This window comes from Caloenas nicobarica, chromosome 15 (assembly GCF_036013445.1).
Source record: "Caloenas nicobarica isolate bCalNic1 chromosome 15, bCalNic1.hap1, whole genome shotgun sequence".
Lineage (NCBI taxonomy): Eukaryota > Metazoa > Chordata > Aves > Columbiformes > Columbidae > Caloenas > Caloenas nicobarica.
The window spans coordinates 7,804,327-7,921,044 of NC_088259.1; the positions used below are offsets into that span (position 1 = coordinate 7,804,327).

General features: G+C 49.8%; 5 protein-coding genes across 9 annotated transcripts; 2 read left to right on the plus strand and 3 right to left on the minus strand.

Annotated features, from left to right (window-relative positions):
• Positions 1 to 14,600: 14,600 nt before the first annotated feature.
• Positions 14,601 to 34,655, plus strand: ADA (adenosine deaminase). Its single transcript, XM_065645918.1, has 11 exons — positions 14,601 to 14,675; positions 20,638 to 20,699; positions 23,903 to 24,025; positions 24,164 to 24,307; positions 25,129 to 25,244; positions 27,248 to 27,372; positions 29,788 to 29,859; positions 30,133 to 30,234; positions 30,959 to 31,026; positions 31,514 to 31,643; positions 32,891 to 34,655. The coding sequence occupies exons 1-11, from the start codon at positions 14,640 to 14,642 to the stop codon at positions 32,990 to 32,992; spliced, it is 1,080 nt and encodes a 359-aa protein (XP_065501990.1). The 5' UTR covers positions 14,601 to 14,639; the 3' UTR covers positions 32,993 to 34,655.
• A 1,641-nt stretch (positions 34,656 to 36,296) lies between these two features.
• Positions 36,297 to 53,965, minus strand: PKIG (cAMP-dependent protein kinase inhibitor gamma). 2 transcript variants are annotated; one of them, XM_065645749.1, is made up of 4 exons: positions 53,705 to 53,965; positions 48,450 to 48,516; positions 38,339 to 38,514; positions 36,297 to 37,226 (listed from the first exon to the last, which is right to left on the minus strand). In XM_065645749.1, exons 3-4 carry the CDS (start codon positions 38,487 to 38,489, stop codon positions 37,144 to 37,146), a joined length of 234 nt encoding a protein of 77 aa, XP_065501821.1. In that variant the 5' UTR covers positions 38,490 to 38,514; positions 48,450 to 48,516; positions 53,705 to 53,965; the 3' UTR covers positions 36,297 to 37,143. The 2 variants fall into 2 exon arrangements, with proteins under 2 accessions (XP_065501821.1, XP_065501822.1); XM_065645750.1 differs by having other exon boundaries at positions 36,297 to 37,223; positions 53,705 to 53,962.
• Positions 53,966 to 68,472: 14,507 nt separating this feature from the next.
• Positions 68,473 to 76,630, plus strand: SERINC3 (serine incorporator 3). The gene is made up of 10 exons (XM_065645513.1): positions 68,473 to 68,556; positions 68,984 to 69,145; positions 69,616 to 69,809; positions 70,938 to 71,017; positions 71,715 to 71,852; positions 72,716 to 72,885; positions 73,665 to 73,755; positions 74,146 to 74,323; positions 74,738 to 74,965; positions 75,667 to 76,630. Exons 1-10 carry the CDS (start codon positions 68,518 to 68,520, stop codon positions 75,803 to 75,805), a joined length of 1,419 nt encoding a protein of 472 aa, XP_065501585.1. The 5' UTR covers positions 68,473 to 68,517; the 3' UTR covers positions 75,806 to 76,630.
• A 381-nt stretch (positions 76,631 to 77,011) lies between these two features.
• On the minus strand, positions 77,012 to 86,304 carry TTPAL (alpha tocopherol transfer protein like). Of its 3 annotated transcripts, XR_010607045.1 has the most exons (6): positions 85,270 to 85,356; positions 84,451 to 84,903; positions 83,532 to 83,725; positions 81,568 to 81,678; positions 79,721 to 80,832; positions 77,012 to 78,935 (listed from the first exon to the last, which is right to left on the minus strand). XR_010607045.1 is itself a non-coding variant. In XM_065645632.1 (5 exons), exons 2-5 carry the CDS (start codon positions 84,887 to 84,889, stop codon positions 80,557 to 80,559), a joined length of 1,020 nt encoding a protein of 339 aa, XP_065501704.1. In that variant the 5' UTR covers positions 84,890 to 84,903; positions 86,287 to 86,304; the 3' UTR covers positions 77,012 to 80,556. The 3 variants fall into 3 exon arrangements, 2 of the variants coding, with proteins under 2 accessions (XP_065501704.1, XP_065501703.1); XM_065645632.1 differs by lacking the exon at positions 85,270 to 85,356 and adding an exon at positions 86,287 to 86,304 and having other exon boundaries at positions 77,012 to 80,832; XM_065645631.1 differs by having other exon boundaries at positions 77,012 to 80,832.
• Positions 86,305 to 96,419: 10,115 nt separating this feature from the next.
• HNF4A (hepatocyte nuclear factor 4 alpha) lies at positions 96,420 to 113,059 on the minus strand. Of its 2 annotated transcripts, none has more exons than XM_065645681.1 (10): positions 112,939 to 113,059; positions 109,091 to 109,265; positions 107,150 to 107,244; positions 104,593 to 104,699; positions 102,454 to 102,609; positions 99,166 to 99,253; positions 98,495 to 98,650; positions 97,977 to 98,213; positions 97,213 to 97,335; positions 96,420 to 96,562 (listed from the first exon to the last, which is right to left on the minus strand). In XM_065645681.1, the coding sequence occupies exons 1-10, from the start codon at positions 113,057 to 113,059 to the stop codon at positions 96,420 to 96,422; spliced, it is 1,401 nt and encodes a 466-aa protein (XP_065501753.1). The 2 variants fall into 2 exon arrangements, with proteins under 2 accessions (XP_065501753.1, XP_065501752.1); XM_065645680.1 differs by having other exon boundaries at positions 109,091 to 109,268.
• Positions 113,060 to 116,718: the final 3,659 nt, after the last annotated feature.

Here is a 116,718-nt window from a genome sequence, read left to right on the forward strand (position 1 = left end):
GGACTTGCTGCTGCTCCCCAGGGCTCACACCAAAGGCTTTGAGGGGGAGTCCCACATCCTACCTCCACCCCAGGGAATAAAGCCAGGGCTAGACTTGCTCTCCATCTCCTGAGCAAGACTAGAAAGGCTGAGGCCAGTGATGCAGAGGGGTCCCAGGCCCCCAGACCTCCCCTACATGCCCTCCCAATGCCAGAGACATATGGAGACATCACATAAACCACCTCCTCTTGTCCACATCCCCAGCCAAGCCAATAAAGACACGACTGAAGCCTTTAGTGTGTGTGTGTGGGATCCAGTGGAGAAAAACAAACCTCTGGGTCTCACTACGGTTATGAAAGCAGCGATGTCGCCTGGAAAGTATGTACCAGCAAGCAAAGAGCTGCCTGTGTCGAGGGGCGTGTGGAGGAGGTGGGCACCAGCTCAAATATGACTCAAAATCAGGGGGAAATTATTTCTGATGAATGTAATTACTTCGGCTCCAGCTCTGATCAATATGAGGAGCTGAAACGCTCATAAACCGGCCGAGAATGCGAACTATGCACAATGATTTGTACAAGGTGTTTGGCTGGGGATGCTCTTGCTTGGCTGCCGGGCTGCCCGCGGGGCAGGGTGACCTGTGCCCTGGGAGGTGGGAGAGCGACGACCTGCTAATTGCGAACTGGTGGTCCCTAAATGAGAATCCCCCCATGAAGGAACAGGCAGGCAGCTGCTGGGTCTAATTAAAAGAAATTTCTGCCTGCCTGGGCTTCTTTTGTGCTCTGACCTCAAAGCAAGACTGGCCCTTCACAGCCAGGCTGGCTTATGCTGGCTCCTGCAGTGTGGGGACGTGTCGGTGGGCTGATTGATTAGTGATTACTATACTTAATTGGTAGTTACAGGAAAACTCCTCAATTCTTATTTAATGGGACTCTGTTGGGGAGGGAGACTGTTCTGGAAGATTTTTCTTTTCTGACTAAAGATTTTTGATGATTTTCTAAATTAAAAAAAAAAAAAACCCACCTCATTTGTGACTCACTGAGATGTGTCAGGTTCCAAATTAGCATCTGCTCATTCTGGACTGGTCCCTTTTGCCTTTTCCTTTTGCTTAACTGGGTCTGTTCTGTTTCTGGCAGAGATTGGCACCTCCCTGGCTCTGGCTGCAGCACCAGGAATGTCTTCTTCCATGCTTGGCACTGGGACGGCCTGGACTGTACTGGGATTTGCAGGGCATCCTTCATGTATTCTTGAAATCAAGACCTGTTGGGGTTGGGTTTCCACCTGCTTCAGGGCTTTGGGGAGGGAAATACAGAAAAGGAGCATTTGACCCATGGGACTGTCCGCACCTGGTAGCCCAGGGCTGGCGATGGCAGCCTGACCATGGCTTGGCTGGTCCCAGGAGCTGGTCCCAGCGAAGCTGCCCTGGGATTTGGAGCCAGCCAGAGCCCCAGAGGAGCATCTCCCAAGGCAGCTCCTCTCGTGGACCAACACAGACATCTGCCGTCCCTGCTCTGGCATCTGGATGACATCTCTTACAGGTACCACCAAGGCAGTAGCTTAGAGCGTGGGCACCAGCATGTGCATGGGGCAGCCCAGCTGCTCTTCAGCCCTCGCTAACGGCCTGGCCTGGAGGAAATGTTTTGAGGTGCTTCTGGCTGCTGTGCATGCTGCCCATGCCACATTTCCCACATTACCTCCATCTCCTTCTTGGGACAGGGAGCTCCCCAGGCCACATGGAGAAATCTGGTCTCCCCATGCTGTGATTTTGCTGGAAACCACATCCAGCACAGCGTGTTTGGGGTTAGGAGAGCTGTTTCCCCAGCGGTTGGCTGCGCTTTCCACCACCAGAAGCTGACCGCAGTCAAATCCCAGTTTTCTTTACATCCCTCGGTCCTGCTGAGCTGTGGCCTCCCGCCTGCGCAGGCGAAGCCACTCCGCTGGCCTGCCATCCAGAAAACTGCCCTGGATTGCCTGTATGAGAATTAAACACAAACACTTAGCAAACCGCAGTCCTTGAGTGTGAGGCAATGAGCCGAGAGCTGTCAAAGCAAAGGGGAAGATCCTCCAAGCTGCGAAGTGAAGCTGAGCCAGCCTGGTACATGCAAGCAGAGAAGCAACAAGTGCAGCAGCTGTGACTCCAAGGAACATCAGCGACCGTCTTTGTCCAAGCCTGGCTTTGTCCAGGAGCTTGGGCCAGGCATTATCTGCTCAGCCCAGGTTCAGCCTCTCTCCCTAAACCTGTGACGGTGCTGCTGTGGCTTCCCCTGCATTGCACTCACCCTTCTGCCACCTTTGATGCCACCAAAGATGCTACAGCTCACAGAGAGGCAGCTTGATGCCTCTGCAGTGGCACACAGCTTCTGCTTGGACCTGGCCATGTCCTCCACAGCCTGGTTGTCCTCCCTGTCCTCACACAGGGCCACAGGCACCTGCTTTCCTCTCCCAGGACTGTCCCCTCCCTGGGCTGGTCTGTGGGGTGAGAGCCCAGTTTCTCTCCTCTGGCCTCTGAGCCCCAGCCCCTGGCAACATCTGCAAGGAAATAGCTGAAGGTATTGAAAGGGAATGCAGGAAACGCTCCGAATTTTTTTTTCTAAATATAATGACACTAATGCTGTTTGCAGTGTTAAAAATAGAAGTGGAGGGAACCTGCCTTTTTCCTGTTTGGTTTCAGCTCTCGCTTCCCTGCCCATCTCTGAGTTCTGGGGATGTGTGCGAAAATAAACCCAACCAAACAGATCTCAGCAGTATGCAAAGCAAAGCCAGATGGGTTTGGCCTCATCTCCAGCTTCCCCAAGTGGGGCCATGTCCCGCTGTGCGGCGTGGGGCGCTTGAGGCTGTGAGCTCCCCTCCTCGGGCAGCCGTCCGCCAAGGCTCCGTGCTACGGTGGGACCATGTGCTGACCCAGCTCTGGCAACCTGGCCACTCGCTGGGTGTCTCTGGGAGTGTGGCTGCCCTCCCGCACCCCACGTCCTGGCTCTGGTCACTCTCCTGACTTTCCCAAGGGTCTCATCCCCCCACCATGCCCTGCATGTGCTGGTTCCCAGGGGTCTCCGCAGCCTCCATCTGTGCACTGGGAGGATTTTGCTGCCAGTCTCTCGCTAGCTCATTAGAAAGCAATGGCCACGCTCAACACCTGCATCACTGAATTCAAAGAGGCTGATGAATTCAAACCCACATTGGCAGCACTGAGTGCCCAGAGTGTGGGGGAATCAGGATGTGGGAACCAGCTCCCTGCCCCATCCTGCACAGGGAGAAGAAAAATGCCGGCGCCCAGAAAACCAGCCAGGGAGACAGTGTCTGAACAGCAACAAGCTTTTCATGCAGGAGGTGATACCGCACCCCAGGTCAGCGTGGCTCCGTGCCTGCTGCAGGTGTTCACATGAAAAGCTAAGCACTCATTTTTCAGCAGAGCAAACCGGGATGTGCGTGTCTTGGATGGAGGCTGCCGTCTGATTTATTACAGGCTCAGCTCTAGGTGCCTCGGGAAAGTAAGTCCTGGCAGAGGATGAGAGGTGAGTGTGTGTACGGACGGATTGCAGCGCACAAAATGCTGCATTGTAGTAAGACTGCCTGGAATGCGCCGAAGATGGGAGCGGGAAGGATGAATGAGTCCCCCGGCCTGGTTTGCATTCCTCTGCCCTCCCCATTCCTTTCTGCTGTCGGTGAACAGGGTGGGCGGGCAGCCCTGGGCTCTCAGGCTGCCTTGGAAAGGCACGAGGCAGACAAGCGCCGGCCGGGAGCATCTCTGGCACTGGCCTGGCAGACCATGGGGAGCGCGCTGGGACTGCCAGGGGGCCGGCTCTGCTGTCCCGCTGGTTCCACCCTCTGTGCAGCATCCCCCCCAAAAGGCTGATTTTCACAAGGAGTCATTTTCCATACAGTGACAACTTGCTAGGTTGACCTTAGGTTGTTCTTTCAAAAGTCTTCAGTTAGTTGGAAATTAGGTGTTTAAAATATCCCTGGACTGTCATGAGTCACTGTGTCAGCCACTTCCGTATGACAGAGCCAGTTCTCCTGTGTGTCACTGGAAAGTTCACACTTGAACATGACATGATTTTAAGAACACCTTCACAAGATGCTTTCCTGAGTTTTCTTCCCCCTTCTAACTGCTTTCCTGGCCCTGGCACAGCCCTGGCCCTGGTAACCAGCATGTCTCTTCTGCAGCTTTTTGGTGCCTCTTCCCTGCCAGATGTGTTCAGTCCCATTAGCGCCTGGTCTCTTTCTGTCAGTGAGTATGTGGGTCTTTCAGCAGAAGTGCATCAGCCATACCCAAAGAGGCCATTGATTTGCGGAGTGTGACCATGTCCTGGGCTGGTGGATTATGCCCAGCTGCTAACAGGACACCCCTCTGCTGATAGGGTTTCCTCGGGGGCTCTCTGTGTTTTTTGGGCCCATCTGGGCTCTGAACCTGTGCTGGGAATGGGATCCTGACTGCACCTGGTGCTGGTCAGCAGCCTGTCATGGTGTTAACTGGGGCTGAACTGGAACCATTGACAGAGGATGGATACACAGCTGTGGGGACTGACAGCCCACCCCAGGCTCTTCCCCTGCTTAATGCATTGTACCTGCACAGTCCCTCTGTAAGGCACAGTGGGGTGACTGCCCCTGATTACACATGGGAGCTGAACTGCAGGGACTTCCCAGGCTTTCCTTTCTGCCCAGTCCTGCTGCTAACCTGCGAGGTTTCCTATCTGCAACCAATGTCTTGGGTGGGAACAGGGAATGGGATGCAGCCTTGGCATCCGGGCAGACACTGAAAGAGAGAAAAGCCCTTTGAAAGCACTTTAGCCGTAACTTCTGTAAACAAATGCTCATCCTTTCCCCAGCCAGGCCTAGCAGATGAACTGAAGGTCCCCGGGGTGGCGGGCAGCGATCTCGCTCGGCGACCACGGCAAGCGGCTGGCCGTCCCGTGGTGCGTGCGCTCCCCTGCTGAACCGGGGCCCAGCGCCTGCACCGCCCCGGCTCGGGGGCTGGAGCCGCGGCATGGGGGGGTGAGGGGGCGGTGACTGGGCTGCAGCCCCCCGGCCCCGGAGCCCCCGGCCCCGAACCCCGCGGTCCCACAGCCCCCGGTCCCGCAGCCCCCGGCCCCGCAGCCCCCGGTCCCGCACCCCCCGGTCCCGCGGCAGCGCACGGGCTCTGCCTCCCTCTCGTGGCCGCTCCGGCGGGCGCAGGTTTGGGGCTGCACGCCTGGCCCCGCACCTCCCTCTAGCATCCCTGCCCAGGGCGCCCCAGTGCCCCCCGGCACCCACACCCTCCCCCGGCCCCCCCGTGCCCCTTCGCTGGCTGCCCACACCAGCTGACGGTAACATTGTGCCGGCGAGCGCTGGAGCTGTGAGCGAGGCAGAGCCTGTTCATTCTTTGCTCAGCACCATTCCTGGATATTTACCTTTTGCTTTTAAGCAGAGCGTTTCTGCTGCCACTAGGGAAAAACTTTTTATAGCCAGACTTGCATCAAGCCTGGGGAATGAGTGGAAGTGAAGCCAACTTCACTAGAGACAGCTGTCTAAAAGTTGAAACTCTTTTCTTCCCAATAATGTGTTTTCAATTTCTTCTGCAGCCCTTGAAGCCAAGAAGAGAACAAAACAAGAGCTCCAGGAGATTCTATAGAATATTAATTGGGTCAGAGCCCTGGATTAGATGAATTAAAGTGTCTCCAGAAATTTCCAGCTCGACACAGCAAGGATCAGTTTCTCTTCAAACATTTTTTTGCTCGAGCAGGAGGCCGTGCCCTGTCTGCCCCGGGGTTTGCAGCCACCTTTCACTGGGACAGCAGCCAGGCAGCCCCACATACGCCCCAGCAGCACCGTCCCTGCTGGGAGCCAGCACTGGGGAGATGGGTGGGAGCATGTGGCTGTTCCCCTTCTCCCTCTGCTTCTTCTCACCTTCACCTGCCTTTCTCTCCCTGCTAATTCTGCTTTTAATAGCATGTGATGCAATAGACCCTAGTGTTGATATTTCTTCTGGTGGTCTGTAAGCCCAGTTTGAGGAACGAACATCTCCTGAGACCAGGAACTCACATGTGAGTGCTGTGACACTTCAGTTTGGGATCTGCCAGACCCTAGCTGGCACTGCAAGGTGGGTGGTCTGGGCAACCTGGGATAGCAACCTGGAGCTGGAAACAGCACAATTTAAGTTACCGTTCTCTGGGCATGAAATTTGTTCCTGTGTCACTCAAAACCGTGGTCAGGCAAAGCAGAGCTGTAGCAACAATAGACCAGTCCCAGGACCAAACCCTGCTGTGTGCTATGTTTGATGGTTCCACAGGGTCTCACTGTGCCCTGGGTCAGGGTGGCAGAGGAGTGGAGCAAATACCTCAGCTTTGGTTTGCAGGATGTGACACTGCAAGTGTTAGAGCCCTGAGAACACTGATGGGCCTTAATGAGCCTTAATGGGCCTTAATGACCCTGACCATCCTCACCTGGTCCCACACCTGTGGGGCCGAGCGCTCTATTTAAGCTCAGCCCAGGGCCTCAGGCCAATTAGTATTTTCAGGGCTCTGACACAGTCCTACTCTGAATGACTCTGCAATGAAGGGCTGAGAGGTCGGTTAAAACTCCTTAATAAGCACAAAGCTGATCTTGTGGATCAGCGTGAAAGAAAAAAAAAAAAAGTCTCTAGAAGGTGGCACTTTGCAGAGAGGTGAGATATGGCGTCGGGTTCAGCCAGAGCTGGGGGCTCCCAAGTCCCCTCTGCCCTGTGCAGGGGCTGTGCTGTGGGCTGGGGAGGTTGGGGTGTTCCTGCTGTCACAGCATCCTGCTCATGAGCTGAGGCTGTGCTATCGGAAAGAGTCTGAGGGGGGCAATATTATGCTGCTTTTCTGCTCCTCAGTCCCAACCGAAGTATCTTTAAGAAGATAGGGTTTAGCAAAAGCATTTTTTCGTTTGTTTTGGGGTTTTGTTTTTCCTGTTTCAGTGAAGATGGGGTGTGGGTGCTGACCTGTAGCACCACAGCCCTGCTGAGAAATGCTGTCCCCAGTTCCTCTCTGTCCTTCAGTGGCCTGTGTGGCTGTGTCTGGCTGAGTGCTTGTAATCTAATTACCCAGCTTATGCTGGGGGCTGGAGGGCAGCTCAGCCCCCCAGGGCAACATGTGCAGCTAAACCCTGGGCATGCAGAGTCTCCTCTGGGGCTGGAGAAGCTTGTTCTTGCTGGTCACAGCTGCCAGGTGTGTGTACCACCTGGTGACCAGGACTTTTATTTGGGATCCTTGTTACTCTGCCCCAATGCAGTGACTCTGCAACTTTTAGACAGCATTTGGCCACAGGACAGGATGTGAAACCTGATCTAGCTCCTTGGTGGCTGGAGTGGTCTGTGAGGCTGGAAATATGCTCCCAATACAGCCCTGGATAATGAGAAAGAACTGGGGAAGCAACATGGGTTCAGATCTGCAGAGTTTTGCACACGTGTAAAACCGCACGAGTCTTGTCTCCCTGGGTACTGCCTTGCAGAGATAAAATCAGAGGTGTCAGCCCATGTGTCTCCTGGTCCTCGTTCAAAAAGTGGATTTGAATAGAGTCATGTGTTAACAGGCCACAGCTGGACTTGTGCTTAGCCTGGGGAGCTGTGTCTGCATTGCTCTGCTCAGTGACTCCTTCGTTAGAGCAGGGCAGCCCGCCCCGTGCCGAATTTCCTGGAGAGATGTGCTACGGGAAGGGGCGCATGGGGGGGGCGTTCCGGACAGGGCTTGGCATGCTTCCCACTGCTCCTCCCTGGCAGGTCCTGCTGTGATAAGCTGCACCGCTGGCTTGGTGCTCTGAGCCAGGCCCAGAAGGGCTAGTCCAGCTCTGCAGGAGAGGTCAGACAGGTGTGAGTGGGATATGGGGATTACGTTCCAGCCCCAACCTGGACACTGTGTCTCTGCTCCTGCAGAGGTTCTGATCTGTGGGTGAGCTGTGCCTTTTCAGATGGTGCTACAAACACTCAGAAGTACATCGTGCCAAGTTGGGCTGAATCTGGGTGCAAATCTTGGTCTTTGTTGGTGTCTCATGTCTACAAGGAGGGCAGCAACCTCAGCAGAGTGAGAAAAGCCAAATCCTTTCCATTCTTGTGGGATGGTTCTTCCTCCTGCAAAATGATGAGGGTGGCTCTGCCTTGCCTCAGCTCTTGTTCTTCTCAGTGCTCCTAGAAGGTTTTGCTCAGGGTGGCAGAGCTGCAGTGTCTCCCCCCATCTCTGTTACATCCAGTGCCTTGAATGGGGGAACGTGGGGGAATGTTTATTTAAGGAACAACATAACAGAGGAATGTGCCTTGGCAATGAACCCACCCCTTTATTGCTGGGAATTGGACTGAGCTGCATTGGGACCTGCCCCAGCATGCTGTGGGGACATGCTGGAGCATACCTGGCTCACATCCAGCTCTGCTCTGGGTTTCCCTTTGTGAAAATTGGAGCCAGGGCAAGGAGAGATTGTGTGCCTGGGCTGGGTGCCCCCGGGGCACAGGCACTGGGAGGGTCTCCTGTCCCATATGGTGGAAGTCTCTGGGCACTGACCCAGGCAGTGGGACAAGGGAGGGGACCTCTTGTCATCCCAACCAGCTGTTGGTGAGAAGGTGGCTCCAGTCCTGCAGGTAGCATGAGGTTTAGTAATTTCTTGGCAGCAAAGCTTTCCTCCATTGCCTGAGGCATCGCCTGTTGTGGTGAAGGTGGTGGGTTTTCTCTGGGGTGTTTGGCCAGGCAACCTTCATACTCGCCCATCCCCTTATCTCTCTGCCTTACCGGGATGATAACAATGTTTGCCTTAACCTGAGAAGAGGTCGCATCCCAGTGAGGCTTCTGTCTTAGCTGCTGAGGCTGGTACAGGATTTTCTCAGCTCCTTCTCTCGACAGCATTGGCACAAGCAGGAAAGGGCCACATCTTCCCGCAGGATGAAGTTGGCTCCTTTTCTTTACCCACAGAAGAAATCAAAGGACATCTTGAGCCCAGGGGCCCAGGACGGGACAAGCTGTCTGCACCTCGCCTCCTTGGCATGGTGAGGTGAACCTTGTTTCCATTTGTGGGGATATTACCCTTAGTCTTGAACTTGCACGCTTTAATGCTGTGGAACAGGCTGACGAAGCGGGTGGTGCAGAGAGAAGGGTTGTGAAGCTGCCCCATGCCGAGGGGACCGTGTGCTCTTGCCTGTGGGCACTGGGTCCATCTACACCCCATGGTCTCAGGAGCTGGCTGAGAGTGGAGCTGCCCGCAGTTCCAGGGTGGAATTTGGGGGCATTTCCAGGTCTGAAACACTGCCAGATCCAGGCTGCCGCTCTTCTCCACAGCCTAAAGCGCTAACACTGTTTCTCTGCCTCTTCCCTGCTCTAAAACTGTTCCGTACCAATGTCATGTGGTCCCTCGAGCAGCCTGATATCCCCATAGCTCAATTCGGGCGGCTTTTCTGGTCCAGGAGATGTTCAGAACAGACTGAAACACATTAGCTCAGTGTGAATTGGCCCTCTGTGTTACAGTCTTAATCCAGTTAGGGGATCAGTGTGGCAGGCGTGCAGAGGTCCACGTGGCTCTGCCAGCAGCTGCATCCTGGGATGTGCCCGTGTATCCCGGTGTCTGTGCTGGGCATGTTGTCATCAGCTGGGTGTGCATTTCTGTGCTGTTCAGAAATGCCCTGAAATGGGAAAATGCAACCTGTCTACAGGATAGCCTCATCTATAATCTAAGGTACATCTCAGGGGTGGTGGTGGTTCCACTGTGGAGGTTAATAGGTCTTTCTGTTTTCAGGTTACTATTGCATTTAGTGGTGCAAGGTTGTGGTTTCCCCAGGAGCAGCACCAGGCAGAATCTCCCGGTGAGGTCTGCCCAGTGACAGCTCTCACATGTACCCAGGCAGCTGTGAGCCCTCTGAGGAGCTGCTTGGTGGCACCCTGTGGTTGTTCTAACGCTCTTGGGGCTGCAGTTGCATGAATATCCTAAGCAGAAGCCTGTCACCCACTCCCTGCCAGCAGAGAGCTGGGGGAAAGCCTGCCTGGGACTGATGTGATGCAGGACCTGCTTCTGCTTTTGGAGGCTAGCGTTGGGTCTGCTTCCAGCTCCTTTGAGAGCAGAGGGGACATGAGGTCCCTGTGGGGAGCAGGTTAGCCCCTCAGCTGGGTTTCTGCCTTTCCCACTGACCGCAGAGCCCTGTGATGCTCAGCAGGAACCAAGCAGGACACAGCTGAGTTCCCACCAGTGACTCCAGTGTGGGGACTGGCGCTGGCTCACCCTAGGGCAAAGGTTTTCCCTGCCTGGCTGGGAAGCTGCAGAAGTTAAATAGGAAATGCTGAGATAAGTCAGGGCTTTGTCTCAAAAACAAAAATTCTGCAGAAGCAATGGATGTTTGGGCTGAGAGTGTCTATTCTTGCAAAAATAACCAGTATAGCAGTATGCTGTGTTTGTACAGGACATCAGCATTTATAATCCCTTACTGGTAGAATGAATCTAAACACTTTTTCTGCTTTTAGCCACTTACAATGGGCTCTTTGGTATCTGGTGGAAAAAACCCCAACCAAACAAAAAAACCAAACATGGAAGTGTTTTTTTCCCATAAAAAACTAAGCCCAGCATAAGTGCACTTTTTAGTATTTTTGGAAAGTTGTTTGTGGGTGTCAGCAACTCTGACACACAGCTGGTCTTGGGGAGGCAAGAGAAAGGGAGCAGGTTTTGATACAGCCCCTGGGAAATAAGCATTGGAATATCTTCCAAGATCGGTTTTACCCCTGCTTTGCTGCATGGGATTGTCCTACAAATACCAAAGATAAATAATCAACAGCAGAGAGCAGAGCCATGGGCAGGTTGGGCAGATGAGCAGTCACTTCCTGCAGGATGCTCCCAGAGCATCCTCCTGTGGTGCCTTGTGCTTGGCCAGACCACCCCAGGCATGCAATGTGTCCCTGTCCCTCTTTCCCTCCCTGATGGCCTTTGGTGGCTTTCATGTGTGTGATGCAGCCTGAGGTGCCCCTTGCACCTCCCAGCCCTGTGAGTGTGTGGCACCTGGGGAAGCAGCAGAGCTGGTGCTCCTGCAGCTGCCCAGATGTGCATCCTCCTGGCTGGGGCTGCTGCCTCCTTCTGTTTGCACAGGTCAGGAGAGGCTCTGAACTCAGGGCAGCTAGGTGAACAGAGTGAGCAAAATCACACAGAGGCCCTTCACAACAGTGTTTTCTCCCCAGGCTGTGGTTTGTGTTCTGTTCCTAACAGTGAGGCTCTGGGGACCATCTGTCATGCTGAAGGGACAGAGGGGTATGGTCTTCTCTTCAAAATTGCCATTCCTCGAAGCTGAACCCAGCACAGGGCTGGCTGTCTTTACAAGTGACTCAAGGGTTGGCCAGAACCGAAGGGAAAGCAAATGAGGTCTGAAGTGTTGGGCTAACAAAAACAACCAGGCAAAGGTTTGGGTGGAACAGAGGTCCCTGCCAGTGCCTCTCTGGCTTCCCAGGTGGGAAGTCACCATCAACCATTAAATAACAGATTGGTGTTCCTCTTGAGCCTGCTGGCTGCAGGAAGGTGTGGTTTTCACCATAAGAAAGCGTTAATTTGATATCAACAGTACAGCAGTTGTTGCAACCACCTGATTAAGCCACTGGTAAAGATGGATAAAGTGGATCGGGGTCAGGACAATTAAAATCAGCCCAAGCCTTATTTTGAAGGCTCTGCATGGATCATATGAATGCTTCTCTACAAAGCAGGAATATTTATTGCAACGGAGCAGCGAGTGGGTCTCATAGTCTCCCGTGTTTCTGTTTTAAAGGCTCAAACCTGAAAGCATGTGGCTGATTTGTCTCCAAAACGCATTTGTGGGTGTCATCAGGTTTGAGGGTAACACTGTGCCTCTTCTGCTTCACATACCTCTTGATCCAGTCCCACCTGGTGCTTCTGAATGAGTGTTGTGGGAGTTTATGGTGAAGGATTAACTTTCCTGCTGACAGCGTGCTTTAGTGAAACTGGTATTTGGGGAGCGCAGTTCATGCTTTTTGCAGTGGTTGACATTTGTCTTATCTCTTGTTGAATTCTTATCTCAACATTTTCTTGCCACATATATCTAAAAATTGATAAGTAGCTGCAATTACTCCAGTTTTCAGTTGTTGAAATCAACTGAGTGAGCTTTAAAGTATCAGCTTTTAATGTGCTGATAAAGAATCCTGGGCCAAGTCACTGCCAAGGGTTTTAGAATCATGCAACTTTAACGGCTGCCTGGATTATCTATCAACATCCGCTGGAAAACATCAAAATAAAAGGTGAGGTTAGTGTTATTTTTATGATGGTGTTGGGGCTGACTTTGTTCATTGTATATATTTTTTGTAAAAACCCACAACATGTAAAACCACATAATACAGTTGCATGCAATGAATGCACTGTGATCCTGGTGTTGACACTCCTGGAAAGAGCTGAGTCTACAGTACACATGTACTTGCTAAGCAGAAAAAAAAAAATAAACTGCAGTTACCACACCATTCCCAGTTGATGGGGCCAGTTTGGCTCCATTTGCCTCTTTCTGACCTTTGCTAACAACAATTCTCCTAGCAGAAAATTACCCACATGCTATTTTTACCTGGTAATTTCCTTTAATCTGAAAGGCTCTAAGTGACCTCTGTCTTCGCAGGGTAGATGGTGCATTGAGTCAGGCTGTGCCCACAGAAGACCATTAGAAAGCACCATGTGTTCACACTGGGAGCATTTATGCTATAGTTGCTTTGAACCAGGAGTCAGACCTCAAAAATGTGATGCTGGGGGACATTCTCCAGGCAAAACAGATGTTTAAGTGGCTGCTAAAAAAGCCTGTTATGTGTAGGTGAAATGGTCCATGTGAGCCAGATATGGGATTTTTTCACACCCAGTTGCTAATTTGTGCACTCAAACATTTTATTTTTGCCCAGACCCTCTATGCATACCTGGGCAGTTTACTCAAATTCAGCACTGGTGAAGCTTTGGCAGCCTGGAACAATGTCACCTTTGGCGACTCCAGAAATCACACGTTTTAGTGCAGAAAATACCTGCTGCTTTTTGCCCCTGTTTTCCCATGAGGCTGGCTCAGCACTGCTCCATCCCACAGGCTCTGGAAGCCCTGAGTGATGCTGGCACCCGGCTTGGCACTACCACTTACTTTCCCCTGCCAGTCACTGTTCCGTAAAGAATATTTTTGCCAGTAAACTGTGGTTAATGTGTTTTCATCTCTATAGTATAGATACAGTCAGGGCACCTCTGAAAGGTGGTACTTAATAAAAGAGAACAAGTTGATGAACTTTCCTCCCCAGTCAAGCTCTGTCCTTTTCCCATGGGCTGTGCTGCAGTGCACATGCCCAAATGACCTTGGGATTTGAGCTGAAGAACTGCTGTTTTCTCAATGCCTACTTGGCTTTGGGGCAGAAATTCCATCACTGGTCTCCTAGCAAAGGTGAGGAGGAGTGACAAGGGACCCTGGTGAAATTTCTCTTTGGAGCAACGAGTGTGTAGCATGTTCTGCATTTACTAAGCAGTGTTAGCAGCAAGTCGCAGCCCCCACTTTCAGGCTGCTCACTCCCCTGGGCTGTTCCATGTCACCATGCTGGGGTGGCAGCGTGGCGTGACTCCGGCATGGCTAATCCCCTGCTGCCACCTTCCACAGTGTCCCTCTGGTGTAAATGCAGCTGCAGAAGAAGAGGAAACTTTATTTTCCAACTGTTTGTGGTAGTGTTCATGCCTACAGCCCCAAGTGCTTTCTCCGCTTACATGCCAGAGCAAGTATTAATTTTATTTTGCATTGCTATAGTGATTTTCATCTTCATGGCTCCTTGCAGGCATGGCTTGTTGTCTGTGGATGGCCTCACCTGGGCAGGTGAGCTCCAGTCATGCAGAACGAAACTGTGGTCCTTGGCTCTGTGGTGATTTTGGAAACATCACCCACCTCCTCAGTGCCTTCTGGGCAGCTTGGATCTCCTCTCACCCAGGGCTGCATGGGATGCTCCTCAAGGCCCACCCTGGGGGGTGGTTCCACTTTGCAGATTTGCCTTTAGCTAAATGTTGTGTGCAAGTGACTTTGTGGGTGCTCTGACACCTGAGTGGCCGAAAGCTCTGCTTTCTCCAGTACCACGGAAACCACGCTTGGTGGGTACGAGCAGGACTTTCTGCCCCACTGTCCCTCAGTGAAGTGGGCAGCTGTGTGCATTGTCAATGGGAGAGGAAGGCAGGAGGCAGAGGAGAGCATAAAATGTGGCCAGGTCACTAAAAACAAGAAATGAAACTCTGAGCATGAGTTTGCAGGAGCTGAAAGCAGGTGTATGATGGACTAAACAAGTCTGAAAAGTCATTGGACAAAACAAGTGAGTCACTGAGCAGCAACTTTGTGAGCAGGAAAGGGGGTGAGGGATGATTGCTCCTAGACTGAACAATTAAGTCCCCTTTGGGTTAAAAAAATATTATTGCATTGGCTCAAGGCTGCAGTCAAAGCTGGAGACCGCATTCGAGTTCTACGGGCTGAGCTGTTGTTTTGTCGTGTTAGATTTTCCTTCGATGTTATCGCAGGAGGGACCCCGCCCGGCTCTCGGCTCCCGAAGGAAAGGCGGGCGGGGAGGGCACGTTACCGGGCGGGATTTCGAGGACTCGGGGCGGCAGGAGGCAGCCGGTGGCGCGGGGTCCGGACAGGGAGGGGCGGGGCCGGCAGGGGGCGGGCGAGCGCGGCCGGGGGAGCGGAGCGGGCAGAGCAGAACAGGAGCCGGAGCAGCAGCATGGAGCGGGGGGTGCGCGTCTTCGGGGACCCCAAGGTGAAGGGGAGGCGCTGGGCTGGAAACGGGGCATGCACCGGGGCCGAGGTGTTGTGCACCGGGGCTGGAAACGGGGCGTGCACCGGGGCCGAGGTGTTGTGCACCGGGGCTGGAAACGGGGCATGCACCGGAGCCGAGGTGTCGTGCACCGGGACTGGGAACGGGGCGTGCACCGGAGCCGAGGTGTCGTGCACCGGGACTGGGAACGGGGCATGCACCGGAGCCGAGGTGTCGTGCACCGGGACTGGGAACGGGGCATGCACCGGGGCCGAAGTGCTGTGCACCGGGGCTGAGAAGGGGGCATTCACCGGTGCGGAGGCTGCTGTGCACCGGGGCCCGGCCGCCGCACATGCACCTGGCGGGGAGCTGGGGCACGACCCGGTGCGGAGGCGGCGTGCAGCGGGGTGGGAGCTGGGGCATGCCCGGGGAACGGCGGCTGAGCCGTGGGAGTGTGGCCTCAGGTGTCACTCGGCGGTGCTGCTGCTGCCCGGTGCGCCCCGCAGGGACACGCAGGAGCTGCCCCGGGTGTCCGGGACACCCCGAGTGTCCCAGCGCTGGAGCGGTGCCGGTCCCGGCTCCCCGCTGCGGGGACATCCCAGAACCCGGCCTGGGTCACTCTGCGCCTCGGTTGGGAGATGAGCTGGCAGCATGGCTGGGGAAAACGTGAACGCTGCAACTGTTGCCTTGGTTGACTCAAACAAATGTTTTCTCTTGTGTTTTTGTTTTGGGGGTTGGTTTTGCTGTTCTGTGGGTGGGTTTGTTTAGGGTTTTTTGTGGTGCGTTGTTTGGTTTTTTTTTTTCTCTCTTAAACATTTAGTTCAGTTATTACTCAGATACCATCTTGGTAACTGCTCTCAGAGGGTACTCCAATCTTTCATTCTCAGCATGCACTGTATAAATACATCTCAAGTAGGATCATATGGTAATATGTTTATTTATCAGATTTTAAAAAATGTTGAGAAGGAAGATGATGAGACAGATGTGGTTAGCAATAACCCCGTACAGCTGGCAGAGCGCTGCTGTGCTGCAGGACAGCTCAGCGCGCAGGTTGGTGTCTGGGTAAGCTGGTGTGCGGGGAGCGGGTTCTCTCTGCCCAGCTCCTTCAGGCTCTGGTGCCGCCAGGTGGGGTTGGGCTTTTGGTGGGCGGTGAGGGAACAGGGCAGAGGAGATAAAGATAAGTAATGTAAGAGTCACGGTGGTCCTGCTCCGAGGGAACCTGAGTGGTGGCAACTGTGTGTGGCTCTCCCAGAATAGAAGATTGCTTCTGAAAATCCAAAAGTAATTTGTTTGTTTTGTTACTGTTTGCATCTCCTATCACTCCCAAGCCATCTATCTCTGTTTGAGCTTGCACCTGAAATGTCTAGTGTGCTTGGAAAAGCCTGTGTGCATGGATCGATTTGTGCTTTGTTCTGTTGCTGTGTGAGGTTTCTCTCATGGGGAGAGTGACCCGTGCAATAGCAGACAAACCTTGATACGAAAATCCGGGATGCATTGGCATCTGCTCATGGTTAAAGCCTTTTAAAGGCTACTTCAATTTTGGGAGATGTTGGTGTTTCATCAGCTCCACTAAGGACAAAAGCTGGTGGTTCACCCCAGTGGTTTTAAACTTTTGGCTGAAGGAAGCAAGTTAAGTTCTTCTTTCACTTGTGCTTCTTCCTACTTTTCCAGTGTGTGGGAGAGTGGGATGCTGAAGAGAGACACCTAGGAAAAACCATGCAGAGTTTGACCACTAAGATTAGGCTTCTGCTGTCTGGTTACTGGCAATTATGAGACTGGTTTGCCTGACTCAGGCAGTTCTTTTCAGTCCTGTGAACCTGCTAAGTCAGGCTTGGGGGAAAAAAAAAAATGGGTCTGAAGTCAGTTAATGGGTCCTATTCATTCCCCTGGACCCTCTGCCATTGGGAATGATCAGTTTTGTGTTATAGAGATGTTTCTGGTAACTGGAGCAGCTTCGAACCCTGGTGGAATGTGGGGCCAGGGCTGCCTTTATGTTTTTCAGGAACTCGCTGACTCCCAGCAGCTGTGGGGGATGAGCTGGGAGCTGCTGGGGCTGCCAGAGGGCGACTTTGAACCCTGCTTATTGCAGGCCATAAAAGAGCAGAAAAGACTACTGTTCTTTGGATGTTGACCATTGGCCTCCTCCCTCTCTGCTCCTCAACCCGGGCAGGGATGGTGTCCTGGCTCACTGCTGGCTCCTCTCCCCATGGGCAGCCCCAGCTTAGGGGCTTTGGGACATGTGGCTCTTTCTCCTGTGGCTCCCGTGTGCCTTGAGCCGTGTTGCAGGGAGCAGGATGGGAACAGGGGCTTCTGGGGTCAGACCCGGCTTCCCCAGCAGCTGGTGTTGCTCTGCTGTTGGATGCAAAATATAAATTAAAACAAAACACAAAAAACCCAAAACACCAACACAAAACCAAAACCCAACCAAAAAAAACCTAAAACCACCTAATACAGGAATTTTCTCAAGTGCCTTAGCTTGGATGGTACTTTTTATGCCCCATAATAGGTGAACTGAGCAATTAACTGTTTTGCTATGGTCTGCTGAGCAAACTGTAGAGCGATAGACAAATTCTGTTGGGTTGACTGTAGCTGAAAATACTTCTAATGTTTGGTTAACTTTTTCCTCTTAATCTCACTAAATTGAAAATAATCAGACTTGATCTTTGGATGAAACATACTTGTTTGAAGTACCTCATTTTGTGTTTGGATTTAGTTTTGAAGCTTATTAAGTTTCAAAGAAAACATTGCAATATTTCCAGAAGAGAAAAGTCAAGCCAGAGCCCTTAAAACTTCTCCTTTTTTATAATCTGAACCAACTTGCTGATATCTGCACTAACAAGTCACGTGCTGTGGTTGAGCGAAAACTTCTTTTGCATGAAAATGGAAAGCGCTTGTGTTGCTCTGACAGCCTTGCTGAGGGTTGTCTGTGCTGAGGACGCATAATTTATGGCCATTTATGTCTTTTGAACTAATTCCTCTGGCTTTTGACCGCTCTTTAGTAAAACTTGGAGATTTTTTTGAATTGCGCTATGGTTTTTTGATGGGGTTGGTGGACTCGCTCCCGGCTGCAGCACTGTGGAGGTGCAGGAGGGCTGATGGTGGCTACACAGAGGTGACCCCCAGTGTCCTGGCTGCAGCTGGGGGAAGAGCAGAGCTGCTGCCCCAGGAAAGCGTGTGAGAGCTCTGCTGCTTTCTCGTTTTTCATCAGAAGAAGCGTTCCCGACTCCAGGTTTGCTGTGAGAAATGAGAGCGTGGCTGGTCCCAGCAGGGCTGAAGGCTCCAGTGCTGGTGCAGCATGTGGTGCTATTGGCGTCCTGGACCAAGTGTCGAGATCCCCATTTAACCTGTGTGCACAGGCTGCTTCTCCAAATAAACGAGAGGGTTTGGGGTGGAAGACCACACGTGCATGGACCTCTGTGCCGAGGAGCAGAGCCCTGGAAGGGGCGCTGGGCTCCTGCCTTCGCTTTATTTCTGCTTGCTCAGGCATCATCTCCTGGAGCCGCAGTTCAGAGAAAAGCCTTTCGTCTTTATCTGGGTACTTTCCTTGACTTAAAGCAAGGTCATGTCACCCACTTGTATCTGGAAAAGTGTTGTGCTTTGTTTGCCCAGAACAAACAGGCAGGAGGAGACCTGCAGCCTCCCGCCAACCTGCAAACCCGCGGGGCTTGCAAACGAGGAGCCTACAGGAGCTGAGCTGCTGTTTCTGCCGCTGCTGATTGCATCCTTATCTGGGGCCGGCTTGTGCTGGAGGCCCTGTAGGCACACCTTTGCTTCTGCCCTTGGATGTCCCTGCGTCACCTAAGTTGCCTAGATTAGTTCCCAGCTGCACAAAGCGACTCCCCCAAGCGCTGATGTTGAGGAACCCCAAGAAGTTTTGGCTTGAGTAGCATTACAAAAGAGTTTCTTAGCACTTAGTTCAGGTCACTCCAGACCCAAAGAAATGCATGGCAGTGGAGGTCGAGCCTGTTGCTGGTGTTGGAGAGGAACCTTGCCGCTTTGCAAGCATCTCGCCTGCAGCAGCAGCAGGAGGTGGCTTGCATGGGTGAAGGACACCACTGAATTTGCTTTCACATCAACGGGGGTGTCACATTGGGATGTTCTTGCAGAAAATGCTTGAGAAACGTTTGGAGTGAGAAGACCCCAGAAGGTTTGGGTCGCTTGGTTTTTATACCCAGACTGAGCAAGTTTCAAGCCTGTAACTCCATCAGAAGGTCGCAAGGGCTGTCGAAAACCTCAAGGAATGGAGCTTGCATGGTTTTGAAATAGGAATTGGAGCTCAAGCATGGAAAACGTGCCAGGCATCCACATCTGGCGATGCAGATCATGTCCATAGTCTGTTATTTTATCTGGTGCTTCTTGGGACATTTAGTCCTCGTGAGCAGGATTGCATAACTCGAGGTGAGGGGAAAGATCAGCTTTTGCCCTTTAAAAATCTTTATCTGTGTAGATTCAGATCATGTCTTGAGGGTAGGAGAAGTGACGGGGATATCTTTTTACAACCTGCTAGCAGGAGTGTCAGTGGGGATATCCATAACCCCCGGGCCAGCTGATGGCAACAGTGCAGCCTCAGCAGCTCGAGCTGCCCCGAGCTGGACACATGCATTTTGCATCCCACCGGTGCAGCATTTCAGTGGTGGCTTCATGGCCACTCTATGGTGGCCTTTTGCAGCAGAAGCGGTCAATGAAAACCCTGGCCGTGGGTCAGAAGATGGATGTTTCTGGTGTTTAAGGCAGCCGGGCCAGCGATGGAGCTCACATCAGCTGCTGGGGGATGCTTCAGAGGAGAGCAAAAGGATCTAGAGATGGACAACTACACATTGCCCTGCTTTTAGGGACTGCTTACTTGTTTTTCTTCCAGCTCCTCGTAGTTATTGTTTGATACATAACCTGACGCTGGGCTTGTGGGTTTTAATTAGTAACCCTGGGTGGTTTAGTTATCCATGCAAATATCCAGTCCTCTTCTGCCTCCTACTCAGTTCTTGCCCTCAGCATCCTGCAGCAATCATCTACATGGGAAAATTTGCACAATGATATAACTACCAAGAACTTCATGAATTAAATTGCTGCTCTACAGTTTCATTAAAAAAAGATTAAATTATGTATTTTGTAAGCTATTCTATTGCTTAAAAGAAAACAGTTCTGGAAATATTAAAATCTAGCTGAAACATTTTACAGCTAATATTTTCCTTCCCAGTTCAACTTCCAAATTACATTTGTCATGTTCCTCCAAAAGCCCCAGTTCCCTAATGGAAAAAAGCTTGCTTTTGCTTTTCTGGGGCTATTTCTCCAAAATCCATTGTTTCAGCAGTAATCAGGAAACCAGGTTTCAGAGTGAAGAGATCTGAGTCACTGTGCCATTTTTAATGAGTCAAAATTTAGGTGTTTTATTTTGAAACCAGCTTGTTGGGTCTACAGGACAACTCTTTGTTTTTGTTTTTTACATCATCTTGTACCACGGGACAGACTCCACATGTAGGATTAGAAAGCCTGTGAGCTCTGATAATACCAAGTAATTAATATATCAGGAGCTGATTCTTGGAAGTGAAGTCAAAGTTTTTGTGTAATGCCTCTTAGCAAATTAATTGATGCTTGGGTGCCTGTGAATTCAAGAAGGAGCAAGCTGGAAACCAAGGGTATTTGGGGTTTGTTTTTTTTCACTCATCCCAAACTCCAAACCATGCAAGCTAAATACAGATAGGGCAGTTCCTGAAAGTTACTGGAAACACATTAAATTTCTAAAGATCCATTAAATGCGTGAGCTGCAGCAGCAATAAGAAAATACTTAGGCAATAGATATTGAAAAAGAAACTTTATAATGATGATATCTTATAAATGTTTTTGTACTTTCTTGTCATGACTTTGTCCTTATATTTCCTGCATTTATACCTGTGTTAGCACCTGCTGCTTCTCTCTAAACTTTTGCTGCAGCTCTGAGCACCTCACCGATTTCTCTTTCTTACTGCAGGTCGAACTTCATCTCCACCTGGACGGAGCCATTAGACCAGAAACCATCCTATACTTTGGCAGGTGAGTCATGGCGGGGGGAAAAAAAGCTCTGGGAGCTGCAGTCCAAAAGGATCGTCCCTTCTTCTTGTCCAGCTCTGCAACAGAAGAGCTTGTGCAGGCAGCAGACCTGGCTGGTGCTGGTCTCACCTCTGCATGGACCGGTTCTCCGGCTGCCCGGTGCGAGGATGCCGAATGCTTCCCAAAGCGCATCCCTGCAGCAGGAGCGAGGGGGAGGTGGCATTGGTCCTGGGAGCTGGGCAAGCTGAGAGGAGCCTCCGTGAGAAAAGTAGAGAAGGGGTCTCATAAGATGCCTGCCTTTGAGGTGTACCTAGGAATGGGCAGAGTCAGTGTATTCTCATCTTTTTCTACATTCCTAATTGCAAAAGCAAGTGAAATGAAAGCAGCATGGGAGCGTCGTCTTGGTGGTGGTGCCGTACCGCAGTCTTGGGAGGAAAAACCAGCTTGGGTGCTGCTCCCTGCCCTGCGCCTCTGAACCGCAGGTGTCTGCCTGCTGCCGGCACCCAAGGAGTCGTGCTCATGTGAGGGTGACCTGGGAAAGCACTTGGCAGTGACTTAAAGAGAGGTTGTGTCCTTGACAGAGCCCACATGCATCTCATTGCTTCAGCGTAGCTTGTGTAGGAAGCACCGGGGTTAATGATTAACTGGGGCGAGGACCTGGCTTCTCAGTTGTAAGGAAAATAACTTAAGGCTTCTTCCAGCTGTCGCTATTCAAAAAGCTGATGGAGACTAGCAAATACCCTTGGACAGAGAAAGCAGCGAGCTTAAAGATTTCAGGGAGACAGCTCTTAGGGGCAACTCTGGTACTTTGAGGAGGAAATCAGTTCTGAGGAGGATGGGAATCAGTTTGGGCATCCTGTGAGCCCAGCAGACTCCAAGGCAGGGCCATCTTAGCGGGAAATATTCTATCTAAAGTAGCTTTTTCTGCTGGGAGTGGCCGTATATTTTGCAGTGTAGTTGGAGTAAAAAGGGTGGATCGGAGATGTCCATCTCATTCGTTGCAGGTTGTTGGCTCTGCCCACGCTGCTGGTGGGCTTCAGGGCTGGAATACAAGTCCCGATGGACAGAAGAGTCAGTGCTCACTCCCTGGGGCTCTGCTGGGTCCCTGCTGCCAGCGAAGGAAAAATGCCGCTGTAGTCCCCTGGGATGGTTCAAGGAGCCCTGCAGCCCAGGAGACACCAGCCATCTGAATGCCCTGTGCCTCTCTCTTGCTTAGGGCAGAAACCTTCATTGCCTGAGCGTGTGCCAAGTCCCCTCTTATTTTTAACCAGCCCTGGCATCCCCCAGGGCTGCCAGCCCTGGGCACTGCCCTTGGCGGGGCTGGAGCAGGGCTGTGCTATTCATGTGCTCTAAAACGAGCGTGCGCGCAAATGTGAAAGCAACAGGGCAGTGCAGGACAGTGTAGGGGACCGCCTCAATAACCTCACCCTGGACACAGAAAGCTGCTTGTGGTCTATTTTTAAAGCTAAAGAGCTAGAAATAAATTTGCCAGGTGGTGGCTGACCATATAGAAATAGCCCAATGCTGCTGGAATGCACAAGCCCCCTTGGGCAGTGGCTGAACTCAGCTGTTTTTTTGAAGCTTTGACTCCAATTCTGTCAGGTCTGGGTCAGGCTTTGCAGCCCCCGTTGCCCAGCCAAAGGCTTCAGAGCCATGGCAAACCCTTCCTGGGACTGGGCATCCCCAGGAGAGGTGCCTTGTCTGCGGTGCGACGGTGCGTGTGGTGCTGCCTGTGGCTGGAGGTGGCTCTGGGCAGGATGCGGAGGTGCCGGGGAGGACGAGCACATTCCCCTGGGGCAGTTTTGCTGTGGGAAGGCTCCCAGCTGCCAGGCGGGTTGGATGGGGCAGCAGCAGCTCCCAAAGCCATGCTGTGGAGATCCCCCAGACCCCCTCAACCAGAGACCCAACTCCAGCGTGTCAGCACTGCGGATCATCCCAAAGCACTGCTGCTGCTGGCTGCGCGGAGCCAATCCATCGGAAAGCACAGAAAGAGGTCAGGGAAATGGTTTGCTGTAGGAAATTTTCCCTGGGCAGGTGGAGGAAGACACGGGCTGGTTGCTGGAGCAGAGACTCGCGTGTCGGTGCTGTGGGAAGGGCAAGGCAGGGAGGAAAACTGATGCTTTTGCAGAGATGAATGTCCCCAGCCGAGCGCTAGCAAGTTCATCTGTGCAGATGGTGTGTGCAGGCTGAGCACGGGACTGGTGTCCTCCCTGCCCGAGCTGGGAATGAGCAGTGTTTGTTGGGCCCAGGAGCAGGGTCATTTGGGCTGTTTCCCTGCAGATTGCTCATCAGGACCACTGCTGGCATCAGGACGCTAAAGCCGTCTATGGCGTTTTGTCTCTATTAGCAGAGAGATCCAGCCATTGGCTGTAATTAATCGTGGCAGAAAAGAGGATTGAAAACGAATGTCTGGTTATTATTCCTAATTTAGGTTGGCTTTCATGGGCAGAGTGACAGACCGTGGAGTGGGGGTGGTGAAGCCTATAGCATCCTCGGCTCACAGCCCGCTCCAGCCCGGCCACCACCCCGCTGGGGACACCTCCACCCACCCGGGACTCTAGATGCTCTGGGGACAAATGGCCTCTTCCCTCCTGGAAGAGTGTAGGTGGGCTTTACCATCTCCATCCCGTTGGTGAGAGCGGTTGTTGGGACTGCCATTTGCTCCTGTGCGGGAGGTGTCCCCAGCAGAGAAGATGCCACCGTGATGTTGGGCTGGGAAACCAGCTCAGTTACAGGAGCTGCGGCATTAAACTCACGAACCACAACACTCCTATATGTGTGATCCTGGGCCTGGGAGCATCTCCGTGGTTTTTCAAGCCTTTGAACTTGCATAAGTGGAAATTTAACTTTTCTAAAGAATTTTGGCAATTCTGCTGCTAGGACTAGGAGGCGCCAAGAAATAATCCAGACTCTTTAGATGAACTCCTTCTTAAGCTTAAAATGTGCTCTGGCTGTGTTCCTGCCCGGTCAGTCTGGGCTTGTATTTTGATTTGTTTGTGTTTTGCCTGTGTTTTGGATTGCCTTTCTCCCCGCTGAGATTCAGGACTGCGTCTGCAAGGAGGTTTTGGAAGGACAACGTGTGCCATATCTTTTTTGTGAGGAAATGGCGTTCAGTGCTGCCAGCTCAAGATGCGATTGCTGTATGAAATGGACTGATTAAAAATGCGATAGCCTTCCCCATCAGTAACGCGTGGCTTCATTTCCAGGAAAAGAGGGGTTCCGCTCCCCGGCAGCACTGTTGATGACCTCCTGAAGCATGTCAGCTACAAAACACCACTGACACTTACCAAATTTCTGGAGAAGTTTAATCACTACATGCCTGCCATTGCGTAAGTATCTCTGCTTTTTGCTTCTTCCCCCTCAACCGTTAGCAGGAGCCCTTGGCTAGCGTTGCTCAGCCTTGGTGGTCACCTCGCCCATGCCTGGGTGACAGGTCCTGGTGACAGGTCCCGCTGCTGTCCCTGCAGGGGTGACCGCGAGGCGGTGAGGAGGATCGCATATGAGCTTGTGGAAACAAAAGCAAAAGAAGGCGTCATCTACGTGGAGATCCGGTACAGCCCTCACCTCCTGGCCAACTGCCGTGTGGATCCCATCCCCTGGGGCCAAACCGAGTGAGTGGTCCCGTCGTGCCGGGGAGCTGGGGGGTGGCCAGTTGGGCATGGTGAAGGTATGGCCCGTGCTGGTCGGCCAGCACGTGTTCGAAGTCTGTTATAACCAACAAACCTTCTCTCTCCTCCAATGCAGTGAGCACCTCTCTTCCCCATTGACAGGATTTTTCCTCTTAAGATATTTCTGCGTGCTGCTGTGTTTTAATGTGCCTTGCTTTGGGCATCGAATTCTGCATGTGCAGAGCAGCTGTGCTTAAACTTGTGGCTGGAGCCAACGTCTACGCGAGGGAAAGCGGCGTTTGGATGTGAATTGCCTGCACGCAAAGTGTGATTTGAGCTGGCAGAGACAATGGGCAGTGTGGGAGGGGGCTGACAATCCAATCCCTTCTTTACCTGTCATCCCTCTGACTAAATCAGTGCTGGGCTCTGTGGCTCCTTGCAAAATGTGCTGTGATGTGTGCTGAGCCCCCGTGCTTGCCCCTGCCTGGCTGCAGACAGTTATGTGCCCTAATGAGATGCTCTGGCAAAGAGCGGGTTCTTCTGCTCGGGCAGGATTGGCGTCCAGTTCACTGAGGCTTTTCTAAATCTTACTATCACCTTTGCATGCTTTTGTGTCTGATATCTGGTAAATCTGGGCACAGCATGGGTGTAAAAGGTGCTCTGCAGCTCTGGGTGGTTTCATCAGGCTCCTCTGGATGTTAAGGCAAGTGGGACACCACGTTTTGCGTGGAGTGTCCCATGGGGATGCTGGGCTGGACCCGCAGCTCCCGCCTGCTTCCCTGGCAGGTGTCCAGCCTCTCGCTGATGGCTTTTCTTCCCTGCAGGGGAGACCTCACTCCAGATGAAGTCGTTAACCTCGTAAATCAGGGACTACAGGATGGAGAAAGGGATTTCCGCATCAAAGCCAGGTCTATTCTATGCTGCATGCGCCATATGCCAAGTAATGTATTGCAGCTCCCCTGCTGCCCTGCTCCCCTTCCCTGGCGCGTGGCGGGGGGTGATGGTCTCTGGGTTAAGGTCCCTGCAAAAATGTGGGGAAAGCTGCAGTCCATAGCCCTGGGTCTGACATGGGACCAGACAGGGCTGAGAATGAGTAGTTTTTTCCTCTGTTCCCTTAACTATGGGGAAAGCACCCACTGGATGCGAGATCTGTGGGTACAAGTGTCTGAAGGGTCTTGCTAGACAAAGTGGGCTTTTCTGGCTCTCCTTGGGCCAGCTGGTCACAGGAGGAGAACCAGGCATGAGATCTCACGCTGCCCCTGCTCGTGATCACGCTGCTACAGCAGCATCCTCCTTCATTAGCCTGGACCCTGGGACACTGGCTGCAGTCTCTGCTGGTTTAAGCTGAAAGCACAAGTAAAATATACTTAAGTCACATATAAAATGTTTTTTTTTATAAAATCAGCAGCTCTGAACTTTGTCAGTAGCAGGTGCTGTGACCCAGAATAGGGAGAAAACCCAGTTTCCAGTGTTTCATTGGGCTGCTGAGTTCTGTGAGCATCTTCCTTTAGGGAAACATGCAGCTAGAGCAAAGTTGTATGACAGGAGCTGTTCCATGTGAAGACTTTGTTATTAATATCTTCATATCTCACAACAGTTTTATATAGGCTTAGTAAGGTAGATGGTGGAAAGATTTTTGCTAATAAGTACACGGTTAATTTCTGTCTAGAAATGTGAAAAAATTATATTCTTAGAAACTGGGAGATTTGAGACTGGGTTTTTTTCCTGCCTGCACAATCAACGTCCAACAGTACTTTGAAGACTTGAACCTTAAATTTACACGGAGGGAACATGTGCTTGCACAGCAGGAGGGATCGCTCCTGCAAACAACCAAGTTGATGTTCTTGTGCCTGTGTCCCAGGGCACCAACTCTTACCCAGAGCCAGCGATGCACACAAACAAGAGTCTTTAGCGCTGCATTTGGGATGTGCTGCGCCATGAGAAGCCGCCCTGTAATTTATGAACTGTTGAGAGAAAGGCAGAGATGCCAGCCAGAACTAGCTCATATTAAACTTGTTAATAAAATAATAGCTCTAACCCGGTGAGTTCGAAACTGATTAAAAAAAGATGAAATTGTACACATTTTCTTATGTGTTTGTGTGATTTTGGGATTATATGTATACAGCAGGGGCCTGTTAATTATTAACGCTACCGTTTATCTCTGTTTGTTGGCCTTTTTGCTAAGGGTAGGTGCTATATGAGCTGGCAGACGCATGTCCTTTCTCTGAGGTTGTCCTCTCTCTTGATCAGAGATAGGTCTGAACTGGTTGTTGGCCACTTGTTAATCTCTTTCTCACTGATACCAAAAAGATAAAATGGTGATTGTTCAAGGTCAGCCTTCCAGGATTCCTGACCAGCTCCTTCCCACCAGCAGCAGCATCCAGGATCTTGTCTGGGGAGCTGAGGATGCTCTGCGGCAGGGCAGGGCTGAGTGTCCCATAGGGATCCCCCAGAGACACCCCCAGCCCGAACTCCTCCATGACACAACAAGTCTGATGGGCCAGTTCTTCCTTTTCCCCTCCTTGCCCAGCTTAGGGATGGGGTGGAAGCTCAGGAGCAAATTGAGGGATTTCTCACACGCACCATGTTACAGCACCTGGGCTGTGCACTCAGCTTACCCTGGGCCAACTGCAGGGTCACCACTGTGTTTGCAGGTTTTTTTCTGTTTTCCTTTTTCTTGATGAGAGCAGCTTTCTAGCTGGTAAATAAATTTGATTTCCCTTTGATTGATGATGGACTAATCAGTTGGCAGCTTTTATTTGCCTGAAGATGGCAGACCTTTCTAAGAGTAGGTTAGCTTTCTTTGTGAGCATCACATTTGAAGAAAGGCCAAAGAAAACAGCTCTAGCCTTCTATTTATATGACCAGGATTTGTTTAGAAAAATGCTGAAGGTGCGACTCTTACCAATGCTTTCTCCTGAACCCTGACGCTGTCTCTTCCAGGCTGGTCTCCAGAGGTGGTGGAGCTCTGCAAGAAGTATCGAAACAACTCTGTGGTGGCCATTGACCTGGCTGGGGATGAGAATGTGAAGGTGGAGAATTCCTCCGAGCATAAGAAGGCTTACGAGGTTTGTTTAATAAGTTTCTTAAAAGAAATTATGAGAAAAACATATATTGAGGAGATGTGCATGAGGGGATACACAGTGTGTTATTCAGACTGCAAACAGCTGGGACAGCTTAAAAATTCATTGCAGCTATTAAAAATGTTCTGTTAAATAGCAAAAGTATTTGTTTATATTTCCTAAATGATTAATGGCAAGCGTCATTGCTTAAACATGGCCTTAGAGCTGGAGCTTGGCACGCTACCCTGTGGCACTGAGTGTGACACAAGTGACATGGAGCCTGTGTCCCCAAAGCAGCTCCCACTGGGTTCTGCCCCTGGGGCTCAGCAAAACCACGGCCGAGGGTGAAAGAGACTGGCCTGTCCAGTCTGGCAGAAATCACCCGAGGAGCAGAGAAGAAGCTGGCGCTTGAAGTGCTTTTATCCGATCATCCCAAGTGCAGACACTGGAATGGCTTCAGGAGCCGGATCCAAGACTCTCGCCAGACCTGGAGCTTTGCAGCAGCTCGGAGGGGAAGCTTCGCGCCTCGCTCCTCCGTGCTGGGGGCAGCTTGGGGTTGTTGGTCCCTGCATCAGTGGGAGAGGAGGTTGTGCACGATCGCTGCCGAAAAGGATGGTGGTTTGCAAGCAGTGCTCAGGTCAGAAATGACATGGGGCTTTCTCGGGGTCTTTGCTTCCATCAGCAGGAGCTGATACAAGATCTGTCTGTGCCGGATGAACTGAGTGGTTATAAACTGGGGCATGGGGCTTTATTAACCGACCGGCAGACGTGTCTCATCCTGCCCTAGTGTGTGGGCAGTACCAAGGTCCAGACTCCTCCATCTGTCTCTGTGCCAGGGACTCGCCCAGGCTCCCAGATGCTGAAGCAAACCCCGCTGCTGACCACTGCCCCCCTTGGCCTGCGGGGCAGGGAAGTGTATCCCCATAAATGCTGCTGCTTTGCTCCATGGGGTACAGAATGCACCCAGGGAAATCAGAGAGACTTGTGGAGTCACTCGGGCAGGCACGTTCTGCCTGGGAGCTCTGGGGGCTGCTGGGGAGGAAAGAGCGAATAACGGCGAAAGCTCGACTGTGGCTGCTGCTCGCGGAGGAGAACCAGGGCAGAAACATACAGCCAAGGATCCCGGGACCGCTATGTCCAAGGAGACAGTGGTTCTTGGAAGAGAAGTCAAGGGAGGCACCATGTGTCATCAGACAAACAGGTTGAAAAAGAGATTAAACCATTCCAGGGAAGACGTGCCCATGGATGCATGTTGGACACAAGCTTCTTCCTGGATGCAGTGGATGGGGACGTCAGGCTTCAGTGGCCAGGAGGGTTAGTGGGGAAGCATGTGGTGTTCCCGACCCCTCTGCTTGCATCCCCAGCTCTTGGGATAGTCAGGGATACCTGTCTTGGGAGAGGGGGAACAAGAGTTTCTGGTTTGTCTTCATACCCAATAGAAACAAGTGGAAAATCTCAGTGCTGGTGTGAGTCTTTCTTTCTTCTCAGTCTAGTACTTTGGCCAGAGGGATGTGGTTATTTTAGAAAGTGTAAAATGTTAGCTGTTTGGGAAAAGTCAACACTCAGATATAAGGAGCATAGGCTGCCTTTCAGGTTGATGCACACAGGGCTCTTCTGTAGACGTCCCAGACAGAGCCTGGCCTGACCTTTGCTGGGCCTGTAGCACGTGAGGAGCTGAAAATTAAGCAACTGGAAAAAAATCGTGATTGAAAAGCTCTGAAGGAGTTGCCTGGGAAGAGCATCTGCTGCGAGACACGACTTGCAGCCTGCCCGCCGCTGCCGGCTGGGTGACCCTTCTCCGGCCAGGCAGGAGCTGGGCTCCCCTCGAGGCTGTGCCGCTTCCCAACACTTGGGTGATCTGTGGTCACCCTGGCAACGGGTTTTTCAGGGTGGCCATGGAGAACATCTCGAAATGTTCCCAAAGCTGCACCTGCAGGGTACTCCCAGCCAGGATGGCTCCATCCCCCGCCCCTTACAGGAGGGAGGTGCTGGGTGTCTGAGCATCGCTTCATCTCTGCCCCGGGGGCTTTCGAGTTCTCCCACTCGGCTGCAGCTGGCCAAAACCGTAGAGGCTTCAAAGACAGGAATTGCTGCAATGTTCATGCAGAAGGGCAAGTGTCTGGAGAGGAGACAGGGGTGAGCTCACCCGGTATTAAAAGGCCTTGGAGGAGTTTGGCTGGGGTCCATGGGAATGTTACCAGGCTTTCTAAGGTTTTCTGCTTCTGGCATTGCCGAGCCCTTCTCTCGCAGCCTGCGCAACAGCGGTGAGCACGCAGCTCTCGGGGTGCAGGGTTCACGGTTTGGGGGCTCTTTGCACGGAGTCCTGTTGCTTGCTGTGCCCCCAAGGGCGGTGCTGGTCCAAGGGTCGGCTGACCTTGCTGCAGGTGATGGGACAGGAGTGTGTCCTCCTTTGCTTTGCAGGAAGCTGAAAGATGCGGGATTCATCGCACTGTCCATGCTGGGGAGGCTGGCCCGCCTGCCATGATCAAGGAGGTATGAGGAGTGCCCAGCTCAGGGCAGGGACTGGGGCAGGGGTGGGGAGTGCCCCCGCATCCCCTGCACCAGGCAGAGAGGAACCCCAGTCCTTCATGGGAAGGACTTCATAGGAGAGCAAACGCTGGGGATCTGGCCTCAATGGCGCAGGGAAGGACCTCCCGGAGCTGGGTTGGTGGCGTGGGCTGCGCCCGTGGTGGGGCGGGGGTCTCTGGGCAGGCAGGAGCTGAGCAGGTGCTCTCAGGCTGTACATGGTTTTCTCGTGTTCTCTAGGCAGTTTATCTCCTGAAGGCTGAGCGCATTGGCCATGGATACCATGTCCTGGAGGACCCTGAGCTCTACAAGGAGCTGTTGAGAGCAAAGATGCATTTCGAGGTAGGCGTGTGTGGCAGGAGGGTGACAGACAGGTAGCTGCTGTCTGGGTGGAAAATCAGCTCTTGTTTGGGCTGTGCTACAGCCAGGGACACAACCTGACACCCGAGTGCTGACCATATGTGTGGTGACGTTGCCGTTGAACCCATGTGCCCAAAGCTCCACAGCAAAAATGGTGGGGACACCTGCCTGTGTGCCGGGACCTTTGCTGCAAGGAGCACTGGTGCGCACAGCAGCTTGCAGGAGGTGTGTAGCACAGAGGAATGGATCCTGCTCTGGCTGAGGATAAATTTTGGAGGGCTTATTCACTAATTTATATACCTCAAGCCTGTAGGCTCCTCCTCCCACAAATCAGAAGCCTGTCTGGTTGGGAGGTGGAAGTGCCTGGGAGTTACTGTGCATGGTCAGGTTTCCTTGGCTTTTCCCTAGAATGGGTGTATCCAACTAATATATGGAATATATATGTATATATTTAATGCCAGTGCTTTCTTAACTGTGGTCAAAGCATGGCTCTTGGCTGACTGGCCATGGGAAATATCCCACTGACTCCTGCCGCTGTCACACAGGCTGTCGGTATTTGTGTCGACGTATAGTGCTGAGGAGTGGCTGTGAACAAAGCTCTAAACCTGTATCTGGCTTTACCAGCATGCTTAGCTATCTGCATATACAGCTGGGGTTCAGATCTGCATGGTTGATTACGGTTTTCATGTTTAACTCCCCCGAACAGGTCTGCCCTTGGTCCAGTTATCTCACTGGAGCATGTCATCCAGACTTTGGGAAACACCCAGTAACACAGTAAGACTTCTCAATTACCTGCAATCTTAAATAATCTGTATTTGGCTTGATTGTAGGTGCTTTATTGCTTTACAAAGGTAACACACATCTAACCGCTTAGGAAAATGTGGCACATCCTTGTCCTTTGGCACAGAGGGGTCTGATGCAGCTGGGGGGGAGCGGGGGTCCCTCGGGGAGGCTGTCCTGTCCCCCCCGCCCCCAGCTGTGGGGCACGGGGTGCTGCACACCAGCCACTGGCCCTGGTTTGTGGGCGAGAGCTGAGGCTGTGGAACCTCGAGGTAAGAGATTCTCTGCTCCTTGCTGTACTGGAGACACAGATCAGTGCAGAGCGGTCCTGAGACAAGCCAAGCCCCGTGTTTGTGTCCAGCAACGCAAGCTGCAGGGACCGCTGTGGGGTCTTTGCTTTTACTGTGTTTTACTCTGAGAAATGCACGACCGGTGCCACATCCAGTGTTTTACCCACTGGTTCAACCCGATTTCCTTGCAGATTTAGGAAGGATCGAGCTAACTATTCCATAAACACGGATGACCCCCTCATCTTTAACTCCAATATCGACAAGGATTACAGCATAGTGAAGGACTACATGGGCTTCACTGAGGATGACTTCAAGAGAGTGGTGAGTCAGCCTCGGCTGGATGCTCTGCTAAAGTCCTGGGGCAGCCCAGAACAACCTGCTTGCTTTCTTTGAAGAGTTTTCAATGGAAATCAGAAAATCCTTTATTGGCCTTGTAAGCAGGAGGGCGAGGAGGGCTGCTGAGCTGGCTGGAGTGGTGCTGGGAGCACTGGGGGAGCAGGAGGATCCCAGGGCTGCTTTGTGCAGGGGGGGCTCTGCAGGGCTTGCATCGCTTGGGCTGACCGGGCTCGATGGGTGACAAGTCAGAGTGGAAATTGTCTTCTGATGTCCTCACAGCAGCTCTTAGCAGGAAGGAGGGAAGGAAGGTGCCTGCTGCTTTTTTTCTGGATTTGGAATTGTAGGTAGAATATTTCAAGGTTTGGCCCAGAAATTAGCACAATTCAGCAGCTACAAAAGTGCTTGCAGTTTTTGCATGTATAACATGAGCATACAACAACTGAGCTGGAAACAAAGTGACTGTTGGTTTTGGTTTTGGCACATGCAGTCATATGTGTGTCGTGATTTTTCTAATTTCTCACCCAAGACAGAAAGACGGTAACGATTGGGAGTTGGACTTACCTGGTTAGCAGGGGAAGCTTTCCTGGTTTGCAATGAGAGCTGTGCTGGGCACTTTCACCTACATGTCTCCCAAAACACTTACTTGGATTGGGAAATGCAGGATGCACTTTACAAGAGAGTGTCAGTCCTGCTCGGAGCTCTGGCTGGAGGAATAAGTCCCTTTCTCCTGCAGACATCGCTCCCTGGGTCTGGAAGGAGGAACAAGGAGAGCTCTGGGCTCCTGGATCCACAGCTGCTCTGCTGTCAGCTGTCCCCTCCTGCTCTTGCAGAAGCCAGGTTGTTGCTGTATAATTAAGAAAAATCTCTGCACAAGCCAGATGAGCAGGTTATGTTGCACAGCCCGGCTGTGTCCCATCAGGCTGCCACCACCGCCGTGCTGGGAGAGGCTCTTGTCCAAAGCGAGGCTGGGAGTGTAGGAGTGGATCTAAAAACTCCAAAGTATTTAAAGACCTTTGCTTTGTGCCTGCCTTGTTCCTCTTGGGACTGTGGCTAGTGATGGGCCAGAGCAGTTGCCCTGTAAAACGAGGCCATGGAAATGAATCTGGGAGTGGAAACTTTGCACTCTCCATTGCCTGCTGCTGCTCAGATCCAGATGTTGGGATGTGCCCAACCACACATTCGTGTCTGATGGGTCTTAATGTCTCCTTTGTGTTCCCCCTCTGCCTCCCCAGAACATCAACGCAGCTCAGTCCAGCTTCTTACCTGAGAAGGAAAAGCAGGAGCTGCTCAACACACTGTACGCAGCCTACGGGATGGACCCCAGCGCGTCGTGACCTGTCCCTGCAGCCAGCCTGGAGCTGTGGCCCTTCTCTGTGTGCTCGACTCCTCTGTGCTGGTGGGAGCACTGCGAGAAGGTGCCCAGAGCCGGCCTCTGTTACTGGCAGCCCTGTGTTCACCCTTACAGTGCTCAGCAGAATTGGGCTATCACATAACACCCACCTATCACCCCACAAACTCTCTCCCGAATGAATATCCAGCTTCCTATCTTGCTGTCGTGCAGGCAGACCGAAACCACCTCCTGGCCTGATTCCCTTCTCCATCCGCCAGTCTTTCTGAACTGCGAATAAGAACACAATAACCTCCTCTGTTTTTTTGGGGGTTTTTTCTTTTTTTTTTTTCCCTTTTCCCCTGCCTTTTCCCCCCCACACCCCCCTTTTCCCCTGCTCAATCTGACCTGCCTAGCCCTTGCCTGCAGTGCAGAAACAACCACCTTTAACTGTGATTGTGGCCTGGGTTAATCTAAACCTTCCTAGGAGAAAGGTGTTTTGGCGCTGACAGGGAGTCAGCACTTAAGAAATGGGCTTTATTCCCATCCATGTGGGTAGGAAGGTTTGGCCACAGCTGTATTTATGAAGGGTTAGTCTTGTACTAACAAGACTGGAACAAGAACAAACTGGAAGCTGGTGCTCTTGCCCATGCACAGGTCCAAAGGGCATTTGAAAAAGAAAATACTTTTTTTTTTTTTTTTTTGCATCCTTTCTTGGATAAGGACTCCCATCTATCAGGCCTCCCGATGGCACTGCTGCAGAAGTGCACACCTTGGGCTCAGGCTCCAACTGTGCTCACAGCTGGCCATGACCATGCTCCCGCATGTATAGGAAGTTGGAACATATTTTTACCATTTTGGGCCAAAATCTGCTTTCTGGGACTTTTCCCAATTTTATACTCATCCTGAAGAATTCCTGTGAACTGCAGTTTGCTCTTCCTCTATCTTTGTTTATAACTTGGAAAAACCATGATTGATTGCCTGTTTTAACCATTCTGCCCTCTTCCCAACTTGAGGCACTTTTAAATCTGAATATTTAATGTTTAGGCACTATTAAAACTGAATAAGCACATTAATAAGCCAGCACCCAATGTGATGTGCTGACTCAGGTCCCGTCTCAGTTGCTTCTCTCACTCAACCACAACATTGGCTAGAAGTCAGACCGAAGTGATTTTGGTGCATTCTAGTATTTTCACTTCTGCATCCAGAGAGGAGACCATCATTTTCTTACGTGCGTGTGTGGTGTGCTTTAGCATCCCAGGGGTCTGCCAAGGTGCTTCCTCCAAAGATACTGTACCAAAAAGTTGCCTTTGACAAGGGGCCCTGGTCGCCATGACCGTGGACAGTGTGTGAGACTGGTCCAGTTTCAGCCAGCAGCGACTGCGTGCTGGGAATATTTCCATTCTTTCTGGGCTTCCCTATTTGTCTTCTGAGTAAAAGACTGATCTCTGAAGGTATGTGGTGCATATATACACCTATAGAGAGAGAGCTAGCTAGATGGATATGAGAGTGAATTTCTTCCTTTTATAAAGCAAATGATAAAAAGTTACTTTTAAGAAGATGACTGCAGTAAGAACCAGGCTTTTTGGGGTAATTTTTCTGCAAAAATGGTTTCAGAAGGAGAGTTGCTTGTTTGGATTCTGGACAGTGGTTTGTCAATCCTGTTTAATAAAATAATTTCTATTAAAAGAGAAATCCTCTTGCCTTTCTGTTCAAGGGAGACAAGGTTCAAGGAACCGCGGTCCGCACTGTGAGCCATCATAGCCCTGCTAGAGCAGGAGGGTTAATGAGTAGATGTGATGGGAGCTTTGCCAGCCCAATTCCTACAGTCTCCTGTGGCCAGGTCAGAGCACTTGGACAGCCAGCCGAAAGGTACCTGCTCCCTTGCTCGACGGGCAAGTTGGCTTTATGGACACAGGTTGTTCCAACCTCTCGTGTCCTTTTCCCTTTGGTAATCAGAGGGATGTGTCTCACTGCTGGAAGCAGCAGCGCCAGAACTGTGTACTCTCACTTTTTCGAGCATGTATCCAAAATAGTTTACAAGAGGTTGTTTCTGCGTCTCCTGAGTTTTGCAGAGGAGGTTGATGCCAAGAGCCAGACGTGGCGCAGCCTGGCTGCCAGGCTGCCCTGTCAGCTCGGGCAGGGCAGCGTTTGCTGAAAGGCTTCTTGACCATTTGTGGCTCAGATAGAGTTTTGGGAGGTCCAGCATGCCCCTGTGTTCAACGGAAGTGAAGGGCTGGGAGCATCCGTGTGTTTAGCAGCTTTGTAAGTCGGGATGTGGCTGGATTAAGCCGGTGCCCTTGGTCTTTCAGCACAATCGGCGCTGGCAGCTGACCTGGCTCTTTTGCTTGCAGGGGGAACCTGATGCCTCTTGCCTGGCCTCTCAGGGTAGCTGGCCAATGGGTCCCTAATCGTCTGCCTAAATATAATTCTGGAACAGATATTTTCTGACCAGGGAGACCTAAGATTAGCCTGTGCTTGACTGCTGGAGGTCTTGCTTGCTGCACAGTCCCTCTGCACTGCCCTTTGGCTTTCTCTGTGTGTGTCAGCGTGAGCCAAAAATACTGTTCAGTGGCAGTGAGGAGAGCTGGAAACGGGGCTTAAACACCCAAGTGTGTGGTCAGCCAAACCCAGGAGCTCCCTGCTGTTTTGCCCCCGAGCACAGGGAAATGGGAGCAGGCTCTTGGCTGCCGTCCGGGCATGGAGCTGCAATGGTATCCAGGCAGCTCCGGGACCAAGCGGGTTTGCAGCTGCCAAAGCAGCAGATGCAGCCGCTACCTGGCTGCCAAATCCTTGTTTCCCATGGGGGCTGGAGCCATGGACATCTCTCTGCTGGCCCTGTGGCCATCGCTTTTTGGAGGCCCACAGACAATTCCCCCTCTGGCAGCTGCTTCCCTGCTTACTTAATGGCCTAGTTTTCACCAATAAATCTCAAACCCACAACATTCAGTTCTTCCCTAGGCTGTCAAGGTGATGTCCTTGTAGCTCTGTGCTGCAGAGTGAAGACATCTGCTGATGTCTGGGCTGCTCCGCCAAGTCCCAAGCCAGCCTTGAGCTCCCACAGTGGGTGAAACAGCCCTGGGGAAAGCGCTGCCCGGCAGCAAACCTGGGAAAGCTGGGGCAGACTTCTAGCGTTTTCTGTGCCCGACTACATCTGCTTCCACCTGGGTGCTGCAAAGCAGACCCAAATGGAAGGGACTCTCCTGTAACACAGCTCTGTATCTCCCTGTCAGGGTAAGCTGAGCTCTGCAGCTCAGCCTGCTACAAGGTGAAACAGAGGAAGAAGAAACATGCAGGCAGAAAACAACACCTTCAGTACTTGAAGGCTGTGTTATTTATTCCAACAGCTTATATAGTTTTATCAAACCATCTTTAACACAAAACATGTCTCCTAAAAGAGAGAACGGTGTGAGATCCTACCAGAGATCATCTGGGCTAACAGCTTGCAAAGTTAAGCCTGAATTTCAACAGTCAAACCAGCAAAATGTTTCTCCCCTCCCCTTAACAATATCTTAAAATCCTAAAACCCAAAGAAAAAGATGCCTGTGGCTGGTGCTGCTGGGTCTGTAGGTGGAGCTCGCCCACACGGAGCTGTGCTTTGGTCCTTTCCTGATGCCAAGCGGCAGCAGCACAGGTGACGTGAAGGCAGCGGGACTGGCCGGGTCCCCTCCCCGCTGCCCACCCTGACAAAAGGCCACATGGACGGTCCAGAGGCCAAGTCAGATCTAAGATGTGGATGAGGGTGAGGCTTAGAAAAACCAATAATCTAAATTTCTAATCTATGGAAACAATAAATAATAGTCTAAATTTGTGAAGGAGGAAGGTACCTTGGACAGGAAAGTCTGATGTGTCTATTATTACTGAAATTGGCTTTTCCCCGAGGGGAAAATTGCAGCTAAGGCATCTTGAGAATGGCTCATATCACTGCAACGATGGCAGTGTTGCTCTAAATCATTAGGGATGGGAGCAGAAGTCTTTTGGAGGTGCCAGTCCTTGCACAGCATCTTGTGGCTCTCTAAACAAAAATGGTTGCAGCAGAGGCATTTGACAGACAACTTGCTGTTCCACATTGGCTTTTATCTGCAGATTCAATAGCAAACTCTTGTTCCAGGTTCACAGCAAGGCCCTTCTCCTGCCCATCCCATCCCCTGCACACTGTCACGGGGAGGGACTGTCTTCTTGCCCATTTGGACTTGCTCCAGGGTCGTTCTCAGAAGAAGTGGCATCTCCTTGGGTTTCTGCTGAGGGAGGATTGGGAAGAAAGCACAGTTGGTTACACTGCTGAGAACACAAGAGACCAGTAATTGCAACAGCTGATGGTATTCAGATTGCCATCTGAGGACCTCTCGCTACCTTCTTGCAGCCACATATTTGGTTTAAGAGTATTGGGTTCCCTTCCTTCATGCCCCTGGGGTACAAAGGCTTCTTGACACATGTGGTGATGCTGGGAGGGAGCCTCGGGGCAGGGATGCGCTCTCCTTGTCCAACCTGTAACATCATCTTGCAAGTACTCCAGGAATGTCTGCCCAACAGCCTGGCATCTACCTGGGAGCTACTTTTTTCTCTGTTAGAAAGGCTCTGATTTTTGCTTGCTATGGACAGGTGGATGGGCATATGCTAGTATGGACACATTGGGGTAATGTGTTTTAAAGTATTTTTTGTAGTTACAGATTGTAGTTTGGAGGAGTAAAAGAGAAAGGGCAAAAAATTAGCTTATCCCCTGCAGTGGTGCTGTATGTTTTGTGGCTTGTTAGTGAAATCAGTCTGGCTGGTTTGCTCGGGCTCTGGATGGCGGATTCATGCTGGTTGTAGTCATCTGGTCAGCGTGAATTGAGCACGGTGATACTGCTGCCGTGTTTGGGCTACGGGGGAAGGTTCAGAGATGGCTAGTGGTGTTTAAAATTATTTCTGTTGTTATTTTAAATACTGTGGAACTATTTGAAGTCTGATTTGTTTTTAAAAATCCCAAAACCAACCAACAAAAAAAAAGCTAACCGTAACCTGCCCCACATTTGGGTTTTTTATAAAGCCTAAGATGTAACTGATGTGTAATTCACTTTTGGTCAGTCCGTGTCTTGTTTGAGCACTCGTACCTCTACAAACCCACCGAGCAAAAGGCTTCGACTGGATTGTGCAGCAAACCCAGGTTCGTTGCAAAAGCCCCCCAGCCCGGGGAGTCTCCCACTCGCTGAGCACCCACCAAGCACGAAGGCGCTGACTGCAGCGAGGAACGGGGTGTTCCTCCTGCGCATCTGTGATGCTCCCAGGGACACACCAGTCAGCTGCACTGCCATTTCGTGCCTTGCCCTTCCAGCACCGGGAACTGGGCTTACTGGTGTGTGCGGCAGCTCACCTGGTCCTTCCACGGAGAGGTTACCTATGTCCCCGGTCAGCTTGCGCATGCTGATGGTGGTTGCCTCTTGCTGGATGTCGTAGACAGCATTCCTCCGGCCAGCTCGATCGGAGGAAATAAAGTCAGTGTAGGTGCTGGACTCTACCTCCATTGCATCTCTATATGTCTGCAAAATGCTGTGGAGAAAACACAGCTGTGAGGTCAAGGATGCTCAGCAAGGCTCAAGTCATGGCCCCCTCCAGATTAGGTTACTCCGTGGAGTTAAATTACAGCATGAAAAAATAGTCCCTGTAACTCTGCTCCGGTTCCTCTAACAGGAGCTGCTGAAATCTCAGATATCAACCCCATCACGTGGGGCGAGTGGGTGACCCATGATGTAGGGTGATCCCCCATGCCAGGTGACCCACCGTGTTGGATGACCCACTGTTTTGGGTGACCCACTGTGCCAGCTGAGGGCAGGTAAGCAGGAAGGATCCATCCCAGCTGCCTCACCAGCCCTTGCTCTGCCACTGCCCCATTCCTAAGCAAGGCATTTGCCTCTCCTTTTGAGTTTCTGGCGTTCTTTAGGAGCTGCAAGGTCGCTTGCAGCAGCTGCTTCCTACAAAAGAAAAGCCCTTACAGAAAAAGCCCTCCTTTCTCCTCAAAATGCCACAAGAGCTTTGAACAGAGGCCAAGTTTGCCCTGCTGCGTGGGGGATGGGGTGCTGATCCAACATGGATTTGTAATGGGAAATGATCAGGCCCCCGTGGATACGCGCTGGAGAACTCAGGGAGCGGGGGAGTGCATTACAGGTCTTTGGATCAGTACTGGCCTCCACTGGCTGTTGGATGTCACTGAACAAGTGTTGGGCTGGACAGCTTTGAGATAAGCACTTTAACACGTGAAAATCTGCCCTTCTGTGAGATGTTTGGATCCCTTCACTCCAGGCTTGTGTCTGTGCCAAGCACAGAGCACAAAGAAAGGCTCAGAGCGGCCACTCTCACCCGTAAGTACCGCTACAAGCCAGCTCTTAGTTCAGCCTGGTGAGTCCTTCAGTTGTTGGGTTTTCATTTTAGCTGACGGTTTAAATTGCCAGTGTTGAGTCCAGAGACCTCAGCAGCTCAGGGGATGTATCGCAGGTGTCTTGGCTCCCGGGCACAGAGCTGGCGAGCACAAGCTGCCTCTGTGCTGGAAACCTGGTGCCCTTGGGTTCTGCTCCTGTTTACTCAGTTTGGCACTTAGTTTGTTTTTCTGTGCAGAAATTAGACATTAATAGTTGTCTTATCTGCGGCTTTGCCCACTGTAAAAAATGCCTCTAGCCCTACTGGTGTTGTCAATACTTGAAGGAGGTTGATTAGAAATGCTGGCGTCTAATGTAAAAAAAAAAAAAAATCCCACTGCTTGTTATTCACTCGAGGTTAATGTCCCACTGAGAAACTTGCTTGGCTCCTGTACAAATCCTGCTTAATATGGATCTTCCTATCAGGGAAATCTGCTGGCAGACCACCAGGCTGGGCAGGAATCACACTCCTCGCTCTGTAATCCCTAATGTTACGGCAGTAGAAAGAAGATGCTGCCAAAGATGCAACAGCCAGGATAAAAGAGGTTAAATCTCACCGTTCCTGAGCCTGAGCAGGGTGCAGTGACCTCAAACCTGCATAAAACCAGCACGTTTCAGCAGCCCCAGGGACTCGTCTGCTGGTGATGCCAGTTCAGGGAGCGCTGGCACCAGCTCTCTGGTGGGACATGGGGCTTGGCCCACCCAGAGCTCCCAGGAGAACCTGCTGCTCCACATCCAGCACATCCTGGCAAATACCTGCCTCCTCCCAGGGCTTGGCATCCCTCTCACTCCTGTCAAATGAGCCCTGGGAAAAGCTGCATCCTTCGCCACAGGAAGAGTTCCCAGCTGTTGTTTTTCCTCATCTTTCCTCCTTCCTTTCCAGCCTTGCCCTTCCTGGAAAGAGGCACCTGCTGTGGATGCAGCACGCTGGCTGATCTCAGTGAGCAAAGTGCCTTTTCCCTGGGACAGGACGAGCATCTGTCATTCCTCGACAGGTCCTCCTCGCAGCTTAGAGGCTGCTGCTGGCCTGTAGCTGCCAGAGAGATGTCACACGGACTTGGGAGGCTTCCCTAAGAGCGCACATCTCCACAAACTGTGATGTGAGGCCAGTCCAGGTCTGATATGGTCAGGAGTCCTCCTGCCCTCGCACCGGGAGCTGGTTTGCAGAATGGACTCCACAGACCGGCGAGCAAGAGCTGACCAGCCTCCGGGATGCAGCATTTTCCCTTCATGTCCCTTGGTATGCTCAGCTGTGGCAGCACTCTGCCCAGTGACTAAATGCCCCATGACATGGGGAAAGGATGGGATCTGGATTTAGAACAGGGGAAGGAGCCAAGTGTGCAGAAACGGGGAGGTTTGGGTCCCAGCTCTGTGGCCGGGAGGTGGCGTGTGTGATTTATTTATTTTCCGCGGCTGAGAGGATTCCTGTCTTCAGCTCTCCGTGGAAAGAGCTGGAGAGAGGTGGATTTATGAGCAAAGGTTTCAAATTTGTGCAGTTCCTTCGGGATTTTGAAGGTGGGCGGCTCTCAGAAGCCTTGCAAGCAGATCCCTCCCCACTGGCAGAGACACTCCAGCTTCTGCCTGCAGGCAGCTGTTGGACCGAGGAGGTGACGGCATCGGTCCCCTCAGTTCTTGGTAGAAAAACCTGACTTTTAAAGAGCATTTTCACTTTTCCAGGTAGGTGCAAAACAGTTCAGGGGGTTTTTAATCAGTGGAAACATATTTTACCATCTGCCAGGGGCAACAGAGGAATCACCTTCTCTCTTGCCCACGTAGTTCAACCTGAAACTGCGTCACCATGGACAGTCATTTAGTGGTGGCAGAGGGTGACAAAGGAGGGTTCATCACCCGCCAGCTCCCCATCTTTGTTTTTTCATATTCCCGTGGGCCAGTGGGAGGGGCTGATGTGCCGGCTCTTGCCAGGCGTTGCAGGAATAAGCCCACGGCACACGATACACTGCGCAAGGGTTTCCAGGGCACTTCAAAGAGATGATTCAACTTGTCCCCAGAGGGTCATTTGCTGCCTCCCTGCCCTCCTTGCTGCTGACGGGAATAGGAACGGTCCCTGCGCCCTCAGCACAGCGTGCCAGCCTGCGGGGACAGGGCAGGGGATGCATGGAGTGGTGACAAAAGCCATAGCCAGGGGGCTGGGACCTGCTGCCTGTTGCACATTCCTGAAAAGCTTTTCTGTGCTGCTTGGAGGGAGGCTGTGTCCTCTCCACCATGGGGACACGGTGCTGCCTGTCCCAGGGCAGCTGGCCACAAGCGATGAAGCCCCTTGCAAGCTGCCACAGACACCAGACACATCCCCTGTGCCACCTCTGCTCCCCTGCCGGCTGAAATAAACTCTGCCAAACCCGCTGTTTGGCCTGCTCTTATTTTTCCAGTGTCTTGCAAGGACTAAAAAATCTGGAGCTGTCATAGCCTTGGCTTTGCTGGCACGGACTGGGCTCCCAGAGCCGTTTTGCGGTGGGACCGCAGCTGGGCTCGCTGGCATTTTGCAGGGACATCACCCAGCAGCTGCCGGCTCTGCTCTGGGGGGCTGTGGCTCCGCACAGGGGGCTGAATTGTACCCTTTTAGAAGGTGGTTGCTAAGAAATGAAAGGGTTAAATGTTTCTTCTGCCTTTGGTAGAAGAAACTGTGGCATTTCTTTTGGGTCAGCTCAGTGTCCCTTTAGGTCCCACTGACAAGCCAGCAGTTAATTGCCATTTTCCCCCTTGCCTGTTTCTCCACAGCACAGATCCCAGGGCCTGTGAGCAGTTACTGAGAATGATATAAGAGTGGCAGAGAAATGATGTGGAAACGGCAGGGGTGGGTTAAACTCCAGCTGCAGAGTTAAAGTCCTGCCTGCAGAGCAAACACAAGCCCTGCGAGTGGGCCAGGGTGTCTCTGCGAGGGATGGGATGGATGTCACAGTCAGCCCCAGCCCTGGCCTCGAGTTTCAAGGAAACCCTTCAGAGGATATTGCATCTGTCCCTTGTGTAGGTTAAACTGTAAGGTTTTTATGGCTAGGAAGGGCTGGTTTTGGACTCAGCGCTGATGCTGGCTATCAGCAGGCTGTGCTGAATTGAGTCGGCTTTGTTGCTTTCTGCTCTGCCTCGCTTACCTCATGCCTTCTTTATTATTTTCCTCTGCACCTAACCTGTCTTTGCAGTGAGAGCAAAGGGCCTGTGGGTCAGAGTGAGTCCTGTTGATCTGTGCAGGGCAGCTGTGGCACTTTGGGGCATGAGGCAGCTCAGGCTCCTTCTTAGCCATCCTTGGGGCCGAGGGTGTCCAGCAGAGCAGAGCTGGGCTGCTGCAAGGAAGGAGGTTCCAAGGTTAAAGAGAGCAAAGGTGAAGGCCTGCTTAGCTAAGGCTGAATGGCAGCCTGCTTTTCATAGAATAGAATGTTTGGAAGAGCCCCTGAAGATGATCAAGTCCAAGCATAACCTAAGTTAGTCACTAAACCATGTCCCCAAGCGGCACATCACGGCGTTTTGTAAACCCCACCAAGGGCTGGCGACTCCAGCCCTGTCCTGGGCAGCCTGTTCCAATGCCCGACAGCCCTTTCTGGGAAGAAATTGTTCCCAATATCCAATCTAAACCTCCCCTGGCACAACTTGAGGCCATTTTCTCTCATCCTATAGCTTCTTACTCGGGAGAAGAGACCAACCCCCTCCATGCTACAACCTCCTTTCAGGTAGTTGTAGACAGCGAGAAGGTCTCCCCTCAGCCTCGTTTTCTCCAGGCTGAATCCCCCCAGGTCCCTCAGTCACTCCCCACCAGACTTGTTACCCAGACCCTTCACCGTTTCCTTCAGACACCTCCCCGTTCCTCAGGGCCAGGCAGGAGCAGTTGCCCAGCCTGCCGTGCTGTCCCCCGGGCCACCCCAGGAGCAAAGCCCTGTCCCTCGGCCACCTCTGCAGTCACAGGGGCAGCCCCTGAGGGCAGGAACAGGGACACCCAGCAACCCGGGGGCAGGAGCCCCGACAGACTCACGTCCTGCGCTGCTGCTGCCCGGCTGCGGCCCTGCTCCCGTTGCCAGCGGCAGTTGGAACCAACAGCTGCGGGTCCCGGTTGGAGATGGCTCCCCAGTCCCGCAGCCCAGCTGAGGACGTGCTCTCCTGCCTTCTTGGTGTCACACTAGAGGATCTAATGCTCTGTAACTTCTGGATTCATAAAGCCAGGAAGCCAAGCTAAACCTTGCTGTGTTTCTGGGGTGAAATTTCAAAGTTCTGCCGGGGAACAGGGATGCGAGCCCTCCTTCTGCCCATGCATCGCGTCCCTTCATTGCAACCCTGCAGGAACCAGGGCATGAAGTCGTGCAGACGCCTTCAAGCTCTCCGCATCATGCAGTGCCCCTTGCCCTTTCATTCCAGGATACAGTGACTATTATTAGGCCTCGCCTGCTGGGGCCGGATCCATAACAACAGCAAAACATGCTCAACCGCCCCACAGCACTTTTAAAATATTTACAGTGTAAGATGGTTTACGGCAGAGGGGGGTCTGGTAGAGCACAGAGCCGGGAGCACCGGGATTTCTGTGCTCCCTGTGGGTCTGCCGTGAGGTTTCCTGCTGGGAGAGTCACATCCAGCGAGGAGGAAAAAAAATCCCGTAGGGCTGAAGCCAGCACTTGAGGTCAGGGGGTTTCCACCAACTGTCTGACAACTTCCAGCTGGAATTGCAGCAAATTTTCCGCTAGCTCTCGTCTGTGAACATGCATGAGGGGTTGCACATCAAAGAAGGAGGGTTCTGTAACGGTGTTATCATGGTTAGAGAGTATTTTTAGACCTGTGCTCGTGCCTTCAAGGCCTTGCTATGGCTCATGACCCCCATGCACTAGAGCTTAGATCCGCGGTCAGAAGCTGAACTGAAGCTGCAGATGTCCTGTTGGGAGCCTGCTCTGGTAGCAGCTGCAAATGTAAGTGTTGGTAAGGCTGGTGACAGGGTCTGCGCCAGGCACAGAGCTCCCCTGCTTTTCTGCTGGGTCTGTCTTCTCCAAAACGTGGTGGTGGTGGGTCTTACTGGCCAGAATGGATGGGCTCCAAACTGGTGAGCCCCGAGTTTCCCGGCTGGGTGAGAAAACAGGCAGGACCAGGGCAGCAGCCTGATCTCCTACCAAGGCACGTGTGTTCATCCCATGTGCTCAGCAGCTTCTTTCCAGGTGAGAATAGCGTGGAAAAGCCTCACCACACGTTGACAGCTAAGAGGTGTCAAGGTTGGGCATGGCACACGGGTGTTTTCGTAAGGCTTTTGCTGTGCCATGCCGTGTAATATCTCCGCACCCTCTGGCTCTTACACTAAACACAATGAATTCAGCCAGTGTGGACATTGCAGCTTCTCCAGCCACTGCACTGGTTTTGCAGGAACAGAGCTTTTAAGGTTCTCTAGACTTAGTGGAAAATTATCATTCATATAGGAGAAGAGCAGATAGAGCAGAGGGACTGAGGCTCGATGCTCATACACAGATCCTGGCATTTGCTTTGCCCTTGTTTGACAGAACAGACCACTTGATGCCCATAGAACGGGTGACTAATTGCTTAGCCTCAGATTTAAGATTAGGCTTAGACCAACTCCTCTATGACTTCACAAGCTTTGCATTTAGCTCTGCCAAGCTCCCCAAACTCCCTCCCCTCCCTCCTGGCCTTCAGCACATCCCCAGGGACCCCCACTGGGGTGTCTCTGCTGCCCCAAGGCATGTCCTGCTGCCCCACGTCCCCCTGGCCACCGCCTGGCTCCCAGCTGATGTCAGAGATGCTCCAGCTGGATTTCAAAATCCCGGCTGCCCCTTGGCATGTAGGGTGAGTCCTCATGTGCGCTGCTGCGCTCCCCAGGGGAGGCTTGGGGAGGAGCCGGGGAGGCAGGAGGGGATTGCTCAGCATCTCGTTATTGTCAGGATGTGTAGGCAATGGCAAGAGGGAACTGCCTGTCCATCCATCCGTCTGTCCGCCAGGAGGGCAGCCCGGTGCCCAGCTCTGGCCACTCAGCACTGCCAGCCTGCATCCCCATGCCTGGAGCATCAGCACCCCTCTGCCAGTCCCCACGGGGCATGGGTGCTGAGCGGCTGCTCTCAAACCCCTCCACCGCGAGATGAATCACTGTTTGCCTTGGTAACCAGGTCTGATGGAGCTCTCTGCTCCTCCCTTCCCTCAGCACCCAGCCTCGGCTACAGCTTAAGCCTCTTCTGCAGCCTCTCTCTAAGTTGATTAATGGAAATAATTGGTCTCTTCGTGCATTTGGAGACAGTTGCCGTGACAGCAGTTGTATTTTTGTTTTATTCCCAGGTCAAGCTTGTTTTTCACATCCCACAGCTTCAAGGTGCTGATAAACCAGGGCACTCTGAATAACACGCATCCTCTGAGGGGTGGGGTGGCAGAGCAGGACAAGGCTCAGCCCCAGCAGACCTTAGGACATGGCACCTTCTCCCCTGTTTTTCAGCCCTTCAAGCCAGGCTCGCGCTGGGTGGATGTGACATTCTGACTCCTGCACAGCCGAGAGCAGCGATCCATACCCCTCGTGTTCACCCAGCACGGCCACAAGCACCCATCACCTTGTCAGCCAGCACCCACGGGTCCCTCTGTCCCTTGCAGAGACCCTTTCAAAGCTGTATGGAGTATGAGGCTACAAGTCCCTTCTCCATTATTTTCATTTTCTCCCAACTTCTTATTTAGCTGCCTTTATATGTCAACATATTTTTATATAAACAAAACCAGTGACTGTGTGTAAGATCTCCTAATGCCTGAGTGTGCAAAGCAGAGGAACCACAGACCAGTCACTTTAAACCCTTCAGCTGCAAAATCCCCACAGCTGCTGCTGCAGGCTTGTTCCAGGAAGACTCGTGTTGTCCCTGCTTGTGATGTGCAGTCACCCCACCACACCTGGGCCATGGGGTGGATTGTTTTGCAGTGGGGATCCCCTTCAGACTCATGTTCCCTGTCTTCCCCGAGATCATTCAGGAGGAAAAGTCCCTGATGGATTTCACCTCAAACTCCCCAGTGGTCCCACAGGTTTTTTGATCGCACTAGGGCACTGACCTCTGAGTGAGCATCACCTACTCAAACCTCACTTGAATTCCTGCCCAGAGATGTTGACCCCAGCACACCAACTCCCCCCAACACCTTGCAGGCTTTGCTGGGCAAAGAGAAGTCAAATAGGTGCAGAGGAGATGCAGCTGGGGCTATTTTCTAGCACAGCTGCCCTTGTTACTTATAAAAGGAAGCTGAAGCCACAGCAGATCTTGATGGAGCAGCTCTGTTTCTGGGTGGAGGGTGACCTTTCTACAGGACAGAGGTAAGCAAGGATGGGTCTTTATTTTTATGTCTAGCAGGAAAAAAAGAGCAATTTTGTCCAGTTTTTCTTTGTCATCTGAGGAGTTGAGCTCTGCTGCTGTGTGAAAGCAGTGCTTGTATGGCTGGGAAGAAGGACTTGGCTTGGAAGAGGTGTTGTGCATGCTGTAACTGTGCAGTTTTGGCTGCTGCTAGTTGAGGAAGCTCTGCTTAGCATAGGGGGCATGAAGTTCAAAGCCACCAGCCTTGAGTCTTCCTCTTTCAGGCTGCACAATCCCCTTGGAACTCCCATCCAGCATCCAAAGAGTCCTTCTGGCTCTGGGTGGTGAACAGAGCTAAGTGAGAAGCTGTGAAACCTCCTGAGGTGTGAGAGCCCTGGCAGCTCCCAGCAGTGCCTAAAAATAACCAGGGCGACTCTTGAGAATGTCAGTGAGGCTGATTAGCTAAAACTGGGCTTAGTTCTGCTCCCTGGAGCTGGCTGCCCTGTCCATACACCCCAGCGTGCAGAAGAAAGCCCCAGCAGGACTGCCAGCCCAGGGCAGGGGCAGTGCTCACCTGGGAAGACAGGGGCAGGGGGAAGGTCTGTCCTTGGGAGCTGCGAAAAGGATGAGGTGGCTGGAATGGTGCTATTGGTGCTTTACATGCAATAGAAAAGGAAAGTGTAGAAGTTAAAAAGAGGCTGTCAGTGAGTGGTGGCTGAGCTAAGCCCTTTCAGGTGGCTCCATGGCTTCTGTTACCCACTGAACCGAGTTGTCCCTGTCCCTTTGGCTGTGCTCCCTTGCTAGGACCACTACCTGGGCAGAGAAAGCAATGCTGGCCTGCACAGCCCCTTCTCTGAGTATTTCTGTGATGGATGGAGAATTTTTGTTTGTCTGTGTTAGGTGATAGCAGCTCCTGATCCTTTGTGCAGGCAGGGTAAATCTCTCTGCATAAGTCACTGGGGATGTGACATCTAGACACGAGTTAAGCAGTGCTCGAGATGTGCTTGTGACATTACACTGGGGATGCAAAGTGATCATTCCAAGTTACAGTCTCAGAAAAGGGAAAGCTTCTAATGAAACAAATTGCCAACTATTTCGTGACCAACCAAAATGCAGCCTGGGTGTAGAAGGACACAGGGTGTCTCTAGCATACATGGGAAAGATGCTGGATATAAGGGATTAACTGCTCTGAGAGACCTGCAGGAGGAATATCTACATGCACCAAAGAGTTCTGAAGCCCTGTATTGCCAGATTTGCAAATAACACAACCGTGGCAGCTCTGTGGGAGGGAAAGCTCAGTGCAGAAATGAGAGAAAGCAGCAAGATGATCTGAGGACCGAGGAGATGCTCTGAGCGGAGGAACCATGGGAGTGAAACCACGAAAAGGACTGTGTGAGCTGGCAGATCTGCCGTTTACGCAAGTGCCACAAAAGGTTGAGCTTTGGGGGTTCCCTGGATCTTGCTGGGCTGACTGTACGTGCAGAGCAAAACTTGCTTACATGGTTATATAGGGGCAAACAACATTTCTGTGCAGGCTGTGAGCAGGATTTGTTACCTTAGGGGCTGCCCTGAGACTTGGCATTGGAACATGCCTTGGTACAAGTACGTGGCTGTGAAGTATGGAAAATACAGCAGGAAAATAATTATGGCAGAATTATTGATTTTTTTTTTTCTCCCCTCTTGGCATCTTTCCAGCATCTAGTCATTCAGAATACAGAAGGAGGTCAAAAGGTTCTATAAAATAGGAAGGAAAAAAAAACATTCCTGTTTATGTAATATCTCCCTGTGAATGAAAATTGTGTCAGTCCATAGTGTGAATCCCTACCTGATTCAGTTGACTTTCCTTCTGGACATGACTTCAAACAAGCTTCATACGCAGCAGGGTACAGCTTCTGGGGAAGGAAAAGAAAATAAACATAAGAAAACATTCTCTGTGCTTTTGTTGGGAAGCATAAAGCTCAGCTGCTTTTTTCCACCGTCTCTGACTAGGACAGCAAAGGGGACGTGGGGTCTGGCAGGGCTCAGCTGAAGGCTTGGCGAGCATGGAGACACCAAAGGGCTGTGGGATGGTGGGGTTCGTATGGCACCTTCTCGGGAGGGTTTGTGCTAATAGAGATTTGGTTTCTTGTGTCTAAGAGAAAGGACAGTCCAGCCATGGTCCTGGCTTCACAGAGAACTTCTCTTTGGTTTTGATTCTCTTTTTGCTGCCCTCAAGTGCGTGTGCTGGGGAAAACCAGAGCAACTCACTTCCCTCGACCTGCACCACAGGGGGACCCAACGGCTGCCCAAGAGTATAAATGAATCTTGGTTTGCAGCTCCAATGCCCCTTAAAGAAGTGAAACTTCCGTATCAGCTTCTCTGAGGCAGAAGGGGAAGTTTGATCTGGTACTTCTAGCTGCCTGGTTTGGTCTGTCTCCTGCTCCTTCTGGTTTCTGTGCTCTCTGCACAGCTGTCCCTTCTCCCCAGTCCCCAAGCCTCAGCTCAAAGACATTTCCTCTGTGGCCTTAACATCTGTGGGTGCATTGCAATCTCCTGACCTGCAGAGCCCAGCCAACAAGACACTTGCTTATTTTAGCAGCTGTTTCAGCTTTCAGACTTCTTGGAACATCATGGACTGTTTTTTTTTTCATGTTGTCCCAGGGACAAATATTAGCAGAACAGAAAGCAAGAGATGAACCATTTAACCATATAAACAGTGGCTCATCCAACAACTCAACTGTCTGGCCCATTTGGGTTGAGTACCATTCCGGCTGGAACTATTCCCCATCATTTTCCAAGTTGGTACCAATCTACAGGCTTTCTCTTTGTTTTTTGACCCACTTTTAAAACTCCCTAGTTGTTAGAGCTGACCACTTGCTGGCTCTGGCCCTGCTTCAAGGACAGGGCACTTGCTGCTGCTGTGTGTCAGTTTGCCCATCTGTTAAATGGAGCTATTAATACTTGCTCCCCTCGCTAGATGGTTCAAATATTTGTAAAGCACTTTCAGATCTGCAGATGACAGGCTTACAGAAGTGGAAAATACTAATTATGATCATGACAGTAGCCAACCAAAGGCCTGGGGATTTAACAATACACTTTTGTTAGTGTTTATCCCCATTTATAGTGAAGTGCTTACTGGAAACACTGGACCGGAAAAGAAACAGGATTCCCACTACTCTGTGAATATGCATCACCCTTTTGGGGCATCAAGCAGGCAAACAAAAGCAGGAAGGAAGAAAGCCAGTTTTGGAAATCCATGACTCTTTATTTTCCTCCTTTGCCTTCCTGCCTTGCTCTGGCTCGTGTGTTACGTAGGCCAAATAGTTAAACCTTCAGCATGTCAGATGTTTTGCAAAATATCTCGAAATACATGGCTCTCTGCCAAGAGAGGCTTAAAGCAAATTGGAGCAATGATGCTCTGAAGTAGGAGTTATCACTGAGCAGCCCTGTTCCCAATGGGCGGTGGGGGGGAAAACCCACATTTTCTCTCAAGAAAAAAAAAATAAGCTGATTTTGGAGACAGAAACTCTTTAGAAATTGGTATTGGCTTTCCAAACCTGCAGCCAGGGCTCTGGCTAGGTATTTCTCTACATGTTGTGATAGGCAGAGCTCTGAAAGCCCCTCTGTGCAAAGGTCACACAATACCCCACCCTGGGAGTCTGGGGATTTAAGGCTGGTGAGGTGGATCAGTCCCTGCAGTGTGACTAAGGATGGGCTAAAGTAACTTGTTACAGAACACTTTGTGTTCTCATCTAGTCCCATAACCCATCAAGGTACCACAGATTATGTTGGGACCCCTGTGGAAATGTTTGTTGGACAGCTAAACATCCATACCCCATCAGGAATTAATTATAAGGGCATCAACATGATGCATGTTTGGGGTTCACATTCTCTCTCTGTTTATCAGCTGTTACCCAAAAGGAACAAACAAAAAACAAACTCTGTGCCCTCAGCATTGCTTCAAAATGAATATATGTTCCAAACAAACCCAGGATGCTTTTTGGCAGAACTGAGCATTATTCTACACAACAGCTGTTCTGGTGCTGCTTTTGATCCAGAGAGGAAATCCTTTCTGTTTTCAAGCGAGGTGATGGCAGCAGACAGAAGCTTGTTCTTGTGTCTCTTCATTCCTGGGTAAACAACAGGCTGTGCACATGGCCGAGACCTCGTTCAGTGCCCTGTCCCCAGCAGCAGCTGCCATCCTCAGCCTCAGAGGTACAAGAAAACTAATTGTAGTGGAATGTTTTTAATCAGTTACTAATTACTGTGAACCAGGTTTTATAACCCTTAAAATGCAATATCTTCTTAATCATACCCAGGATTGTTTTGTTACACAGAGATAACTACCTGTATGTATTGAAACGCCTTCTGAGCTCTTTGTTGCAGTGATATCTTGTGGCAATGAGCACCACAGAATAATTACACTTTGTGGAAACAGTCATCCCAGTAAAATTGATGACGTTCCAGTGGGGGATATGTTTGGCTTATTACATCATTGCAAATATCAGCAAATGTTGGCATTCGGGTGCTTGCCGGGGAGTTCCCGAGGCAGCAGATCGTGATGAACAGTGGGTCTGCCAGCCGGCGTGGAGGAGCCGTGCAAAGAGCACCGGGGCTGGGCTGGGGAGGAAGCGTCTGGGAACCTGATGTGCAAATCAGCAATGGGTGGTGTAACGTACCCATCCCTGCAGGCTGGAGAGGAGGGAAAGCTTTGAAACAGAGAATAGGTGCTTCACACTCCAGGTGCTGTTCTTCCTGATCGTGCTGCAGGTGCTGGTTGAGACCTAGAGAGATGTCTCAATCTCTCCAGCGGCTCTAACTGTCATGAGGAGCTGGGGACAAAGTCCACACAACACCTGAACCTTCCCTTCCCACTGGCTGGTGCTGGCAAGCCTTGGGAGCAGCTCTCCTTGTGACTTAGCTCTTTCTAGTCATGGGCTAGAGACAACTAGAAGCGTCGTTGGTGGGTTTTGTTTGTTTTCTTCCCCTCTCATCCTCTCTAAAATGGATATTGTGATGGAAAAATTGTTTTCTGGCTCAGTCCACATATACAGCTTTGCTAAGGAAACTCCTAGTGGTATGGAGGAACAATTGGATCCAGGCTTTGAATGTGAAAATGGGGAGAGACCACAACAGGGCTTTGAATGTGAAAGTGGGGAGGGACCAGAACAGGGTTGGCATAGAAAGGCAAATGAAAAGCTGGGCTGAAGCTTCTGCTGTTCCTTATGGACTTGTAGATTCATCCCTGATTCTGCCACAGACCTCGTATGAGCCCAGGAAAATCATCTACTTTGTGTGTAGCCCCTGTAAAATAGGAATAATGCTGGTGTTTGGTTGCCCAGAAAGGATAGAGGGATTAATGCACAGCAGCATGCTGCATGAACCGGCTCTGAAATGTGGGAGATCAGGACATGTTATCAACTTGGAAAAGGTTTTCCATAGCTAATCTGGAGGGCCAGGTTGTATGCCTGTGGTTATTCCTCTGAGTGGCCTCAAAAGTAGATGTACCTTTCTTTGGAATAAGAGGATAAGGGGAAAAAGGCAAAACTCTGCATCCTGGCTCACTCTGTGCCTGTGCTCCTCCTCAGAATCAGCCACTGAGCACAGGGTGGCTGGAAGATACATGGCTATCAGCCTCCTTGGGTTTTCACCTCTCCGTGACCAAGCTACCTACACTGAGAGCCTACGTACCATATCTAGTGATCTCCAGTTGTTTAAGGCACTACTTAGTCTGCATTAGCTGGAAACTGTCCCTGAAAATGATGACATGGGAGACTTACCCGTGGAGAGCTCTGTCTGAAGGACTCAAGGCCCTGTTCCGTGTTGACGGTACATTAAGCACTACTGGTGTGTCCATGTTTGTAAATGGCCATTTAACCTATATCTGCGCTATGAATGAATCCAGCCACTCATGATCTCTTCATGCATCCTTCTTTCCTAAACACCATCCCTCACGAGAGCAAAAATGTGATCATCTCTCAGTTGGGTGGCCACGCATTAGCATGGTGGCCCTTTCCAGCCAAGAGTCCCAGAAGCCAAGGCGTGCTCCACAGCTGCCCAAGCCAGGCACGCCAACCTCGCCGTGAGCAAACTGCCAAGAGCCTCAGGCTGCAACCATCTGACGGTCTCTGCCACCTGGCAGTCTCCTCTGGCCCTTGCACTGCTGCAGCATCCCTGCTGCGGCTGCCTCTTGCTCCTTTGACCCAAGCGTGTCCTCCTCCTAGTTAGTGCCGCCAGCCCAGCCAGCCAGGGCATTGCCTCCGGGTTCACAGCACACTTGGCTCTTGTTCTGTGGACACGTTTACCACTTCCAAGAAAAGGGAAACGTTTCCTAAACACCCCTTTGGGGCCGAGGCATTACACACACGTGAAAGCTCAGCGCTGCGGCTCGCCACCAGCTGCTCAGCAGAATCCAGAGAGAGGAGAAAAAGACACACAGTTCCGAGGGGGAGGAATTTGTAAAGCCTTCTGAGAATACCACCACACAGCAGTTGTGGTTTTGTGTTGGTTTTTTTTTTATTCCAAGTCTTTGCGTTTTAAAACATTTGCTTGGAAAGCTGGATGCCAAGGAGCCTCTGAGCCTGTTTCCACTGCCACACTCTGCAAAGCCCTCGCCTGGGTTTGAAGAGGAGCCCCGGGCAGATGCTGTAAGGGGTTCCCTCCAGTGAGTTGCTCAGAATAAATGGATACACGTCAGAAATGAGACCAAAAAATCCCCATGGGGGTCACTGATCCACGGTCCTTTGTGATTTCTAACCGCTGAGTCTGCTCTCCCTGCTACCCCTTCACAGCAAGTACCGAGCTGCGTTATTTTTCCAAGTGAAACAGCAGCTGCCTCCCTGCCATCAGCCTACAAAGAGCTCCTTCCAACAGCAGAAAAAACCGGGATGCAGCTTAGGTTTTCTTTTCAGCCCACGTTTTGTGGGCAGCAGAAATCTCGCTGTTCACAGTTGTTTAGGTGAAAGTTAACTGCAGCTCTAAACAAATCACCCCTTTGTAGTGTGGTTCCCATGCCGGGGGCAGCTAGAAGCAGGTCCCCCGGCCACCCACCGTCCCAGCCCGTCACCAGCCCCACACGGCAGCGTGCTCAGCCCCACTTACGGCCACCCGGGCTCCCGACGCCTCTCCGCTCCCAAGTTCCGCGGTCCCGCCACCAAGGAAGAAATCGCGGCTGGATTACACCCTCCTGGCGTCTCTGCCCGTGGTGGCGAGCAGCCAAGCCGGCCAGGGGAGTCCCAGCCAGTTTCAGACTTGCAGTTTCCTTGTGCTGGGAGCTGCTAAATGAAGTTGCACTTCTCGGGCCGAGGGGCGTGTTCTCCTCCCCTCCGACTCAGTCCCTGCCTGCTGTAATCCAATGCTCATCCCGATGATGTCAAGCAGCTACTGCTCGGCTCCTACCTTACAGCCGGCAGGAGGGATCCGTTTCCTTTTCACAGAGATCTTTGTTTAGCTTCGCCTTGTAACCCCATCTCCTGGCAGCTGCGTGTGCCCGAACATCCTCCCTTCGGTGCTGCGGCTGTTGCTGCCGGTGTTTCCTCCGGCTGCTCCCCCCAAGTTTCTCCGGTTCTTTGCTCGGATTCGCATCGCAGCTGCATCCCACCTCTCCATCAGGGCCTGGCCAAAGGCACCATCACACCCTGTGCAGCCTGAGCTATTTTACCAGGTGTAGTACCTGGGAAGTACCTTCATGTTTTTTTAGAGTGCCTTTTGTTCCGCAGGCTCCCGTGGGGTAAAATACAGCGTGCTCAGCTCATCTGCCCCTGGGTGCCAGCCTGATTTGGAGTGAAATGCAGAGCTGGTGACAGCAGCCAGATTTAAGAGGGGAAAGATGCTCAGGGCAAGGCAGTACTGCATCTGAAACACATACCTTTGTATCCACCTGGCTGTGAAGCCTGTGAGCTCTTAGTCAGCTCAGGGCCACTCCAGGAGCAGAGGAAGTTTTGGCTGTTTCTGTCACCCCAGGAGTGTCCCTCTGGATGGTATCAACTCCCTGTGTCACACCAGCCTTGGAGATACCACTGGGTGTCTGAAGCCAAAGGAGTGAGCTGGTTGCAGTGCCAGGTCTCTAGCTGTCCCCCTGGCCCAGGCTCCTGCCCAGCTCCACTGGTGTGGTGGGAAGGTGTGTGAGCACACAGGGTCTACATATTGCTGCTTGCTCCTGCCTGAACACCTGGATTGCAACAGAGCTTATTAGTGCTAATTGCTTTGCTGAGAGAGTGAAAGACGCACTCCATCCCTGCTGTAAGGACACTGGTCCTCAGCCTTGTTAGGGGGAGAAGAAGTGGCACGATTCAACTGAAGGGCACAAAAGGTGCTTGCAAAGGACTGGATCCAGTCCCCGCTCAAGCCAGCTGAGGCTTAATTTCTGGTTACATGCAAAATAAGCAATGCAAGCCAGGAGGGCCTGGCTCTCCCAACCTGCCATCTCGCAGAGCACCAGGCAGGTGGAGAAGAGGTGTCTCTGCCACCCTGCAGCTCCGTGACAGACGGACCCAGAGCACCAGCCTCTCCTCTCGCCCTGGTACCGGCTGCACGGCTGGACCTGCTCCATCTCTGCTGGCCTCACCACCTCCAGCCAGAGTATGTGTACGTGTGTGCCCAAAAACACGCTGTTCACTGTGATAGATACCCACACCCCTGCCATCGCACGCAGGAAGAGATAAAAACACCAACAAAAGCAGCAGGCAGTGCAGGAAACACCCTGGTGACAATATCGAGGCATGGAGGAAGGGGAACAGACCTCAATAGAGCAAAACATACCCGTTCTTAGTGCATCCCAAACCGGCCTCGTGTAGCTCTGCCTCCTGATTCAATTCAGTTCTATTTCAAAACCGGCCCTGGGAGCAAGCCTGATTTCCTAAGGTGTATCACTTGGCAGAAAGTCACCTCGCTGCAGTGCTTTTGAGTCATAAGTTACTACTTACTTGAAAGTACCAGTGAGGGATTCACCACAAGGCTCTGCCTGTCCTCATGGGATGCACCGGCAGGAGGAGGCTCTGCTGCGCTGTGCTGAGGGCCAGCACGGATCAGGAGGCTGCTATGCTGGCTCGGCTATGGCTGTGGTTTTCTCTTTACTCCAGCTCATATTTGAAAGCGATCCAGAAGACTATGAGCTTTACTCTAACATTCGGGCTGCTGCATTTGAAGGCCAAATCTGTTAAGGATGCAAATGCTGCACCAGCAACCCAGACGTTTTCTTGGCAGCCTGTGGCCAGCGCCATGGCAATGCTGGCAACGTACACCAATGGCAACAACAAAACACTTTGGAAAGCCAGGAGCACAGTGTATGTACTTTTAAAATAAGATGGGTCTTGTCTTACTCAAACTTTCCAGTCCTGTATGTCTGGTCCTGGGAACAAGCCCCCCAAAGCCTCGGTCAAAGATTCTGTCCTTTTCTGTACACATCACATGTCCTTACAGTGACCTCCTCATCCAATGCTGTCCCCTGCAAGGGTTGGTCCAACATTTTCCATCAAAACTCTTTTTAAGTAGAAAAATGCAGTTTGGGATTTCATACATAATTATTTTTTTTCACAAGGGGAAAAAAATAATCCTGAGATGGCAAAAGTTTGCCTGAGATCTTAAGACAGTAGGATAAAAATGCGCAGCTTTCAATGTATTCAGTTGTCTTATTTTTAAATGAAAGTTGATGTTTTTCTGTGGAAATCCACCTGAACTTCCAGCTAATTCTCTGGTTTACCATCTCTTGTCCTATTGCTTCGTACACCGTAAGAGGTGTGGGCTATGAATAAATGCAGTTCCTATTTTTCCATAATGAGAAGATGCTATAGCTGCCTCGAGTGGCACGCTCCATGTGATGGATGGTGTCACAGCCTTCAGCCGACTGACTCAGCTGCAGCCACAATCAGCTTTAACAGCTGCTCGTACTCTTCTGTGGGTTCTACTTGACTCATACACTTGTCTTCGGTGACATTTTTGCTGCCATCCAGCTGCTTTATGCTGTGCTTTCCTGTGTGCTCTGGGACTGGTGTTACTGGCATTGCTGCTCTGGACACCAGGGGGTTTGGCTCCGCGCTGCTGGCTGCTGCTGTGACTGTGCAGTTGCTCTGCAGAGAATTGCACAGATTTATTTTTTAGCTCCGTGTCACAGAGTGGGATGTGGGGAGCAGCGCCCCAGGAAGGGATGGTCCTACAGCCCATGCTGCCGGTGCCACCTTCGCTGCTCTGGGGCAGCACAGGACAAGAGAGCACGGCTCAGAAAAAGCAAGAAGCTGTTCTGTGGGTTGGCTGTCAACATTTAGGCGGCGGAGGGACAAAGCCAGAGGAATCCTGTAGCACAAGTGTCAAAATGAGGTGAGCGTATGCCCAGGGGTGCTAATGTAAAGAACCCCCTCTCGCCCCGTGGCAGTGCTGGGCTGCACGCTGCCTGCTCCAGCAAGAAAAAGCACCCGCACAAAGGACCTTCCAGGAAGCTCCAGAGCCCAAGGAGACGAGCTGTCACTCCAGAAGGATTTGACCCGCCTCTGACCTGAGTGTTTTTGCAGCCTGAGCCTCATTTCCCTCCGAAGCCCATGCTGCCGGGGTTCGAGCAGCTCTGCGATATCCCTCTGTCATATGGAGCCTCCTCACGTAAGAGCAGCTTCCCACCACATTTCCCAAGCCTTGAGCTCTCGGCATTGCTGGATGTCATCAGGATTGCAAGGAAATGTTGAATGGCACAAGATATGCATGGAAAAAATGTGACAACCTGATTTCTTTCCAGGCTTCTTTCCCCAAAATAAACACTTTAAATAAACTTTTGATCAAAAAAACCCCACAGAATGTATTTCAACAGCCTGCTGGGCTCCCTAAGGCAAGTGTGGATGTCTTAAGCCATCACGTAGGAGCTTGCACTCAGAGGTTCATGAGAAGAAGACAAACTGACAGGTAAAAGCAACGTTAGTGATAAGCCACTCTTTGCCGTCAAAGGAAGGACACAGTTTGCTGTTGATTAGGGAAGGGAGTGGGCGTTGGGATGTCTGAATGAATTACTCAGCACTCAGACCCATTTTGTTTTTATAAAAGTTGCTCATCCAGAAAGGTTCATCAACAAGTGAAACACAAAAAAAAGCTTGTAATGAAGCTAAACTCATTAGTGAAACCCTTCCAGGATCACCTCTATTAGCAGGCAGGGTCGAAGAGTCAAGCCTGGTGGTGGGGAGCCCCTCTTGGCGCTGGGACCGCGGGGACGTGCTGGCACGGTGGCTCTGCACGGGGCATGCCAGCAGGGCAGAGCACACTCAAAAAACTGTTTACTTTGAGCGGGGACTATTTTTAGCTCCAGTAATCTCTGCAGAGGTGATAAAGCTTTTCGTTGCAAAGTGAGTGGCTGCGCTTTGCTTCTGGGCAATTTCACTCCCTGAGCTGGTCCCTTCCCAGCCACTGCTCCCCAGGGACCTTATCTCCTCTGCTGAGCCAAACACCTCCGAAAGATTTGTCCCAGCTAGATAGGCTGGAGTCTCAGCCCAAACTTTTTTTCCTTTTTCCCTAGGGAATGTATTCAGTTTAGAAAAGAAATTAACTTTTTTTTTAATAGTCTGGTTCAAAGCCTTTGCTGAAAGCCCATCATGGACATGCACCCTCTAATCCTTCATTTCTGCAAAATTCCTCCCATTCAAAGCCTCCCACAAAACAAGTCACTTGGCTGTTACCTCTTTGCAGCTGCAACAAATACAAGCAGGTCTCAAACTCAAATCTCATGGCAAGGCAGAGTCACCAGTCAGTGCCAGCACTGCCCTGTGCCACCTTGTCCCCAGAGGGTCCCCAAGCCCATCACAAACTCCCTCACACACTCCATATAAGAAGCACTTTACCTGTTGCTGACAGGAGAAAACGCAGCAGCTGGTTAGTGGCACAAAGACTATGAAACGAGTGTAAATCCTGCTTGGTAAGGGATTTGTTTGTCTAAATGGAATCTAGAAGCTGCTTTAGTGTAAACCCACAAAGGTCATGTATTCAGCATGTGCTTCACCAGGAAATCAACTCACTGGCAAAAACTTTCTTGCTTGGGACACAAGCAAATAGCAACGTCTCTGTCAGCTCAGAGATGTATTTGTGTGTGGGGGAATATGCAAGTATTAATTAAACAGGTTAATTCTGCTTGCTAAGAAGGGTCAGATAAACAGAAAGAGCTAAAATGGATTGTCAGGATGAGAAGGTGCAACAGGAGAGGTATCGCTCAGGTCAGTCATGACCGCTCGGGTCTGGCTGGCAGGGAGGCAGGTGATGCTCTGGGGTCCGCACATGAGTCCTCCTGCCCTCTGTCCCTCTCTTTCTGCTGGATGGGACAGTGGGAAGAAAACAAGCAGCAGGCTGGGTCGGCAATTGTGCTTCTGCCTTTTGGAGAGCAAAGGAGTATGCTAATAAATGAGAAGAAAATAGTTGTTTCTGTCAGCTTTATAATATATCCCAGAGCCACTCAGCCAACGGTTATGATTTTTCCCCAGTGTTTGGCAGCCAGACAAGGATTCCTGTTGCAAATGTGGAGAAGCCATGTAAATATTTTGATCTTGACTTGTGCTCTCAGCTAAATGGGCTTTCACATGGCTCTTCCTCCGTGGACTCTGAGCGGAGTACTCCTGCTTTGGAATGGTGAGGGATCAAACTCAGGTTATGAATCCTCTTTGTTGAGGCTTCACCATATATGCTCGCTCTTTACCTGTGGTCAGGAAAAGTTCAGCCTAGCCTCCTGGCATGATTCTCTGTGTTCTGTGTTGGCTCATTAAGGGGGTACATGTAATTAGATGCCGTCTCGTGAAGCGGCTGGTCACCGTGACAGCCAAGATAAGCTCAGTAAGGCTGTTCCTGTGTCCTGTGCCATCCCACATCCTCAGACACGCTGTCATTTATTTATTCTAGCTATTCCCAAGGCCATAAAGACTAAGATTGGGGAGGTGCAGCATCCCTGCGATTTGGTCTGAGAGCAGCAGGAGTTCAGGGCGCTCTGTGGGAAGAGCTCCATGTTCTGGTCAGGGAACAGAATATTCTGTTTATGCTGACAGTGTACATGAAATAAAAACAGGGTTTGCCTAATGACCTGGGAGCATTTCACTCGGGCATTGACATACAGCACTCTGCTCCCAGTAGAGTACTGGGAACCAGCTCTGGGTCTCAGGTGTTGCCCAGGTGCGCAGTGGCTGACACGGGGAGGTGTAAGCCAAGGTGACGGGGACACCCTGCCTGTTGGGTGGCCCAGAGAAGGGCTGTGCCACCCTGGGGTGGACACAGAGGCTGGTAAAACCCCGTTGTTCCTTACGGACTGTGCGGGCAGAGCACGGTGCTGGCTGCTGGTGGGGATGGAAGATGTGCCAGGAGGCAGAGCCATCAGTTCCCAAGCGATCCCAGTGGTGTCACACCAGTGCCTCAGACCGAGATCCCGCGCTGCATCCCTAATGTAGTAGTAGATATAGTCCCAGCCTCAGAAAGCTTAATCCTTTAAACAGCCAAGACAGACACAAATTAAAAAAAAGGGGTATTTTAATCTCCTCTTGGCAGTCGGCTGGTGGGAGGACAGGAGGCTAAATGACTGCTACAGGGACAGATTATCACCCAGCCCAGATCACTGACCTTGTCCGCGCTGTTACTGGCAGCTCCTCCGCGACCATCGCAGGTGGGCGGCCTGATGCTGTTGTGGGTCCGTGCCAGCAGACCTTCCTCACCTTATCACGGCCAATCTCACTCCCCACTGCTCTTGAGATGTATTTTACTTGCTGGTTTTTGTGTCATGACTATTCCCTAATGGTTATTCTAGCATTTCCGGTTTTTAAAGGGTTCCACTTCCCTGGCATTGCTGGCTAACAAGAAATTGTGTAAAACTGAGAACTAGAACTAATGGAATAACAGACTCCCCTTTTTCCACCTTTATTTGCATGAAAAGAAAAAATAATCATTGAATCTACACACTTATTAGAGAAATGTAAGATGCAAAATTAGAGAAACCTCATAGATTTGATATTGAAATGTTGCATGTTGGAGGGAGGAGTGTGTGATCCCACCTGCAAAGTAATTACCAATTTGCAGTAAACCACTACATTACAGGGTTCTTTACCCAAAGAATTAATATGCAGGGCCTTGCATGCTCTGAATTTCATCCTAATTTGCTGCATGCTGACTTCCTTGTGTAAACAGGTCTTTTTGGCAAGGCTTATGGTATATTTACCGCTATTCGTTCAGCGGTACTTCAAACTGGGACACCAGCGCCGGCCAAACAACTGAGCTGTGCCTGCTGGCTGCGGGTCCAGCCCAGCGAGAGCCGGGAGCTGACAGCGGCACCAGCGGCGCCGGTACCCAAACCAGCTAAGTTTGGGAAGCCGTTAGGAATCATCTTTCATCACTCAGCATCTTCAGTTGGGTTCATTTAGTTCCAAGCTGGGTAATTACAGCCTCATTATTTTTTCTTTTTACAATGAAGACAAGACTGCAAGCCAGGCAGAATAATTCCTCCTGCTACCGTTGCCAAGATATGATAGCACATCTGCGCCATAAGGAATGTGTCATGGTATCAGTTTTATTAATGGTAAATAATAGCTCTTCAGTTAGGCAACATCTTAACACTATCTGGTGCCTAACCATAAAACTAACTAAATTTCAGCCCCTGCAGACAGATAGTTGAGCCGAGATTACCACTGCCCAGCACATTCCTCGTGTCAGGTTTTGCATGTTATTTTCTTCACTGAAATTAGTATCCAGCTACAATCAGACTTCCATTCTAAAACAACAAACCTCATCTAAAAATAAGACATTGAAGTTCCCATGACAGTAAATAGAGGCCAGGACTGAGGGAGTGGTGGTAGATCAGATATCAGGGAGCAATTCATCCTGTCCGTGCATCTTGCTGGCTAGAGAGACTGCTCGATAAGCACCGCGGGTTGGAGACTTCCCTTGTAGGCAGCTGCCAGGCAGCGAGATTAAACCCATCCGAGCAGGAAAGGAAACGAGGCACCTTGTTTATACTGCTGTATCTCACCTAAAGCTCTGTGATCTTGCAGGACTATTTCTCAGTGCAGTGAAATTTTCTGACATACACATGGGCGCCAGTGTGTCTGTTTCTGTTTTGCTTTGATGGGTCTTGCATGAAATTGTTTGAGGACTGTAACAATATTAAATATGTGTTTGGAAAAAATAGCTTTGAAAAGAAAATATCCAAAAGAACTGCATTGCTGGCCTGTCAAGGCATTGGGTTCTGCACAAGCCCCTAAAAACACAGTAACAAATACAGTTATACTAATATAAATTTGAATTAAAAGTTGTAAGCCAGCCTTTAGATTCTGAAAAAAACCCTTCTGCCATTATCTCACAAAGACAGCAAATTCAGAACTGAACTATTATTTATATTAGAGGGAAATAAGTAATTAGGGAGAAATAACTGCCACTGAAACACTTGTAGAGGTCAAGCTTAGCAAGGTGCCCTGCTTTTGTTTCCTCTGGACACTTTTAGCTTTGCAGTAACATGACAGCCTCACTGTACATTTTAAAAATTCGTGTGTGTGAATTTATAGTAAAGGTTCAGCGATCTCAAGAGTGTTCTGCAGCAGGAAGCTGATTTGTAAGGTCCCCTGATAACCCAACACTCAGCCCTCAGTTCTCCCCCTTCCCTGCTTTCCAGAATAAAGCCCGTGGCTGTTTCTGCTCCATGCACATCGACACAGCAAACATTGAGCTCGTCAGCCCTGGCCCCACAGCGTCCTCAGGAAACAATTTCATTTAGTCGCTTTCGAGCAACAACCCTATTGAACTCAACAGTGGGACTAGAGATGGTATTATATTATTAGACTTCCTTCAAGTACTTTTTTTTGTACATCATCTAGGATGGGAAAAACATTTATAGAAAGAAGAATGCCGTGACTCACCCTCCAACACCACGGAGGTTCAGAGCAATCAGAGAAGAGTTAACGGCACAGCCACCCCCCAGTAGTATTTCAGAGTTTCTAAACACAGAGTTCCTTTCCAGTCTGGATGCCCATTTTTGTTATCTTAAAAGTATTTCTGGAACTTTTGGCCAGCTTTAAACAAACAAACAGGGAGAAATATTTGTGAAGATAACATGGTTGAGAGTGTTTGGTTCATGAGTCTTTCTGAGTTGAAGGATTTAATATTTTAGAATTAATTTCTTTAAAGCTTGTGAACTGAAGAAAAAATTGCTCTGGAGACGTTAAATCACACAACTATCCCAGCTATTGCCTCTGGAATAACAATCATTCAGCTTAGCGAATATCAAACGTGGGAAGGGATTTATCTGACGCATCTATACAATCATGTGAACTCCTTCCTCAAGGAGAAACAGCCTCTCTGCTGGAGACACAAAAGGAAGGAACTGTTTTCCCTTCTTTACAAAAAATACAACAACACAAGCAACTGTAACATGCTAAATGCTTCCTGGCACAAGTGCAAAAATGCAACGTCTAAGATGTCAGCTGATATGCCCAGAGGATTTACATGATCTAAAAGATTTATGAGAAAAAACTATTTCATTAGCTTCAAAGCATCTTGGAAAGCAGCAGCACCAGTGTGGGGCACCATGGAAAAAGAGGGGAAAAGAAATCTCTAGCTAAAAGAAACAACCATGGCCGGTATGATCCTGTGTTGCTCTTTTCAGTCTGAGAAAAAAATTGGGTCAGGCACTCATCTGATTTGAAGCTGTGTGGAAAGCTGAACAAACGGAGCCTGCCATGGGATGTGCGTGTTTCCTCACATTACATATCGACTCACATAGTCCTGCGGCTCACCTAAAGCCACACAACTCGTCACTGCTCGAGGCAGGATTAAATCCAGAAATTCCTGACTTTTCCTCTCAGTATTGTTTCACTAGAAGCTGTTCTGCTGCAGCGATGGCTGGTACAAGAAGGCTGGTCAGAAGCATTTCAGGGCAGGCTCTCATGGGAGAGACAGGGTCACAGATGAAATAAATCCTGGCTTAATAAAAAAAAATAAATAAAGCAAGGAAAAAGCATTAAAACATTTGAAATGCTAAACTCAACAACAGTTGTAACGGTGCTTGGACAATGCTCAAGCAGAAGACTGGCTTGTTTTGTGGCTACTTGAAAGGAGAACCCTTGATGCCCGGTCCAGCCTGAGGTGCTCTGGCATCAAATCTGAGCCCAGATCAGCATCGCTGAGCGGGGAAGGTGCCAAGGTCCAGCAGGGTCAGCACCTCTGGGTCAGATCCTGCTCCCCAAAGGGCCCCATCGGAGCATCCGTCCTGTCCGCAGGGACACCTGTTCGCCTGTCACAACTGGCCACCGTTCGCTCCCTCCTCCTTTTTTACCAGCCATCTGTTGCTGATCCCTTCTGTGGTTCATTCACAGATGTCACTGCAGATTTTTTGTACGAAATATTTCCTCCAGTATAGCTCTGTTGGTGGTTTGTGTGGTGTTTTTATTAATTTATCTAACCATTTATTTATTTTTAAAATAAGCTTTTATTTATTGTTATTTAAATACTTCTCAATATGTTTAAGTTTCACTAATGCTTCCATAAATAATGAGATGAAAGAGCTCAGTGATATTCCAGGCTATTGGATAAAGGTGAACATTTCTCTCCATCTGTTTTACCGATAAGTTAAACTAATGCAGTTTCCAGGCCAGAGCACACGATCTAAAGTGAACTGAAGTCAGTGAAAAGGTCCCTGGTGACTTATAAGGACTTAGAAGGCATTGAACAAAGGTGTCCTATAAAATAAATTTTGGGCTAAATGAAACTGGAAAGGCACAAAGATTACAATTCCTCTATCATAACAGCAGTGACTCACCCTGCTGCATAGTCACTTGGGGCAAAAAAGAAAACAGTTACTCAATCTCTTAGGGATTTAGACACAGAAGAATTTATTATGCAAGTTTTAGCAGCGTTACTAATGGCCTTGAAGCGCACAACTCTGCTATGACTCTCCCTCAGCTCAGCAGATCACAAATAAGATGACTCACGTCTCCACGACACGATAGGAAAATCGAGAGCCCGAGCAGTGCAGAGGCAGGTGCGAGCACAGCCGCAGAGCATGCAGGTGAGGGGAGAGGAGAATGATCAAATCGTGAGCAAAGGACTGTGGAGAAAAGCAGCTTTTGCAGGTTTGAAGATGCAAAAGTGTGGACGAGGTTGATTTTTCTTGATCTCAGATTGCAGGGGCGTGAAGCCCGGCTGTGCGCAGAGCAGAGCCGCACTGCTGGCACCGGTCGCCACGCGTCCCCGGGGATGGAGCAGACGGGTCACGTTGGGATCTGGTGTGAGCGCCCGGGGAGTTCCTGCTCCACAGCACATGAGCAGGTGAAAATCCTCTGGGAGCTCCATAAACTTCACAATATTTAAACTTGGGAGAACTTTCTACCTTGCTGGAACGTCATGGTTTTGTAGACACTATTAACTCTGACCATTTAAAGACTAATTAAACCCACTGGTGGTTTCAGCCACCAGTATTTTGCCCATTATTTAATGACTAACTTCCTCACAGATGGAGGACTTTGACGCCTGTTCTCAAAGCACAGTTTAAAATCTGGGTAGTGGAACAGAGCTCAAGCCAAAGCCTGAACTAAACAGCTGGAAAAGCAGTTGTCCCTAAAGAAAACTCTGTAATTCTTTATGCTCTGGAGATCTAATCAAAGCACAGTTATAAATACTATTTAAAGCCAAGCACTTTACACAAGTCCAGTAATTAGGAGGCTTATATTAGAAAGCTGATGCAAATACCTCAAAATTTGGCAGTTTATACAGGCCAGAGCACTACAAGGTGTTTAGACCTGTATATGGGTCAAGGCAACACCACTGCAGAAACACAGACTGTGTATGATTTTTTAAATTTTTACAGTTGGCTTGACCCAGTCAGTCCAATTTGCAGTTCTCTCCACCTGACTGAAAGATTCTGGATGGTCAAAGGATTATTCAATTATAACCTATACATGGGATCTCTCACCTGCAAAAATACAGCCCGTGCAGAGCAGGGAGCCTCAGTTACCCCAGGGAACATCAGGAAAAGTTCTGGATTTTTGTTATCATGACAGGGAGACTCTTGAGATTAACAAGAATAGCGCTAACACACAAGCTTGAGTGACATTTTTGTAATGAGCTCAGTTGCACAAAGAACTGCAGAGAACTACTTTCAAATGACAATATCTGACACATTTCCTTTAAACATTACCTAATTGCAAGGTTTTTATTCTAGGCATTGCGACTAAGATATAGATATGTATGTGGTGTAACGTATAGATACGCAGGGGATGCACCATTTCGTTCTGCTGTCAGAACTGATTACCACGCCAGAGCAGGGTATTTTTGTACAAACTAGGATAACCTCTTGCCATATCCTGTCGCATTCCCAGAGCTGACAGTCACTGTGCTGACTTCATCCTTATCTCCTGTTAAACATGTGTGGTTTGAGGTGATGTTATGCAGAATCAGAGGAGGCTGATGTTGGGGAGTAAATGAGCACTTGGAAATCTCTTGTTACGTGGACAGTGGAAGGAAAAAGCTTTTTATCTGTATTCTTTGTCTTGGAGGATCCCACAGTACTTAACAAAACTACCAGTCTCATAATTTTCCTGTGAAGAAAACATCTCAGACTCAGGATTTAGCTGAGATTCATCACTGTATTAGTAATATACCTATGAAATGATTTACCTAGGATTACTGGGAAAGGAACACAGAATTTTGGATTGTCTTTATTCTGCATACATTCATGTGAACAGTGAAGCAGCAGGGATGTGGCAAAAGCCTTCTTACAGATCCAAGTGGTGCATCAAAAAGGGTAACAAAAACAAGTTAATAACAAAGGCTCACATATTATCTGAAGCAAGCAGAGTTTTAATAATTTATGGTGTGATCTTTTTCTGAAAGAAGCCTGTATGTCTTCATGAATGAAGCTGATTCCAAGAGATAGTGTTCACAGCATGTTCACACATTCTGAATGTTAAATCTGCCGTGGAAAATAAGTGGCTGGTTTACTGGATGCTTTTTGTCATTTCTTGGCAATTTCAGATGGCAAAAAAGCTGCCATTCTGATTATTTATCCCTTTCTGTGATGGAAGCAGATTTTTTTGGAGGGGATTGTTTGAAGGAAAGAAGGGTCTGACATAGTGGAAAGCGATGTGCAATAGCTGGAATTGCTATAGCCAGAATATATCCTGTAACCCAAACTGGTCAGTTCCGACCCTGCCCTCTGCTATTTTGCAACACTAATGGCAATTAAATAGTTTCAAACTGCTTTCCTAAACTTCTGTGTAAACTTCTGTCACAATCTCACTGTTATATCCTCACAGCCACCTCTCGTCCATTTCATTTTCTCCCAGACTGGAGTGACAAGGCGCGTAGTCACTCAGCTGTTTCCAGCTCCTCCAAACTGTGAGTCGCGCAGTCGGCTGGTAATCCAAAACCGGAGAGGCCCCTGCGCTCTGGGCAGCAGCAGAACAATGTCTCTTTTCACATGGTTCCTTTCCCTCTTCTTCCATTTTACAGGAGCACATATCCGGTTTCTACAGCCATGCACCTTCAAAATACCGACTGAGCCAAGTGTGAACTGATGCACAAGTGTCTCCTTGAGAATCCCCACCTCTGGACGCCTCCTGGGCTCTCCCCTTCCACCCAGAGCCCCGTTAGGACACTCCACGGGCCATGACTCATGGACACCGTTTGGTGCTCAGCAAAGCAGGAGAAAAGGGGCAGAAACATGACGTGAGTTCCGCGGCACTAGCGCTTGTGTCTATACCATGATGGGACAAGAATGCGAACGAACCACAGACTTTCCGCCCCAGTCAAACAGCTCTGAGATGCTGAGCAGACCCCGGGCTCGGGCAGGGGGTCTTATTTATGCTGATCAATATCTCCAGGGTGGGTGTCAAGAGGATGGGCCAGACTCTCTTCAGCGGTGCCCAACGACAGGAGGGGCAACGGGCACAGACTGACACACAGGAGGTTCCATCTGAACACAAGGAGAAACTTCTTTGCTGTGAGGTGCCGGAGCCTGGACCAGGCTGCCCAGAGAGGCTGTGGAGTCTCCTCCTCTGGAGACATTCAAACCTGCCTGGACCGACCTGTGTGATCTGCTCTGGCAACCCTGCTCCAGCAGGTGGGATGATCTCCAGAGGTCCCTTCCAACCCCAGCCAGTCTGTGATGCTGTGAGGTGACAGCGCTGTCCCCAGCCTGGGGACCCACACAGGGCCGTACATGAGGCGGCAGGCGGCACGCCGGTTGTCGCCGTCTCTCCGGTGAGGTCAGCGGTGACGCAGGTGTAGCTCACACAGCCTCAGCACAACCTTCGCACGGACGTGACGCGAGTCACCGCGCCCGGTGACGCCTCGTCCCGCCTGGCACCCGCGGGGTCAGTCCCGCCCGTGCGGACGGGACACAGGGCGCGACGGGGCGCCGTGCGGGCTGCGGGCGCCCAGGGGCGGGGAAGGTCTGTGCGGTCGGCCCCGAATCCCGCCCGGGGCAGCGGCGGCCCGGGGGTGTCCCGGGGGTGCCCCGGGGGTGCCCTGGTGACAGCCCCGGTGACAGCCCCGCCCCGCCGCCCGCGCTGCTGCCATGGCAACCGCCGCATGCCAAACGCACCGCCGAGCGCCCCCAGCGGCCTCAGGGGGAGGGAGGTATTGAATGGCTGCACATCAGCGTCGATCATTGGCTGTCCCGCCGGAGGAACCGCCCACTCACTGACTGTTCGGACCAATCAGCGTTCCCTCTTAGGAGCGCCTCGCGCCGGAGAAGGCGGAAGAAGTGTTCGTAAACAACAGTTCGCCCTCCCCTGCCCTTCGCCGGCCCTGCCAGCCGCCTGCTTGCGCGCCGCTCCATTCTGCATTCTCATTGGTGGACAGCGGCCTCAGGGCGCGCCAGCCTGGCGGGGGACAGCCAATGAACGGCGCCGGCGCTGGACGGCGGCCGCCTGACGCCGCGGGGTGGGGCGGAAGCAGGAAGCGGCCGGCGGGGGCTCGGCGGCGCCATGGGGGCGGCTCTGGGGGTCTGCTCGCTGGCCAGCTGGGTGAGTGCGGGCGGGACGGCCACACCGACCCCCCCGAGCCCTGGGGAGCGGGCCCGGCCCGGAGCGGTGCCCCCACCGGGGTCCGCCTCGAGCCCGGGGCCCGTCACCCCTCGGCTTCCCCCCCGCGGGCGGTGGGCGGCAGCGCGGCCCCGCCAGCGGCCTCACCCGCCGGCAGAGCGGGCGCCGGGCTGCGGCGATCGTGCTCCTGCCCCCCGAGCGGGGAAGGGCCGCGAACAGGCCGGGCGGTGGCTGCGGGCGCAGAGCCCAGGCCGATAGGAGAGATAATCTGCGGGTGTTTTCAAACGCCGTGTCAGAAATGCTGGTTAAACGGTTTATCCGCGTGGTGCGGCCGGGAGTGTCGCGGAGCGGGGTCCGGGTTCTCTCGGTGCCGAGGGCAATGCCCTGACCGTGTCTGTTTGTCCTTCAGATTCCCTGTCTGTGCAGCGGTGCCTCGTGTTTACTGTGCCGATGTTGTCCCAACAGCAAGAACTCAACAGTGACCCGTCTCGTCTACGCCTTCCTCCTCCTCCTCAGCACTGTTCTCGCCTGCATCATGCTGGCACCAGGGATGGAAGAGCAGCTGAAAAAGGTACGGAAGGGAAAATCTCTTTCTGACTGTCTGCAAGACCGTTACTTGTGCCAGTGACTGTTGATTCTCTTTACTGGGGGTAGATCATGTGAGAGACACAAATGCCCAAATGTGCTTTGTCCCCCGAGTTAAGAGGTTGCATGTACTGAGCAGCTTCCAGCCCAAATAGCAAATTCACCAAATACGTGTTTTTAAGTACATGCCTGATCTCCAAAACTGGAGCAGACATGGAGATTGCCAGTCATTATCAGAGGCCTGCTGCTTTGGTATCTTAATCTTCCTGGATGCTTTTAGTGATGACATGGGGAAAGAAAGATGGTAATAAGGTCTGTGTGGGCTGGCTGAGCACAAGGTCTTTTGTTATCGGATCTCACAGAAGGCGGCTGACTGAGAGTCTTCACTGTTACAGTGCCTAAGAATGTAATTGCAAATACAGAAGTAAATTAATAACTAAATGTGTCTTTACTCAGATACCCGGATTTTGTGATGAGGGGCTTCATACCCATATACCCCATCTGAATGGCTTTGTCAGCTGCGATGTGTTTGTTGGATACAGAGCTGTCTATCGAATCAGCTTTGCCATGGCAGTGTTCTTCTTTCTCCTCTCTCTGCTCATGATAGAAGTGAAAACAAGTAACGATCCAAGAGCCTCAGTGCACAACGGGTATGTGCGTGAGCCAGCTGTCTGCCCTTCCAGCTTGTTTCCCTTCTCCTCTCAAGATTCTTTGCTGAACACAGTGGCAAATTGTTTATGCATACATTGGCAGCCTTGAGTTTATTTTGAACTGAACGCAGAATGACACTTTAGTCTCCTAAAAAGCTTCCTATTTAACACATCAGTGTAGTGGAAATGGGAAGCCAGATGTCACTGCCAGTGCTCTGAGGTTGGGTAACCAGAGGGGCGATGCTCTGGGCACCCCTCAGAGACACCAGACTTCAGGTAGTTTATATCCCCTTCCTTGTGCTGGCTTTGGCACTCACTGAGTCTTTCCCTAGGCCAGTCTGACCTGGTAATCCAGCAGAAACTGGTTTCTGATTCACTGATATAACTGGGTTAGTTATGGGCTACATGACCGCGTTATCATAGAGTCATTTAATTGGAATGGGACCTTTGGAGATCACCTGGTCCAGCCCCCTGGTCAGAGCAGGACCCAAGTGAAGCAGGTTATTTGGCATTTTGTCTGTTTGAGTTTTGAATGTCCCACAGGATGGGGATGCTTTGATCCCTATGGGCAACCTGTGCAAATTTTTGCAACATCTAATTGTAGTTGCTCTTTTTGCAACTTGCATATGTTGCCTCTTGTCCTTCCCCTGTGCACCTGCCAGAAAAGTCTATTTTTGTCATCTTTACATCTTTCCTTTAGGCAGCTGAAGACAGCAATTAGATCTCCCTTTCCCTTCTCCAAGCTGAACAGCATGGAGCCAGCCTCCCTGCTGCTGACTCATGTTCTGTTACCTGGAGCAGGAGTAACTCTTCCAGCAAACCCTTCCAGCCAGTCAGCCCCAGTCTGTCCTGCTGCAGGGGGTTTCTCTGGCCCAGGTGCAACGCTCTTGCCTTTGTTGAACTTTGAGGTTTCTGTCAATCTGTGTCTCCAATGTACTGACTGTTGCTTCAGCCTCTCCCCTCGATTTGGTGAACATCTTGATCTGTAATCCCACTGAATACAACTGTGTTTTTCTTTAAATTTCTGTTAGACACTCTTCTATGTACAGAAAGCTGCTTGCAGATGTAAAACGTGACTGTTGTGTGCAGAGCAAGACCAATATTTTCAACCCATATCTTCTTTTAAAGGTTCTGGTTCTTCAAAATAGCTGCCATTGTGGCCATCATGGTTGGAGCGTTTTACATTCCTGAAGGGCCTTTCACAAGAGGTACAGTTAATATGTCAGTGTGGAATTCTGTTTAATAAACTCAAACCTTTTTACAGACTTACTAGGCTGCAGTTGGTGGGGGAAGTTATCTTGTAGAAGACACAGATTCTGTCCTGCTTCTTTAGAGTATCGGGGTTCATTCAGTATTTTGGTGACCAACTGAAGTTATGGCAATAAGCCAGAAGCGCAGAAGTGTTGTGTATTAATAATCTAGCACTTTGTGACACGGTCACTACTGGGCTGAGTCTTCTGCCACTGTTTAGAGGCAGCTCAGAACACTGAGAAGTGCTGAATACTTCTCTTGAGTCTCTGAAAAATCCATGCAAGAAACCTTTACTGTCTGGCCACATCACAGGGAACTTGACAGGGTTGTTGATCCTCAGAGAAATGTGACATGATGGTACTTATGTATGCAAAGGTGTCTTGTGTTAGGTCTTGCATTCATTCTGAAAACATGTTGGGCTAAATGTTCCCATGCTCAGCTCGACTAGCATAGGCTGTGCCCTTGAAATAGCTGGAATCCTTGCATGCTTCTGCAGCACAGGTGCCAAAATTATTAACAGCATCTGGATTTATAAATATAGTGTCAGATTCTTTCATTATTTGTCTGCAGTATAATTAGGAGCTTTTTTTTTTTTAACTGGGGTAGCATGCACATGATGAAAGCTAACCCTGTTTTTCTTGCTCCCTTTTCTAGCTTGGTTTGCTATTGGTGTTTGTGGAGCCTTCTGCTTCATTCTTATCCAGTTGGTGCTTCTTGTGGACTTTGCTCACTCCTGGAATGAGAGCTGGGTTGACAGAATGGAGGAAGGAAATTCTAAATGTTGGTACGCAGGTAGGAATCTTAACCTCTAAAGCATTTGTTTCTGCTGGCCAGTGATCTGCAGAATATCACTTACTAGTTTGCAAACGTGCCCAGAATTACACTCCACAGTCTGCTTGAGTCACTCCTGTAAACATTTGGAATTAATAGCTGCAGGGTGGCCTTTTTCTCATTAAATAAAATGCAAAATACTCTCAGTTTGCGATTAGCAGATCTGACAGTCATAATAAACAGCACTTGGCTAGTTTACAGTGCGAGTGCAGAGCTGGCAGCCTGGATCTCTTCAGCTCAAACTCTGCTTTGTCACCCTCCCCGTCTGAGGTCCTCAGAAGTCAGCTGTGTCGCTGACAGTGGCCGCAGTACAACACAGCGCTCCTCAGTGCGTGCTCCCACGCTGACCGCTCAATTACAGAGTGCTAATTGTTGTGGTTGTTTGCTCATAGCTATGAATGCCACAACAGCATTTTGTAGCTTCTTATAAAGAACGTAGCAGGATGGAAATGAAAATAGGTGGCCTCTAGCATAGAAGGAGGAACTTGGGGCTTGTAAATAGCCCATGAGAAGTTTGGAATAAGCAATCATATTTTGACACTCTGGCCTGACGTCAATTAAACCAATTAAACTGACGCTGAAAGGCAGGTCGTATTCCCCTGATGGCAGCATTGGCTTTCCTCTGAGCTATGCTACTGAACGAGCCAAAGCAGAAATTTAGTCAGACCTGATACAAATGCATTCTGCTAGTCTAGCTTTCTGAACCAGACTCCCAAGTGAGGAGGAGAGACTGTCTCTTTACAGTGGTAGCTGGTCATTAAATCACCTTAGATGTGCTGTTAAACTGTCTGCATATTGTAACAGTTAATTTTTTTCCCCTTCAGCTCTGCTGTCCTGTACAAGCTTGTTCTATTCCTTGTCACTGGTTTTCGTTGTGCTCTTCTATGTTTTCTACACGAAGCCTGATGGCTGCACTGAGAACAAGTTCTTCATAACCATTAATATGCTCCTGTGCATTGCTGTCTCCATCGTTTCTGTCCTTCCAAAAGTTCAGGTATTGTTTTTATCTGCTATTGTTTTCTGACATACAAAGCAGGGAAGTAAGAAGGATGTAGTACTAACTCAGTAAGACATAAGAACTTTAAAATTTGGCTATCATAGCTATGCTAGCTAGGAACATAAAAAAAAAAAAAAAAAATCTTGCTCTGAAACCAGTGCACTGTGTAGTGACATATTTCCTGAAGACAGACTTTTTTTTGCTAGCATTGTTTTGGACTTTGTTTCTATGTAGGCCACTGCTGGCATGGTTTTAGGGGTGAAGGTTCTGACAGAAAAAAGAAACTCATTAGGGCAAAGCAAAATAAGCTGGGAATTTTTTGGCTTAATACCAGGGCTTTGAAATTATGGGTACTTGTGTTTAATATGAGAGGAAGCTTGCATGTTACTTGATTCTGAACTGGTAAGGCTCAAATAAATCACGTGCTAGATTCATCTCTACAAGACTGTGTAAGCAAGTTGGGATTAACTCAGTAAGAACCTAAGAATCCATAACTTAGTCTTGGGCACAGAAAAACTGGATTGGGTTTGCTTATTCCTTCCACGTTTGAGTTGCCCACTGCATAAATTGTATTGCTTTAAGGAGTTTCTTCTGGGGGTTTTTTTTGGGTTTTTTATTGGTTTTTTTTTAAAACATAGAACAAAGCCCAGTGCATTTCTGAAAAGCAGAGTTTTTCATGCTAAGAATTGTTGAATCTGTGGCAGTAGGGTAAAACTACCCAACTGTAGGAAAAGCTTGCCCTTTTGACCTTGGCTTGCTTTTCTGTCTTTGAACAGGAACATCAGAGTCGCTCCGGTCTCCTCCAGTCCTCAGTGATCACACTCTACACCATGTACCTCACCTGGTCAGCCATGTCCAATGAGCCTGGTAAGCAACTGCCTGTCTGGAGTGACATCTTTTGGTGTGAAAGCAGAAGCTGCTGATGGGGCTCTCGGTTATTACAGATCGCTGAGCTGTGTAGATTAAATTCAGTGAGGCAAGAAAGCCGACTTTACTGAAACCATCATGTTTCCCCTTTCCAGAACTAATCTTGGGTATTTGTGAGGGGAAAGAAAACAGTATCAAGGCATTCTGATTTTATTTATTTATTATACCATTGCCTAGCTCACGGGAAGGAAAAATATTCTGTGCCATTGCTGTTTCTGGGGAATCAGGAGATCGGCAGTTAAAGGGAACGAATTGCAGGCTTTTCTGTCATCTTTTCTTAGCTAAATTCTGTCAAAGCTCATCTCTCGTCTGCCTCGAAATCCCTTTCAGAACGAAGCTGTAACCCAAGTTTGCTGAACATCATTACCCAGATCGCTACACCCACACTTGCTCCAGCAAATACCACTGTTGTACCTGCTACTCCAGCTCCGCCCAAGTCCCTACAGTGGTGGGATGCCCAGAGCATTGTTGGACTGGTTATCTTCGTCCTTTGCCTTTTGTATTCCAGGTAAGATCTGCACTGCTATCAGTTGGGATTTGTCTGCCTTTTTTGTTTGAATCTGGGTCTAGTGAAAAATGTATCTGCATTTATTCATGGCCAGCTGCAGCCTCAGGCCCAAGCCAAATACGGGTGCTAAAACTGCATTGTTTTGTGGATGAGGACAGGCTTTATTAGCCCAATTCAGATAAAAAACCAAAATGAGTTATGAGACTTGGGCAAGGGGCACTGTTTAACTAGGTTAACAAAAGCTCAGATGAAAACAGATTTCTTTGACAAGCTTCCTTGTGTTTCCAGATGGATTTAAAAACCATTATTTGCTAGTGCCAGACATCCATTGTGGTCTGTCACTTGCTTTATTAGCAAACATAGCTCACTGAAAAGGGAGTTTTTAACCCCATCTATCTTTGGGTTACCCTGCAGCATCCGCTCTTCAAGTAACAGCCAGGTGAACAAGCTGACACTGTCTGGGAGTGACAGTGCCATTCTGGAGGAGACTGTGGGGACAGGCAGTGCAGCTGCAGAGGAAGGAGAAGTGCGCCGGGTCACGGATAATGAGAAGGATGGTGTTCAGTACAGCTACACCTTCTTTCACTTCATGCTCTTTCTTGCCTCTCTTTACATCATGATGACACTCACCAACTGGTACAGGTAAGAGCAAGACAGAAAGCGATGGATTGTATGTGCCAGACAGTGTTTCTAGGTGGGCAAGAGGCTTCTGCCTTATGGGCTGTTCCTGCCAGTTGCATTAGAGTTGTGCCTTCTCAATTTTGTGTGGCTGAATTAAGATGTAAAAAGGGAAAAATTGGCAGCTGTAGTCCTAGGGAGCTGCTTCACAGCTGCAAGGGCAGAAAGTGTGGTTCCTGTCCTTCAGATGGGCAATCAGCAGGAAGGACACACATGACACTGGCTGAAGGTGGCCTCCTGCGACATTTGTCAGAGGCCAGACTAACATTACTGGTTCATCACCCCGAGAAAGATGTGCAGGGACAGCTGTGTACCACTTAAACAGAGACAAGCTTTCTTAGGTCTGGTAGGGGCACTTTGACATATCCTCTGGTGCTACAGCTTTGAACTGCTTTCCCCAGGACTGCCAGATTGTATAAATAGGCAAATACAGAGCAGCAGCTGTGAGGAGTGTATTGCACAGCTCTTCAAAAGGTTTCCTTTAACAGTAGCACATCACCATATCAAGCCAGGAATTTGCTGGTTGATTGTCTCACTGTGCTCCTGCAAAGGCTTTTGTGTGGAGTGTCCCAAATGATTGTCCTACCTTCAGACTGATAGGAGAGGTAGCAAGGAATAGTGGAAGGTGCCTTCTACATCTATTAATTGACTTCTTTACTTTTTAGCCCTGATGCAGATTTTAAAACCATGACCAGTAAGTGGCCAGCCGTGTGGGTGAAGATAACTTCCAGCTGGGTTTGTCTCCTCCTCTATCTCTGGACCTTAGTGGCTCCCCTTGTCCTTACCAATAGGGACTTCACTTAAAGTGCTGCCCCTCTCAGAGCTTACAAAGTGGGGAACTTTTTGCTAAAAGCCAAAATGTTCATGTATTGCTATAGTTCCACTCTCTACATTACTGTTTCTTATGTTAATATTAACGTGCAGGGAGATAGAAAGTTACGTATTGCATAATGCTTGATGCAGGATCAAAATTATTATCAGTTATCTTTCTATTTTAACCTTCAGTCATGGTTATCTTGTTACTGCATTTTTAAAATTCACTACAGCCATGCTGTCAAAGCACAAAAGAAAAAAATCTGTTCTGTCCAGTAGCCACAACCTTTCTATTGAATAGAAGTAACATTTAGCTAAATATGAAGTAATATATTTTAAAGAACAATTATATTCAGCATAATGCACTAGTATGCTAATGCTTCAGTTCCTGGGAGTGTAAGCCATGTTGCTTGATTTCTACATTCCACTGCAAAAGTTTAATTAAAGCAAAAGTTTATTTACATTTATACTTACCTTCCTATGTTGTGGCAAAACTCCTGTTATTCCTCACCAAAAGAACAGAACTTTGAGGTTGAAAAAGTGATAAACTCTAACTCCTTTTAAGAACAAATTTGCCTTTTCTAAGAGGCAACTTCTATGGTAACTTCTTTTTTAGTGTGTTTGCCAAATATTGAGTGGTAAGTGTATGACTAGCTTAAACAACTTTATGATTATGGTGGAAAAATAAGAGTTAATTGATTTCACTTGTCTAGTATGCTTACAAAAATAATGTACATGAAGTGATTATTATTGGCACTAAGGCATTTGCACTGTAAACTTGTTTGAATAAAGCAGATTAACTACTGGAACTGTCCGAGCTCTGTTGAAGTGTTAAGAAGCAGCAGCTATTCTCCAGTGCAAAATGCAATGATTAAAATGCTGATTAGCTGCTGCAGTGTCCCATTGGATGTGACTAGATGTTTTCTCCATGCAGCAGACAGTAATTCATATTTCTTTTCAAACAAACAGCATCTTCCCTATGATTCTCTGGATGTCAAATCCTATTCCTTGAAGTTGCTCAGGTACAGTTGTTCAAGTCAAATTTAGTTCTGCAGCAGAAAGCTTTTTCTAATGTTAATGCTGCAGCAATTACATAGTTGCAACTGCGTGCTTAGTGTGGAAGTAAGAATATGTCGCTGTTGCCTTTCAGAATAAAATACCCCAAGATGGCACAAGACAAACACTTTAAATATCAAATTAGCAGCTGTTACAATGTGTTTAATCACCCAGTCATGCATCATAAAATTACACATTTTGACCACTCCATTTTATAAAATGCAATATAAAAATAAATTTTGTCAAAATAAGATGTACACTTAACAACCCAACACCTCTAGGCCCACATACAACAGAAGGCAAAATTATTGGTTTGAATAACACTATGATTAACTCATGCCAAAACAAGATTTAACAAAAAGAAAATACATCACCCAGTTCCTGAAAATACCTCAGGGTTTGTAACACCAATTTGCAAGAGTATAAATTCAAGTACTCTTTTTGTACAGTACGTGGCTACCCTTTAGTCCCACTTAATGCCAAAAGCTATAGCAGCCCAATGCAGTTAAAAATATCTTTCCTTGTTATGTGCTGGATTTGGCAGGTATGGCAAGGCATAGAACCTCTGGAAACAAAGTTAAATCAAGTGGAGAAAAGCACAGATCAGTTTTAGTGATGTGAAAAACAAAAACAAAACAACAACAAAAAACCACATAAAACCAAACCCTCTCTTAACTTGCAGATAAGGAGATTCTATACTTAAATGTTTATTTTCTAAATGCTGACATGAGAAAGACTGGGAACAAACTGATTTCTTTGCTAGTAAGTGCTAAAAACTCAAAGAGCATTCTCAGCTCAGTAGTCAGGCCCAAGTAACAGCTGTGCTTTCTATAGGACAAGCCAAGCACTGGTTACAAACCTAAAAAGGGTTAGAGATACGGCTCAATAAAGTTGCAACTCTGTCCAAGTGCTAAAGCCAAGAAAGAGCAAATTAGAGGTAACAGATGCTTGACAAAGGTAAGCCTGGTTTAGTCCAAGCATCCTGATATCAACTGCCCAGCAGTCAGCTTTAAGAAAAAGAAGTTCTGGAGGCATAAGGCAGTATATTTTCAGCACTGATAACATAGCCTTATCTATTATGTTTAAATCATATATTTTATTCTTAGTTTCTCTGCGAGCAGAGGAGAAAAAAGGGGGAAAAATGGATCTAGTCTGCCTACTATTTAAGGCATGCAAGAGAATATAAAAGCCTGTAAAAGGGTTTGGTTTCTGTAGAGGTTCCTCAGCCTTCCGCTCAACACCACTCAGTTTTGGGTTTTTATTGAAGGACACTAAACTGAATTTTGAATGTTTGACCTCCCTCTCTAGTAAGTACTTACATAAGGGGATCAAAGTAGCTGGTCTTAGAGGTTAACTGTCAAAATACCACCACTTCAAACCCTGAAGCACAATTAAGGAAAGAGTATCAAATACCAGTCGTGCCTTCACCTCCAGGAAAAATGGTCCATCCTGCTTTTTTTTTTTTTTATTGTATATTGTGGCTGTAATTAAGAGGCACTAAAACAACATAAATGCCATTTGCTATGTTCTGGCAGTTAAACAGTGTGAGCAGCCACTTACCTTTCTAAGTCCTGGTGCTGTGTGCTACTGTCTTGCCAGGTGGCACAAAGAACTGAATTAATCTCTGCAAAACATGCAGCACATTCTGGTCAGAAATGAGGAGAAGTGGCTAGCAATGCTCTTTTACCTTACTTTAAGTAGATGAAAGCAATAGTTGCTTTTACTTTTTTTCCTGCACTAAAGGTCAGAGCTGTCAAAGAGGAGTAAGAATTGACTTACAAAGGTAGGAAAAAATCAGATGCCTTCAATGAGGAAAATTCATGTCTTCCCACCTTTACATCAGATCAAGCGATGAGTTCCTTGCTCCCACGAATTCTGAACTACCCCCAGAAAAAAAGCTTTGTGGTTTACCCCTTTTCAAAACCCAGTCTCCTTTTATAATGCTTGGATGACGGGTATGGCATTTGCTAGCCCCTGTTCCAGGATGAGGTCTGCTGCCAGATCACAAAGCCATCGCAGTGGAAGAGGAGTCTCTTTTTGGCAGTGCAATCATGCTGTGGGGGAACTGAGAGGGAGACAGACATTCAAAACACAGTTTGGCACTTTGAAAAATGAATGTCTGAAATCCTCAAGATGCTTTAGTTTTATATTCGCAGAAACATTAACTGGTAGCTATAATCACACTTGGCACTAAATAAAGATTTAATCCAGAGAAAGTGCTTGAGAGAAAAGTCTCCAATTAGAAGGGATGTCCCTTTTCACCAGCGTGAAATATTTCGCCTTGAAATGGGTGTGCTTTCCTGGTCCAAGTGAGGTTTCCCATCTCCACAGTATTACAGTGCAGAAAAACATGTGCAAAGAGTGTGCTGAGAGATAAGTTCTAATTCAAGACCACTAAACAGATGGAACTTGGGGAATGGGAACAGCTTATTTAGACATAGGGATCTTACCCTGATTTGACATCTGAGTTTTAGTTCTGTCTCTAGACAAAGACCTAAAAGCACAGGCATACAAGCTACAGGTAAATATTACAGAGATGGTTAAAGACTAACTTCATACAGGAACATGACAACCAAAGACAAAAGAGGTCAACAAAGTTGAAACCAAAATTGTAACATTTCACAAAAGAGCCAACAAGCACAGTGAACAAAATGCTACAATACCAGAAAATTTAAGAATGTGCTTTCAAATAGCCTGTCTGCATTTTGTTTCACAGACTTAAATGCAAATTCTGCCCAAAGTAACAAGCTGAAGCAGCACCTTGCTGTCGTACATAAAGTATTGCCTTCTATACATCATATGCCAACTGCTACAAAGCCTCCTTACACATTCTGTATATGAGTTACTTACCCAATTCCTCATCACAACCAGCTGAAGAAAAGAACAGCTGATAATGTGGGAAGGTGGCTGACATAGCTTTTTCTTATTTGGTCCTGAACCTCATTATTTGAAGCTGTTTAATTAACAGCTGTAGTACTTGATCTGAAAAACTTCCTGTTTTCTGAAAATGAAGATTGCATCTGGTTATAATAAGCATTGGCATAAATGTTGTAGTAGTTAATCCAGCAGTTAATCCAGTTCTTCCTACTGTGAGGAAGTTTCAGAGATTATCTCCGTACTGGTATTCATGGACAAGGAACTTTTGCTCTGTATTAATTTGAAACAAATATTTGTTGAGATATTCCAGAAATGCCAACTTACAATCTGAACCAACTGCCAAGTTAGACTTCTACATTTTTAAGCAACCTTCACTGACAGAACTACATTTTTCAGGGTTCAAGAGCAATTTTCTTTTCTTGGATTACTGGTGTTTTGCGAAGGGGAAGGGAATGGATAGTCACAAATCTAGCAAAACATCACTGCCACTTTTCACCTGGGCAGAGAGAGGATAAGAAACTATCAATTTACTATCCTGCAATATATTTTTCTTTATCATTAGAAAGGCCAGTTTACATCACTCACGCAGAGGTTCATGAGCCTCAAGTATTGTACACAACTTGTACTCTTTATCCTCTCCGAACTCTGCCCTGCCCCTATTGTGCCCCTTCAGCTTCCTTTGGTTCTACAGTGTAAAGTGCCTCAGCGGTCTGTTCCTAAACTGCAGGTTTAGGAGTAAGGCAGAGTTCACAACATCACCCATCAGAACAGAACGTAACTGTGCTGGGAAACTTCCCTTTACCACTTTGTTAATAACAGTAATAGAGCTGCGGTTTCATGCCTCGCAGAGAATCATCACATTGCTTTTCCTCAGCATCCCCACTCACTAGCATGTCATGGGGAGAGCTGTCACACGGGAAAACCAGCTGGGAGAAATCGTGCAGAAAGTCCTCTTCGGAAGCCAGCAGCAGCTCGTTCCATGCAGAGATGTCCAGCTTCCCTGAAGTACCACCATACTCTTCGGGAAGGATCACTGGAGGAATGTTTTGATGAAGGGAATTCAGATCACAGCCATGAAGAAAAAACTAAAGAAGAAAGCAAAAGGTAGCTTTAATAGTGTATATAAAACACTTTACAGCAAATTACTGAAATAGCTAGTAAGCTTAAAGAGCAGATTTTAGAAGTTATGTCTGTATGGACAAGTGGCAGTGTACAACATTGGGCAGGTGCAGCTAGAACCATTAGTGAGAGAGGTTTTTGAGACAATCCAAGGCTAGCACAGCTTAAATCCCCAGCAAGAGAGACCTGACATTCACTAGTCTGTGCTGAGGTTCCAAATTCAGCTCGTCCCCAAGTCCGTTTATGGGACTAGAGGTACTTATCCTTGTGGAAAAAAGCATCGTCCCTTGCAACTACATCCAGTCCGATGGCGAGAATACTCATGGCCTGCAGGACACGTGCATAAGGGAGAAGAGCAAGAAAGGGGCAGCACAGATTTCCTGTGACACCACCTCATAAACAAAGTGTTACTTGCCAAAATAATCTCACCCCAGGAATGGAATTAATGTCCTGAATACATAGCATATGTACTAAAGATCCATAATGTTACACCAATATTAAATTCCTCAAAGCTGCTCTCTCATGAAGAATCTTCTGAACATGCATGTTTTTAAAAATTAAAGCAGAAAAGACCAGTTAGATCAAGTAACTGGCACCAACATTTTTTTAGCTGTGAGGTTTTTCAACAGCTTTCACTTGCAGTGGCCAAGCAAGGAACTTACAAACATTAGCATTAATGTTAAAACGACACAAATTCTTACCCGATTTGCTATCTTTTCCTTCAGAAAAGGCTTGATGATTGCAAAAATGCCTTTGAATATACGAGGCTCATTTATTATGTTAACGGCTTTTATTCGAATGGGAAATCCATCCTGAAGGGTAAAGAAGATTTTTATAATGCAATTTAAAAAACATTTGCCATCTTCCTCTTTTTAAAATCTCCTGAGACTGACTTCCAGCACAATCCACTGGCTCCTAGCTTCCATCTGAGGTACCAATATAAACCAATATGGCAACAGAAACACACTTCGTAATAGGGAATAGTCTTAGGATGAGATCCGTGGGCATAAAAATATAGAGAAGTATATTGCTGTCAGTAAATCTTCATTTCTTATGTTGTTCTTCATCCCCCCTGACAAAGACACTTAGGTAATCACTGTCTGTCAGGTATTCTCAACCTTGACAAGGATGCAGTCACAAAGCAATGACTCTACTTCTGAGGAGTGTACCATGCTCAGAGCCAGAGCAGGTTGGTTCTAATGGTGTTTCCAACTACAAGACTTGGTGCCTGAGATAGTCTAAAATATGATTTTATACACGGAAGAAATATAACTTTTTTTTCAGCCATTCCAACTACTCTGTCATGCTAACTCCAAAAGACAAACAGGCTCTGCTACCAATAGAACATGCAGTGTCTCCTGTACAAGACAGTTTAAAACAACAGTTATGGGATTTCTGCTTGATAAATTTATTTGCAGAAACATTTTTCCAAATCAAAAGCTCATTATCAGGAATTAAGGTCTCATGTGCCACAGTGAAGTTTCTTTCCCTTATGACCAGCTCTACATATATAAAGCAGTCAATGCTTGGAGTGCAAAGCAGACAACGTGCACCGCAGGAGTATTTCTCTCCTTACGAGGGTCAGTGAATTAGCTCACCTGTACAAGAGATGCAGCTTAGCATGTCTGATGCAACACATTTATATACCACCCATACCTTTATGTACTTCACCAAGTTCAGCTTTTGTTTCATGAATTGTTTCCACTAATAGCAGGAGGGCATCCATCACTTTAGTTGTGCAAATTAAATATAGGCTCAGACAGTTAAGTGACACATATTTAGATCATAATTTAAAGGAGTGAGTTCTTGTAGGGGCATTAGTAAACTCATTAGTCTCATCTCCATAAACTTCCCTGATTCCCCCTATACTTCCTTATCCCCACACAGATACAAACAACGTAACCAGCTCAGGCCAGAATGTAGGTAAGGAGGGAATGAACCCAGCCAAGAGCAGCCTTCCTCTCCTCCAGAGAGAATGGTAGAACATCAACTAAAATCATCAGACCTTCCCGCCACCTTGGCCAGGCTACTCCTCACTCCTCTCACCTTCCTACTTCATACAATTCCACTTGTGCTGACACCCTTGCTCCAACTTGCTCTCCGTCATTTTCCTTCCAAACAACTAGTTGGAGATCCTTTTTATTACTCTCTCTTTTGCTGCCTCCTATGCTGAAGAGGCCTTTCTTCCTTCAGGGAGGGGATGGAAATCCTCCTCAAATCACACCCATTCAAAAGTCCTCTCTGGGAAATTTTTGCAGCAGTACTTGAACTTGCACTTGCCCAGTGGTTGGCTCCATCTTGGCTGACAGGAACCATTTAAATAATGAGCTATTCCTCAGCATTCAGGCAAAACAATGTCTTCCCTCTAACTGTAATTCACTGTTCTCTCTCTTCCTTGTCACTAGCTATCAGAACTACTCTTTTCTGTTCCAACTCAAAGTTTGCATTTCTAATGCAAAATTAGTGTTAAGGATGCAAAAGTCAAAAAAGGGCAAGCAAAGTTAAGTTGGCAAGGGTCTGAGAAACTGGCTGGGCAGAGATATGTTTTAACTCTGCGAGTAAAAGCCAAAATGCTGAAGTTTCTGATGACATAGTCAAGAACTCTAGACACAGAAGCAGTCATTTACAATGCACAAGCTTATTTTCCCACCAGTTCAGGTCTTACCTGAAGAATTCCAATCACTTTTTTGGCTACAAAAGGACCAAAATGAGACGCCTTAGATAAGCTGACTCCTTTGTAGTCTGCCAGGATTACAATTCCATTCACCTGGGTCTCTTCGGACTGAATGAGTTTTTCTAACGTTAAGTATATGGCACGAATGTTCTCAGTAATCGGATAATTACTGGGTGTCCATCTGTCTGAGGTTACAAGACATGGATGGTAAGTCGGAGAGTAAATATAAGCTAACAATACACATTCCAAAAACTGATTTTCTGGTTTTTGCTACTCAAAAGTTAGTCTTTAACAGCTACCATCCTACCTAGTTCAGAGCAGCCTTTCTTAAGCAAGAGATAAATGACAACTCATGTCTACTTCAAGGAGCAAAGGCAATGGTTTTAAGAACCCCGTTCTCCACCCAGCACAGCTTATTAGAAGCAGTTTCAGCTCAGAAAGAAAGCAGGTAAATGGAAAAGAGGAGGATGAATGAAGATAAATTTACAGCAAGTCTGGCAGCACCAAAAGCACATGGAAGGCTCTGATTGTTTACACGGGAGTCAAAGCCACAGGCTCCTCTCTCCACTTATTGCCCAAGCAAACTACAAGCTTCTAACCAAGGGCCAGCAGCCCTCTTACAATTTGATTTATTACACGTTAATTTTTCTTGAGTCACCTAATATTTCATCAACCCGCCTTGCTGCATTTTCATTTGGACATAACTGCAGTTATTGCTGACACAGGAAAAGGAACTGGTATAATGTTGACTAACGATAAGCCTGTCCCTTCACAAGTTAGCTTTTCAAATTTCAAAGACAACCCACATATTCTGTGTAAGTAACCACTGTTCACAGGAGAGCAGGAAACAGATTTTTGGCCCACACACACCTCGAAGATGGAGAACAAAGACATTCGTGCATGTCAGTACCTGGACGGATGCAGACAATGTGGCGTCCCTCTGGGTCCATATGAGGCAGCACGGTGACAAAACCAGACTCTAGGACGGGCTTTATTGCAGATGGCTTCAAGTTATCAAAGACCTCAGGCCAGCTCCTCCTGCAAGTGTGGTAGTTCACAAGAAGCTGAAGCGCTCGATCGTAATCAAATTTCCTGGCTCTGAGGAATCTTAGCAAAAAAGCATCGTCCAGGCAGGTGCCCAGGGAGGGATAGTCTTTGCACACCATATCTCGGAGTGCCTGCACGTCACGGAGCCTCCATTCAGGTTTCTCTTGGAGCTCTTCCCGGGCTTTGGTAATGAGATCAGGAGAGAGCGAGCAAACATACTTTGGCCGCTCTGGCAAGAACTCATTGTCTGATGGAGACCCCGCTGATGGACTTGTCCTGGTGCAGTCGCTGTCTCCTGACATAATGTAGCAGGAATCTGTCAAAAACCAAGCGCTACACATGACAAACAATCCCACAAAGTAACAAGCATATTTATTATTTACATATTTATTATGTTCCATATCCCTCCACTCCCCTGCTGATGAGACAGCCCTTGCAAGAACCGACACTACAGCCAGGAGCACAGTTCAAACAATTTAATTCTCTTCCTAACATTAGAAAGTGCAGGCTTCTTTGATCTCTTTATCCTATATAGCAGGTAGAACTTGCCAACCTTCAATGAAACCTAATCAACTTAAAAAAAAATAATAATTACACAGCTTCATCACAAAATACAGAATTTAATTTGCTTAACATTTACTTCCTATGTCCAATTGGAAACTAAAGCAAGATAAACACATACCAGTTTGGCAGGATTCTCACATTCGGTCAAGTTACAACCTCTTCTGAGAAATTCTCCTAGCTGAGCACAGACAGCCAGGAGTTTTCATTAACTTCTCTGGCAAATACGTGCATTGATCAGCATGTCTGCCCACATGAACATTTTGAGCAATTCAGGAGAAGCTGCATTCTGGAATATAAGGAATGGCTGCAGTTCACAGACTGGATGAGCAAGTGAGAAAGTTACTCTTATGCCAGCACTGCATGGGTATTAAGATAGGCTTGAGCTAGTTTAGAGTATACTGCCAATATTGCTGAATTTCCAAATCCACTAGCAAGTGGACAGATGTGACTGAAAAATTACAAAGTTACAGGTCTGGCATACTTCCCGCAGCTTGACTTGGAAGGGAAAAATACACCTTTTTTTCCTGAGCTACTCCTATTCAGGGTCACTCAGCACACTGTATCACTCCGAGGTGTCACACAGAAATCGCTTGTCAGAATAATACCTGTCCCAGAAAAACAGCTTCCCTCTTGCATCTCAACTGCTCACTTCTACCACACCTTCCCCAGGCCCCTCAGGGAAGGTCCCAGGGCGCCAGGATCACTCACTGGGCCATGCTCCATCTCCACACAGCCTGGGCTGTGCAGGACACGCACAGGCAGGCTCCTGCAGAGGAACTGGCACCAACACCAGCTCCCTCCCCGGCTTCCCCAGGGCTGGGGCCAAGGATTTGGAGGCCCCAGCCCTGATGGCGGACGTGTCTGCCCGAGGGCAGTCCCTGCGCCCTGCTGCCATCGCTGGGGTGGGCACGGGGGCGAGGAGGCCTCCACAGCCCCTCAGCTGCAGCATTATCGCTCACACACCCCTCACAGCCCCTCAGCTCCAACGTTACCTCCGCACTCCCTCGGCCCGCCCCCCCACTCTCTCACACACCCCCTCAGCTGCAGCGTTCTCTCTCACACACCCCCACAGCCCCTCAGCTCCAGCACCGCCGCCCCACGACCCCCAGCCCCGCCGGGCCCGGCCCCGCCGTACCGGACGCTCCCGCGCAGCTGCGCCGTCTCCAGGCAGCGGCGCCCCGGAACTACCGCAGCCGCCCGGAAATGACGCGCGGCGGCGCATGCGCAATGGCGGCCGGGCCGCCCGCGCTGCGCTGCGTCCATGCGGGTCGGTCCCGCCGGGGCCGCTCACCCCGTCAGCGACTCCCCCGCTGGGCGAAACGCTTCTGAGCCCTCGGTATCTGCGCAGTGCGGCGTGAGGGAACCCCGGTGCCGCTCCTTGGGGAGCGCATGCGGCCTTTCATTGCACTCGTCCCATTGTGCAACGGCCTTTCGTTACCTCCAGCCATAAGCCACAAAGGCATAATTATGATACGTAATATGTATATAAAGCTTTCCCAGGCTGACCCTGGGGAGCAGGAGTGCTCGGGCGGTACCTGCCGTGTCCCCGCCAGGCCTGGGCCTTCGCCCCAGTCCGCGGCCAGGCCGGTGTCTGACACAGCAGTGACTCCGAGGCCGCCAACGGGGCAGAAAGGCGGCCGGGAACGGGCCCACAGCACCGGGGCTGCTCCCTGCCAGCCAGAGCTCCCCAGGGAGCCGAAACCCAGCGCAGGTGCAGAGTTAACCGGTGAGAGCTGGGGGAGCCTCCAAGTAAGAGTCCAGGCAAGTGCAGATGGCTCCTGCGACGTGCTGGCTGTAGGCAGGTTTAGTGCCAACAGAGGGACACTAAATCACTAACAGTTCGGGTTGGAAGGGACCTTTAAAGCTCATCTAGTCCAGCCCCCAATGAGGGAGGAATTAGAATCAAATTATTCTAAAACAGATGTAGTTTAATAGACCTGAGCAAAGTGGACTGATAGCTGTCAAACTGAGCTGCATACATCCCTCAAGATACAGAGTTTCTGCTTTCTGGCAACCCAGATCATGAGCGTGAACATCTTCAGGTTGCTCAGAGCCCTGTGCAGCTTGTCCTGGGGTGTCTCCAGGGATGGGGCATCCACCACCTCTCTGGGCAATGCTAATAAAGGGAGGGGGGTTTTTTGCCGGTTTTGGTTTGCTTTGCTTGGTTTGATTTTTGAGAGGACAGAAGTTCAGATGGTGATGCCTGACTTCTCTGCATGGAATTTGTAATTAAAAAAAGATGGTCGCTCCCAGGCTCGCTGCATTGAAAAGGGTTCAACAGGGAGCTCTAGGGAGGGTGGAAAAATGACACTTGTTTAACCCTACTGAGGAATGGAGGCAGAGTGAGATTGCAAAACGGGCTGAGCACCCTGCTGGGGACTGTCCCCCGGCTGGGGGTCCCTGTGACCGTGGTGGGATCTGCTCTTTCCTCTTGGTTGTAACCTGTGTTTTCAGCCAGGAGAGGGAGTCAAAGATGGTTACACAAAGCGCAGGAACTCCAGGAACCTGCAGTGGGAAACAAGGCCGTCCTGCAGCACCTGAGATTCAGCTCTTCCAAGGTTTTGTCCTTCCAAAGTGCGAGATATTTCACTGACACTGTGCCTGACAAGAGATATGCCAGTGTGGCAGCAAATTGAGTGTGCCACAGGTGTTTTACCTACAGAGAGACATTCCAGCAAAGGGGAATTACATTGATTCAACTCCATGCTGATATTACAGTCCAGCCCTGCTTTGGGTCCAGCCAGCTCAAAGCTGTGTGCAACCTGGTGAGCTGGTGCCTTAAGCTGGGACCAGTTTCGATCTGTGTGAATTAGACCTGTTCATGATGTGATAAATGAGGTTGAAAGGGACCTCAGGAGGACAAGAGACCTTACATTGCTCCCGTTTCCATTCATATAACTCCTGGGCACAGAGACCTGCAGCATGAACATGAGAAAAGCGACCAGTCAGCAGCTAGAGTCCCAGGGCAGAGGTAAGAGCCTGAAGACGAAAGCTGCAGACACAGTTTGGAGGCAGCTGTCTCTGGGCAGGAACCATCCCTCCAGAGGGAGGGAGAAGGTGTGTGTTGGGGAGATGGGTTTGTGGCCTCACAGGGATGAAGGAGCCAGGTGCACCAGATCCAGGTTATTGCTGAAATTGGCAGGGCTGATCTGAGAAAAGGCTTTAAAACATAAAACAGCTGGGAAGCACTTGAGCTGCAAATGGGAATTGATGCTACAGGTTGCAAAATCTGGTTGGAATTTGCACCTCTCAAACAAGGGAGGAAAATTTAGCCAGGGAGGTGGCAGTTCTAGAGCTGACTGGTTAATAGCTGCTGCAACAGGCTGTTGAGAGTAAGCAGGGATGTTTGAAAGGTGTGACGTGATGGAAGCTCTGCTTTGGGGAACAAGAAGGGCAGTAAACAAGTGAGAATCAGTAGCAATCACACTGAGATGTGGAAAAGGATATTAAAATAAGAGGAAAAGCCTTAGGCAGGTGAGAGAGAATAAAGAAGGAAAGCAGATGTGAGAATACTGCATAGTGAAGAAGGACTGGAGGTGAAATATAATTTGGGGATGGTCTCCAAATGAAGTAACCAGTTTTCCTTATGTGGGGGATATTGAACTTGAAGAGGGTGATGGGTGGTAAATGGAAATGAGGGGTTCAAGCACCAAGTGAAGTTGCAGGGAGAGCTTAAAGTGCTGGCATATGAAATCACAGGAACAATAGCAAGAGTTTCTATAGTTTAACTGGTGTTGGCATCCTATGACTAGAAACCAGTAAAGGCAGAACCAGTCTATAAGGAAGTAAAAGCTAAAAACTGAAAACAAACATTGAAGCACTGACAGTTCTTCTCTAGCTGGAGAGTTTTGTCCTTACCCATGGTTGCAGGAGGGAGGACACACTGCACCACACGCACACAAGCCTCCCCAGCCGAGAGGAGATGAACCTCACCAACTCTGCCCCTTCATCAGCTCCACATCTACAGTATTTTGCAGGAGCTTCAGTCAGGATTTGTGTTGCCTGACCTTGGGAGCCACACCTGGAGCCCCACAAGGAATCCGGCCCTTCTCATGTTCATCTCTCATATCACATGCCATACACACTTTTCTCAGCTCTTCTGGGTGCTCCTGCACCCTGCCGTTATATTATAAATGAATGGCTGTTGGTGTTGGTTGATATTTAATGAAGTCCATGTAATAGTCTTCACTCATTTACTTATCCGAACAGTCTTAATACCCAGCCTGGGAAAGTTATCTTGGCTTTTTTAAGCTTTTCCACCATTAGCAATAAACGTTTTACAGTCTTGGCAAGCTGAGACTGAAAAGAGAGCATGACTTCAAACAGCTTTGCTCACAGAGAGGGCTTTAAACTGATATTAAATCGCTAAACTGTGCAAACATAACAGTCCTGTAATAAAGATAATCTATGTACAGTTCAGGCCAAGAGGGGCTCTGGTCCTTGGGGTGCAGGCGGAACTTCTGGGCCCCACAAATTACACAATTCTTTTGGGCAGCTCAGCATCAGAGCAGAGAGACACGAGTCCCACGGCACTGGGTGAGGTCTGGCCGCGAGTGGGGCCATGTTGCATCTCAAGCCCAAGCTGCTTCTGTTGCAGCAGCATGGAACAGGCTGTGGGGGAACAGCAGCCCCTATGGATTGCCCCGGGCAGGGCCATATTGGGCTGGTGTAAACCTGTGGGATGCTTAGCTGTGATACAATCCAACAGCTATTCCTCCGCGCTCAAAGGGTGAAGTGACTGAGAAAATATGCCCTAAATTACCATAAATATTAATGTTTCAAAGCCTGGAAGTATACATCCTCCAGGACAGGTTTCCATGCCTGCTCTCACCCTGCACGTGGTGGTGTGAGAGGAGGATCTCACAGATGACACCCTCGGTGCGGGGAGGCAGGCGCCATGTGGCAGAGCGCTGCCCCTGCTCCACACGTTCTCCCTGTGCATGTATGCCTGGCCAGAGCCACATGCAAAGCTATGGAAACAAGCACTAATATGCAAATGCACACAAATGTGTAGCATCGGCCACCGAGGCAGCTGTACACAGGCAGACACCCCTCACCCGGGCATATAAAGTTGTGCTAAAATGCAATTAGACCACCAGGAAGCCAAGTGTGGGGTGCGACACAGACACACAGCCATGCCCAGCCAAGGCTTTGAGAGAAGACTTCCCCCCCTCCTTGGCTTGGCTAGCTTTAAGACTGGCAGTGTTTTTGCAAAAGCTTGGCAAGGAGTATGCTTGGCAGGGCCTCTGAATGTTTTAAATATTATGGGATTTATGTAGTTTAATTTACTCTGAACTGAGACAGGGGTTTCCCAGTCTTTCACGGCATTTCGCGGTGCCCTTGCATGCTGGAAGGAAAGCAGCTCTCTCACAACAGGAGGGGTCCCTGGCAGGATTAGTCCTCACGGGGGGCTGTGAAGGTGCTGCTCAGGGACCTGTGTTCCTCACCAGCCCCTTCACAGCAACGGCTGCAGCGTGGCTGAGCATGTTAGAGCAGCAGAAGCATTCGGTTTTGCTCCTGCAGGAACCCAGTTGGTAAGTGGTGTGGGATCCTTTCCAGGGGCAGAATGAGGTAACTGCTGCTGCTCCCTGGGTTGGACTGGGAGCTTTTGCTCCTGGAGCTTTCAGCCTGGTGCCCGTCACAAGCTCTTATATCTGTGGGAAGGTGTGAAGCAGGGTTGGGTGTTGGAATAACCCCTAAGCAATATCTCAGGCACTTGCACAGCCTCGGGGTGAAGGAATGAAGCTGTGTGAGGGGAGGAGAGGGAGAGGGAGAGGGAGAGGGAAAGGAGAGGGACAGGAGCCACATGCAGGAAATGATAGGATTTCAATGGAAATGTAAGAGCCTGCAATGCTGGAGCTGTCTCCACTGCCTCCTCCATGGGCGTGCAGCACAGCAGGGCTCCAGCATGCTCTCCCAGGTGAGAAGGTGCCACTCTAATCTCACACCCTGAGGTAACTTTAAGAGAGGGCTGAAAAAACACATAAAAATGAGGATCCCAATGGTTGTTCTCACCTGTGCCAGAAGCGCTGTAGACCAGAGTCCGGGATTCTGGGTCTGGCACTAAGGTTTCTCTTTGGTGCTTCTGCCCTCAAGTTTCTTTTCTAAGTTGCTTGCCATCTTAGATGCTGCATGAGCTGGGGACCTCTGCATCTCTCTAAGTGAACCTTTAAGGCTTTGTATCCTCTGCCGATCAGCTCTGAGTGGATCCCAGAATATGCGTGAACCAGTGTGCTTCATGTCAGTGGTTAATGATAATACCAGCCCATGGACAGAATTAATTAATGGGTGTTTCCAAGGCACAGTGAGGCTTTGGAGAATCCTGGAGAGGAACAGAGAAGTGTATTATTGAGTTACTTTATTGTAATGATTTTCCTGGTCAGTGAGGGGGAACAGGTTGTGTTCCAGCCAGTGCTAACACCTCAGTTGGCAGCTGCACTGAAGAATTCCTGTCCGTCTCGCGATGCTTTCTGCTGTGGGTGTCTATCTGGGTATGTCCTTCAGGCAGCTCTTGCACTGCTTATTGCCCCCGGGGCAGTTTCTAGGAGGAGGCAGGGAGTCATAACAGCTCCCTTAGACCAGAGTCATCTGGTGTGGGATCCCCTGGGCTCAGGAGGGCTCCCTGGTGTTCGTGTGTCACTCCAGGTCCGAAGCCAGAGTAAACCTTGGAAATACAGTTCCCAAAGCACCTTCCTTCCCAAGACCCAGCTTAGACTCAGAGCTCTTCTCCCCCTGGGCTTGAACTGGGAGCACTCTGTTGACCCCAGCAGCCTCTTCTGTCTGACACAGGACACTGAACGGAATGACGTGACTACAGTCTTGTTTGTGCTGAGCTCTGCTGCTCACTCCACACCTAACAAAGCTGACAGTATATTGCCATTTTTATTGGCCTGGCTGGCAATTTTTCAGGTCCTAGGTGTGTTTATGATCATCAGCGTCACACCTCAATTAGGAATGGGGAGAGGGATTTTAAACATACTCACACCTTACCCTTCCTCCTTTGGCCTCTCCAACTGCAAAGGGATGGTGCAGCGCGTGGCCTGAATTCCCAAACTGGTTGGTGGTATTTGCACTCAGCCTTGAGGGAGCTGGGCAGCCTGGCACAGGGAATTGCCTGGCTCAGCAGTGCCACGTTGCCGAGCTATCCCTGCTGCCTCTTGTTGTTCATGACTATCTGTGCCTCTGTGTGCGCACTTGCAAGTTTAATAGCAGCAATAGTTAGATGTTGGAGATGATATGCAGGCCATAAAACTCGTTTGCCATTCTTTTTTTTCCCCCCGGCTGAGATATGAAAGCTGTGGAAAAGGCTCCAAAGCCTGTTGGCTATTTCAGATGAAGGTTATATAAGGAATATTAAAAGAATGCATTTCATAATGGCCAGGAGACCTAAAAATACCACTTTCACAGATCTTTGCTTGGACATTGTGAAAAGATCTTGCAGCTGGAGATACTGCTCTCCAGGAAATCGTCCTTAGTCTAGGTTGCAAGCACAGAAGAGGACAGCAAAAACCTCTTGTGTCCAAAAACAACGTAAGGATGTTGTGTCTTAAAGGCCGATAGAAGCTGTCCTTAGGGCAGCCATCTCCTGTGACATGGGACATTGCCTGTGGGCTCCAGGGAGCCCAGCAGAGTAAAACACAGCCCAGGAGTGGCGAAACCTGTGTCTCAGGGTGATTCCAGGCTCAAGTGACAGAAGAGGTGAGGGTTGGGACTGAGGATGACACTCGAGGACAAGGTTGTCTCTGGGGCAGTTTGTGGTTTTTTTACCAAGTGAGCTGAATCCAGAAATAAGAAACCTCTTGTAGGGACTGCACTGATTTAAGATTAACCAGGTAAAGGGCAACCTTGATAGAGCAGTTCATGGGAAAGAATCCAGGAGAATTTACTGCTTCAAAGATTTGATATTGGAGTTTTTAGGGCATATACCCCTGTAAACCAACCGTGGGTCACAGGGCTCTTGTGGCAGGTAGAGGAGTCCTGGATTTTACTCCACATTAAAGAGAAGGAACTAACTCCTGTTCCTTCTCTTGACTGGACTAACCACTCAGTTGCTCTGTGTGTGCTGGGATAGGGCATGTGCTGCAACTGCCCTTGCTGACCCATTCAGACATTCAGCGATGGCATCAGGGCTCTGGATCGTCATGGGTGCAAACAAATTGAGGACACGCTGTCTGAGCTCTGACCTGTTATCCCGGGTCCTTGGCCCCAGAGTGGAGGCTCTAAGTGCTGGCTCCACATGGTCCTCACACGCAGCTCAGAATCTCATCCCTGCACCTCACACGTGCTGACAGCTTTTGCCAGCATGACTGTCACTGGAAAGCCACTGGATGTGCAAGGAGGGTCACAGTGCGAGTAGCAGGGTCGGAAATCAGGCTGCTTCTTAAGCCTCATAGCTGGGATGAGACTGCCCAGCTCGTTTCACATCGAGGGTGGGAGATGGGGGAACGTGAGGGGCATCTGCTGCAGATCAAAGTGGAAAATGCTGAATGTTGTTCCTCCCCAGGTACCTAATCTTTACAGCCATCTAGACCTGTCTCCGCTCTTCCCGTTATCTTCCTGGGCATGCCACAGCTGAGGGCAGGCTCCTGTGATCAGAAGTGCAGGTCATTAAGACTCTTCTCTGGTTGTCAGTGTATTTCTTCACCTTTACAACCAGTGACAAATTGACTTTCACTTTATCATCTTATTGTGCCCCGTAGGCTCAGGCTGCCTTTGGCTGCCCCTGCTGCCAGCAGTAGGTTGGCTGTGTGGAACCAAAGCAGAATCATCACCCCAAAGTGCTCAGAAACTACCTTTGAAATACAAGAGGGACTTAAAAATGAACATATTCGAAATGCTAATAACATATTTTGGCTTCCTTCACTTGGCTTTCAGAGCATGGTTACTTCAAGTCTTTAAGCTCCCTGGAATCATGAAAGCAAATATTTATTCTTCATGTTTGTTTTACTTCTAATGAAAATTGGGATTGTCATTCAGTCTTATGATTCCAGCACACATGGCTTCAGGACAGGCACCAGCTTACATGAGGCTTGCCAGGAAATAGTGACAGCTGGCAACAACATCAAACACTTGTTTGGGCTTTTTCCTCGATACGCATATGCTTTGTGCTCAGACCAACAGGGAGGTGAGCCCCTTGATTTAAAATAAATCCTCCCAGAAGAAAGAAATCCATCTGTCTGGGAAAAGTTAGAAAATATTTTTGCGTTTATTTCTTTTTTCTTTTAATGTATACAAACTCTAGTGAAGAAATATTCCTCTGTTTCCATTGGAAGGCAGTAACCAGCAAAAACTGATGTACAGTATCAAGGAATGCTTGGTGCAAATGGACCAAAAAGGATTCCCCACAGAGTATGTCTATGTGCAGGAAAAAAAAGTTGCTGCAGTTGGAAAAGACAGCCTGGTTATTATGGGGTTTTTTGCATTTAATCTCCCAATTATAAATAATCAATGTGATTTACAAAATAATTTACAGAAAATGATTGGATTCATCATTGCAATAAATTACTCAGTACGATGCCACCAGCGTTGAGAGACGATACAACACTTCCGACACCATCAGCGCAAGGCGAGGTGTTTCATTTTTGCATTGGCACTCAAGGGACAGACCTCCAGCTCCTCTGGCTCAGATTTGTCCCCACCAGGGACCTCCCAGCAGCTGTGCTTCCACCAGCTTCACCAGTTCCACCAGCACCGCGCACGGTCCGTGGTTAGTTAGAGCTGCTGTTGCCTTGTGCTGCCAAAACTGACTCAGGCCTGACGCCGTGCAGGGCTCCGTGAGCCCCAGCCCTGCCGGCACCGGGAGGCGAGCGCTGGGCACGGGACGGCTCCTTTCCTGGTTCCAGCTGTAAAGCAAAGGTCAGACCTGCGGGGTTTTGGCACAGACAGGCGCAGAGAAATGGGGACTGTGGCAAGGAGGGTGCAGAGCCAAGGCTGGGGCAGACCCAAGGGGCTGGGGCAGACCCAAGGGGCTTGGGCGAGACAGGGTCTGTCCTTGACCTCTGTCGTTCTTCTCTGCAGGACTTGAAGCATTGTGGTTTTGAGGTTGCTGCCCTCAAACCCTCTGAGGTCTGAAGGAGCCATAACAAATTCTTATCATGTTATGAAGACCTATAAATCTGTTATCAGCCACTCTAAGCTGAAGGAGTGGCACTGGTCTGGACAAGTAGATTATGTGGCATATCTTAGCATTAAAGCTGGGTCTGAACTGAGATCCTGGCTCATGATGCTCCCAGCACTTGGGCAGCCCAAGACCTTGGTCCAACCTGTGAGGCTTGGGCTCTTCTCAGCCTCACAGGTCCCTCCCATTCATACGTCCTTCCCGCGCTCTTCCTTCCAAACAGGCATCCAGTGATCTTCTGACTGCTGAGAAGCAGTGGTGCAGCCAGTGATATTTTGGGCAGTGCTGCTCACCGCCAGCCTGTACAGAGGTGACCCTGTTCCATTAGCCAAAATCTCCTGAATCCCGCGGTCCCCCAACTTCTCAGTCCAAGTAGCAAGGAGGCAGTACGTGGTGTAAGGGAAGGATTTGGCAGTGGTCGCTTCTCTGAGCCTTGTGGTGTGAGGGCAGTCATGGCACAGAAATAACAAAACCCCTCAGAAGGCAGAAGGATTAAAATAGTGGAGAATCCTGGTGGGCCAGGCTTTGCTCCAGTATCAGCTGAAAAGATTTGTTAGACCTGGCTTGAGGGATTGGTTTGCTGGAGGGTGACACCATGCAAAAACCTGGGACTAGCCAAGGCTGAGGAGTGGTTCTGCCAGTGCTGCCTGGGCAAAACCAGTGTTCTTTACCTGCTGCGATGCTCCTGGGGGAGCTTCCATCTCCTTCAAGTTTGGCTGGACTGGGGACTATCTGGAGAGCTGGCATGGCTGCGGGGGAAGCCCTCCATTCCCACAGCACAGAGGATTACTTGTTCGCAGGGTCTGGTGTGTGCTGAACCAACACTGAGGGGTGGCAATGGGGAACAGCACTGTCCCCAGCCAGTCACTGCAGCCTCTCCACAGCGGGAGGCAGAAATCTGGCCCTTCTTACAAGGACAGAGGGTTTTAGTAAGGCTTCAACCTTAGTTCTGGGTCCTGGGGCTGTCCGTGGCATGTGCTGTCTGTAGCCGCAAGAAGACAGCTTTTGGTGGTGGTGGACTAGTCCAATAAGCAAGTCCGTGTGTTTGCACCCAAGGACCCCTGGATGGCTTCTCTTTTCACAGTGACAGAGTTAATTCAGGCTTTCCTCGCACACAGTCTTCTAAACGAGGCCAGCGGGTCTGCAGATTGCTAGATGACCTCCTGTTTCGTGATGGCGGGTTGCGGGATGGAGGTGGGCTGTTTGGCCATGGTGGCAATGGCTCCCGGTAGCAGCTTATATTGCTCTGGCCCTGAGCCTGCGGGTGGAGATGGCTGTGGAGTTTCTGGAGTAGCTACAGAAAGAGAAATAAAATTAGAAGACTTGACAGCACTGGGATCTGCCCTCAGTTGTGCCAGGTTCAGGTCTAGGCAAAGCAAAGGCTCTGTAGCTTCTGTGTTTGCTGCAAGGCAGCCCGGACACACAGCACGGTTAGATGCCCTGAAGAACCACAATAACAAACACCAAATGAGGGGAGCTACTGGCATTTTGACCTGTACTGGCCACTTTTTTGGTCAGCTGAGGTCATTTCAGCCTAAATTCCCAAGTGGTGGTCCCATGTGGTGGGGGTGGTGAACCAGATTCTCCTGTGTTTTTGCAGAGGGCAAAGTGAGGTGTGTTTGAACCATTCAAGGGAAGCAGAGCCTTTCCGCTGATTTCAGCAGATGCTGGATGGAATCATTCATCCCCATGTTTAAGGGCTGTGTAAAAGCTACAGTCTGCCAGGGAACATCTTGTTGAATCAGTTAATCTAGCCTAATCTAATCTAACCCAACCCACCTCTCTGTTTGTCTTTTACTTCTTTCTGCATAGGAATTTCTCACACACTCATTATCAGATACTCTGCCTTGGATAAAAATTTCCTTGCAAGGTAGAAACTACCTCCACAGGCATGATGGAAAGCTCTCAGTTTCTCCTGGGAGCTCTCTGTCTGGCAATACTCACACATCTGCCCATTGTGCATCTGAGGAGGCATTGTGTTGGCCACAATGACGTTTGTTCCGAGGTTCTCCTGGATCAGATGAGGGTGCAGGGGGTGGTGAGCATGCGGCGTTTCACTTGATGAGCCTAAAAACATATGACATTAGTTGCCATGATGACAGAAGGAGACAGTTCAGATGGGCAGACCTGCTGCACCGAATTGTCCAAGGCTTTGTGCATGATCAGCTTGTACATGTGTGATTGGAGCACACCCGTCCCGTCGTCTTCTGTGGATGCCTTGGGCTCACTAACCCCTGCATTTTCTCTTACATGGGATTGTATTCCTCTCCTCCTGAGTCACACCTCCACATAAAGAATAGCACAGTGGAAATTTTTCATTTTGTTTTGTCCCATTAGATGCTCCCAGTAGAATATCTGGGTCACTCTTTCAACCCGAGCTTTCAAACCTTTTTGCTTTGATGACTCCCTTCTGACACAGAGGAAGATTAGTGAGATGGCCGGCTGGGGGGAGTTTGGAGGTTGCACAGTAAAGCTTGTCTGCATGCAGAGGGCTGGGGACACCTCTGTCACTAGATGCACAGGTAATGCATCTCTCTAGGTGAGCAGAAATGGAGGACCCTTTGTTACTACTGCCAGTGATGGGGGAGATGATTTTGTGTGAGTCAAGGGCTGACCTGCATACAGGCTCTCTCCACCTTTTTCAGGTTGGAAGTGATGGCTATGGAGGTTCTCAAGGCGATCAGGGAGTAGGACCCTCAGGTACTCACCTCCCAACAGCATCTCCTGCAGCAGGTTGTCGATCTTAGCCATGCCGAAGAGCTTGACAAACTGGATCTGCTCTATCATCTGCCAGGTGATGCTCTGCAGCACGGGCAGCAGCAGCAGCAGCTCCCCGAAGCGGCCCCGCGAGTCGTACTGCCGGTCGTTGATGTAGTCCTCCAGGCTGACCTGCACCTGGTACCGCATCCTCTTGATCTTGGAGGGGTCGCTCAGTCCTTTGGCATCTGAAACAACCCACAGAGCAAACTGTCCAGGCTGCTTCCCTAGGAACCACCCTTCAGTAATGGCATGAAGTCCAGGCGCAGGCTGAGGTGAGCTGGGTCTGATTATCTATTGTCTGCTGTAATGGATATTTTTTTCTCTGCATAGACTGACTTCTCCCCTCCTAAGAACAGTTTGGCCCAGAGAAGAGACCGGGGGCCTTTCCACAACTCCGGGCCAGTATTAGTCAGCGTAACCCAGACTAGTCCCCTCTAATGGTAACCCATAGCAGGCTGGAGCATACCTGGGTCAAAGAAGATGATGGCTTTCAAGCAGGCGTATTCATTATCATCTATCTGCAGCTCCTGGAAGGGGAGGACCAGCTCATCCAGGATGCGGATGGCCACGCGATTCACCTCCACCAGTTCGGGGCAGTTCCGTGGGATGATGTGGTCATTTCCTTTGGACAAGCAGCACAGAGACCGTCGCCTTGTCATTGCCCAAGGCTTCTCAAGGGTGCCAAGGAGTTCAAAACCCAGGTAACCAACGCTGAGATAATCTTGAAGGTGGAAGACTTAAGAAGATCCTACTTCTGCCCCTTCCCAGGCTCAGCCCACCAGAAATGCTGATCTGTGTTGCCAGAGCAGCCTCTCCTTACTCAGGAATCACTCAAGCGAGGACAAGCTGAGCAAGGAGCGAGAGCCTTTTCCTCAGTCACACCACAGCCTGCTCACACAAACTGGGGGACACTGTGAATGTTCATAGTCCCCCACGTTTGCCACATGTTGTGGCCTTGATGTGAATGTCAGCCAGGCCTAGTTGCACCCAAAGGTTTTGCTAGGCTCGCTACAATACAGAAGAGATCAACCCACCCCTCTGCAAAAATTATCCCCACAAACATTGAACGACCCTCTCCTTCATCCCAGCAGGGAAGCCTCGCAGAAGCAGATGGGCCGGGAGCAGAAGCACACTCACCTAGCAGCAAGACATCCTTGAACACCATGGACCTCTTGGCAGCTCCCAGTAGCAGATGTTCCCCTGCGTGTGCTCGCAGCAGCGCTACCTGCAAGGGCAGGGAAAAGTTATTTGTGTGATGCAGAGACAAGGCTGTGATTTCACCTAAGCAAGAGGGAAAGCCCATCATTCCTATACTGCACTCAAGGATGGGGAGTGAGAGCCCCTCTCCAGTCACAGTCAGAGTAAGAGGCCAAAAAATTGTTTGTTCCTGTGTGTAAAGAACAATAAATCCAGCAGAACCAATAGATAATAGACAGCACCTGAAACATCCCATATTCATGGCACATGTCATGAGCAAGGCCACACTAGACTGTCCCAGGACCTCAGCAGTGGGCTGTTTGCAGACAAGGCAACTCCTTCCAAGTGCAGAACCAGGGACCGTGCCCCAGCCTGGGAAGTGGGGAGGAGTACGATCCACTGCTGTGGATGGTTCCTGTCCCCCCTGGGCTGTGGGCACTTGGGCCAGGGAAGCCAAAAGGATGTTTTTCTGCCCTGATGTTAATGATTGAAGTGTTTCATTTTACACCCTCCAGTGGCTGCTGAGAATGTTCTGAATCTTTTGCCCTCCTTTGGTTAAAAATTTCAGAGATTTGGGCAGAAACAGAGTTAACAATTGGACAGCCTGACACAGAGGCTTCTTAATGTCCAGCCAGGAGCCTCTGCTGGAGAAAACAATCATTAAACATTAATGGAGAGATTCTGAAAAGTGTGGCCTGATGGGAATGGTCTCTTTTTCCAGTGTGCTATCCCTCAGCACCTGACAAAGCCAAGAGAAGTCCTACCCTACCAGAAGTGCCAGGAGAGTGTCACCTGAAGAAGAGAGCTCTGGTTAGAAAAGATGCTGATGTTTGAGAGAGGGATTATTTTTTTGCAGAGGATGAAAAAGAGTTATGTAAAATAAGCAGAGTGGAGGTCCCTGCAAAAAAACTACACACACAAGATGCTGGGGAACCTTTATCTGTATGCCAAAATCCAGCCTCTATCGCTACACAAACATGGGTGGATGTGTCAGCCGAGCTGCTTGTTGCTACCAGAGCTGCACAAAACTGAGCTTTCCTGTCTGATGAAACTTTGAGAAGGATGGAAAAACCATGGGTCCCAGAGGGGAGCAAAGCCTTCACATAGAAATTTCCTGCCTAAGGCAAATTCATGAAAGCTCAGTTTGGTACAAGCATTTTTGTTTCTGTAAAATTTGCTTGTTTGAGCAGGGTTAAAGTAAATTACTTGAACAAGGCAAAACCATCTCATTTGATATTTGTTCTTGCAGTGATCAACCTGAGATATATATCATTCCATTCTGAACTAGGATAAATATAAAAGTTGTAACACAACAAAGTAGATCTTTAAGTTTGAAATGAAGTGGCTTTGCCTCACCAAACCTGGTACTTTGACGTTTTGGTGAAGGGGAAGAATGAAGGGTTAGATACGACCTTTCCTATAAAAGTGTTGGCAGAGATGATTCATTCTCAGGCAACGTTTTAATGGCAATGTAACAGCACTTCCTAACGTTAAATGTTCCCACTGGACATATCTTGACTGGCTCTCATGCCCCTTGGGCAGCTGCCTCGCACGTAGATTTGTTCATTCCTGCTCCCTGGCATTTCTGTCCTTCCTCCTGCACTCCCCTGAGTATCTGCCGCCTCTGTTCTCACACTGTCCTTTGATGACACAGATGTCCTTAATTGATTAGTATTAATGCAGTGCAGTCTTTCCTCTCAAGCCCTTCGGCACAGTTTGGGAACTGCTCATGATGGGGGATGGCTGGTTATAACAGAAGATCCGTTTCAGTCGAGACGAGCCTGCAGAGTGTGCTGAGAGCAGTCTCTCCCCTGTGGGAAGGCAGGGTTCAAACAACAGCATCTTTAGGCTTTGTTTTCTTCTTTGAGAAATTTTGTGGCCCCACAATTGTAAAATGAGCTCACATGGAAATTGCTGTAGTTTGCGGAGTTATTACCCGGGTTTACTGCCGCTGTTCCAGATGGCACAAGGATGCAGTGGGTTAAGCAGAGCTGCCCCGAGCCTCCACTGGGCTGCAGCATGTTTGCTGTGTAAATGTCATTTGCCACTGGAGTCCATTTTGGTTTTCATCATTTTTGACTTGTATTTGCCATAGGAGTTTAACAGATTTCTTACCATTTTAAAAAAAAACATAGGACTGGCATGCAATAGAAAATAAGGTAATATGCTCCTGTGTTAACAGCACTGAATTTCCCAGGGCTCTGTGCTGCTGGTGATCACCAAAGAGCTCAAATTTAGGATTTACGGGAGTTAGATCAGCTGCATACTCTCACTTGCTGGATATCATTTTTCTTCATGATATAAAAATTATGTCTAGGTCAATAGGGCTGGAGACTCATCCTAGCTGAAGAGAACACATACTAGTTTTGTGACTGTACACTGGGCAGATTGGAAATGCATTTCTCTCTGTGACGTGAGGACCGTGCTGGCCACTGCCAGAAGTGCTGTCCCTTCCCTCTGGATCCTCCCCACCATGCACACGTGCTGTTCAAGGCTGGGCACACATCATGTCCTGCAACATCTGCTGCAGACCTCTGAAATTTAGACTTACACAGGAGACTTCTCCTTGTATGTCTTTGAGGCTGCCCGAGATCCTGCAGTATAGTTTTACAGAGGATTTCAAACTCACTGTGCTTATCCTGGTTATGGAATCAGCAAATGTCATTTTAGTAATTTGTGCTAAATGCAAATATATTTCTGATTTTTAACTCTGAAGAGAGATTTCCTTGTTGCCTTGGGAGCAAACTAGTGTTTAGTTTCAGTGATTCCACACCAGGAGAATGGAAACAAACATGTCTCCGGGCAAGAAGCAGAAAGAAAGAGAGACAGGCAGATTTTGTTTTAAGCCTTGAGCAGACCTTAGGCTAGAAATCTGTTCTACTAAGTCTGATTACCCCAAGTATTTCGATAGCACTTCAGGTTTTCAAAGTGCTGCACAAACTATAATTAACAAATAATTGACTGATAGACCCATGCAGAATGCACACCTGATTATGTACCTAATTTCAGCTCAGCGTTATCACGACTGTGCTCATCGACTGATTAGCTGCACATACAAATGGCCTGTGCTGGCATTGTATGGATGCCGTTCCCAATCAGCCGCAGCGGCCAGGATAACAGAGCGAACAATGCACATTTGCTTTGAAGGTCTCAGCTGCCTGGCTCTCGTTCTGCTCCCCGCTGCCTTCGCCAGGGCAGAGCGAGGTGGGGTGGCTGGGGGGGACTCGCCTGGTCATCCAGGGGCAGCTCACAGAAGGCAGGGATGTACTTGGCCCACTCCACCAGCACCAGCAGCTGCTGCTTCATGGATTCACACACATCGGAGATGTTGGCGATCTTCTTTCCTCTAATGTCTCCGTTGAGCACAGGAACTGGGGATGATATCTGGAAGTTGAAACAGGGTCCTTCAGCTTTCAGTGCCATGAAGGAAACACAGACAGGGAAATCCCCGGCCCATGGGTTGTGCTGATGCAGACTCCAGCATCAATAATTACTCTTTTCTCCTGCACACCCACCCCCCAGGATATGTGGCCCACACAACTCATTTAAATTGAGATCAACTTGGGGACCTGTGAACATGAAATGCTTCAGAGCTGAGGGTGTCGATCATCTTGGTAAACTCCTGACTTGAATAGACTGGAAAGAACAGAACAAAGGTTTCTAAAGCCAAGGTCTTCCTCCCACTGAACAAATATGCCCAGTCAAGATCCAGGAGGGAGCAGAGGGGCTTGTGGGACAGCCAGCCTCACCAGTAACAAGGACATGTCCACCCAGTGCTGCTGCACAAGCTACTTGGTCCCACCAAAGGGCAGAGAACTGCTTCCCCGTCACCCTGCTCCAGGGGCTCTGCTTCTCCAGTCTGAGTCAGCATGAGCAAGAAGGGACCATTTCCTTTGCAAAGGACAACCCTGACAAATCTGCAAGTCACACAGAGCTGGAAAGAACATCTCCTGAAAACCAGGCACCCAGCTCCTGCCCGGTTCTCATGCATAGCTGCTCACCCAGCTCATCGAAAAATTTGCCCTTAGTCACTACTTTATCCTCGTGCTTCTGTAAGCAATTAACTCAAGCCCATCGCTGCCCTCCGCCTGCCCTCGCTGCTCTTGGACAACATCAGCTCTTCCTTCCCTGTTCCTGCCAGCGTTTTCAGCTTGGATCCTGCCAGCCTCCCCAAGGAAATGGAGTTCAAATGTCACCCGCATTTTTTTTTTCCAGGTTGCATTACCTGGAAGCTTTCCAGCTCTTGAGCTATTATTGAATAAATAAGATCGTAAAAATCTCACCATGTATTACCCTAATCAGAGAGCCCGGAAGGCTTAGCAAATAAATAAAGAGATCTGAGTGAGTGACCTGAGATCTTGGAGAAAGCAGCTCCTCAGCAGTATCTTGTTCTAATTAGCCAGGCACATAAAAGTTACCAATTACCACGCTGGAGCCTGCCTTGTTTAATGAATCCCTCTGTGCTCTGTGGGAGAGCAGAAGCTCCCCTGGGTTTGTCGATGGTTGTAGTTTTTACCAGCAGACCCTGCTCCAGACTTACATATGGTCCCAGTGCAGGACTCAGAGTCCCGGAAATGTCCTTCCCTTGTCGATCTGGTGACTTGAGACCTCTTTATCTCACACCTCTGGGAGCAGCACTGATATTATTTTTATAGGGTCTATAAATATATTAAGGCCTGCGTAGGATGAGGTGAGATGTGGGATGAGATTGGATGTGCTGCTTGTGTACAGGATTGGCCTGTAGCCCTTGTGGCGAGGTGGAGGTGGACCTTGCAGCCTGACCCAAACCTGGAGCCCAGGGCATGTCCTGTCCTGTCCTGGAGCATCTGAGCATCTCCCTTGACAGTCTTCAGGGTAATGTGTCCCTTGAAGCAAGGAAGAACATGGACTGGCAATCCAAATCCCTCTTCTGCTTGTGGGAATGGGGAATTTCAAGCAAACCCTGAAAATAATATCTGCATAAAACAAGCGTGAAACTGATTTCTCGTGAAACTGTGTGAGAAGCCAGAATCCAAAGTTCCTAACAGCTGATGGGGAAGGGAGGCTCGTGGGAGGCCAACCCCTCCGCTGGCTTAGGTGGTTGCAGGTCCTTGGGTTTCAATGATTCTACCCTATTTTCTTCCAGTTCTCCAGCCTTCATGTGTCCCATCAAAGCAGAACAGATTGTTGCATATTATTACAACTGAGTTCTGGACCAAGGAGCATTAAAGGGCTGGTTTCAGGTAACAAATGCCTTTGAAAAACCAGTGTTGAGTTGGCAGATAGGTTACTTAGAAAAGACGTGGTAATTCGAAGACAAAATACAAACCGGCTCTACTGACCAGGTAGTGCCTGATGCTTTTGTATTTGCCAAAGAAGAAAGGTTACCTGTTGTGCCAGGACTTCTGCCTGCAGCAAAACATTGATGGAGGGCAAGCTGCTGTCTTCATAACTTGATCTCCGGGTGCTGATTCGGTCCCGTTCATTTTGTACAGCTGCAAGAGAGTATTTTGGCTGAGCTGCAGGTCATTCATGGTGACGAACACCAAAAGCTAGTGCTGACTTTTGGCGTTCCCCTTCGCAGTGCTCGGGAGCACGTCCATAGCTGCAGTTTCGCAGCTCCCCTGCCCGGCAGAGTTGCAGCGGTGTCTGGGTTGTGACAGGATGCCCGTAAGAGCTGACTACGGCTGGTGGTTCTGGTTTCACATTCGCTTTATTAGGCTTTCCTGGGACAGGGTCATTTCAGAGCCCACACACCTAATTCAGAGCCTGTGGGGTTCAATGGGAAAGTTTCCTTTCAAAGGGTGTGGCTCTTAAGTGTTTGAATTTCAAGATATGGGGTCTGAAATGGTGGCTATGCTCATGCATGCAGCCCAAAGCTTATGTGTGAAAGAGAGGAGTCGAGAATCTGCATGGCTGCTTTGTCCGTCCACACGACCTCTGTGAGCTCTGTTTGGGAAGCTCTTGCACTGGGTAGGTGCAGTTGGAAAACTTTTGCCTAAGTTACAATAAAGAAAGAACTGCAGAGCAGCTCCTGCTGCTCTATCAGAGCAACAAAGTTCTCTCATCCCTTATTGTAGAGACAGTCCCAGGACGGGTTTGACCTCAGCGTGCCTCCCTGCTTGGTGTCGTCTTGAGGACTTGGGCTTTGAGTCTGGAGGTGGCAGCAGCCAGAGCAGAAGCTGTAGTGCTGAGTGGGAGGATTTGCCTCTCTGCCACGAGGCTGTGAGCTGGCCGCAACTCATCACGGCCATGCCAAACCATCGGCTCAAATAAGGTATTGATCGATGGCAGAGGAGACAGAACAGTCCCTGCCTTAGGCTGGTGGCTCTCTGGATTGATACGTTCTCAATGTATAAATCCACCTGATAAAAAGCAATAATGAGGCTGGGCCAGATGAAAAGCCCTGCAGTCAGCGGCTGTAAATAGGAGCTCTCAAGGTTATGCTGCTTGTTATCAGTAGCAGGCCCCCGAGTTCAGTCACGCCATGATGTTTTCCAAATGTTTGCTCAGTATTAGCTGGTCATGCACCTAATGTAACTTCTATTGAATATTAACAGACAGCAGCAAAGCTTTGGGTATAGGATGAGTGGGTGCCGTGGGGAGAAGGGGATTCCTATGTTCTTCAGGAAAAGTCAAGCCAAGCAATACCTCATCTTCTTTAACAAGGAAGAAATGTTCCTGCCCAGAGATGCAGGCCAGTGTTCCTGGGCAAGCTGCCCAGGTACCGCTGGTACTTCCCTGTTGCCTTCAAGGACCCCTTTTCTCCTAAGTTTCTCTTCAAGGGAGTGTGAAATGGGGAGAGCACAGGGTTTAATTTCTCTACATGGAACAACAGGGCCAAGTGCCTCCTGGTTGTCCCTTTGCAGCCATCAATGGGGTGAGCTCTGCGAGGTGCTGTCAGCTCCTCTGGGCTGGTCTGGGCAGTTTGTCCTTCCACTAGCAGTGGGACCACCAGCAGGACCACAGCAGTTTCCTTGCCACTGTGAGTGCTCCTGAGAACCAAGCAGGGCTAGAGAAGGGTGAATCCTGTCCCGTCGTGTCTGAGTCATGGTGACCCGCCAGGGCTGCAGAGAAGCAGGGGAGTGGTGGGGTGAGCCTGTGCCATGCTGGGGGTGGGTATCTACTTGTTTCATGTGGAGTTAAATAGCCAAAATGCTCCACCTTACTCTGCGTCCTTTTCTGCTGTGGCTGATGTATCAGATAGTTTAAAACTAAGCTCTCTGCAGAAGGTCAGCAGAACCTATATGCACATTAGGGAAAAAAAGGTGCAAAATGACAGTTGGACCTTTGCTGGATTCACCCACCCAGCTGTGGATTTAGCGGTGACTCTGGGGCAACAGCACTTGCAGCAGTTTTCCCAAAGTGTTAACAGATTTCCAGACCTTCTTTGAAGTTTCTGCTTCTGACTGATGTTGAGAAGCGTTCCCAAATTTCTCGGATGGCCCAGCTATGTGGGAGCACAGGTGACGTGTGTAAGTGCAAGTGAGCTGTAGAGCCCTGGGTGTGACTAGTGTGTGCAAGCAGGGGCAGTTCTGAGACACAAGCATGACCCTGCAGCGCTCTTGTGGGCTTGTCTTTGCTGGCATTTTAGAGGTGCCCCGAGCAGGGGCCCTGACATTGAATTTGGGAGCAGGCAGGGCCCCCATGCCTTGCCCTGAACTGTTGGGACGATGGCTGCTTGCAAGGACTTTGCACAGGTGGGAATGGGCAGGTTGGGCACATGCAGGGCTCATGACTGGAGGCCAGAGCTCTCCCTAAGCCCTCCTGCGATGGGGTCTGGATCTGTGCCCAGGAGAGCGCTGCGGAGGGACAACGGGGCTGGGATGGCTGCTGAGTGTGCACATGGCAGGGACTGGCCTTGGGCTGCGAGGGCTTCCTCACACAGATGCAGGCAGCGTGACGGCTGCTGGGGGGAGCGCGGGGAGGCCACAGCGTCACCCACCTTCCTTCTTCATTCCTGCTCGGAAGCACTTCTTAAGCCTGCAGTATCGGCACTGGTTTCTTTTGTCTTTGTCTACCACACACTGCCTGTTAAACCTGGGAAGAAAGAGAGGTGTGAGGAGCAGCAAGACCAAGCCTGAAGGCAGGACAAGACAGAGCACTAGGCTCCAAGCTATGCTCAGAGCAGGTTCCCAGAGGCTCAGCCTTAAAAGGGAGCCCCAGCCCATGCCATTTCCACGCTTACTTTAACCTGAGGTTTCTTCTTTGCACTGAACATCTCAGCCCTCTGCTCTGCCTCTGGATGTTCAATAGGGATGGGCCAGAGCTGGCAGTCACATGCAGGAGCTTGGGCTGCTGGTCTTACCACTAGGCACACGATGCTCATGATGGATTAACAAGCCCCAGAGAAGTTACAAGTGTGAGCCAGGAGGGTCAGAGCCACGTTGGTAACCTCCATTGTAAGTTAGATCCCAATTAGAAAGGAGGAAGAATGCACTTATTCTGAATAAAAAAGGGGTAGAAGGTTGTTCTGGAGCTAGCAAAGTTAAGAAGTGGATTTAAGTCCCTGAATCTCTCCAGGGCTGTTTTGGGGATCCAGTCAGGTTGCTTCTGACCTCTGGGCAATGTCGCTGGTGTGCAGATAGCCCTGCTGTGCTTCAGAGAGGAGTTGGGAAGCAACCAGCTCCTTCCCTCCACGCTCATATCACCAAATCCATCACACATGGCGGGGCAAACACTGATCTTCCGTGTGTGTGGCTCTTGCATGCAGCGCGAGCCTGGTGGCCATTTGCAGCATGAATTTCACTTGTAAATTTGGTCTAATTTACTGCTGATTGATCGAGCTCACAAAGTAAAGGCAAAGGCGTATGGAGCTGGGAAGGGGCTCCCAGCCATGCCCAGTTCTGTAGCTTTTGAAAAGGCTTGTTTCTACTCTACTTTTTAAAGCCCCGAGCTAAGATTTCACCAAATGGATGTCTGAAAGATGCTTTTTAAGCATTTCTATAGCATTTATAATATAAAAGCCCTAGTCTTCAAAGAACTGGGCACCTTGGCTTTTCCCACTGGAGCTGTGGGGAGGGGCTCCCTGGGCAGCCAGCCTCAGTAGCCCTGGGGTGCCAGCAACAATGTGCTTTCACATGCTCTCATAAACCTGGGGTTTCTTCCTGTCACTCTGATTTTAGAGTCATGTTGCTGTTCACACTCTCCAAGTGGCTGTCAGGCCATCAGGAGTAACTCACTCATAAATCCAGAGTGATTTAGACACTCTGAGCTGAGGATTCCTTGGTCTCCTCTGCGACTCTACGTGTGGGTTGCTCAGAGCAGGGAGCAGGCAGGTCCCAGCCACCGGTGGCGTGGGACAGCCGTGGGCTGCCACCACCCACACAAGGTGCAGCGCATGAGCTGCAGGAGCAACACGGGTGTCTCATCCTCAGAGATGTGCACGCTACACTTGCCCAGCTTGTTGCTCCTTAGATGTTTTTTTAATCATGTAACAAGCAGTGACAGCATTTTAAGTAGATGGCAGAGGCACTTTGTGATGGAGAAGGGGTGGGAGGCCACTGAAGTGCCCCCAGGGAGGGTGCGGGGTTTGCGCTGCTCTCAAGGTGCTCAGCTCCTGTAACAGGGCTTCCCCCCGGCAGCACCGTGCTTGCTGGCCGCATCCACGGTTGGCCATATCCATTTGCAAGAAGATGTATTTGGCCCCTAAAGAATGGGCTAAGACCTCCCAGGGTCTTTCCCCGGTGATCACTGGCGGGCAATCCCAGAGCAAGAGTGGTCTCTGACCCTTCCCAGCCAGGGGATGAGGTAAGGGAAGGTGGTGGAGGGTACAAGAAGGATGAAGAAGATGAAGGACCATGCTGCTGCACTTACAGGGCTTTGCCTTTCAGCTGCCAGGGACTGTTTTGTCTCATCCACATGCTTCTGTCCCCTCTGTCCTTACCTGCAGGAGTACATGTGGTTCTTGCGGACACTCCTCCTGAAGAAGCCTTTGCAGCCATCGCAGCTGGAAGCCCCGTAATGCTTCCCTGTGGCGCGGTCCCCGCAGATGGCACACAGCGCGCTCACCCCGATGCTGTTGGAAGTGTTGAGGTTGGCTGCTTCTGATGGAGATGTGTCTGCTTGGGGAAGGACACGGGAAGAGGACAGTGAGACAGACAGCCAACATTTCCTAACTCAGTTTCCAGTGAGAGACTTGATTTTTGGAGGAACCAGGCAGCTGCAGCCAGGCTGAGCAGCAGAAGCAGCTCAGAGAGGTGTGTAAGGGATGGTGGGTGCTCTGAGTGTCTTAAGTCATTGCATTTTGAGTGTGCAAAAGCCCCTGGTGTGCCAGGGTGAGACAGCTCTTTCTAAAGGCCTGACTCCACCAATGCCTTCAGACTAAGCAGAAACCCGTTTGCAGGAGTCACAGGACAGAGCCAAAATTCCTCAGGGATTTGCAGACGCTTTGGGCTGCAGTAGCGTGGCCAGAGAAAAAGTTGGCCCAGAGTTAAAGCTGAAGTATTACAGCTCAGGGTGAGAGGCTGATTTATTAGAGAAGTGTTTGTGTTATTTCACCAAAAGAGTGCAGGACAGCCCTAAGCAGACACTTAGAGAAACAAGGTGACCAGCTCCCTTTGCTGGAGAGCCTCTGCCGGGCGCGGAGCTCCAGCCTGCACGGTGGTTCTTCAGGAGAACAAGACTTCAAGTGCATGAAAAACTCGAATTACTTCAGCTGAACAAATCATGTGGGCAAACACTATCCATGCAGGGAAGGACTGATCAAGCTGACCCAGAAAGAAAGGGTGACGCTATAGCGTGGAGGAGGCTGTATGCTGGGTGTCTTCCACAGCTGAGACTGATGTGTCTTACAGTCCTTGTAGACCGAGTGGGGCTGGCACCTGCAGGGCTTTTTTGGGAGGATGGGGAATTGCAGCAGCCTCTGTAGGAAAGGGCATCTGAAAGTCTTGAAACCATACAAGCCCCACACTAAAACCCCTGCAGCAAGCCAAACAAACCTCAAGGCTGAAGGGATCAGCCCTTAATTCAGCTGATCTAATTGCCCCCTCCCATGCACATTTTCCTGGATCAGCATAGGCACATTCCCCTGCCTCGGTGGAAATCCCAGTTGCAAATGATACCCAAGATCTACAAAGTCATAGAAACCTGCTGGGATTTTAATACCTGAGCCTATCGGCCCCTGGTCTCTGGGTTTGGCAGGGACGCAGTTAATGTTCACCCCGGGAGGGCCACAGCTGCTCCCACTTGGCACCCAGCAGAAAGGGGGCTGGGTGCTCCAAAAGGTCTGGTCCCAACAGGGCTCCTTTTGGTTGCTGGACTGTGGGTGCTGGGGGAGGCCAAGGCATGGCTGCCTGGGGCAGGGCTACAATTTTAGCATTTATTTTGCAGAGAAAGGAGTGTTGCAGCAGTTGCTGCACAGCTTCCTCATGCCATCCCTTGGCATGAGTAACCTGGAGCGGACCCTGTGATCCCTGGCGGTGAGCTGGCATGGGGAAACCTCAGTCCAACCCCCTCCCTGGCTCTGGCAGCAGCTTTCCTTTCCCTGTCTGCTTTCTGTCTTTCTGATTCCTTGCGTCTCTCTGATATTTCTCTCCCCAGTCAGTTTGCTGCCTCTCTCTGTCCTTGCCTGGCATACCCTGTCCCACAGCTGCATTTCTGTGCTTGCAAAGCTCCTCTCTCCGCTACCAAAGCTCTGAGCTCCTCCCCAGCCCACTCCAGTCATCTCTCATCCCTGCGAGCAGTTTGCCTCCAAAAACCTCCTTCCTCCAAATGCATCCTGAGGGCTTGGCTAGATGGCAGTCATTCCAGAAGGGAAGTCAGATCTCCAGTTTCAGCTAAACACAGGACTTGCACAAGAGAGGAAGAGATGATCTGCTTGTAATCGCATTGCTTGTGTATCTGTGGCGGCCCAGGTAAATCCCTTTTTAGGAGTATATCATGCTGTTCTCAGGTGAACATAGAACAGGAAAACTGGCACCATTGTTGAAGCAATTACAACATCTTTTGTCTAATAGCCAACTGAAATGAAATTATTGCCCAGTGGATAATTTTCCAAGTAAGTATATTTTGTAGTGCCAGAAATGTGGGCTTCTGGCTGCTGTTGTGAAGTGGGTTTAGTGGGATTGATTTGGAATTAAGGTAAATAGAGGGAAGAAGAAATCCTACTTAAAATTTGAGATCTCACTTAGATACTTGCGTTAGGAGGACAGGAACACCTCAAGAGGTCCCCAAGCCTGTCTGGGAACACGGGATGCGTTTGGTCTGGGACAGCAGCAAACTTGGTCACTGCTGAGCTGGACTGGAGCTGGGCAGGGCAGGGACTGAGCTCCCCTGCTGTCCTCAGCCAGAAAAGGAGGCAGAGGTTTTACAGGCAGAGGTTGTGTGGGCGGCTGCTGGGGTGTCAAAGCAGCCCTTGGTCTGGGTTTGGGCAGAGGAGGAGCGGAGGTGTTGATGTCGCCTGATCCAGCTGACTCATCCACCTCTAGGGCATATTTCATGTTGCACCTGATCTCATCATATAAAATTATCGTGTCCCTCTGCCCCGTGGAGCCTGGATCTGGGGGGGCTGATTCACAGCCCCCCATGCAGGAGCCTCTGTGTGCTGGGTGGGAGAGGGACATGGTGCAGGGCGGGGGGCAAGACTTGGGCTTGTCCTGGCGGGTCCAGACAGGCACTGGTGGAGCCCAGGGGGGCTGCTCTCAGCCCTGAGACCCCTGGGTGGGTGGGAGCAGCCCCAGGGAGCAGCGAAGGAGCTGAGGCCCAGGGTGGCGGGGGGTTATTGCACAGCAGAGCCGCTTCGGCACCGCGGTGTCACATCTGTGATGGGGCAGAGCTGTGACCCAGAGGGGACCCGCACAGGCTGCGAGGGGAGAGCCCGCCAGTGCCCCAGCAGCCTGGGCGACACAGCGGGCAGGAGAGGGCTTCGGGGGGTCATTTCTGCAGCGTGCTTCGTTTAGTCATTAACCTCGTATTTAGAGAGACTTTAGGGGAGACTTGGAGAAGAATCTTCTGTTATCTCTGAGCATTTAATCACCAAGACTCCTTGGTCCCCAAATAGGTGGGCCAGGATTGCAAATCTTGGTGAGTTAAGTGTGATCCCACCCTCCTGAGGGGATGGGAATCCTTGTCTATTCTCACCAGGTCCCCTTGCCCCTCTTCCCGGGGGCTGAGCCTCCCGGCCCCGCAGCACTCCCAGGGAAGGGGGTCCCACCCTGCACCCCAGCACTGCCCTGGGAAGGGGCCTCGGGACATTGCTTCAATCACTTTTTGCAGTGATTTCCACCCTTGCCAGGCACTAAATGGCTTTCTGCTCTGGGAAAACCTGGTTCCAGCTGCTGCTGGGATGGGACTGGCGCTGCTCTGGAGCCGTGGGCTCGGTCTGCCCGGCGAGCCGTCAGCAGCTTGTCACTCAGAAACTTTTGGCTGCTCTTTTCTCTTGGTTGGGGTCTGGGGGTGGTGAAACCCACCTGTGCTCAGCCCCAGCCCTGGTCCCTGGGCTGAATGTCCCATGGGGACCTCTCGTTGCCCTCAGCTCCTGGTGTGCGCCCGACCCCGAGGTGTCTGGGCTGCAGGGCACCATCCCGCCTGCGCCGAGCACAGCATTGCTCCGCCACCTCTCTTTCTCCCCAGGGGAAGCTGAAACCCCCCAGTGAGCTGCTGGGAGCCCCTGGCTGACACCCGTGCTGTGCCCCAGCCCATCCCGGTGGCATTTTGGCTGCTGCCCCATGGACTTCTTGTCCTGCAGCCCCCAGCTCATCCCACAGCGGAGAGGAGAAGACGGAGGGGACTTACCGTTGCCCATAGCCAGCACCTGCATGTTCTCAAACTCCAGAGTGGTGTACGCCGGGTCTAGCGCTGCACTATAATCTGCCATCTCCATGTCTATTAGGGCTTTGGAAAGGCGCATTATCATCAGCAAACACGGGCCAGATTGTACCGATTCCCTTGTCCGAGGCTATTGGCCCTTCTGCCTCCCTCTGCCTTTGCTGCGTCCCCTATCTGTTGTCTTTTATTTCAAATATTTCTCTGAAAGGATTTGCTGAGCCTCAAGGCCTATACTCCCCAGAGGGGTGGAGGCAGGAGGCAGGGGGTTAATCTTTAATCATCTCACCCACTGCCAAACGCTGCTAAGCTCTTTTTTTTTTTTTTTTTGGTGGAGCAGCAGTGATTCTTGTTGACTGTTTATTATTGAATCGCAAGGCACTTTGCCGATCCCGGCTCTGGGGCGCAGGCAGGACCGCGGGAGCAGACGCTCACCAAGGAGGGCACACCTTCCTTCCCGGGCTATTGACCTTGATGCTGGGCTGCTGGTGTTGGTCTTAATTGTACCTGGGTTGGAAAACTTCGAAAAAGCCCCGCCAGGAGAACAAGGTTGCTCTTCACTTCTGTCTTTGCCTTCCCCTCTACACCGCTGGTTGCCTTCTCTCCCTGATTTTCCCTTCTCTCGCTCCCTCCATCCCTCCCACGCCTTTTTCTTTTTCTCCCTCCCCATCAGAGAAGGTCAGCACCTGCCTGGCAATTTACACGTTGCTATGCGAAGTAACAACGTATGACTCCTTTTACTTCCCTATAAACTGAGTTTTTCTGAGGCTGGATGCCCTATAAACAGATCCTGCTCTGCAGCCATGCCCAAACAACGAGCGGGGCTGGGGGCTGGCATGAGTGTCCTGGGCATCACTGGGGCTGCTCCTGTCCCACCACTGGAGTCACCCTGTGCCAGCCACCCCCCAACCTTGGGTTTTGACTGACATGTCTTAAAATTTTCATTAGGTGTTTTACAACGCAGCAGAGCTTTACTCTACAGCAGGATTTTTCCTTCTGTGGATGCAGGTGCTGCCAGGTCTCTGCCACCTCACCCAGACCTTGGGTCCGACCCTGCTGGTGCTGAGCAGAGGGACTGCGGCGAGTGGCAGAGCTGCCTGTGCTCTTCTCCTTACTAACCTGGCTGTTCTCCTCCCCAGCTGACCCTGGGCACATCACTCCTCTGCTTTAGCCAGGACCGAGACATTTCAGTGTAATTGCAAGATCAGCGAGTGGGAATTTAATTGATCGCTGGATGGCATTGGCTGGATGACGTGAGAGAACCAGAAATTAGTGGTTTAGTATCAGCTCGCTCCGCATTGAAAACATCCCTGTGATTTCGCAAGCAGCAGCGGGTGACTGAGTCCACGCGCTGCTGATCTGGGCTCCCAGCTGGGTTGTATTTGTGTTTCCCAGGCACCCCAATGCAGCCCCGGCCCCGCTGACACCCCCAGCCACCCTGGCCACGGTGGCATCGCTGCCACAACATGACACCAACAGCATGTGCCTGTGGGCAGTGATGCTAGTGATGATTTGCTATTCACATTTTAGGAGCACAAGGGATTGTTCAAGCAGCCCTTGCCCCGCAAAACTATGACCTACGTAGCATTTCCAACCAGCTCTACCACCCCAAGGCTACAGGTCTGCAGGGATGAAGCTGAGCACAGGGGAGAGCCCCTGTTTTCTCACTTGGGACTGGTGATAAAGGATCCTTTGCTGCAGGGAAAACTGTCATCAGGTCAGTGCTACCGAGAGAGAGGCCAGAGCTCCCTGCACTTACATGCCGGTGGCTCTTCCCTTTGGCAGGAGCTGTTCTGAGCCAAAAATTGTTTTAATGATGTGCACACTGCGATGGGGATGCTAAGGTAGAGCAGAGCCCCCTCCGTGGCCTCATCCCTGGGACCTCCATCCCAATCCTGGCCGGGCCACAGTGATCCCTTTGATTAGATAAATGCTACAGACACTAGGTCAAATATGTGCAGGATTTTCCACAGCGTCTAGTAAAATATCGTAAAAGCATGGCCTGTTTCGCTCTACTCAGCAAAACAAACCTTTTGCTTAAATCACCTGCTGAGCAAGGAAGGCTGCAAAGGCCGTTTGGTCCCTGGGCAGGAAGGATTAAGAGGGCCAGGAATAGACACCGGGGAGGTGGCGTGTGCGGGAGAGCGGCAGATAAGGCGCAGGGAAGTTTGGAGAGCATTAAGTGGCTCACGAGGCTGGAACTGTCAATGGCGCTTTCCGCCCTGGGGCCGCATTGACTGTAGTTTTCTCACTACTGATGTCCTTTATCTGTCACCAGTGCCCCCTCCCAAATCGCTTATCTTGATGTGGAGGTGGAGGACCAAACCAGCCAAGGACACCCTGCGCTTCCTTTTCCCTGGAGATGGACTCATGATGGAAACGCGTCAGCTGCAGCGTCTGCTGCGGGAAATGGATGTCTGCCTAGAGATGTTCTTCCTGGGGACCCCTTGTCTTCCTCCCATGTCCCTGCATGGTGGGTTCTGAGACACCTTCCCAGTGTAGTCATGGCCTGTACTAGCTAACAGGAGCCCTGCAGCTTGTTTAGGTTGCAGATGTTCAAATTAGCAGCTGGTTGTGGGGCTGATTCAAACAGTTCTGTCCTACAGAAGATATTTTGTCATTTTTATTCCAGAGGTAGACAACTGGAAGCTGGCAAACCCCCACTGATAGGCAAAAGCTGTTCCCAGAGCAAATGCTCAGAGAAGTTCAGCTTTCAGGCCCTCTCCTCTCTCCTCCTGTCCCTGTTTTCTGTGCCCTCCACCCATCATTTCCTACACTAGGAGATGGCTGCAAAGGAGACAGCTCTGGGGCTTGAAGTGTTCTGCACCAAGTGACTATTTAATTTTTATCTGTTGAGCAGTAAATCCTTTCCCACACTGGCACATCATGACACTAATTCTGCCTTATCTATACACCCCTGATGGGCAAATTAAACCAAAGCAAATGGGATTTCCCTGAAAATAAGATCCATGCTTCTCAGTAAAGGAGGATCTCAGGGACGGACTATATAATAGAGCATTTATGGTAAGGATGCCATCGGCTACTGTGCTTGCTAGCTCTTCACGTCAAGTGGGTTGAACGGGGTTTTGTAGGATCAAAGGATGACTGAGGTTAGAAGACACCTTGAGGTCTCTACTCCAGCTTCCTACTGGAAGCAGGACCAGCTGTGAGAGCAGCCTTTGTTGCTCAGTGCTTCATCTTCTCAGGTCTCGACACCTCCAAGGATAGAGACTGCACAACTTCTCTGGGCAACCAATGCTTGATTGTCCTTGTGGTGAATAAGTTTCTCCTTAGATGCTGCCTGAACCTCTCTCCAATTGTTATGCCCATTGATCTCCTCCTACCGTGCACCCTGTGAGGAGCCTGGTCCCATCTTCTTGCTGCCCTCTGTGCGGTTTATGGCTCCAGGCTATCGGCCAAAGCTCCCAGTTTGGAGCCACCTGCAGACTTGCTGTCTGGGGCTCTCCTGCTCTTTGCTTTCCCCTCTTACAGCTCTGTACTCTGAAGAAAACCCTTGCAGAAATGCCAGTGCACAGAGCCAAGAGGACCAACCTCATCTTATATCAGCAATGCCACCGCTGTCCCTTGCAGCCCTGACTCCAGATCGCTCTTAGCACATCGCTTGCAGCTCCAAGGCTGCTGCAGGGCTGGAGAAGCTTTTCCTTGGCGTGCAAGTGAAGCAGAGAGAGACTTGGCTCTGAAACCTCTCCAGAGCAGGAAAGCTCCAAGCAAGGTCAGGACCCCTGCTCA

Excerpts from the sequence above, each read along its gene's own strand:
- HNF4A (XM_065645680.1), bottom strand. The coding sequence starts at position 113,059 with ATGATAATGCGCCTTTCCAAAGCCCTAATAGACATGGAGATGGCAGAT. Across the intron at positions 109,269-112,938 it reads GGTGCTGGCTATGGGCAACG|CAGACACATCTCCATCAGAA; the intron begins GTAAGTCCCCTC and ends TCCTTCCCCAAG. Across the intron at positions 107,245-109,090 it reads AACCACATGTACTCCTGCAG|GTTTAACAGGCAGTGTGTGG; the intron begins GTAAGGACAGAG and ends CTTTCTTCCCAG.
- PKIG (XM_065645749.1), bottom strand. The coding sequence starts at position 38,489 with ATGGAGGTAGAGTCCAGCACCTACACTGACTTTATTTCCTCCGATCGA. Across the intron at positions 37,227-38,338 it reads CCTCTCCGTGGAAGGACCAG|CAGAAACCCAAGGAGATGCC; the intron begins GTGAGCTGCCGC and ends ATCCTCCCTCAG.
- ADA (XM_065645918.1), top strand. The coding sequence starts at position 14,640 with ATGGAGCGGGGGGTGCGCGTCTTCGGGGACCCCAAG. Across the intron at positions 30,235-30,958 it reads GAGCAAAGATGCATTTCGAG|GTCTGCCCTTGGTCCAGTTA; the intron begins GTAGGCGTGTGT and ends TCCCCCGAACAG. Across the intron at positions 31,644-32,890 it reads AGGATGACTTCAAGAGAGTG|AACATCAACGCAGCTCAGTC; the intron begins GTGAGTCAGCCT and ends CTGCCTCCCCAG.
- TTPAL (XM_065645632.1), bottom strand. The coding sequence starts at position 84,889 with ATGTCAGGAGACAGCGACTGCACCAGGACAAGTCCATCAGCGGGGTCT. Across the intron at positions 83,726-84,450 it reads CATTGTCTGCATCCGTCCAG|ACAGATGGACACCCAGTAAT; the intron begins GTACTGACATGC and ends TTGTAACCTCAG. Across the intron at positions 81,679-83,531 it reads AAGTGATTGGAATTCTTCAG|GATGGATTTCCCATTCGAAT; the intron begins GTAAGACCTGAA and ends TTTACCCTTCAG.
- SERINC3 (XM_065645513.1), top strand. The coding sequence starts at position 68,518 with ATGGGGGCGGCTCTGGGGGTCTGCTCGCTGGCCAGCTGG. Across the intron at positions 69,810-70,937 it reads AGAGCCTCAGTGCACAACGG|GTTCTGGTTCTTCAAAATAG; the intron begins GTATGTGCGTGA and ends CTTCTTTTAAAG. Across the intron at positions 71,018-71,714 it reads TGAAGGGCCTTTCACAAGAG|CTTGGTTTGCTATTGGTGTT; the intron begins GTACAGTTAATA and ends TCCCTTTTCTAG.